Source organism: Rhipicephalus sanguineus, chromosome 1, assembly GCF_013339695.2.
Source record: "Rhipicephalus sanguineus isolate Rsan-2018 chromosome 1, BIME_Rsan_1.4, whole genome shotgun sequence".
In the NCBI taxonomy this organism is placed as follows: domain Eukaryota; kingdom Metazoa; phylum Arthropoda; class Arachnida; order Ixodida; family Ixodidae; genus Rhipicephalus; species Rhipicephalus sanguineus.
Window position 1 is genome coordinate 28,917,248 of NC_051176.1, and position 144,179 is coordinate 29,061,426.

At 45.6% G+C, this 144,179-nt stretch overlaps 3 protein-coding genes across 4 annotated transcripts; all 3 read right to left on the reverse strand.

Moving 5' to 3' along the window:
* Positions 1 to 20,820: 20,820 nt before the first annotated feature.
* LOC119389965 (uncharacterized) lies at positions 20,821 to 63,249 on the reverse strand. 2 transcript variants are annotated; one of them, XM_037657439.2, is made up of 4 exons: positions 62,931 to 63,249; positions 56,127 to 56,341; positions 46,434 to 46,538; positions 20,821 to 23,525 (listed from the first exon to the last, which is right to left on the reverse strand). In XM_037657439.2, exons 1-4 carry the CDS (start codon positions 63,085 to 63,087, stop codon positions 23,154 to 23,156), a joined length of 849 nt encoding a protein of 282 aa, XP_037513367.1. In that variant the 5' UTR covers positions 63,088 to 63,249; the 3' UTR covers positions 20,821 to 23,153. The 2 variants fall into 2 exon arrangements, with proteins under 2 accessions (XP_037513367.1, XP_037513376.1); XM_037657448.2 differs by lacking the exon at positions 46,434 to 46,538 and having other exon boundaries at positions 20,822 to 23,525; positions 62,931 to 63,247.
* A 14,545-nt stretch (positions 63,250 to 77,794) lies between these two features.
* LOC119389979 (uncharacterized) lies at positions 77,795 to 86,519 on the reverse strand. Its single transcript, XM_037657488.2, has 2 exons — positions 86,434 to 86,519; positions 77,795 to 78,374 (listed from the first exon to the last, which is right to left on the reverse strand). The coding sequence occupies exons 1-2, from the start codon at positions 86,443 to 86,445 to the stop codon at positions 78,108 to 78,110; spliced, it is 279 nt and encodes a 92-aa protein (XP_037513416.1). The 5' UTR covers positions 86,446 to 86,519; the 3' UTR covers positions 77,795 to 78,107.
* A 25,916-nt stretch (positions 86,520 to 112,435) lies between these two features.
* Positions 112,436 to 115,358, reverse strand: LOC125756186 (glycine-rich protein-like). Its single transcript, XM_037657479.2, has 2 exons — positions 115,289 to 115,358; positions 112,436 to 112,911 (listed from the first exon to the last, which is right to left on the reverse strand). Exons 1-2 carry the CDS (start codon positions 115,298 to 115,300, stop codon positions 112,630 to 112,632), a joined length of 294 nt encoding a protein of 97 aa, XP_037513407.1. The 5' UTR covers positions 115,301 to 115,358; the 3' UTR covers positions 112,436 to 112,629.
* Positions 115,359 to 144,179: the final 28,821 nt, after the last annotated feature.

Consider the following 144,179-nt stretch of genomic DNA (forward strand, 5'->3'; position numbering starts at 1 on the left):
ACATCAACCAGGCGTCACACAGTGCGAATTCTGTAACCAGGCGCGTCACACAATGCGAACTGCGCAACGAGTGGGTTGTTGAATGCTTTCAACCCATTACAAAGGGCTCTGCCATGATTCTTGATCGTCATCAGCAACAGCATCAACAAAGTGCACATAATGCCTTAGATGTGCTTAGCGGGTACCACGGTTCACCGCAGAATGACGAAAGATTACATAGTGGCTGCTTCCCTACTTCACAAAAATTATGATGATTTTAGCGTGGTGGGTTCCACGCAAGTGCACTTCTATTGGTTGCCAAGGGAGTCCATAACGCTCCCATGATCCATTTCCTCAGGGTCTGAATAAAGTTAATTCCCCCTCTCTCTCTTTCTCACGTTGACGTATGTCATAAAGCGTGATGGGAGAGTTAAATAACGACCGGGAGTCACACACTGCGAATTACGTAACTAGTGGGTCATTTAAAGATTCCAACCCATTACAAAGGAATCAGCCATAATTCCTCATCGTCATCAGCCGTCGAATCAACAAAGTGCACATAATGCCTCAAAGATGGTACCTCGCTTCTCCGCAGAATTACGAATAATGGTGTATTGGGTGTTTACTAACTTCACAGAAATTATTATTTATGGCGCAGTGGGTACCTTGCATGTGTACTTGTATTAGTAGCCCCAAGAGAGTTTACAAGGGACTCTAGAAATGCCGCTCATCCAGCTTTCGCTGTGACTGTGCTGCACTTCCCGCGCAGGCCTGGCTTTTTTATTTGAGTTTCCCCCTTCAGTCAGCCTCGTTTCACAACCATTTCATATGCACTGGCATCTAGAAACAACAAGAGCTTGGAAAGCGTGACCAATGTTTTCGGTGATGATGTGTGACACAATTAGTGCCCCGCGCATGCAAAAAGAGCAGGGTGTAATTTCACATTTACGGTTTTACTTCAAGGATAACGAACATTACGACGCATGGCTGATAAAACTAGCTTAGAAGGGGCAGTGAGCCGAAGTCCCGCGCACGTGTTTGCAGCAAGCACTTGCGAGAAGGCGACTTTGTCTGCAGACTAAGAGCGCAAATTTTAATTTGGTGAGCGACAGTGAGTTCACACGTGACATCTGCCTCTTCACGTGAAGACGTCCACACCACGAAGTGTTCTCAAAAATTACTTCGGGGACGTCATTCCTCATAGTCATCTCCATCGCACGCTGATCGGGGAAAATGTCGTGGGGAAAGTACCGATACACAGAGAAAATTGAGGAGGGGTGACGCAATTTGATGGCAGAAAGCAGTCTGTGAACGAGTTTCTGATTTGAGAAAGACAAGAAAGAAACCTTGCAGGAAAGCCCATACTTAGTTTTTTTAATTTCGTTATTTCATCCCGACGTCTGCCCATGAAAGCTCGCCGTAAGCTTGGAGGCTGACATGCCTGATGAGTTGGTAAAGAGCTGCTCGATCGCAACCCACAAGCAACAAGACCGTGGGCAGTGCTTTCCCTTTCCGATTTTCACTACGGCTGTTACGTGTCGAAGAACAAAGGTGGTTTGCGCCGAACCAGAAGAAAACGAACATTTCAAGCGATAAGTTCCGTGGCGAAGCTAGAAGGAGGTTCGGGAGGTTCAACCTCCCACCACCCCGATATTATTACATTTTGTATATGTATGTATATGCACACACATACAAAAACATGCCAAATCACACATAATAGGAAAGTCAGAACACCGGAAAAAACTTTTTCTCTACGACCCTGGACAGATACGTTCATGGTTAAAATCATGCTTATGTGGAAACGGGCTTACACCGACACCTTTTTTATCTTATTGCTTGTCATGGGCTTGGATATGAGCAAAAAAAAAAAGGGGGGGGGGGGGGCAGAGAACGAGGGGCATTCCGAAGTCGTGGCGCAGAGACGTGCTCATGCAAGGGCTACAGTATATATATCGCAAGCCTTCACCTCCTAGAGAACAATTTCAAGACAGCAGATGCGCTGGACCAGCCGAAAAAAGGCAGTGCTGCTCATGCAGACAAAGAAGCCACAGGCTTCCAGAAGATTGTGTTTCGTTTGTTGAAGGAGAGCACCATTTAACTAGTCAAAGGGGTCTCTAGCCTCACGGGTGGTACCAGGGGAGAAGAAGGCGAGGAAGGGGGTGTTGAACAGTGTGGGGGCATGCGCCCACTAGTTTCGAACCTGTTGGGGCGACCTTTCCACGAGGCGCGGGGCGCTAGCGCCCCGTTTGTGACCTCAGCTAGGTCCCCGAGGGCATGTCGGGCGGACTCGGCTCGGCGCCTCCTCCCAAGTGGCGCCCGGGGCACTTGTACCCCCCCCCCCTTTAATTGCGCCATTGCGTAGTCGACACGGCACGCACAGCTACGGAGATATTCCATACCTCGGAGACAACGAGTCCGATGTATCGCAACGCTGCCCACGCAGTGTTCGGACTTCTGCGACGCCAATCAGCTTCCCCGGTAAACCCGTCGTTGCGCGTGGATCTCCTACTTTTGAGACACAATCGAGTCCGAACGCCTGAATTCCCTACTTCCGAGACACGATCGAGTCCGATCCATTAATTGTAGAACGGAACATACAGGCCCTTGCGAAATGCCAGCGGATTACACAGCAACCTTACGGGAAAGCTAGAACGGCAGGGGCAAATACCTCCAAGTCTGGCAACAGACTTCTGCGACACCAAACGGAACCCTGCCCTAGGCTGCTTTTATCGTTGTGATCATCATAAGAGCTATACAACTCCCGCGGAGATGTTCATCGCAGGTAGCCAGCCAGTGTGCACTTCCTGGCTCCGTCAGCGCGTGCGATCGTCAACGTAAACGAAGAAACGGACGCAGTGTAGAAAGTGCGTTGTGCTGATGCGAGTGTCGTCGTTTCGTGTATTTTTTTTTTTTTGCAACGCCCGTCTTTCAAGTGTAATCGCAAAGACTAGAAGATTTCCATGACGTAATCATGCCCCGTGCTGAGCAGGATATGCGTCCAGAGCGCGCCGAAGTGGAAAGTGCTCAATCCCGGGAACAGGTGTTTGCGTCGGGTGTGTTGTGTGTGTGCCGTTCGTCGCCGCAAATAATAGTCGAGCCGAAACTTCAGCGACGATGATACGATCAGGATGGGCAAGTTTTATTGCTCCGTCATTGTCATTCGTAATGCGCAACGTCGTGCGAGTACGTATTGTGCCCGATGGCATGCGCTGTGGTGAAACTTCTGTGCATCGTGTCACATCTGAGCAATTCTGTCCAGTGCTGTGAAGTGTGTTCAAGAAATGGAAATCGTGCAATATTTAGGAGCGCCGTGCTAAGTTTCCGATTTGTGTGGTTGCGTGCATGTGCCCTGAAGTGAAGCTTGCATACAACATTTTCGTGCATGTAGTCTAACCCATTGAGACATGATCGACGTTCTATAAATGCGTGAAATTTACATAATTTAATGCCAAGGTTCCGTAGACCAAATTTCAGGTAAGTGGTAGTGTTACAATAAATTACGATGTATTTGAGAGCAGTTGCAACGTAAATAATTATCTCATTACTGCACAATCAGTCATGCTCTATATCTTCATAGACCAAACACAATGACCACTCAAATTACATGCTAAAAAGATTTAAAAAATAGATTTTGAAAGTCCTGCTGAAATGCCTCACGACCGTCTCATTAAACACGTCACTGCCTTCACCAAAGCTAGTGTGTAGCAAAATATTTTAAGCAGACGTCATATAAAGGAACTTTATAAACAACAAGAATGCTTAATTTACCATTAGCTCAGTGTTCCTAGTCTCTTCCTTGCGCGCAGTAATTAAAAAAGTACGCCTCTTCGCCAAAGGGCGATGCCGTGTCGCAATTGGCTAAAAGTAAAATACTTTCTCAATAGATTGGATGAATACGACGATGATTCGTCACTCTGTCGGTGATAGATGTTGTGTGGTTGACCAGAAGTAGACGAAGGAACTTGTCAACAATCCTGCGTGCCGATCACCTGCCCTGGCAGTTGTTGAGGCTTTCTAGGCAAATGAGAATGGGAGAACCTTTCAAGTAGGCATAACAATTAAATCCAGCACGATGTGCATGTTTGCATGGGGAAGATGTTGCACAGATTTCTTAAAAAAGCCCCGAGCTATTCCACTCTGTGAAAGTGGATGACCAGCGAAGCTGCATAGCACAATGATTGCTTTATTACATTTATTCATTTGTATACTTATTAATAGGGGTGTGCAAATATTCGAAATTTCGAATATTTTTCGAATAGCGTTTGCTATTCGATTCGATTCGCACTGGAATTTTACTATTCGAACTTCCCAAAAACAAATACAGTCAACGTCCGACTGAAAGTGACGCCTTCAGATTTTTAATATGCTTCACCTCATTACACTCTCGTATTGCGGCAAAGCTGCCTTTCAAGCTCCGTTACGGTCGGACTTGGCCAAGACACAGTCAACGTCCGACAGGAAGTGGTCCCTAGATTTGTTTAATACGCTTCACCTCATCACAACTCCGTACTGCGGCAAAGCTGCCTTTCAAGCTCCGCTACGGTCGCAAATGTATTGACTCAAGAAAACGCTGGTTCTAACATGGAGATGAAAGATATGGCAGAGGTGGGGGCTCAATTAATGCCGTTTTGGGCCTGAAATTTGGGCAGGAAGTCCGAAAAATCGGACGCCGAAGTGCATTAGCACCCAAAATTTCAGATGTTCTTATATATCGACGTCTACGAGGCAGATTTGGGACTCCTGACTTGAAGGGAGCACACCCTTGTCCACCACATCAGTTGGGCTTCCACAGAAGTTGAAAGAGGAGGAGATGCTGAGGAAATGGCATCTTTGCCTATCACGTGTAAAGTGTTGTCGACAACACTTTGGTTGCACCAAATCATGTACATAAATACAATTCGGCCTCTACATTGCCTCATTCTTGATAAGACAACTATGAAACACCACCCCGCCAGTGCTTCATCAACCTAGCAAAAAGAAACACTTTCATGTTGCTATCTTATAAGAATATGCTTAGGAATCCTCTCTAACTTTTTTTCCTGCAATTTCGCTTCGAAGTATTCGAAAAATATTCTTGAACTATTCGAGAAATATTAGAAAAATATTCGATTCTATTCGCACTCACACTTCAATATTTGAATTTGCTTCGCACCCAAAATTTTGCTATTCGCACAGCTCTACTTATTAATAATTCTTTTAAATTTAGCATATGCTCCTTTAAAGCAATTCCACCTCAATTTGTGTGGGCCAGAAGTGAAGTGTGCAGGTTATTTATTTAGGTACGTGGTTATTTGTTTGCTAATTTGTTTATTTTTGTTCATTTTTGGTATTTTTGTAGTAGTGACCAGTAGTGAGCAGTGGGGGTTTGCCCGATTTCTGTGGCAAATACCTGCTAGGGGCTTTCTGTTGACTAGGTAACTGTTTGTGGAGTTACAATAAATTCATATTTCTTATTAATCTCAGAATTGCAGTCGTGTCAACCAATTTGCCTGGTCCGTCAGCTGCCGTTAGCACTCAGTCTGGGAAGCCACAGTTGCTTTATTCAAAATTTCAAAGTAAAGCCAGTTGATGATAATTTTCTGCTGAGTATGCAAGTGTTCGTAAAGTGGCAGGTGGCTGACTTATATAGAGTCTTGCTGAAAAACACTTGGAGAATGCTTAGACTTCAACTTTAAGTGTGCAGTATGATAGCATGGGCAGGCCCCATTCACATTGCCTTCTCATTGGCTTGCCATGCTTCATTTTTCGGTGGACACCTGAACCATGCTGTGAAGGATGGAATGTCTGTGGAACATTGTGGAACATAGGCCGTTTTAAACTCTCCTAGGGTGCCAACTGCAATTACAGCTGCGGAGTACCTACTACGTGTCTGTAAAGCAAAATGCACTCTTGCATAGCTGCATTTTTGATGCTGTGGCTGTTGTTAATGATGATGAATTATATCTAGGCACTTTGTAATGGTCTAGCACCTCTAAGCTATCCACTGGTTACACAGCTGACATAGTGCGATGCCTGCAACAGTTCTATGCTTGTACCACACATTATTACATCTGTCATTGTGACTCCTCGCCCAACATGACAATTTTGTAGGGTCTTTTTCCAAAGCAGTTTCAAGCATTGGCGTGGCTCTGTTGTGAAATACTTTACTGCCACACAGAACACTTAGGTTCGATTCCTGTTCAACCCCTGATGTTTATTCTTTGCATCCATTGAGATTTTTTCGCTAATGGACAGCACTGCTCACACAGACACCGCATTTTCTGCAGCATGTGCATTTTAAGACTGTGGCGTGAAAAGCTTACAATATTGTTTAGGAGTACATGAAACCAGAATGCTATGGTTCAGGTACTAAAGGCCACTCCTGTCTTAGTATTTCACAAATTCAAACAAAACATTATTTTTATGGTAGTTGAAAGCAGCCAGGCAACACACCTATACTCACTGATAATATGGTTCAGTAAAACTTGCTGCTGGGCGAATTCGTTCATACTTGCAAGGAAAAAATGGAGGCGCACAAACTATAGACAAGGACTTGTCCATGTCTTCCACATCCTTGTCTATAGTTTGTGCGCATCCATTTTTTCCTTGCTCGCTGATAAGCTTCATGAGATAATCACTAATGTAGTGCAAGTAACAGTATGTTCGTGATGGTGAGACATTGCACTGCTGTTCCTTTGAGCAATTCAGTTCATCGAGTACCTCCCAAGTACACGTCCACCTCGCTATTTGGCATTCTTGACATCTGATGTGTGGAACTGCATCAAAGGTCTACTTTTCTTGACAATGTGGTCGAGGGCTGTTACACCACTGGCATGAGGTGCCTTCACACATGGAGCTCAGTCCCCCGAAGATGGCCTCGCTTGAATGGCTATTGAATTTTCTTGTCAAGACATATCGACACCCCTGCTTAGAAGGTATTGTGTCATCTGCGCCATAAATATGATAGTGCATAAGAAAACGTGAAATGCTTCGTCCAAGAAGCCATCCCCTCATGATATAAGCAAACGCTCTTGGATGTTCTTCATGAAACAGAGCTCATTTTCCAGCCTGAGTAACCGATAGTCTTGCTGTTGTGAAGTAGGTATCTAGCAGTCACACCCGCTACAGGTTGTCATAAATGTTTAGCAGTTTAATTTTCTTCATAAAGCCAGTTGTAGAGCCTGCTTCTTTGAAGGTGCATGCAGCTGTGTTGCTATAGGAGCTAGCTTGCAGATGCTGCAATCACTTGTGGCGAGAATACGTGTGTGGCTCAAAGCACGTTCATCTTATCCAGATGTAACAGGTAGATTCGCTTTAGCATCAAAATTTCTAGTAAGTTTTGCTGTTTTGTCCTTCTGGACCTTGTACAGCCACTGGATGGATGTTCCAGTATTCACACCCAAGCTGTTAGTGAGGGTCTGCTCAAGAAATTGACTTCAGGTATTCCTCAGAATGTTGCAAGGGCCAAATCTAAAAAAAAATCGGCAGATCCCACGCAGTGTGGGAATCGATGTAATGCGAAGCAGCCAGCAAAGAGCTGCATACATCGTCTTGTTTGTCATTGAGGCTAATGAAGTCATTCATGTCGTGACATCTAGTTCGCCATATATCGCGAGATTGTCATACATGCATGCGTGTACAATCTGGTATATGTCATAATGAAACATATATTCTGCTACATATATAGGATGCGTGACCTGCTATTTATGTTCGGCACTCCTGTCATGCCATACCAATTTAGGTATATATCCAGTTAACAAAATGGCCGCAAGTGCACCATGAGCGTGGCGTCTAAATCATACCTACATGACATGCATGTCATAATTTTCGTGTTACCACCTGTTATTTATGTTCGCCACACAGACGTCGCGCAAAACCAATTTTGGTCTATATCAAGCTAGCGAAACAGCCGCCAGCGCACCATGAGCATGGCACGTAAGTCATACTGTGCATGACATACGTGTCATAATTTTCATGTGACCACCTGTTATTTGTGTTCGTCACGCAGTCACGTCGCGAGATACCAATTTTGGTATATATCAAGCTAGCGAAACGGCCGCCAGTGCACCATGAGCGTGGCACGTAAGTCATGCTGTGCATGACATGCGTGTCATGATTTTCATGTTACACCTGTTATTTGTGTTCATCACGCAGTCACGTCGCGAGATACCAAATTTGGTGTATATCAAGCTAGCGAAACGGCCGCCAGCGCACCATGAGCGTGGCACGTAAGTCATGCTGTGCATGACATGCGTATCATGATTTTCATGTTAACTCCTGTTATTTAGGTTTGTGACACAGTCACGTCGCGAGATACCAATTTTGGTCTATATCAAGCTAGCGAAACGGCCGCCGGCTTACCATGAGCGTGGCACGTAAGTCATACTGTGCATGACATACGTGTCATAATTTTCATGTGACCACCTGTTATTTGTGTTCGTCACGCAGTCACGTCGCGAGATACCAATTTTGGTATATATCAAGCTAGCGAAACGGCCGCCAGTGCACCATGAGCGTGGCACGTAAGTCATGCTGTACAGGACATGCGTATCATGATTTTCATGTTAACTCCTGTTATTTAGGTTTGCGACACAGTCACGTCGCGAGATACCAATTTTGGTGTATATCAAGCTAGCGAAACGGCCGCCGGCTTACCATGAGCGTGGCACGTAAGTCATACTGTGCATGACATACGTGTCATAATTTTCATGTGACCACCTGTTATTTGTGTTCGTCACGCAGTTACGTCGCGAGATACCAATTTTGGTATATATCAAGCTAGCGAAACGGCCGCCAGTGCACCATGAGCGTGGCACGTAAGTCATGCTGTACAGGACATGCGTATCATGATTTTCATGTTAACTCCTGTTATTTAGGTTTGTGACACAGTCACGTCGCGAGATACCAATTTTGGTGTATATCAAGCTAGCGAAACGGCCGCCGGCACACCATGAGCGTGGCACGTAAGTCATGCTGTGCATGACATGCGTGTCATGATTTTCATGTTACCACCTGTTATTTGTGTTCGTCACATAGTCACGTCGTGCGATACAAATTTTGGTATATATCAAGCTAGCGAAACGGCCGCCGGCGCACCATGAGCGTGGCACGTAAGTCATGCTGTGCATGACATGCGTGTCATGGTTTTCATGTTACCACCTGTTATTTGTGTTCGTCACACAGTCACGTCGCGCGATACAAATTTTGGTGTATATCAAGCTAGCGAAACGGCTGCCAGCGCCCCATGAGCGTGGCACGTAAGTCATGCTGTACATGACATGCCTGTCATGATTTTCATATTACCACTTGTTATTTGTGTTCGTCACACAGTCACGTCGCGCGATACCAATTTTGGTATACATCAAGCTAGCGAAACGGCCGCCAGCACACCATGAGCGTGGCACGTAAGTCATACTATGCATGACATGCGTGTCATGATTTTCATGCTACCCCCTGTTATTTGTGTTCATCACACAGTCATGTCGCGCGATACAAACTTTGGTATATATCAAGCTAGCGAAACGGCCGCCCGCGCACCATGAGCGTGGCACGTAAGTCATGATGTACATAACATGCGTCTCATGATTTTCATGTTAATTCCTGGTATTTATGTTCGTCACACAGTTACGTCGCGAGATACCTATATTAGTGTATATCAGGCTTGCGAAACGGCCGCCAGCGCACCATGAGCGTGGCACGTAAGTCATGCTGTGCATGACATGCGTGTAATGATTTGCACTTTAGGACCTGTCACTTATGTTCGTCATACACTCTTGTCACGCCATACCAATTTTGGTATATAGCAATCTAACGAAATGGCCGTAAGAGCACCAAAACAGTGGCATGTAAATCATGTCGTTCATGACATGGATATCATGATTTTCATGTTATGGCCTGTCAATCATGTTCGTCATAGGGTCATGTTTCGCCATACCAATTTTGGTGTAAATCCTATTAACGAAACGGCCAGGAGAGCACAAAGTCGTAGGCGGATAGATAGATAGATAGATAGATAGATAGACAGACAGACAGACAGACAGACAGACAGACAGACAGACAGACAGACAGACAGATAGATAGATAGATAGATAGATAGATAGATAGATAGATAGATGGACGGATGGATGGACGGATGGATGGACGGATGGATGGACGGATGGATGGGCGGGCGGGCGGGCGGGCGGGCGGGCGGGTAGGTAGGTAGGTAGGTAGGTAGGTAGGTAGGTAGGTAGGTAGGTAGGTAGGCAGGCAGGCAGGCAGGCAGGCAGGCAGGCAGGCAGGCTCAAAGTCGCAGAAGTTCGCTAAGAAATGCTTCGCATTTAAAACTCTGTCATCCCATGACTGGCTCACAGTTGCAGACAATCAACAAGTTCTTAGCTGCTTGAATGCTGTGCTGTTGGCAGAGTAGTTGTTGGTCACTGTATGCACTACTATAAATCCGGTCGACTCCACTGCTGTTATGACTTCTTTGACCCAAGGAAGGAGCTCTCTCCCATTGAGTTGATGTGTAAAATAATACGAGCAAGGTATTGTCTGTGTGCTCGTCCCACCTTGAAGATCAGCACACAGTACTCTATCCAGGATGCACTGTTGTTCCGTCTGTCTTTTAATCCAATAAAGGTGTCCGCCTTTCGGTCTTATGACCGCTGCAGTTTTATTGCAGGCTGATCAGCTTCCAATGATGTTGTGCTGCTTGCTGCTTAACATCGATGACAATGAGCAGCATGGGTGATGCTAAGCGCCAAATAATGCATTCTATAATATCTTCAAGGTAGCTTCGATGCTCATTTCATGGCTTAGAATCTGATGCAGAAGGAAAGCTGCCTTCCTTTCTCCTTTGCGAGAATCCCTAACAATTATCTACATCAAGCTATAATTATTGTCTTCACAGGCGGTCAGATTTTTTATTCCTGTTTGCTGAGTAAGGTTGCTGGAGCTTGAGAAGTAGTAGGAAATTTGAGCATGCAGTCTTGCTAACAATGAAACATAACGACTCACTCACTGCTGGTGTCCTGTGTGGAAACACTTCTAGTGCACTCATTAGTGTAGTCTTGTGCACTTGAAATGTCATACAATAGCTCTCCTTCTTTGGCTTTTTGTTTATTTGGTTGCGAACGTGATGGTAGGTTCCTAGCTGTTGCCGCCTAGCGAGGCTTGTGTTGAGCTAGGCACCAGGCAAGAAGCTTAATCTTCCAAGAATGTTGGCATGGCTCCAGAACAGTTTTCCTGTATGGTAGCCTTTAGCATGATCGCTTTGAAGAAAGTACATGCTGCACACTCCTTTTGATTACAACTTGTTCATTATAAGGTCTTCCCTCGCAATGTTTCTTTGCCATTTTTAGCATAGCAGTTTGTCGATCAGGGTTTAATGAGATGAAGCACCAAGAGCCATCCATCACTGGGAATACTTATGTGCGCATCTGTTGCTGCTCGCCCCCCTCAACAGCCTGCATGATATGACTGAGCAGCAATGCCAACCCATGCCTTGCCAACCACCATGACCGCTGTGCATGCCCCTTCACATGGACTTCAGCTCTGTTTTTTTTTTCAGTGTCGGGACACGTAGCGGACACTGTACAACAGGCCTACGTGCCTCACTTGTGTTTGTCATCTTCAGATTTACGTTATGGTTATTAGAAAGTTCTGATCGTCGACACTGGTCGTCCGAAGATTGCTGTTGTCACTCCTGACTGGACTCTAAGTTTAACGTCTTGCTGTTTGCATTGTGCAACACCTCGGTTATATTTTTGAACGGATGATGACTGACACCCTTCATGGCTACTGTTACATATGCGCGCAATATTCCAACTCCTTCTCTAGTGCTGCCACCTATGTGCCGTCTTCAACTAAAGGACAGCAACTAGCACCACCTACGTTACGCTTCTGTAACCTTGATCTGGAGAATAAACAGTTCCACTTCTGCTCTCAACTGGGCTGGTCCCGTATTCATCGCGGTCCAACAACAACGCAACATAACGTGGTGTCAGAGTGATCGCAACCACCCCGCAACTATGGCCAGCGCCTTCCTGCAGCCACCGGCACATTTCGAGCCAGGCGACAACCCGCAGCAAGCCTGGGACGACTGGAAAGAAGCGTACAACATCTACGAGCAAGCTTGTGAGTACGCCACCAAGCCTACGGCTACGCGTAGAGCCCTACTTCTCCATGTTTTTGGGCCCCACGGCCGCCGCGTCGCCCAGACATTCCCCCCTCCACCTCCAACCACCGACGGCGAGCAGCCGACGGATCAAGTTACATACCTCCTGGAACAGTTCAACGACCTCTACAGACCATACAAAAACGTAATACAGGTGTCTGCTGTGTTCAACACGATGAAGCAAAACGAAAACCAAACATTCGACGAGTTTTTAACGGACCTTCGGAGGCAAGCAGAAAAATGTGATTTTGGGGAGAAAAAAGACCGACTTATTGGCGATTGCATCGTTGTCGGAATCAGAGATGCAGCATTAAGAGAGCGCCATTTTCACAAACGTGACCTCACTCTCGACAAAATCATAACAACGTGCAAGGCAGCGGAAATATCCAAGAAGCACGTAAAAGAGCTCCAGGAGCTGAATTTCGAAGTGCAAGCCCTACAGAAGCCGAAAGAATGGAACACACAAAAACCAGCAACAATGGGGAACCGGCAACAGAAACCACAGCTGAAACTACAACAAAAGTGTTCACGCTGTGGAACAACGCACAGACCACACGAATGCCCTGCCTACGGTTGCAACTGTTACAACTGTGGCAAATTTGGGCATTTCGCCAGCCTGTGTAGGCAAGGCCAATGAGGCAGCAGTACCTCCCACCAGCGAATAGGTCTCCTCGAAGATCCGCACCAACAGGATCAGCAGCAAGAATTTTTCTTGGAGAGTCTCGACCTCCCTAACATCAACAGCGAGTCGGAGTGGACAGAAACGGCCGACGTAAATGGCTACAACGTCAGCTTCAAGCTAGATACCGGCTCCGACGTAAACATAATGCCAAAAAATTTCTTCAGCGCATGGCCATTGCAGCCTGCATTCAAGCCAACAGCAGCACGAGTGACAACTTATACGGGACAGCAACTTCCCATCGACGCTGAATGCGAGGTGCTCTGCTCAACTAAAGGAAAAGGGTGCACCCTGAAATTTCTCGTCGTCAGCAAACCGCTGAAGCCGATTTTGGGCGCCAAAGCATGCGAAGCCCTGAATCTTGTCATGAGAAGGCAACCGCAGCAAACAACTGAAGCTGCGTGCACAGCAACGCAACGACTTGAAAACGTGCTCAACGACTTTCCTGATGTATTTGAAGGCATCGGAAAACTACCTGGAGTTTATGCCATACAGCTGAAGGAATGAGTAACTCCCACGGTGTCAGCTCCACGCCGTGTACCCAGTGCATTAGAGCACAAAGTCAAAGCAGAACTGCAACGAATGCAACAAAATGAAATGGAATCATCACCGAAATCACAGAGCCTTCCGAGTGGGTCCATCCGATTGTTATCATGATCAAAAAAGACGGCAGTGTCTGACTGTGCTTAGATCCTCGATACTTAATTAAGGCCATCAAACGACAACACTACCAGGTGCCTGTGGCGGAGGAACTCTTCGCAAACTTGAGCGGTGCAAAGGTATTCTCCGTCCTTGACGCAAAAAGTGCTTTTTGCCAAATGGTCTTGGATGAAGAAAGTTCACGTTTGTGTACGTTCACGACGCCCTGGGGAAGATATCGATTTCTTCGTGTTCCATTTGGCCTCACAACAGCCCCCGAACTCTTCCAGCAAGCTTTTGACAAGGTCTTCGAACGGCAACTTACCGTCAAGCCCTACTTCGACGACGTTCTGGTCGTGTCACGAAACCTTGAAGAGCATGAGAAAGACTTCAGGAATGTGCTCACAGTAGCACGCGCCAACAATCTAATACTCAACAAGGCCAAGCTCCAGCTGGGTTTGACGGCAATTACGTACTTGGGTCACCAACTCTCACCTCAAGGGTGCGCTTCAAACCCAGATAAAGTGAAAGTCATCAAAGCGATAACACTGTCATCAGGCAAGCAAGAGCTACAAAGATTTTTGGGAATGGCAACTTACCTACCTTATTTATTCGAATCTAAGCAGACATTTTTTTTTAGAAAAAAACGATGTGCGAAAGTGTGTGTGTGTGTGGGGGGGGGGGGGTTCGGCTTAGATTCGAGTATAATTATTAAGCTCTTTTTTCAGACCTTGCGAACTTCAGGGGTCGTCTTAGCATCGGGGCCGACCTAAATTCGAGTAAATACGGTAACTAAATTCATTCCCAACTTCTCAGAAACGACAACGCCTCTTTGTGAATTACTAAAGACAGATGTCCACTGGCACTGGACGCAGCAGCATATCGACACCGTAGAGCTCATTAAATCGAAACAAATGACGGCACCCGTGCTTCGCTATTTCCATCCATCAAAGCCCATCACAGTCTCAACGGATGCCAGCTCCTATGGAATGGGCTCAGTGCTGCTACAAGAAGGCAGACCTGTGGCTTATGCATCAGCAGCTCTCACAACCACACAGCAGTGGTACGCACAAATAGAAAAAGAGCTTCTGGCTGTTGTGTTCGCATGTGAAAGAATTCACTACTATACCTTTGTGCTACACATCACAGTGCAATCTGATCATAAGCCACTGATCGGTATTCAAAAAAACAAAAAAAATAGGGACTTCAACAAGCTCTCACCAAGAATCCAGCGACTTCTTCTGCGACTACAGCAATACAACATCACTATCACCTACGTACCAGGCAAGCAAATGACAGCAGCAGACACACTGTCACGTGCACCAGACTCACCTAGCCAAATGCAAACAGCGGATCATGATCAAAAACTTCTCGTATCAACTTTGATTCAATCAACTCCAGCAAGACTTCGTCAAATTGCAGTCAACTGCACAAGATCCGACCCTACAAAAAGTGGCAAGATACATACAGGATGGGTGGCCTCAGAAACTTTCAGATGTCGACAACAATGTCAAGCCATTCTACCACATCAGAAGCGAACTCCACACAACAGAAGGCTTTGTTTGCTATGGCCAGCGGCTAGTCATACCAACAGCTTGTCAATCAACCGTACTTCAAACGTTGCACCAAGCGCATCGCGGAATCACTGCTTGCAAGAACTTGGCAAGCCAGAGTGTGTACTGGCCATCTTTAAGCAAGGATATTGAATCCTTGGTAAACAGGTGCGAGATATGTCAGTCACATCCGAATGCTAATACGCAGCAGCCACTGTTGGACAGATCTCTGCCTGGCCGCCCTTGGATGCAGCTTGGCATGGACTTTTTTCATCTTAGAGGCAAAACATACCTTCTAATAGTTGACTACTTCTCCAAGTATATAGAGGTTCGGCAGATGACAAGTACCACAGCCCGTTCACTAATACAGGTACTCAAGGATATATTCACCAGGTTCAGCATACCAAATGTTGTAATATCTGACCAAGGGCCACCGTTCGACAGCACTGAGCTCAGAAATTTCTTTTATGACTGGGACATCAAACATGTCCATTCATCTCCACTCTATCCCTGCAGCAATGGTCAAGCAGAAAGGACCATCTAAACAGTCAAATCAATGATGACAAAGACATCAGAGGAAGGCAAAGACCTCGCAGTTGTGCTGCTTAACTATCGTTCACCTCCAACAATAGGAGGGAAATCCCCAGCTGAGCTGCTAATGGGCAGGAAGTTGCGCACATTCCTACCAACCCTTCCAAGCGTACTACAACCGAGCTTTCCAACTGCAACTCACCACATGCTTCTCCACGAAAGGCAAAAGCAGCAACACAAACACGGAGACTGCCACACAAGAAATCTCTCGGCACTAATTCCTGGTCAGCCTGTGTGGCTCCACCTGAATCAAAAATGGAAAATGCCACCGTGGTGAACGTCGGTCCAGAACCTCGAAGATATGCCGTAAAGACAGACACCGGAGGCATCTTCTTCAGAAATCGCATCCATCTGCGACCAAGAAACACACAGCAGACTGTTGCAGAGGCTTCACCAGAGGACCACGACATAGCTGAGCCGAGCCCACCAGTTCCAACACAGCAAGTTGAGGAACGGCCTCGCCCACCTCAAACCACCCGCTCCGGAAGAAGGATCAAGCCTCCTGCACGCTATCCCAGCTTAAGAAGCAACTTCACTTATAACTGAAAAGCTGGTTTATAAAAAAAAGGGCATGTTACATATACGCGCAATATTCCAACTCCTTCTCTAGTGCCGCCACCTATGTGCCGCCTTCAACTAAAGGACAGCAACTAGCGCCACCTACGTTACGCTTCTGTAGCCTTGATCTGGAGAATAAACAGTTCCACTTCTGCTCTCGACTGGGCTGGTCCCGTATTCATCGCGGTCCAGCAACAACGCAACAAAACAGCTACAAGTGCAAATACTTGGCTGTGCTATATTGAAGACATTGTAGTCCTTTCTTAAAATTTTTCAACACACCATCTTCAACTTTTTGCAATTACCACTTACCTCACCTCTGCTGGCCAGTATGAAGACGTCACATTTGGCTACATGCAAGCTGACAATATTAGGACAGCATCTGCTAGGAAGGGGTTCTCCATGCTGTTGCCAAATATTCCTAGCCCAATTCCATGAAGACGCTTTGAAATTTCATTGACCTGTATATGACATTAGGGAGTTTTCGAATAGGGGCCCCAATCGTTTTGGGGCCCCAAAGAAATAACGTCGAGGCCACTGCGCATGCGCAAGACCCAAACAGCGTTTGGGTTTTGCCTTGGGGACGCTATTTCTCGAATTTAGCGGGAGTCCCAAAGCCTGCCCAAAAGCTTTGCGTCAAACAAACATGACGGCACCCACTGAAGCGACGGCTCTTCATCAAGACTAGAGTGACCTAGAATAGGGTGGGTGTACAAAGTGCAACAGACCCCATTCGAAAACTCTTAGCTTCTGCTTGACCCAAAGCGAGCACATGCAAAGGGTTTTGGGGCCCCTATTCGAAAACTCCCTATTATCACAAAATAACCTTGCAGGCATGTTATCACAAGGATTCTTGGGTTTGCGAACATTGCACCTTTTTGACTTATCCCTCGTCAACAACCCTCCATCATTAAACTTCTTGTTTTCATATTGGAGACAATGTCCTCTATGCCACGCGTGCATGTGAATATGTGCTGCTTTCTATAACTACCCACAAAGCACTTACACTAGCATTCTCAAAACCTGCAACTCCCTTCATCAACAACACTACTGTTGCAAGTATATTTATGCTTGGACTGCTTGCCATCAGTGGAAGGCTCCCCTCAATTCCCAGGCAGTACACTTCACGGTTCCACCAAGTGACGGGGTTGTTTGCAGGTTTTTAAATGCCACTTTATACACATGTAGAAAAGCAAGCACACATACAAAGAGCACATGACATGAACACAAAGAAAACAAGAACGAGCTAAAGCGTCTATACTTAATCAGACAGTCAGATAGTCCGACGCAGGCTCACCTACTGGATGAATGGTCGGGCTGCTTGAGTGAGGCGAGGAGACGCATGCTGACAAGTGGAGCGACTGCTTCGAAGACACGGCGCTGGCTTGCAAAGGCTGCCGAAGACACCAGAGCCTGATGCGATGTGTTCGAGGCGGAGAGCTCATATGGCCAGGTGGATTGCGTCGCAGAGGTTGGTCGACTCCGTCCCACACCGAACACTGTCTCCCCTCTCCCTTTCTTCTGACCTGCACAAGACTCTTCTTGTTCGGGCCTCTTTTGCGCATGCACCTTTCTTCAACCACAACGTGCACAGCCCTCATACGTTTGGCTGTGTATCCTTGTCGTGTGTCATCATCATCATGGGAAGTAACCTTTTTACTGTCCAGTCCTCGGGCCATATAAATGTACCCAACCAAGACGTCATACGTGATGGAGGTGCGCCGTTGTGCACCGTATATACGTACTGGCCAGATGTGGTGTTTCACTTGAATCCTTCCTGGAAATCCTGTCGGTGTATCTAAAATCTACCGTGGTTGGTTGGCATGACAAACTACTTCTACAGAGATCTGGCATGTGCATTGGGTCAAAAGTAGCACCTGTTTTAAGTGACATTTTTTCTTTAGTTGTGTTAACAGAAAGCTTCGCGGCTGCCTAGGTCATGGTATCTGATATGTATGTAGGTATGTAGGTGATTACTTGGTAACTTTTAACAATGATGACAGTCACAGTCAGATGACCGAAAAGGTTTTAAAATCTTTTCACGAATGCGGCCATGGTATACGGTCCACCACCGACTTAATTGAGCAGCAACAGCTTCAATATCTTGACATACGCCTCCTGTTCACTTCGCAGTATGTTTGCTGGAAATACCAACCAAGATCTAAGAAATCACTTCTCCATGGTAATTCAGGCCACTCTAAGATTATCAAGAACGGCATAGTATTTTCTTTATCTTCTTCGCTTAAAAGGTCCTGCCACCATCTGGTTAAAGACAGTTTCAGCAGTCAGCTTCTTAGGTTGAAGGCAGGTTACGACAATTCGGCGTTAACCACTTCATGTAACAAACTCATCAAATGGGCCAAAAAAGACCGTGTGGGGGCATGTGATGAGCGCATACATCGGGTCAGCAAATTTTCGGTTGTGCCATATTTGCATCGTTTCTCTCATGGACTAAAAAATGTTTCCAGCAGACACCAGGTGGAATTGCTGTTTTCAGCCCCTCAGAAATTTGGAAGGATTTGCCCCCTTATCTTAAAAAAATCACGTCCATCTATAAAATCCGGATGCAAAACTAATCATGTCACTAAGTATGTACCTTGTAAGCTAGGCTGCATTTATATGATTCCTTTATCGTGTGCTAAAGTATACAATGGACAGAGTGAGAGGTGCATCAACACAAGGTTGCAAGAACAGCGATGCTCGCTCTCCTCATCTAATCCCGCCTCCCACCATCTGGCCAATCATTGTCTTTCCTGTGGATGTAACCCCCATTTTATTGACACTGCCATCCTGTCACGACATCATAATAAAACAACAAGAGAATTAATTGAAGCATTTCACACCACCAGACTAAAAGACAAATGCGTCACCCTCTCATCTAAAGAGTTTGACTACCTCATCCACACGTGTATAGTACAGTGACATATCATGTAGTTTTTTTGCTGTATATGTTTTCAAAAAGGCTGTGTCCCTGCTGTTATCATGATGTTGTTCGCTTTACACCTTTTGTGACAATTTGTGCGACGATGCTGGGTGCATATGATGGATGTTTTTCAATAAAAACTTCAGTTGTGTGTACAGCGCATGTCCTGTCTTCATCTCGACCTTTGTATTCGTCCTGGCACTGCCCCCTTGTCCCTTCATTATGAACCCAAACCAATTCGCCCACCTATCTGTGATTCTGAAATGTGTAACTCCGCTATCACGGCACCGTTTTGAAACATTCTCACGGTTACATCCTCATTGTAGACTCATGCACAACTGCAACACCACTACTAAATTTTGACCTCTGGGTGGTTTAGGGGCCCTTCAAGCTTCATGCACCACTTGCTTGGTAAAATGACAGCGCTAACAAAAAAAAAGTATCAGGAAAGCAGGAGGCATCGAGTGCTGACGAAGTAAGAGAAGAGACAAAGTAGGAAGAGAAGGAAAACCAACGTGTGGGAAAGAAACAAGAGACCCAATAAGAGCAAATAGGGGAAGAAAACGCTGTGCTCCTCCCACCGAGAAGTCCCCATTTCTGCACTTGTAGAGACATTATGCAGTCAAACTCCTATATGCTGAACATGGGTGCATGGAATTATTGTCTGTATAGAATGGTACCAATACACCTTGGGAATCCTATCCAACAGCATAGCACCATTCTATGTGTGTATCAAAAATGTTCACTGACACTATCGATATCAATGCTGTGCCTCGACGAGTCAACTTTCGTTGAGAAGTGATTCTCAACAGAAGTTCTTGAGTCATTGGAAACATTCATGCAATAAAACAGCGTTGCTTTTGCATACGCTGCCAAACAAGGCATTGCATCAGTGAACTGCATGCCGCAAAGAATAAATTAGCAAGATATTAAAATAGACAGCAATGGCTTTTTTTACGCTCCATATTTACAAACTTGCTTTAATATACTTCAATTCAACAGAAAGATATTCAGCGGTAAAGTGTACAAATAGCTAATAACAGTCTGATATTGAATTACTAATACAGATCCAATTACGTTGTAGTCTCCAGATGTGATACAACAAAGTTCACTCGTAGTATCAGTGTTTCCAAAAGTGCCAGGTTCACGCTGATTCACGAGAGAGAGCAGGTCCTTAAGAAGCCCCCTGGATGAGGTATCACTCAAGGAGGAATAATTGCTGCAAGGGCCTCGAAGGCTTACTTTTCAATTTCAAGGGTTTTAAGGACCTGGAAGGAGTATGAGAAAGAACAAGAAGGAATGTCGCTTGATGCATCATGTGAGCCTTCCACCCAGCAGTCTGCTCTGGCTCCAACAATGCTGTATCAAGTCACACTGATATTACTCTCGCTTTTCCAACTTTTATTGCGATGGCAATTATATGGACAGTCTCGGCCGATTTTTGCCGTCGCCGCCGCCATCATGCACCGTATATGTATATGTCTATATATATATATATATACAAAAGCCACAAAGAAAAATAATTCAGAAAAGCGCGGAATCGAATGGGCGACCTCTCGCTTTCCAGCTAGCGGCGTTAGACGGTTACGCCACCAACAGCACCGTCTTTCAGCCTGCTAACGGTGAGCTATTTATATACACCATTTCCTTCAGCATGCTTTCTTATTCGCCACATAGATGGCGCGATGTGCGCGCGTTGCGTGCTTTGAAGATCATCGCCCCGCTCCTGCGAACACCGTTGGTCTTCGTGCGCTTATCTCGAGGAAAGAAGGGGGCGGCCGGGGGGGACTGGGGGGTGGAGCGGGCGGTTGTATGTCTTGTCCTTTCCCCGCGATGTCCGCGCTGAAGCCACAGAGCGTACGAAGGTCACTTCGCAGCAGCCGCGTTTGCGAAAGGAGCGCGCTGTTCAAACAGAAATAAGTAACAACTGTGACAGTTCGCGCTCGTCCTGTGTGTACCTATTCGTTCGTTTCGTGCGTCCTGCTTTATGTTTGAGCAGTGCGCTTCCAGTGTCGAGCTGTGACGCATGATAGTTCGCGCTCGTCCTGTGTGCATTCTTTTCGTGCGTCCTCTGGGCTCGAGCGACGCGCTGACAATTTCGAGCTGCTTTCCGTTCTTCGCGTTACGTTCCAATTTATTGCTATCGGATTCATTGCTTCGCCGTTGCGGCGAAACTGTGACTTTTTTTTTTTGTTAAAGACAATGATCAACAAGTGCGCGTCCCTGTTAAGCATCAAGCAATGCTGCTGGCCATGTCAGCTCATTTTACGCTGCTGTTTTGTGTAGTTATGTGTCTGAACGAGAACAACCATAGTTGGGCAAGTTTACATAGTCTGTAGCACAAATCACATATGCATGAATACAGAATGAGGGAATAATACAGACACATGCAAATGCCTCATATGTGTGCCAATTCTCAGCACATGTCCCCGAGCACCATTACAAAAGAATGAGCAGTGATAAGGTGTGCCCTTAGTGCTACCACAGACTTCCTACTCATTGGATTACTAGAGTGGATACGGAGGAGCATAAAGATGTCACTGCTTTGTTTGAACCCTTTTCATGGCAACCACGTTACTATGACCAGCAGTTGAAGCATAAGCCAGACACGTCAATAAACGTGCATGACTGAAGCCCGGCATGATACCGTTGGTCTTTCATGTTTAAAGTTTCAGTAAGTACAAGAGTAAAACCACATTTACTGCGAGAGAGACACGCACTTAAATCACCTCCTCAGTCCCTCCCCCCTGGAGTTGCTGCACTCCCTCCGGGACCAATGTGACGTCATAAATTTTGGAGATCTGTGACGTCACATGACGAGGTCGTAACATGATATCGCTAGTCAAGTGGGCTTTGTACCCCTTCATTCGCCTGCCATATTTTGCTCAAGGGGCCGCGCAATGAGACAATGTTTTCAACAGCTGCAGCAAGGATGGAAGGTTTTGAAAAACAGCAAACCATTATTACACGAATGCCCCGTTTCCATGGGCTAAACGTTATGTCTAAAAGCGCACAATATGCATACATAAGGAATGAAATGAATGCAGGTTACAGGGGCATCGTGCATCAGGGCCACCAATGATGTGCTTTTTTTACTGCGCTCAAACTTGTTTTTGCCAAGTAGAACCGGTAGCTGTCAACTTAACATTTGTGAAGTCAATATTATGGTTGCAGTGGTACATCTCTGTGCAGCTTTTCTTTTGTGTCCCAGGGCAACACTTGCTGTGTATGAACACCCTTTCTAGTTTGTACATGCAGTTCAGCAAAATAAGGAGAATAGGCATTTTTAATGTAAAAGACTGGTGGCATGTGTGATTTCACCACCACTGTCCAATTCTCACATCCTCGTGCATGAATTTCCGATTAAAGCTGAGATGCAGCAACAGGCTCCAGAAGAAGCCATGCATCTGAATAAAATAACAAATAATGCACAATGTGTCGGCTTTCTTCACGCGAAAGTTTGTGTCTTATATATGTGATATACACGATGATGAGAACAAATTAAAAAAAAATGAAGTGAACAATACACATACTAAATGGTGCAGGAGTGGTAGTCTTATCCTGCACATCCACCAGTCATCAGCAACAAACTGAGTGAATGCACATGAATGCCAGAATGTTTTAGTTTTAATTTTTATTAAAAGTAAATTTAACCTTAGTACTTTAGCATTTCATTAGCGAAAAATGTACAATACTTTACACTTCATTGAATCTCGATAAGCACTTAGCCAGTGAGAGGCAGTGGTGACGACACGCACAGAAAAACAATTAACAAGCATCGCTATATGCTTAGCATATGCCACCAATGCAGACCGGTCTCTCTTTTCATTTAGACAACACACGATCCACCTCTATACACCACAGATTCAATGCACACACCAGCAACCATTTCCAAACATAAAGGAAAACCCAACAACTGGCCCACAAAGTTCACCCTCCGAAAAACCGTCAACTAGGACGCACATCCATCCTTGTATCAACCACTGCTAACACAAAGAGCAGTGGATTTACGATTGCTCCACTGTACAACAACAACAACAACAACACCAGTTTAGGCAGTTGTGTGCAGCACACAGGGCCAGCTGGTTGACACATTCAAGTCCTGAAGAGTTCGGCAAGCGTGATGTCTACTACATCGCTGCCGTGGCCATTGAGTGTGAGCTTGAACCTCACAAGGGCTTGGTACGCGACCAGCATTGCCAGGTCCCTATTGGGGCCCTCGGGAATATCACTGACACAGTTCTCCATCATGAGACCAAAAGCACGGCATGCGCCGACCGTTGGTGATACCACAACGGCTGTTGAGCCAGTAGGTTCCTCCGGGGGTGACTCTCGTCGGTACCGGCCCATTGGGAAGCTACCGACGCTGCTGGTTCCTGCCCCACCATTGTCACTGTAGCACTTTCGCTTTAGGGGGATGGTCGGTGCGGGCTCACAAGGTTGATGTGCTTCCGAAAGGCTGTGATCCTGCAGCAAGGGAAAGGAGTGGCTGTCATGAGCTCTGTATCATTTTTCATCTGCAGACTTATATGACTTACAGCAGCACAACATTTGTGCAACGTCACTGTTGGCATTGAGACCCCAGGAATTAGAAAGTACGACAGTACAGTCATTTTCTGTTGACACGACACATAAAAAAAAACACAGGGTGTGTCTAGACAAGAACAAATACAAGGTCCCAATCCCCATTCCTGATTTTGATGAAACTGACTCTACGTGCAGGTTGTGAAACTAGAACAATAATTTGTAGTTAGTTTTATGAAAGAAAAAATTTGTTTGCCTAAAAACGTTATATGCAAATTTTGGCCACACACACACACACACAAAAAAAACTCTTTTCCACCAATTTCACACTTTCTGAACTTTCTGAAATAAGTGCACCTAGCGATAAAATGGTGCACTTATTTGGTCACAATGTTTACTCCCGTCAAAGAATGCAATCTTATGAGCACTTTATTTCCCTCTGCTGTCGAAGAACTTTTGAGGAAAGAAATCACAAACATGGTAAAGGGCACAAAATACCTGTATTTCAGATATTTATTGCTGCAAACAGATGAAACTGAGGATAATAAAACTTGGTACATATTGACTTTGGTATTTGCACTTTCTTTTAAAAATAATTTTTGTGGTTTTGTGCTCGCCATTACACTTGAAAATTGTGTTAAAACATGCGGTTTAACAAAAACGCAAAAATTTGAAAATAGCTTTAAATGCAAAGCATATCTCTCTATCTATCTATCAAGCCGCCTACTTCTGGGTGCTCGCCTCGTCGCCTCCATAATTTGGCATAGCAGGACACATAGTACTCCCAGGTGACATCTTTTTCATACCCAAAGTGGATCCACACAAGCCTCCCCTGGTGATGGCTGTGTTCAGATATTTTTATTTGGGTGATGATGAATGGCACCATTCCTTAGTCACTTCATGTCTGGTTGACGATAGTGAACTCAGGTTTTGTCCTCGGAGTCACCTGCCAGGGCACTTATTGTGCAGACGCTTTGCAAAATTCAAGCACATCATGCACAATTTCGTATGCTGACACTTATTAGCACTTGTCGAAATGTCATCCAGCATCGTTTGACAGTTTTCCGTCATGATGGCTTACACAGCAGCAATGTTGCAAAGTGGTGTGCCTAAGCTGGTGAGGAGCACTGGCCATGGACCGTTAGCCAATTTGTGACTCCATTGATAGACTTGCTGCAGTGACACACATGCATCACCACATCTGCAGTGAAAAGAAAGCTAGCCACCATGGTATCAGATGGCTACCTATACCATATCATGCAAAATGACAAATTATTGTATTTATTACCTGTACCAATATATCAGCGTGTTGGAGACATGCTTGTGCTGCTGTTTTCTTCACACTGTACCAGAACATATAGAGTCGGTGAAACACTTCATTGAAAGCATTATGGAAATGAACAGAGATGGTGTACAGCTTCATATGCATGGCTAATATTTGCAGGCGCAGGCCAATGTGTGCAGCCACCACTAGACATTCATTATCACAATCAGGAAAACGTGTGAGAGAGCTCAAGCTATGCATCAATGCAGAGTGCTGAGTATTTTCACCATATTTTTTTACTGCAGTGTCCTCTCTTGGCCTTGAAAATCATAAACACTGCAAATAACGAATCTCATTCTCTGCTGGGCTTGTAACAATTGAAGCACAACGACAGCAGCGAGCACAGGTAAGAAATTTCATCTACATGGCAAAGCACATTCGCCATGGCTCACCATGTACATTTCAGAATGTACACCGCTGTCCATGTTGAATCTGATTAGACAGCATTCTTTTACTACACAACTAGTGACAGGGTTCCCGAAAGTTCTGATATGTGAAGGCGCTGAGAAATAACTTTCTAAGAGTAGTTAGCCGTAGAAAATTGGCAACCAGAACAAGACAAGGTATGTGTCTTAAACGCGAGTATTCTACCAGTAATAACCTACGAAGCTGAAACTTGAAGAACGACAAAGAAGATAAGGACTGCGCCATGAATGGAATGAAAAATTATACTCAGTGTAAGAGAGAAAGCAGTGAAGTAAACTCAAACGAATGTGGCTGCTTGAGAAAGAAGTGCAGTTGGACTGGTACGCAGGTAGTTCAGACCATTTATAACGTCACCAGTGCGGGACCGGTTAAAATGCAGTTTTTTCTGACTCCTGTTTACCCTCCCATAGAACTCCATGTTATAATGCGGCTGCCGGAAAATTCAAAGAGAAGCGAGGCAGCGAGTGCGGTCTCAGTGGAGGCGGACTGGCCGGGAAGAGATCAACCACTGCATTACGAAGGAGGAGGGGAGCTAGGCGCGGGCACGTGGTGTGAGGAGGGGGAGTGATTGCCTAGGCTACGGAGGACAAGCCTTTGGCCCTTTGCTCCGGCCGCTTTTCGCCCGCACGTTCTGCTCCAATCGGGCACCTGCGTCCGCATGAAGTGCACGTTACTGCTGTCTGGCTATTCAGTTTTCTCTTGGGAAAATAGTTGCGTCGTCATAGAGCACAGACATCGTGCATGCGATCTCAATACCCCTGCAAGTGGCGATGCTTTAAGGCACATTCGAGCTTTCGCCTTTGCCACCAGCAGGCAGACTTACAAGCTTGGAAGACTTATTCAGGATAGTTGCCACGGCTGTTCTCCCGACCGCGAACCAAAACTTCGTTTCACGTGTGCTGCCCGGGAGTGCGATATCTTCTACACCCGATATCCCTGTTGTCTTGGGAAAACTTCCCGCAACGGCATGCCACGTTGCAACCCGCACGCTAAGCTTAAGGAGCGCTAGTTGCCTGATCGGTAGTGGCCGTGGCGATCAAAGTTGCGGGTTGGTGCCGAGCCAACAAAATGTTTTGCAGTAGTTGCATTAGAAAGGGTCACTTAAAGCTTCAACGAAAACGAAGGCGTGCAACACTAGAGTGGTGGTTCATGGTCTCCACTGTTTTTCACATCACGCACGTGCCCGGAAACTCGAAAGTGTGTTTAATCATAACTGCCATTCAACGTATAGTCTGGATGCAGTGTGGTAAGCAAACGAGGAGGTCGACACGTTAGTCGGCTGCTATGGTGTTTTTTTTTCTTTCCGTGTTCATTATGTTGGCACCACAGGTCCGAGGACGTTAACCTTTCAACGTTTGCAAATTTACACCCAAGTTGTGTGCCTCGATAGTCGGAAGTGAGTGGCTGCCTGTTGGTTTTGCACATGTACAGCCTTTCAAGAATGTTGTTTTGGTTACAGTGCGGATATTCACGACTCCGGCAACTTACTTTATAAGTATGTGGTCTATGCTGTGAGCAGGTGCCACTGCAAAAGTTTGTAATTATCTCCTTATCAATTTCAATTTTTCTATCATTTTAACAAAGTGGCATGGTCCACCAAAGTTCATAGAGCTTGGCAGGACTATGTATTAGAAAGCTCATTAATTTGCACGCAAATTTGGTCCTCCACAAATACTCTGAACTGCACATTGCCACGGCGACCTCTTGCACTTGCGGTCACTTTCCTAGCTAAGCGACAGGTTGTGTGAATTGATAGACACCGCCATCATCGTCCTCCTTTGATTACTACCGTTAACGATTGATGCCTCAGCAAAGGCTCCCTTGAATCTCAAAGGCTATGGCCAATGACATGTCATGGCTGTCTTTACTCCCTTCTCTAACTGGTGCTTGCATCATCTACCATGGTAGCTTAGCAGGTAAGGCTCGAAGACATGGCTTCAATTCCTGGCCGTGGCTACTGCACTTCAATGGGGGCAAAATGCAAGAACACCCGTGTAATTGGATTTAGGTGCCCCTTGAAGAACTCCAGGAGGTAACAAACTAATATGGACTCCCCACTATGGTACATCTCATAATCATATCATGGTTCTGGCACGTAAAACCTCAACAATTATTATTATTCGTTGCAATGGTACATCAGCATGGGATGTCGACTGTGTCACACAGGGAGGCATGCACAATAATCTTGAGTGTGAGAGGATGCTGTAACTTGTTTCAGGTGAGCTCACCCTCCAAAATCTTTCAAGTCCAAAAACCCTCAACTCATTGAATAAAAGGACAAAATGTAGGTGAAAGCAATTAGAACAACATATTTTCACTGAAAAACCAAAAAGACGCGTACCTTCAAGGAAAAAAGTAAGGACAGGACAGAAAGGGCGTCACTCGCAACTAACTTTATTCCCAGAACATCAGCGTCATATATAACCACAGCGACCCTGCGCACGCACATCGCCTCACAAGCTCGTCAAAAACCCGCGATAACAAGATTAACTAATCGAAAAAGGAATCGATGAAACTAAATTCACCCCCACGCAGAGCAACAGATGTGTCACTAACACAGCATTCTTTCTTCTTTCTAATATAGTATGCTTCCATAATTTCATGCGCTAAGACATCGTTACTCTTTCCAAGAACGGAAACACTGGCAAACCCAGGCTCACACTTGCAGGAACCACGATGCACAGGCAAATGTGCTGAAAGTTTATTTTTCACCGAAAGTTCGTGCTCCCTCATTCTGTCGTTTATGCACCGGCCTGTTTGGCCGATATATACCCTACCGCAACTAAGCGGGATCTCGTACACCACGCCAACCGAGCAGGCGACAAAGGGCCTTGCGTGCCTCTTCCCACACGGGGAGAGCCTCGGTGCAGAAGAAATTCGTGGGCACAGGCTAGCCAACTTGCGGGGCGCCGAGAACATCAAGGGTACCTTGTACCTGTTGGCCACATTCTTAAGGTTGTGAGCAACCTTGTGCACATATGGCATAACCATGAGCCTTTTTTTCCATCGGCTGCCTATTTCTTCTCGATCCCTTCAGTTTCTGAAAAAGGGTTTCCGAGACTGCAACAACGACAGAACCAGGGTAGCCGGCTGAATACAGCCTCGTGACCTGATTATTGAAACTTTCCTGCATTCGATGAGGACAAGATTTCACCAGCGCTCCTTCCAGGCACATGGAAGCAACGGCCCTCTTCACAAGTTTCGAATGCGAGGCATCATAAGGAAGAAGTGCCTTGCGTGAGCGTGGGCAATATGCCCAACATATGTGCGTCTCCGAGAAAGTGAGACTCAGGTCTAAAAACTGCAGCACACCACCAACAGGAAGCTCGTGCGTGAATAAAAGACCCTTGGCATGTTGTCTAAAAACAGCTAAAACCTCATCCACTGAGTTAGTGGTTGTCAAAGAAGGGTTAGCTTTAAAAATGATTAAAAAGTCATCAACATACCTAAAAATCTTCACTTCAGCATCGTCAATAACCTGAGCCACTTCTCTGTCAAAATCCGCTAAAAATATGTTACATAACACAGGTGCCACGCATGAACCTATGCAGATTCCTTTTCTTTGAATATAAAACTGATTATCGTGACTGACTACCGCTTAGTTGCGGTAGGGTATATATCGGCCAAACAGGCCGGTGCATAAACGACAGGATGAGGGAGCACGAACTTTCGGTGAAAAATAAACTTTCAGCACATTTGCCTGTGCATTGTGGTTCCTGCAAGTGTGAGCCTGGGTTTGCCAGTGTTTCCGTTCTTGGAAAGAGTAACGATGTCTTAGCGCGTGAAATTATGGAAGCATACTATATTAGAAAGAAGAAAGAATGCTGTGTTAGTGACACATCTGTTGCTCTGCGTGGGGGTGAATTTAGTTTCATCGATTCTTTTTTCGAATAGTTAATCTTGTTATCGCGGGTTTTTGACGAGCTTGTGAGGCGATGTGCGCGTGCAGGGTCGCTGTGGTTATATATGACGCTGATGCTCTGGGAATAAAGTTAGTTGCGAGTGACGCCCTTTCTGTCCTGTCCTTACTTTTTTCCTTGAAGGTACGCGTCTTTTTGGTTTTTCAGTAAGCACGTACCAACTAGCCCAACAAAAAGTTCTATTAACATATTTTCAGTAGACTGCTCCTGCAACAAGTTTCTGATGTCAATCATTCCTCAGGCATGGTCGTCCGGCAGGCTGAAATGATGCGGATGTTCTGTAATTAAATTAGACTTGGAGGACTCCTATTAAATCAATGCTTAATGACGACCAAAAGTTGTGATGCTGTGCTGAATCCTTCTTGATTCTTTGTACATAACGCATAACTAATGTCACAAAATGAAATGCAGTGGCCATGAACAAACTTGCCATAATTCAACATAGCTAGTGCCCAGCACAATGCTCAGTGGACTTGGCCAACAAAGACAACGGGAAAAAGTAAGAGCACTGATTCATAGCAACCGCGAAAAAAAAAAAAAGATTCAAAGGTTTTTAAAGACTTTCAAGGCCCTGATGAAAAATTTTCAAGGACTTGAAACAACACTTTTTCATATGATTAAAAAAAGACACCACCACCTTCATAGCATGGAAGCACATCTTTTACTGCACACAAGCATGGACATTTTCACACTCAATGGATAACTAAAACGTTTTCAGAGCACATTTTTGTTTATTGCAGGCTTTATTGTAATACATTGTTCTCTGCAGGCATCAATATCCTTTTGGCTGGGGTTGGCAACCTTTATGAGGCGGAGGACTGAGCTGCATGAAGCCGACACAGCGGGGGCCGCACAGCAAATCGGGGGGTGGTGTGGGGGGAGGGGGGGTTCCTTGCAGGCAGAGAAAAAACTCGGCGAATTGACAATAATGTACAAAAATGGAATAGAAATCATGTTCATTTTTCTTTTTTCCTGTCTAAGCCCACTTGAGGTTGAAACTGCCATGTCGGCCTTCAGACAGGAAGTGAGAGGAAGTGAGATAGGTACAGACTTCGGGCCACAGGTCGGCGACCCCTAGCTTAAACTGATTCACGTCATGATCTAGATACATTGCACACACATACACAAAGAGGGCTGTTTTCAAACAGTGGACTCAAGGTTATGTTTCCAAAGCTTTCCCTTCAGTTTGTCATGAATTTCTGCAAGTTACAGAGTCCTTTCTTTTGCAGTTTTTCTCAAGCTGTCAAACTTCACAATCAACGTGATATCATTTGTGGCTTGTGCCCGCTCAGCGTAGTTAGTTCAAGCTGTCAAATTGGCAATCGTTGCTTCCAACCTCCTCTTTTTGATCTTAATAGCGTCCATTTCGTCCTCAATGTGGTTTCACTTTGACACCTTTGTCTGCTAGACAACTTGTTTTTTTTGTTCGGTTTTTTTATCCTCCAAGTAGGCCCGATAGCAGTTATGTGCAGCTGAGACAGATGTATGCAAATGCAACTCCTTTAATCTAATTTTCAGGATGCCACCAGCCTGGTTTTGAACAGAGACCTGACGATAGATGCTGAAGACAAGAAGTCGGGCAACGTTCCACAAGTACACATAGGATGAGCCATCCCTCGATAGCTTAAAAAAGAACTCGTCTAGGATAGAAGAGTGCCTATCAAACTCCCGCAAGTTCTGTTTTTTCTCTTGCAGAAGTTCTGTGTATTCGCCAAGGACAGAATCGCGCTCATGCTTGCGCACTCTTCTAACTGCAGTTAGCGTGTCTAAGACTTTCTTGAAGCCTGCAAGGCACTCGTCCAGCTTTAAGGACATTTAGCAGACATCGAATGATGACAGACTCTTATCCAAAATTTTCTTGACTGTACTACTTATAAGGAACTGCTTCCATTCCATCCTAAAGGCAAATAAATCTGTGGCAGTCACTTTCGCAGCTTTGACTGCTGGTTCAGCTTCATGGCCAATATCAACTTTCTCGGAGGATACATGGTTATTCGGGTTTACGAGGTCCATTTTGAGCATGCCGACAGTTTCAGCAGAAGCTGAAAGCGCTGCCCTTCATGAATCTCGCTAGAGGCTTTCTTGTGAGATGTTCCAGATCTTACTTCAAAAAGCACATCAGTGGTTTATCCAGTTGGTATTCCATGAGGAATGGTTTTAAAATCATGAGAGCAAACTTTAGTTCAACCAACAGCAGGGGGTCCTGGCAAAAGTCAAAGAGCTGTGTGAATAACACACTTTAGCAAAGTTCACCTGTTTCTTTTCTGTGCATTCCACGTACTTTCTCACATCAATCTACAGCGCTATGGCACGTTTGATCACAGCAACATTTTCTAACCAGCGATGAGTAGCAATGTTGAGAGGAAATGTCGTTTAGACTGGCACAGAAGAGAAACCTTCTCTTCGTGTTGGTGCACTGTGAAAAATGGCATGGAGGCTTGAAAGAAAAGGCCCCACTTGCTGCCATGCAAGCGTTATGTATTGTATGCAGTGATGCCACCGAAGACTTTTGATCTGGAGCAATTTTTGGAGCAGCAAAATTTTCATTTTGTAGTGCTTTGGAGCAGCTAATTTCACATCTTGGAGTACATTGGAGATGCAAATGAGTTGCATTCAAGCACCCTGAGTAACTATTACGGGGCTCTTATCAAGAGCTAGAAATATTTCGATTCATTCTAAACCTCACAGGGAAAATCATCTCAGGAACACTCCCTATTTCACTCGATAATACAAAAATACAGGCGTCATGCAGTTGAGTGTTCTGGAATAACCTCTTCAGATTATTTTCGACACTACCAAATTAACAGAATACTGGATCAATAAAATTGTACTTGATGAAATAACACTAAATACATCTGTGTGGTTATCAGCAGACGTGGCAGACAAATGCCGCAACTTACAACACTGTCTCAATGCTAAAAAGTCACACTGTCCCTAATGCATCTCCCAAGGACAACTCCAAGGCGAAAGCCAGGTTCTTCTCGATCGATTGTATTGCTGGGTGCAACATGACGTCGCTTAGCGAGCCTCAAGAAGCCAAACTCCTTCGATACTCCCTTCCCTCTCTCTGCGGCCTCTTTGTGCTGAAGCAAGAGCATTCTCATAGTGCTTCCAGACTATTGTTTCACATGTGCCGTATTGCCTACAAGATGGAGATCCGCTTCAAGTCTAGCTTCCGTGAAAGTGTCCGAAAGTGCATTCAACGGGGGACTACATGATTTAACAAACTTGGTTTTCCTTTTACAGTGAAACTGCATATGGCTAGGACATTCCATTTGTACGCCAAAAACCCCCCAGTGCCCTCTAGGGAGCAGTGCAAAAAAACTAACAGCATCCTTTATTTATTTATTTATTTATTTATTTATTTATTTATTTATTTATTTTACCCTCAGGGCCAAGTGGCATTACAGAGGGGGGTGGGTACAGAAAATTCATTGAACAGGAACAACAAAAAAACAAAAAACAAAAACAAAAAGCAGTGAATACAGTAGGATCATACAACTGAAACTGGTATAATACAGTGTTAGCTAATACATACAATACTAATACATCACAGAATATATTTATACATTGTTAGCTAATACAATAAAAACAAAATAAAAGCCTAATCACACAATGCTGGCTAATGCAGTACGGAACAAGTGATTATCATTTATGGAAACAATGTCACCGGGGAGTCTGTTCCACTCCTTTGATGTACGTGGCAAGAATGAAGTGAAGAAAGTTTTCGTGTTACATGAAGGGATGCCTACTTTGTGATGGTGATCAATGCGGCGAGATATGTGCTGTGGGCGAAGAAGTAGCTGGTCGTGCAGGAATGAATGGTGATATATCTTGTGAAATAGGGTTAAACGAGAAACTTTTCTACGAGATGTTAGAGAAGGGAGCTCAAGGGAAGTTTTCATAGTTGTTATGCTCGCAGTTCTGTTGTAGTTAGACAATATAAAACGAACGGAATTATTCTGTACTAGTTCAAGGGAAGTTATTAAATTGTCGTAGCTGGGGTCCCACACGGCTGTTGCATATTCTAGTTTGGACCGTATTAGTGTTTTATAAAGCTGCAATTTTAGGCCACATGGAGCATTAGAAAAGTTACGTCGTAAATAACCAAGCATGCGGTTAGCATTGTTAATAATGTATTCAATATGTGGTGACCAGTTTAGATTAGAGGTGATGTGAACGCCAAGATATTTGTAAGAGTTAACAGAATCGAGAGGAATGTTATTGAGATAGTAAGGGGGCGGGGTTGTGGAAGTTCTGGACACACGCATGATTTTGCATTTTTTAATATTTAGGTCCATTAGCCAATTTTCACACCAGTTAGATGTAGCGTTAAGGTCAGATTGTAATACATTGACGTCATTATCGTTAGTAATTTCCCGAAAAATAACGCAGTCGTCTGCAAAGAGATGAATGGTAGATGATATAACAGATGAGAGGTCATTAATGTAAATGAGAAATAATAAGGGGCCTAAGACGGAGCCTTGCGGAACGCCGGAATGAACTTCGCGAGAAGAAGAATTGTGACCGTTTGCAAAAACAAATTGTGACCTGTTAGTGAGAAAACATTCAATCCATTTTAAGAGGTTATCATCAAGATTAAGTTGATGTAGTTTGTAAAGGAGCAGTCTATGGCAAACCTTGTCAAAAGCTTTTGAAAAATCTAAAAAAATGCAGTCGGCTTGCGATGATTTATCAAGAATTTGATGTAAGTGATGTGTGAAGGATATTAACTGCGTTTCACATGAATATGTTTTGCGGAAGCCATGTTGTGCTGACGTGAAGAATGAATTAGATTCTAAAAAATTGACTAGGTTAGTAAATATGACATGCTCGAGTACTTTACAACACATACTAGTCAGAGAAATAGGACGATAATTAGTCGAACAGTTTTTATTACCGGATTTATGGAGTGGAACGACTTTTCCGATTTTCCATTGACTAGGAACAGTAGAAGTGTCCAGGGACTGTTGAAAAATTTTGGTTAGTGCAATGGAACTGTAAGCGCTAGTATTTTTCAAAAATTTTGTGTTAATACCATCGTAACCGGGAGAAGAATCATTTTTTAGTGCTTCAATGAGTCGTACAATTCCAAGAGGTTCAATGATCACTGATGGCATGGGTGAATAACTCTGTGAAGTCGTGCTAGGTAATTCATTACGGTTATCTACGGAAAAGTTTTTAATGAAAGATTCGTTAAGAACAACAGCGCAATGGGCTTTACTTATTTCATTACCAGATGAATCAGTCAAGGCGATATTATCGTCGGATGGGGGATTAATGACTCGCCAAAATCTTTTTGCGTTATTTTGTAACATAGACGGCAAAACGTTTGTAAGAAAGTTGTCTTTAGCAGATTTGAGTGCAGATATGTAGATGGATGATGCAGATTTGTAAGCACTCCAGCGAGGGTGGTTAGTAGGTAAACTTCTCGCAGCACGATAAAAACGTTTCTTTCGATTCGATAAACGTTTGATGTGAGCATTGTGCCATGGCGCACGCTCGTTAGATGTGAAAGTGCGGCAAGGTATATACTTATTTGTTAGTCGATCTACTTCAGCTGCAAACATATCCCAGTTAGATTGCACTGAACGGGTGTAAAAACTGCTTAAAAATGTGTCTAAAAAATTTGCCAGTTCACTATTAATCATGTCAAAGTTTGCTTTTTTATAATCCCGGATAGTTTTCTTCTTTTTGTTTGCTTTAGGACACGGCGCATTAGATGAAAACGATAGTAATGAATGATCGCTAATCCCTGGCGCATAGGTTATAGCGCTAGCAAAGTCTGGTCGATTTGTTAAAATTAGATCGAGAATGGTAGCATTTCCAGTGCACGTCCTGGTTGGCAACGTTACAAGTTGTGTTAGGGAAAATACTGAACATAATTTAATAAATTCACTTGGCTGTGGTGAAGACGGTAATGAATAAGGCACGTTTGCGTTCCATACTATACTAGGAAAGTTAAAATCTCCGAGCAGAAACAGTGGATGCGAGGGAAATCGTGTACAAACTATATTAATTGCGTCGTGCAGTTCATCGACAAACGTTGAAGCTGAGGAGGGAGAGCGATAACATATTCCTAGTATGATCTTATGGTAGCCGATGGTTACCATGGACAGAACTAGCTCTAGTTCGGTGTTAACGTGAATACACGAAGAAGGAATATCCTTGGAAATGGCAAGAAGAACGCCGCCTCCCCTGCGCAGTGTCCGATCACAACGGTATATGTGAAAGCGGTTTGCACCATCAAAGATTTCTTGATCACGGACATGCGCGTGGAGCCACGTTTCTGTTAAGGCCACTATCTTTGCGCTACATGAGTCAATAGCTGATGATAAAGAATTATATTTGTTTAGTGCACTTCTAACGTTTGAAAAAAGCACTGATACCTGAGGATGTGATTTGCGGCCACCTCCCCTCGCGCATCGCTACGTAGGCGTGTTCACTGACGAAGTACGTGCATTACTGACATGATTAATGCGTTTGTTTACCTCAAGAACTTTGTCGCACTCTGGGAAGTACATGTAACATTTGTTATTGAGTAATAACTTGTTGTAACGCAGCTTAAGTGGCGGTGAACCGGTCTGAGCTTTTCCAAAGTCAATTAATTTCTTACGGGCCTGTCGTGTTGCAACAGAAAAATCTTCACTGACTGAGATGTTCTTATCCTTTAGTTGATTGCGCAGCGACAGTACTTTTTCTTTTGTTTTGAAGTTACTAAACTTGGCGATAATGGGGCGGCACTTTGTAGGTGAAAAGTTTCCTAAACGGTGAACTCTTTGAAATGACTCGCTGGGAGAACTGTCAAGAACAGCAGAAATGGAAGTGATTAATTTCGCTTCGGTTTCTTGCCAAGTTTCTTTAGAATCTGCAATTCCGTGAAAGATTAAATTGTCCCTTCTCGACCTGTCCTCTAGCTCGGTTAGTCTAGATTGCACATGGAAATTCACGTCAGTTAGTTCTTCCACGGATTTTTGCACACTTGTTAGTTCCTCCGTCATATCATCCAGTTTTTTAGATTTTTGTTCCAATTCATCAAGCCGCTGCCGGATGCCAGTAATTTCTACCTGAATACTTTTTTGTCCAGATTTAATTGCCTTGACATCAGCAGCAAGCTCGGACTGACACTTAGAGCTCTGTAAAGAGCGCGAGTGTACGTCTTTCAACATGCGGAATAATACTTTCATTTGATCGGCAGGGTTTTCGGGCAGGTCGTCAAATTCTTGTTGCACTGCGGTACGAGTGTTAGGTCCAGGGTTAGTTTCGATGTCACCGGAACAAAGCAAGAGATACGCCATTGAAAAACATTCGCTCAAGGTCTCGCACAAAACCCGTGGGCACGGGAACAGTAGTAGATAGCGGTTGCTAGATTTTTTAGCGTACAGTGAAGGAGTACACACCTGCATGGTGAAAAAATAGTGGCTTAGAGTGGCGTGAAGTCCACTGCTCTCGTGCCCACTGAAAGCGACGTCCAGGCGTTCCTTGATAAAACTGCTGGTGGCAATTGATGTCGTTGTCGATGGGGCTGGCCGGTCATCAAAGAGTATCCAAGGGGCGTCAGTGCTCGGCATGTGTTGATCGGCTACACTGACGAGGCTTGTTGACGGTATTGGCGCACTTGCATGCGCCAAGCCAGCAGACGAAGTTGATAACCACGGCAGGATAATCGCCAGTAAGGCCTGCATGGTGAAAAAATAGTGGCTTAGAGTGGCGTGAAGTCCACTGCTCTCGTGCCCACTGAAAGCGACGTCCAGGCGTTCCTTGATAAAACTGCTGGTGGCAATTGATGTCGTTGTCGATGGGGCTGGCCGGTCATCAAAGAGTATCCAAGGGGCGTCAGTGCTCGGCATGTGTTGATCGGCTACACTGACGAGGCTTGTTGACGGTATTGGCGCACTTGCATGCGCCAAGCCAGCAGACGAAGTTGATAACCACGGCAGGATAATCGCCAGTAAGGCCTGCATGGTGAAAAAATAGTGGCTTAGAGTGGCGTGAAGTCCACTGCTCTCGTGCCCACTCCATTCATGCTCATTATGCATTCGCCTGAGACAACTTCAAGGTAAAAGCCATCTTCTTTTTCTTCTCAGTTGATGTACCACCACCACCTTTCAAAAGCTTTCTGCACCTAACGTGATTTTGCACCGCCTCCATGATTGGAGACATAGCAAGCTTTCTGTACATCACCTGATTTTGCACTGCCTTCATAATCGACACACCAATCACAAAGGCAGTGCAAAGCGACGAATGTCATGTGATGATGTCATTATTTGATGTCATGGAGTATGACGTCATGATGACATCACAAGCTTTGACGATTATGATGTCACTATGACGTCATCATGTGATGATATATGCGTCACTCGTGTTGACGCCGCCGACGGTCAATTTTTGTGTTTGATGAGGCATCGAAGACTTTCGCATTAATATTGCTTATTGAACGTTAACAGCCTGGCCATTAACAACCTGGCCTTACATACCAAACTGGCCTCCACCATGTCACCTCTCTACCGTGCGCTAAACAGCTTCACTGATCATCCACCTCACAGAGTAGAATGGCTCCTCTTTTTTTTTTCCTTTTAATTGTGATAGCAATTATATAGGCACTCTCGACGGGTTTTTGCCGTCACCATTGCCGTCACTTTCTATATAAATTTCAAATTGATAACATCACCCCACGCATCGTATGTTCTACCCGCGAGTAAAAGCTCGTGAGCGCTCACAACGAACGTGGCTGAAGCAGAGATGAAACTAGCCAGCCGTCTCTGTCGCATAGAGGGTGCATGCGATAACATCACCCCCTGTGCGAGGCCTGCTGTCGATTGCTCATCAAACGGAGAGGAAACGCCCCGCCAAACTTCCGCAAGGAGCATGAAGGGACGCCTGAAGATGGGAGGGGGGCTGCGTCGCTGGCGCATGCGCTATCTCGAGGCATCAGGAGACGGCTCATAAACTTGCTGTGCTTTGAACACTTACTTCGCGTATAGAAAAGTGACAGCTCGAAAACCGCTTCGGTCCCTGGAACGGCCATCTTCCCTTGAACCAGCGTTTTGTTAGGTTATGCGAGAACGGATCCAGAAGAGTTAGCTGCTAGCCTTACTTCGTATAACAATACAATTTGTTGGTATCGCATTCATTGCTTCGCTTTTAAGCAAAACTGTGATTTTTTTTTACCCTGAGCTATTGACCCTGGAAAGCGAGGGATGGACATGTAACATAGTGTAGCCACTTCACAGTAGGCCTTCTGACACCAGGGCCATCAGCGACAGGCCCGCTACTGACGGCTGTGCATATTAAAATCTAATTGCGGCTGCTCCGACCAGGAGGCATGCTTTTATTATTGAGATGACATTTTTAAAAGAGCAAGCGAAAATTCGAAATGGGATCCTAGCACTCACGAGCTCGAAAGGGCAGGGACTTTTAAAGGGTATTCACTGCAAGAGCAATCACAAACCCGGACGTGCTGGTAGAAGGAATTACGAAAAAGCTCTTCTAAATGAAGATCGATAGATAAAGTGTATTTGAGGGAAAAGTGTTAACACGTTCTCACCGTTCACGTGCTCTTCCATGGATGCGAATCACAGAAAATTCAATATTGTTCCGTATATCTACTGCCAGCATTCCCAGATTTCAGTCCACAATGTCCAGAAACAGAAGTCACAGACATTTTAGCAACAAGCGTGTAGCTGTTACTGAACATCGCTTTAATTACGTGTCGTGTGACGCTTGAAACAAGCTATTAGCAGCGTTTCTTGAACACACAACGTCAGCCGATAAATCGCAGCCACACTTTCTCGCTACCAATTGGCCTACCTAGATGTCACGAGCCTCTGCAGAGAGCCGGTTCTGCCGTCAAGCCGACTTGAACAACAGAAGCAGTGTTGCCACCGTGCATGGCTTCGTGGCTTACTCGAGATGCATGTGCAAGCGCTGCGTATTCAGCAGAATAATTCTTGGTCCATGGTTGTGACTTTGGCAGCCCCAAGATCAAGCTGCGCATGTTATGACACGCCGGCAGTGCAAGTGCCGGTGATCGACTACCCCAAACTCAAGACTGTTGCGCAGTTTGGCGCAATTTACATCAATATTATCAGGATAGTTCAGTAAATCCAATTGGGCACAGTTGGCGCAGGAGTGGAATCACTATGTATGCAGTTCACAAGTGCCCAAGTCCAAACACAGAACTTGGTGGTACTGCATTCGCTTAAAACACCTCATGTTGACGTTGGGGCCCTCCACAGACAGCTGGACAGCTTTCACCAGTGGTAAATCTGCCAAGGCACTGAAAAACTTCTCCCGAAGGCCTTTGGCAGTCAAATGCTCCATGAACACCCATGTGTAATATCTCGTGGTTACACGCCTGGGCGTTGTGCCTCAGTGCCACAAATGGACGTCAGTGTGTTTTCTCTGTAGGTATAGTCATTCAAAGACTCATCAAACTGAACAATTTAACCTTCAGACTGCTCCATTTCACGCTGTAGGCACGTGAGAAAAAATTATCTCAAACCATGGCACACAAGGTGTGCAGATTTCTTTTCACTGCAGGCAAATGCGTTACCACTTTCACTGTCTGGCAACATTTTCTTGAATGTATGCGATGACAAGTTGTAAGAAGAGTGTGATGTTACTTTCATGATCCACAGTACCTCCGCATCGGACACACACTTGTGTGCTTTGTACAAGCTGCTCACTATGCACTGTAGTCGCTTTCAAGTTCCCAATGTGTCTTGCGCTCATCTTTTGAGGGCTGACTCGACCACTGATGATATGTTGAACGTTTACCCACGTGATTTGCACTTTACCCAACGTGCGTTTGCCGTATCCAGAGAAATCCACTCCTTATAAGCACCACTGCTTAACCATGACTGCTGGAAATTGTACTTTCCTGGCATATTGCAGCTCTAAAAGACTTCACCGCAATAATCTGCACATCAAGTCCCCCACAACGAAGGTGAGCTTAGGTTTGGTCGTTGCTGCTGCTGCGTTACGTCTTAACGGGCTCCCAAATCAATTAACGCAGTTTCTTTTACTCCACCCCATCAAACAAAAGCTTTTGGAATGATCAGAAATGGGAGAGGGTGATGCCTCAATAGGAACAAGGGAGCAAAGTCTGCTCGCGGTTGTGGCTCGTGGCAGAGGCAATATGTAGCACTCTTCCCTCCTCTACGGTCGTGGGAAATGATGGTCCCTTTGAGAATAAAAAGGAAAAACACAGTAACATTGTCACTGCGGCCAGTGTCTCGCCGGTCTTTGCGGAAGACCGCTGTGTGTCCATTATGACAGAGTGGCCATTATGAGCAGTGCTGGCAGTGACACTTAAAGTACTCCATCAAGGATGGCTGCTATGCCGTCTTAGTTTCAAATGCCTTGTCTCAACTGTTTACAAGCAGAGACCCTTAGGTTTTACGACAATACTGGCAATCAAGTGGGCGCCAGCTCTGAAGTTGCGAGCAATGCTGCTTAGCCCAGTTGAAAATGTCTGCCAGATGTCCACGGGCTTTCTCTTCATAAAATTCGTAATTCCCTTCAAAACATTAGTTCTGCTGACGTTTTCCCTGTTGCCATGTTGGTGGCTTATTTTTCTCTGCCCCAATGGAGGCAGAAGTACTCTTGGATCGACCAGAAGCAGGAGAAATTGATGCTAGCACCTCAGTGCGAACAGGGGGCTGAAGTCTGGCCTGCTATGGTATACATTGGTGGATGCCGTGTTGGCTCGACTGTGTAGTGGCAAGGTGTTGAGAAAAATCCACTAAAGAGTGGTTCTACGAAAGTCTATATTGACAAAATTCAAGGAAATTTAAAGACCTCAAGAAAACTAAAGGTTTTCAAGGCCTTGAAAACGCTGTTTTAGAATTTTAAAGGGTTTCAAGGACTGCTACGAACCCTCTTTTTGTGTAGTGCCTGATGCAAGGAAAAAGCCTATCCATGAGGGCTGCCATAACAGCAATTCACCTTAATGCAGATGACCATGCTACAGTAAGTTGCATTACACTGAGAAGTCACTGCTATGAAATGGTGGTTCAACAAGTACCACTATTAAGGCACATTCTTTACTGTACTATTAGCGACCACAAGCAATTGCTAAACTTTCAGGGGAAGACGGAAGAGATGAAAAATTCGTGAACGCGGGGTGTCGCTCGACAAGCAGACTTGTCTTCTTCAAGGCTTTCCTTGGCGCTTGTGCATATATGCTTCGTACCCTCTCCTCCAACCTAAACAACGGGGGTTGGGCTGGGGGAGAACGAGGGGCCAGCGTGCTGAATTGGGTGAGTCAAAAGGAAAGAGGAATAGTCTGTGAAAAAGAAAGAAACCGGCAGAGATTCACGTCGAAGGGTAGAAAGGGAGGTAGACGTTTCGCTGAATTGTGGTTGTCACAAGGAAGCACCATCTGACAATGATAATTTCATGGGGATAAGCACGGTTGGAAATTCCTAGAAGGAAGGCTTAATTTATACTTGTTTTCATAGTGCACGTAGCATTCAAGAGCCCTTGAAGAAGGTGAGTTCACTTGTAGAAACGTCGGCTCCAGCAACACCCCGTGTTCACATATTTTTCACCTCCTAAACATTAAGTAACGTAGTGAACTGGGCAAGCTGGTATAGATTCCTGTTATAATGCAGCTCAAAGAAAATGGAGCATAGACAAGAAGAAAACACAGAATGCATGCCTGCTGTGCCTTCTTACTTATGTTAAGCTTGTGCTACACTATTTTAAGCTACTCCAATGCATTCCTCCATTTCCACGTTCACCTGAGACAGGCTTAAATTAGACTCCAAATCATGCATTCAGGACATGCATTCAGGACAAAGCAGCTAGAGAGTGGTTAAAACATTTAATCTACAGTCAACGTGCGATTTTTCGGACTCCCTAGGGACCGCGAAATCGTCTGAAAAATCGGGCAGTTTGAAAAAACAAATTAAGCTTTTTTGTTCCACTGGAGCAGTCAAATCACCACAGCCACATTCAAAATAGCTCCAATGCCTCCCAGAACACTTATCAGGCATTTTGGTGTGTGCCCAGATTCTTGCGAATACATGCAGTACCTGCCGTGAACCCCGCTTAAGTTACGTGCCAACTGCCAATTGCAAATTTGCGTCTCATGATGAGCGCCGCCGATGCCAGGAAAACGCGGAAAAAATTACAACTCTCTCGCATGGAGCGTTTGGAAGCGATGATGCTGTGGCGGAAGAGCGGACGACTCGTCTGGCTATTTCCCCAATGCGAGGGTGCAAACGATGCGCTACTGTATGAAAATCTTAGCCGACACACGGTATTTGCTGCCGTGTGCAGCTGATGGTCCTTAGTTGTGTGCAGAACTTCGCGAACTAGGCTGACTTGCTTTACCGTACGCACACGTTCGTCAAGGAAGTGTTCGTGATGCTCACTCTGTTCCTGACTGCACACGGGCACGGCAATGGCAAGCTGCTTTCGTTCCTCACACTTAGCGGTCTCACACAAAGAGGCAGCATGAACAGCAGCACGGCGTCTTTGGGTTGTCACCTATTAAAAGCGTGCAGTATGCTTACAACTGCGCTAGGGCTCATGCACTACCGAGCAGTTAGCTGAAGAAGGGTTGTAAGCGATTAATACCCCTGTCACACGGGGCAACTTAAGTGCACTTTGAGATAGTGCACTTCGCCGCTAGTGCCATTCGCACTCTGTCACACGGGAACGTTTAGTGACACTCTCTGCAAAGCGCACTTGCCGGCGAGTGCGTTCGCCAAACTCACTTCGCCGAGACGGAGTGTCTAGCCTCGATAGCAGTGGCTCGAAAATAAATAGGTTATTATCCGAAGCCGAGTTCATAGCATTTTTGAACTATCGTTTTCTTTATTAGGAATATTCTTATGCATTAAAACATACTATAATACAAAAAACTACTTTGCTATTCTCGTTCTCGGGCAGTTTACAGCCCTGACCGCCAGGGGCATGCCCAGCGCACGCCGTGCAATGGCTGCAGCCGCCGCGTTTGTATGTAAATTTTATTTTAAGGGCTGGTTATAGCTGTAACACAGTATTAATTAAAAAACATTGCCTGAAATAACAAATACCTGTTGTGCTACTTAAGTACCCATCGCCATTACAATCATTTCCAAAGTGCACTTCCCTTTCTCGTGTAGCAGCGCGCTGCCAAAGTGCCATTCTGGGGGCGTAAGTGCACTCGCTCAAAATGACACTAAACTTGCCAGTGTGACCGGGGTATATGTCGTACTGGTGCGGTGCGTTTACAGCCATCACACCACCGTGCATTCCCAAAGCTTATCCATAAAGACATCACCGCACTGCACCGTGACAGTGGCCCCTTCGGATTTTCGATCCGAACACTTAAGCATTGCTGCAAAGCTGACTTTCGAACACTGCTATGTCTGCAAACAGATCGACCCACGAAAGAGCTGGTTCAAACCTAGGAGACGACGTATGAGGCAGATGTGGGGGCTTTAATAAGTGCAGATTCAGAAATTTGGGCAGAAAGTCCGAAAAATCGGACGCCGAAGGGTTTCCGCATCCAAAATTTCAGACGTTCTCAAACAGTGACGTCTATGGGACTTGTGACGGTGCCGCCAAAGTGTCCGAATTTTCGAGCATGTCTGAAAAATTGGGCGTCTCAAAAATCGGCAGTTGACTGTAATGTTGTGGATGATGTGGGTGTGCTTTGAAGACGTGGACAGGGAAGAGACCGGATCGATACTGTCTCTTCCCTGGCCGCGTCTTCAAAGCGCGCCCACATGCAGAACCAACTGGCCCAGTTCAGTACGTTGTAATTGTTGACACTAGTCGTCGGGGTCAGTCATTTCCTGTCAAGTCTCAATCCATGCTGATGATGCACATCACGTGCAGGCTATGCTTGAGCAGATGCCGCTTTTGCACATTCTCAATGTGGCACGTTGTAACAGTTCTGTCGAAATATCAGGCTTTTAGATACACAGCTCTTTTAAGCACCAGTGATCTCAAAATTGACAATTTTGAATTGAAGGGTATGTGAAAGAGCATGTATAATAAAGAATGAAACCTTCACATGCCTCTATGCTATTCTCTGTGGGCAAAGAGAATCAGAAGGGAAAGATGGCAGAGGAGAGAACAAAAACAGTACGAAACAATGTTTACAGATAGTGCACTTGACTTGGACTTTGTGATTGACAGACGCATTCAATATGGACTTTGTCAGCAATCCAAGCAGGTTAAAGGGATTCAGCACAATGCATGGTGTGTATCCATAATAACCTTCTATCACAAAAAACACAGAAGAAATATGACAGACAAGGCAGTGTCCTCTTTCTTGCGTGTGGTGTTTTGCGCTTAAAAGTTATAGGTTAAGGGGACGCTAAAGGCAAATGACAATTCACTCTGTACTGACAGATTTAGAAGACCTAAGGCATCAATATTATCAAAAACAGCCCTTGAGTAATATTGGATCCTAAAGTAAATGCAGGACATGAAACTCTAGCCGCTATAGTACTACCAGCTCGATGATACAGAACATCCTTAGTATATAATTTCCACGCTAGCACTAAACCACTCAGCTATTGTAAGACGGAACAAAATGCAAGGTATTATTCAGTTGTATCAGATTCTTGGAGAAAATAGTCTCTAGACAATGACGTCGGTGGCAAAGTTTCTTCATCTATGTGCTACCAGTTTCATTGTGAAACTGGGGCAGTGTTTTGAAAGGTTTTTACATTTTTGTCAGTGTTTAGACTACGGCATCATGAAATCATTCATACATCAACACCATGTGATGGCCACGTAGAAGGCGGCACATCTGTGCAGCAGGTCGATACTGGCTGCTCACATTTTATGCTCCAGTATGCCAATAATCTGCAGACACCAAGAAGTATGTGAACAAACCAAAGGTATCTGAGAATGATCACTGACAAGCGCAAACATGGGCAATGTCGTTGTGTCTTCGGCGGTAAAGTTACAGCCGCAGATGCGCGGTTCCTGGCATTGATCGGATAGCGAGAGCCTGATGCTCACTGAACTGAAGCGACTCCACTTGTCAATTGCCTTACACAATGTCGCAGCTTGACATGTTGCCAATCACTAGATTTGCAGCCCACAATGCACATGGGCGATTCATGGTGTCCAAAAAAAGAGACCTCGACATGAACATCGTGCAGCTCGTGTCAACGTGAAGCATGCTGTAACACAGGAAGATGGCGCCTCGCTGTCCAACGGAAGTCCCCAAGTCTGGTAGTAAATTGCGATTGTGTGTTCTCTTTCTGTTACTGTTTCTTTTTAGACAAAAAAAAAAATGAAGTGTTTCAACTATTAAGAACACCATTTGGCTGAGCGACTGCAATGTGTAGCGGTTCGCATATTTAAAGCATTGGAATAAATGATACAGTTTATGCAGAGAGTGTAAATTGTTTGGCTAATGATCCTTAGGACTTGTTCTACCGGCTCAATGCGTGTATACAACATAATCAAAACTGTCACGGTCGCTTTAAACACGTTTTAGGAAAGAACTGCCAGGCAGTAAAGAGCAGTGATAGTGCATGTGGCGTCATATTCCTCGATTGTACACGGACTCTTCAAGTGTGCTTTTTTTTATAAAAACGTATAAAAGCAGAGCTTTGAGGCACCTGAAAGTGTATTTTAACAATCTGCTGGAACAACGCGGCACATGTGCACTGGTGCGGTAGACTATGTGCACTGGAAATACTACATGAGCTACCCCTTTAATGCTGTCACAAAGCCATTTATATGAACACACAATGAGCACAACTGACGAGCCAATTATTCAGTTGGAAAAGGAGGTAACAAGGGAGAGTTGAATTCTGGAATTTAACGTGCCAAAACCACATTACGATTATGAGGCATGCTGCCTGGGGTCCTTTAGTGGGCCACTAAATCTAAGTACAGGTGTTCTTGCATTTCACCCCCAGAGAAATACAGCTGTTGTGGCTAGAATTGAACCCACATCTTCTCGCTTAGCAGCACACTAAGCTACCTTAGCCACTAGTGCACATATAGCGTCAGCCATTAGCGCACTACCTCAGCCACTAAGCCATCATGGGGAGTCGCTTGGGGACTGCACTGATTCATGACCGCAGCCCAACAGCAGCCTTTTTTTCTCTTTAATATTCCCGCTTTCTGCAGGTCTCTGAAAGTGTGACATGAGATAATCCAGCTGCACAATCCATTCACAGCTCAGCAAACGCTTTCTGCGACGTGCACACCCACCGTGCTGTTATCATGCTGTTGCTCGAAATAACACGTGTAGCCAGGGGACTTGGGAGTGTCATCCTTCCGAAGGAGCTGCAGTTGCTGGTCGTGGGAACTGCGCTGCTGAAGATGCAAAAGCGGGAACTGATGGAATTGCAGTACTGGTAGATGTGAAAGTCGTTAGGCGTCATTCAACTGTTTCTAAATGCCAGCAAGGCAAGCAGGAGACAGCTATGAGCCAAAAAACTATGGATCCGCATGCCCAGAACTTTGACGATGCCTGCTGCGTGCTCGTGACAGCTGGACAGTTACTTTCTACCAGAGGAGAGAAGATATATGACCTTATGTTCTACGTTGAAGGCTTAATCTAAATTGATATGCAGGTATAACGCTAATATTTTACTTGTACAGCAGCCTACTTAACTCCATTAGTAAATACTGCCTAAACCTGTTGGATAAAATTACTCTGTCGCCTTTTAAAGTGAATCATGAGCATACAGCTATCCTTAGCTTGGCATGCCCTGAAACTAAAACGATTCGCAACTTTTAGTTACATCAGCTGTGGTACTCGGTGTTTAACTCTCTCCACAATTAGTCTGAGTGGTCAAACATTTCCTTAATTAGAGACCTTGGAGTGGTAAGGCAGTAAGCTTGTACTGGATGCCAATACTGAGATACTCCATCTGAACAAGCAGCAGAAATTAAGTTAGGTCGTCACATGGGAATAAAGTAACAGGTTTAATTAATTGTTACCGAATTGTGGCCTTTGTTGTGGAAAAGAAGCAGCAGTGTGAGCAGCCACTCTTGACAGAAACTGCTCTCATGTTGGCAGAAGACACTCTGGTGCTTTCACTAAGCACATGCCTGCCCTTTGTAACAAGCTACCCAAGTCAATAGTTTGCAAGCACTCGCTATCACTACATTTCAAGCCCTATTAATTTTCATTTATGCACATCACTTAGATCATGAAAATGGCAAATTGTAGCATTTATCACCTGTAGCAGTATAGCAGCATGCCAGATACATGTTTACATTGCTGTGATCTTTAGGAACATGTAAAGTTCGAACCTCAGTGTAACGAAATTTTCAGTATATTGAAGTATGTCACATTTTATAACATCATATCCACAGACCACCATGCATATTTAGTAGGGCTGTGGGAATATTCAAAATGTCAATACGAATAGAATATTTTCCTTATTCGAAGCATATTCGATTCGAACAATGCACATTCGACTTTTCCTGAATATTCGGCCATCGCCGAATACGTGGTTAAAGAGGTGAATATTTGGACAAATTCGAATATTCGAGCAAGTAACGTATTACTAGGCATGGGCAAGTATTCGAGCGCTTGAAATATTCAAACGAATACTACAGTATCCAAATTCACTTGGATGAGAAGAAAACATTTTCCAAAATTTCGAAGTATTCGAAACAAACGAATCGACCACAACCTAACCACAAGTAACCCGCCTGAAAAGATAGCTTCACCGCAGCATGACACCGCAATGCCGTGAAGCCACCTCTGCAAGAGAAATGCGCACTGCCGCGAAGCCACACCTGAAGGTACATACTACCTGCACCCAAATTATTACTTTTTATTTTAAGTTTAAAAGCGTGTTAGATGAGCTTATGTGTGCCAAGTATAGCAAATTTTAAAATGTAACATATTTTAACGTTTCTAACTTGCTCTCTATCAGTATTCAAATCCTGCTACTATTCAATGTTGCTCCCACTTGGCCTCGAACCAAAAAAGCGACATTCGCACAAGCCTAGTTCTAATTCTTAAAAATATAGTGCAAATTAGTTGGGTCATGACAAAAACGCTAATCTTTATTTATATGTTATATATACTATTCGAACTACTTGATCTGAAATTATTCAACCAGATCAGCATTGGCTTCAAGTTCACTTCGAAGCTCAAGTTTACTATTCGCCCATCCCAACATATTACGAATGCTACGCATCCTTGTTTTTGAAGTAATGCATCGCTAATATGTACCTGTTACGCTACTCCAAATTTCGTGGTTACTGCATATTATCGTTGAGTGCATATTTATGCTGCATTCCTGTCAATCGGCGATGTTTTAGTATAATCACTGAGAAATATGCATGATGCACGCATCACCTTCGTGCTCCGTTTCAGCCTTATGCTGGGCACACTCAGGCAACAGGAACGGTTTCTTTTTCACCAAGCTTCATTCTGCAGCGCTCTTATAGAGCACATGTAGTACTTTAGCTTTCTATAATCAGACACACTAAAATAATCACCAAGAAGGTTACCTAATTATTATTTAGATGCTTGGAAAAAGAAAACTCAGTGTGTGGGCGTCCCATAGCATCAGGGAGAGGGCATTTTTTGACTTTCAGACATTTTGTTACAGCACATTAAGGGTGCTCACCTTGTGAATATGTCAACCAGTTAATTTTTCTGTCTGATAATTTTTAGTCATGCAGCTTAATGACATGCAGTTTGATTAAGTTATTTTAAAACAGTAATGGCAAGCTATTGTTACTTCTCATTTAGCAACTTCTAACAATGCGCACATGGCCAAGGATGGTGAAGGGTTAGATGGTCAGACGAAATTAGGAAATGTGGAGGCATAAAACAGTCCCAGCTCACACAGGACGGGGTGAGATGGAGATCGCTGAGAAAGGCCTTCATTCTGCAGGGGCCATAAGATAGGGTGATGATGATCATGACATATTCGTTATTCGACTCAATATTCGAAGATAGTGTTTTCGCCTTATTCATATTCGATTCGTATTTGAATATTTCAATATTTGCACACCTCTAATTTTTAGCGCTAGATAGCAAAGCATGCTTGTTTTCAACATATAATGATGTTTCACTGTTGACGCAAAGGAAGATGAAGGCAATAAAATGAATTGTGCATTTGACAGCTATCAAATAGTTGAGAGTGACTATGCAATGTCTCCGAAGGTCATTCATTGCACTGCCGAAGCATGTGGCAGGCACGACGTCACGCCAAGCGCTTTGCTGAGGAGCGGCCTCACAGCTGCGCTGGCTAGGATAAAGCCCCGCTTGGAGCCTCGCTGTACCATGTGAGTGGGTGAAGGTAAACCACTGATCCACTATCCCCCGCAGCTGTTGTCTTTCTCCCCGTAAAGGTAGGGAGCGACGTTTCCATTATCAAACTCTGCTAGCGTTCACTGTAGACTTGTGCACAACTGCAACGCCACAACTAAATTTCAACCTCTGGGTGGTTGAGGGGCTCTTTAGTGGTTCCTTTGTGGGCGAAGCGCAAGAAACGTAGGCGGAAAAGAGGAGAACAACGCAAGACAGGCGCTACTGGTTGCTTTGTTTGTTAGTTTTCTTGCGTGTGATTTCTGCGATTAAAAACCAGTTCAAGTGTAGCGCCTCTCACGCAAGGAAACTAACAAACAAAGCAACCAGTAGCGCCTGTCTTGTGTCGTTCTCCTCTTTTCCGTCTACGTTTCTTGCGCCTCGCCCACAATGAATCCTCACCGTCTAGCCCAATCCGCAGTTCCTTAGTGGCTGCTTCGCTAGCGCTTGGTCGCTCAGTCTCGCCATGGATGGCACGCCAACTGGGCTGTCTGTGCGTTCACTTCAGCGCAAGCAACAGGTTGAACCCAATCGTCCAGTAGATGTAACTAGGCGGCAGGTTGCGAAATCTCATGCAAAGGCAAAGTTGTCCGCTGAAACAGCAGAGCAAAGAGAGGACAGATTAGCAAGTGGTAGGAAAGCTTACCAAACGCAGAAGCATGCCAAGATCGAAGCTACTGCAGCTGCTGCAGCTGCGTGCATACCGTATTTACTCGAATCTAACGCGCACCTTTCTTCCGGAAAAACGAGTCCAAAAATCGCATGCGCGTTAGAATCGAGTACCGAAAAAAAAAAAAAACTCGGTTATCGTATTGCCATCGACATTTCAAAATGGCCGCCTCCTACCCGCCTCGGTACCTTGGCCATTTCTGTCGTTGTTTCAGTTCGTACGTGTGCTGAGGAGTTTGTCATCCCGTTCTGCGTTCGCATCGACGGCATGGAAGTGCCGACTCCAAATACTCGACGAGTGTACCACGATGCCGCATTTAAAAGAATAGTTATTACATGTGCAGAGAGACGGACGGAAATCGGGCCGCATCGCGGTCGTTCGGATATAGTTCGGAGTTCCCGAAACGTGCGTGCGAGACTGGCGCAAACAGAAGCAGAAGATTTTTTACAGCAAAGCTTCACGAAAAGGCTTCAGTGGACCAAAGCAGGGCCGGTTTCCCGAAATCGAAGAGTGTTGACAGCGACAAGGAGTTGTCCGACAGCGACGAGGACTGATCCATTATGCGACTCGTATCGTCGCCGTAGTGGTGACAGTTTTAGCGGCAAGGCCCGCTTTTTGACTTTCTGTTTTACTTTTTTGAAACTTCAGTTCTTTAAAACCCAAATACTTGTTCTTCTGAATGTGCGAAGTTTAACTCCTACGGACTTTTTTTGTTCTTTTCTCTCACGAAAAATGGGTGCGCGTTACAATCGATGTATTACTTTTTTTTTTTTTTGGTCGCGGAAAACGGGTGCGCGTTACAATCGAGGGCGCGGTAGAATCGAGTAAATACGGTAGTCTTTGCAAAACCAAGCCAAACATCGCTTTCGCTTGTGAGAACTAGATTGAGACCACATTTCTGCAAATGTACCCTTCAAGCTGTACACTGCACGATATGTCAGCCACTGACACTCAGCGCTGTTTTTTCTAGCAACAGCTGGCTATTCTGATGCGCCACCAGATCTAAAAAGCCATAAGCTGGGGACACAATACGGGGGAGAGGGAAGGTGTGCCTCACTGTGCATGCCTTGTGTCAGCAGCCAATGTGGCCATGTTGCAAGCATTCATGGAGCTAACACTAAGTGGAACGATCCCTCACTTATCCGGCAAGCAATAACGATCATTCAGAAAAGAGACGTTGCTGAAAAAGCTAGCGATCATGATTGGCAAAAAAAAAGAATGTCTCTGCTTGTTCAGGATATTAAAGAGCTTGCTCTCCCAAAGTCAAAAGAAGCTAGCCTGGACTCGGTGAAAGAAAATGATGAATTTGCAGCTAAAACAATCATAACAAATTCTTTTATCAAATAAAAGTGTTTTCGGTGAGTGCTTGGCTACAACCATGTTAGCCGACCGATTTTTCACACCTGCTCACAACCAGCCACCGCATTGTTCCATAAACGTATGCGAAATTAGCAATCCCATATTGGATCTTGCTTGATTCTTTGCTAATGCAGGATTGCTTCCAGAAAAAAAAAATGTGGTGGCCGTGAATAAAGTTGTCGCAATTGAGGTTGTTGCCTCACTTGCGTGCAAGCTTTTAAGATGTCTTGTAATTGTGGCATCTGATGAGTGCTGATGCTGCATTCAGGCGACTAGGTAGAGAGCAGCAGTTCAGTTCGTAGCATATATGGTGTCCTCTAGGCAATGCTAGCTGGCCGTGAAAGCTCCACTTACAGAGCATTTCTCCTTCTACATTTTCATGCCTCTGTGACGAGTGCATCATCCGCATAGCATCAAATGCTACGTGCGGTCGCCGACTCTTAGGATCGAAACAAATTTCTCCTGTTAAGTTTTTCCAGACTGCTCATCCAAACATTTTTTAAAATCTATTCTGTGTAAAAAGATAATTAATCAGTGACTACACTTTGCATGAAAAGCCAAATGTAAATTAACACAATATAACAAAATAACATGCTGAGTTTACTGAACAGTGCTCAGCTACTGATCCAAAAGCCATGGGCACATTCCAATGGAGGGGAAATGCTAGAGGATCCTCACCTGTGCAATTTCAGTGCATGTAATTAAAAAACCCCAGGCGGTCACAGCCCAAGTCATTTTGGGAGGTCCCATAAACCAGCCAACCGAATCTGTTACGTCATGGTTGTGACACTAAAGGCAATTATGAAGTCAATGTGTATTGCTAAAATGTCATTCCAGAAACCTCACCGTGCTAGTTTCGTGTGAAAAAAATGCTTAATTTAAAAGAAAGCCACGTTTCGAGGGCACACACCTTTTGTGCAGTCCAAATCACCCAGCCCTAGTAGGGAGAAAGATTTCCCAGATGCCATCACCCCCATTTACTGCACAAGAGGCAGAGGGTTTCTTCACTCACATTGGACTAGAAGGTGTGAACCAGGAACCCGTATGTGTCCCGAAACGTCTCTGTGTTCTTCACCTTGACTCGGCCAGTGACCGCATCTACATCCTCATCATGATACCTGACCAGGCGAACTTTCGTCGAACTCTTGACTAGACTAGAAAGTGCAGCCAGAAAGCAAGCGGACACTACCACGTGGCCATCTCTTACTTGCTGTTGCATTCACAATCAAGTGAAAGCCGTTAATTAAATTAATGAAATTCATGAAGTAGGATTGCACAGGCAATGAAAGTTTTTAACCACCAGCGTCGCCCTCGCATTGTCAAGAGATGGTCTCTTAAACATGACAGTGATGATGTGTAGGCTGCTCCCACGATTGAATCTGGCACTCTGGACAGCACCCAAAAGCGTAGCCTTTCAGATTAGTTACTGAGGTGAAGAGTTTCTACACAGGCTCTCATTAAAGCCATACTTTCTCGCATCGACAGTGAGCCTTTTGTGTCATCTTACAATGCGCTGAAATGAACTTTTTAATACAAGTGGCTAAGGACTACCAACAGAATTATGCACACGACAACCTGCGTCATCAGGCTAGTACTAGAGTATGCCACTGCAGTCTCATTGTGTGCCCTACAGTTGCTTTAGCATCTTGATTACTAATGCACTGTTGCCATTAAAATAAACATTTTAGATGTTCTCATGTACAGTCGAGCCCACATATAACGAATTATTGTGTATATCAAACAGTTGTAAAATCCCCTTGAATATGCTTTCGATATGTAAAATATTTTATATATTTAATTACCTATACACTAAACTCTCAGTAAACGGAAATCCCATAAATAGAACTGCTGCTTAAATGGAACAACTGCTTCTAATATTATTGGTTTCGCACTTGAATTATATACTGCTGTTCCTCTCCCAGTAAACAAAACTCCTCTTAAACAGAACATATTTTCCTGGTCCCTTCAGGTTTCGTTTAACGAGAGTCTACTGTACATAGAACTCTTTTATGATCCCCTTCAGATTCAATATTTTTGTTTGCCTTCAGTGTCCCTTTAAGCTTGAAATAGAGAAGCACAAAACTAATGTCACACAGACAAGAGCTCACTTGTAACTAAAGCATGGAAATCTGGGGTATTTATAGAGAAGTGCATGCAAAGAATGAAACAGCAGTGAACTGAGAAATTCATGCATATCCACAAAGTGGATGATGATGAGTGGGCAAAGCACGTTCGGTAATCGTGAATCTCCCGTGACATTGCCCACTCGTGCATGTAAATGAGTGACAATTACATACAATGTGTTTTATTGGTCATCAGTCGTATGTCGTGTTCAGTTGTGGATTCCCTTTTGCCTTCATTATTACTGCTTTGTGGTCCGTGAAATGTAGAGCCAATGGTTCTTCGATCGGACCTAGCCTGAAGTTGGCAAAGACGAGGTCGCGTGGTGCCGCGCCCAAGAATGCTCTATTTTGGGACCATGTGCGGGCTACGCGTGCTCTGTAGACATTTTTGCGCATGTTGTCACCTCTTAATCGATGCAGCTTTTGAGTGGCGCCACGCTGAGTACGGTCTATTTTTAAACCACATGCACGCTATGCTCGCTCTGCAGACGGTTTATGCACAGCTGTTTTGCACCGGCGCTTGGACTGTAGACTACGGCGGACAGACAGACATTGTTAGGTCTTAAGGTGCTTCGCCCCTAAAGGAACTCCATAGAAGCGACTTTATCATAATACAGCCAACTACCGCAGTCATGAAGTTCGAAGTTGGGAAAAGCCTAGCACATTTTATGAGTCCGCTGATAGATGTGGTGAACACTAGCGCCTGCATTTGGTAGAACTCAAGCTCAAGTTGACTGTCCATATTTCATCGCAACGAGTGGCTAAACAAAGCCACAGCGAAATTTCCCTCAAAGAGTTTCAGCAGACACTACTCTGGCCATAAAAATTGCTGCACCAGTGGATGCAGTCTCGCTTGTTCACCAGCTGTATTAAGTGGCACACTCAAAGATACGGTTGACAACATGCACTAGACAAAACATCACCTTGACTTTGACATGCATAGTCTCTCCTAATTCATGAGCTTGATAAAATATGTACTATACATTATCGAGGCAACAATAGGCCTGCATAATAAGGATGTAACTTTCATCAATCAGGTAATGACTGCCAAAATGTATTCTTATTCTAATTGTTGATGCCAAACACAAGTGGCCAAGAACAGGGGGGAAACCGAGGATACAGCGCTTTTGTTAGTCATCACTTCTGGAGCCAAAAACAATGGCGATAGGAAAACAGAGAAAATTACTTTAGTTCCAAATTCTAAAATTATCAATTTGAGAAAAAAACAGCAAGACAGAAATTAAGAAATCTAATTTAAAGTAGATTGAAAGTGCAGGAGAAAGTCGAACACACATGACGCACATGCGAGGTGCTCTACTTTTGAGCTACTACGGAAAGTGTCCTTCCATCCTCTGCTGGGCATACCTCTGGACCCTGGGAGCCTGAACAACGTCCTTGGAACCGCAGGCATGACAATGCCTCTGAACACTGGAGCAGCCAACCGGTCAATAAACCCTTCCGTGATGGCATAAGAGCTGCCAAAGTGAAGACCCTCATGATGCGATTAACGAACATATTCACTATAAGTGTACCAGCTCTATATAGTGAATGCAGAGTTGCCGGCATGTGCTTTTCTGTGAGCTCTACCTTACTTAGTTGTCCTTTGTGGAAGAAAGTAAGAAATCTTACACAAGTGGATAATGATGTGGGATTTAACAGTAGACTTTAAAGCTATCAAATGGTTCGCAACTATTTCTCCTGAGGACCTTCTGTATGCCTTCTGCGGTAGCAATGAGCACTACACATATATGATGACACATGGCAGAAAATCAACTTTTGATGAATGTTTCTAAAATGTATCCAAAGGTGGCAGCACACTGTAAAGTTGTAGCTGACAAGGTTCTTGTTGCAGTTTTTAATAATGCCTGTTAGGCATCCCATTGAGCTTTTTGCTTCTATTTCATCCATTTCTGCCTTTATTTTTGACAGCAGCCGCAGCAGTGGCCACCCCATGCCATGGCCCTTGTCACAAATCTCAATGGATTTGGCCAACACGGACAGTAACGGGGAGTCAGAGTCTGCCTTCATGTGTGTGTAAAGGCAGAAAGGTCTGCCCCTGGGATCAGACAGTGATCATGGCTTGATAACCGCCTTAGTACAAGGGCACATTCTTCCATTTCGCATGCCCCATCAGAATGAATTCAAACACAAAGAATTCCTAAAACTGAAGCAACACAGTGAACAGGGTGGGCTGGTATATCTAGGTTCATATCATCATGTAGCCCAAAGAAAATGGGACACAGACCGGACGACACAGTACCCATGCATAGTGTGACTTCCTAAAGAGGTATACCTAAAAAGGGTCAATGAGGAAAGAAGTATTGGGCGACTGAATTAATTTGTGACTGCAGTCCACAGTGGCATTTTTTCTTTAATACACCTGTTCTTTGCCGGTCTGCAAATGTGCGACACGAGATTGTCAACAATCCACTCACAGCCGACCAAAAGCTTTCAGCGAAGTGCGCACCCACCATGCTGTTGTCATGCTGCTGCTCAGGAGGACACGAATAGCCACTGGGGGACTCTGGAGTGTCATCCTGCCGAAGAAACTGCAGTTGCTGGTAGTGGGCCCACTTAGGCATGTAGCGGTCCAGTGGGTGGCCACCTTGCGCAGACTCCTTGATCTTGCGCACCTCTCGTTGAAACTGGGAGCGCAGATTGGCCCACTTGGACTTCACCATAGACTCTGTGGCACGAGGAAGAAACTCATTATGGGCCATTCATATTGTCCCAGAGTCTCACAGCCCCTGCGTATTGCTATGTGTCAAATCAACCGAGTTAAGTGAATGACGTGAAACGTGCTCTCTGTACCCCTGAACAGTGGCTCCTAAAGATGTTATCAGTGCAGCATATTTAGTAGAAGGTACTGCTGCAGGCTATAGTTGCTCTGCCTGAAAAATGCAGAGATTCCTAAGGCATATCAAGATTCAGTGTCACTAACTACAAACATGAAAACTAGCAAGCTGAGCTTTCAGAAAAAACCGGCACCTGCAGTTTAAGCAACTCAAAATGGCTAAAGAGCCTGCTGAATCCAGGCTACGGTTATAAACATTGTCGGCACACTTTTGTGAATCCATGTTAAAAGGGACACTGAAGGAAATGCCTAAAATATTCTGCAGCAATCTTTGATTCTTTTAAAGTACAAAGACAGAATATTGGAATAAAAAATGAAAGCCACTTTTGAAAATTTTACACTGGACATATGTATCAGGGGCCATACAGGTTTCAAAGAGGAAAGTTCAAGGGTATCCAAGGTCTTTCAAGACTCTGTCAAAGCTTCTTCAAGGGTGTAAAGTAGCAGCCAAGGTATCACTTCTTTACTACATACTCTACAGCAACACTTCCAAAACACTACAGATAGCTTCACTGCATTAGAGATGCAAGAACGGTTTGGCAATATCCCGCCTTGCTGGAACTTTCTTGTACTGAGTGATGTTTGTAAATTCTCCTGCTTGCTTGACAAAGAGAGGAAAATAAGGAGGTTTTGGTGCCCTCACAAGATAAGCCAAGAGATAAAAAGTATAAGAAAGAAAACTGACGGATGAAGAAAGGAAATGAACGACAGGATACGGCCTGAGAAAATTAGTGCACAGAGACCAAAGAAACCAATCAATGGCATCACTCTCTCCCACTAGTGTATTCTAGTTTCGCACATGTGCTTGTAGAGACTCATATATAGTCAGACTTGGATATACCGATCATTGTAAATATAGAAAAGTGGCAGGCATGAATCTTCACCCCTACTTTGCATGTCAATGCTGTACCTCTGCAAGTAAACTCCTCCACACTGCAATCACTTATTATGTCACTGGAAACATTCACTTGTTCGGGAACTGCATGCCAGGGAGGGCGCAAGGTGTCAAAACATGAAGCCAGCACCTCCATAATGATGAACTTGCTTGACTGCAACACAAGGCGTGTAGTGGCAATGAAAGCAGTTGTGCCTTATATCTAGTATTGAATTACCAATTATATAACAAACTAATCCTCTCCACAAGTGATACATCCGAGTTCGTATGTAACACCGTTTCCAAAATTGGGTGCTTGTCAGGTCCATGCTCATTCACCAGAGAAAGCTGGAAAGATAACCTTTAAACCCCTTTCATGAGCTATTGCTCGAGAAATTCAAGGCTCATGGGGAAATAATAACTGCAGGACTTTCAAAGGCCTTGAAAGCATACCCGTCTACTTCAAGGGTTTTCAAGGACCTGCAAACACCCTGTAAGATGGATGCACCACAAATATCAGCGTTTTCAAACAAAACCCAAGAAATGTAACCATTGCCACTCACCTGAGATGAAAACATAAAACATTAAGAAATAGAGCCTGCCAAAACACCAAGGAGGGACAGAAACATCGGAACACATGTGTGGTTCTGGTACTTGCATCCAAGCCATCTGCGAAGGCATTATTCTAAGGCTATTAATTTTTAAAAATTATGGGATTACTAACCCCAGGGTACTTTCAAGGTTACTTCCATTGGCACAGGTCTAGGATGACGACTCGTACCACAATGAGGGCTATTGTCCCCCAAGAGATACAAACATCTACAAAAATGGCCAGCACTGTTTGACAGTGCCATCAGCGTCTGGTCAACTTCGGTTAGCTGCAAGCACTCGAAGCTTCTGAAAAAAGTCGCAGCTGCACCGTAATGACAAAGCAATGAATGTGATAGCAACTAGGTGGAATGTTATATGTGAGGTAAGGCTATCCTTGAGCATCCGACCTGGCGCAACTCAACAGAACTCTGGGCTAAAAAAATGTGGTCACTGCAGCGAGCGAAGCGACCTTTGTGCTGTCTATTATTTCCAACACAAACTGAGTAGTGAGGACACAGCACGCGCAAAGGTACGGGCTATCTACTAATCTCTGTCAAAACACAGCACTATGCTCGGTCACTCAATTTATGCAGTTCCTCGCTGAGCCTTGCAGCCACCCTCCTGGATCTGCCGTGGGCGACGGAAGATGGCCAGTGCGCTTCCTCTTCGCTCGAACCACGACTGTCAGCTGCCCTTGCACACTTTCACAAGCACACAGGGCGATGTTATTGTTTTCGGACTTTATACGGAACCTCATGGCGATGGCAAATATGCACCTTGAGTGTCCATACAATTGCTATCACAATAAAAGTCAGCTAGCCACGCATTCACAGTGGTGACGAATGCTTCTGGTGCTAGCTGTACGCACTGTCTCCCCACTCACCCCGATGTGGGCAGCAGGCCCCCGGACCGGTTAGACACACGCGCCGTCACGTCTTTCCACCAGTTAGCAGTGGCAGACCGATAAGACCGAGCCACTTCAGGGGCAGCTCGATTTGACAAGAAATATAATTTCAAGAAAGTAACGCAAGTAGTGTCGAGTACTTCCCATGCTTTTAATCAGCAACGTGTGCAAACTAAGTCACAGCTGCTTTGTGGCTATTCTTTTAGTTGCCTAATAGACCTTATGCGAAATGTGCAGCGCCATATAGTAGGAGCCATTTTGGTTATGTCAGGCAGAGCAGACGATGCTACACGTCTGACACGTGCCTGGAGCACATGTGTTTACGTACCTCACGAATGCAGTAGGAAATCATATTTCATTCTTTTTTCCTTACAATTTTACTGGTTAAATCAACATAAAGTGATCGACAGTGAAGAAAACATGGGTATGTGTCAAATCTTCGCTGACAATAGGATGGAATCACAGAGGCACTTAGCTTAGCAAAGGCTGTCGGGCGAGATTATTAATGCGAACAAATATTCCACGTTAAGTTCAATCACTAAGCTCTCTAGCGCACGCAGCTTGTGATGAAAACGTGTCGGTGCGTACTTATAGAGTTCCACCACTTAACATGTGCGTTTTCTTACCACACTTACAAACGAAAATTGGTTCGCCAAGTGTGATGCACTTACAAGCACATTACACGCTAAATCTTCCCAGGTGGCGTATCGTAATTTTGCAAGAGGTCAAGTCAGTCGCTTAGCTTAGGCAAGAGCCAATGGTCTTCCGAACTAGGAGGTCCAACCACTGGAGACTCAACTTGTTAGAAATAAATGTTTTATTCTCTCTCTTACCCAGCAAGATGGAGGTGGGTGTGACCGCTTGGCGTTTTTACAGTGGAGCTGCTAAAGCCGAGCTTGAATGCAGCTGTTCACAGCATGGCGTAGTGGGCGTGTGCCACAGAAATCGGGCAAGCCCCACTGCCTATCGGTCCACTCAAAATGAAGAAGCTGTCTATAACTAGCCTAGCGGGTATGTGCGCCGAGCATAGCATAACCCTGCACAGTATACCCTAGTTTAGTGAATGATATTAGGGTGAAGAGGGAAAGGAGGAGGTGAGGGTATATACCATAGCACGACCATGTACAATATAGCCTGCATAATAGCATAGCAAGTGTACTAGAACCGTCAAGTGGTGTGAATGCACCTTGCCGCCTGATGCCTTCCGCATTGACCGTAGCAGCGGCGCTGCAGTCGCTAACCCGGCACTATAACTGATGCGGCTTTAATTTCGTGTCTGTCATTATTAAGCGTAGGACTTGTCGTCGTAAACCTTCACGGGCGAAACTTGAAAACTTGCGAGTGCTGGACAGGGGCATAGGCAGAAATTTTTTTTTTTTTTTTTTGGGGGGGGGGCACCTTTTTGATCTGAAGTGTGGGGGCCTGGCAGGCAAATGTGATCGAGTGTCATTTTGTGCTCTGTATGGCATGGCAAAAAAAAAAAATTTCGAGGGGGGGGGGGCACCACCTAGCTATGCCACTGCTGGTGGAAGGTACGCAAAATATAAAAATGAAAACAGGCTCGTAGCAACAGTTAAGATTCACGATCTCAGAGTATTCGAGCCGAACTCATTCTGGGCTAGTTAGTACATTACTCTCAATTAACTAAACGCCGAACGGCCACCAGAAGAAAGAGACAGAGGAAACAGAAAGGGTTTATTTTGATTTCTTCTCTTCTAATCTTTTCTTCTGGTGGTGATTCAGCGTCTAGTTTATTCAGAGTAACTGAGCTGTTCTATTGGAATTTAGCTGTGTTCAGAAAGCTATGTGCTGCTATCCTGCCGAAAGCACACCAAACAAATATTTATCGTGGGTTGGCGAAGCTGTGTGTACAGCGCATCTCTTTACAAATGCGCTGCATAAATGTGACTTTTTCGACATTACAAGGGCTCAAAGGTATCGGAAGCCAAACATAACTGGACCGGGAACAAATAATGGTCGTCCTCAGGGGCGTTGCACGGATATTGTTAATGGGGCCGGGTGGGGAGGTGTGACTTTACTGTCCTTATTTGTGCGTGTATATATATATATATATATATATATATATATATACACATATAAAAACCTAATACGCTAGCGGTCATCCTTTCACGATTTTCAACATGAAATTAAAAATATAATTCCTTTTTGATGGGACAAAAGCATACTCATTACTGCCGAATGATCTTCTCATTTTCACCACAATCAGAAAAATTTTTCCGAGCGGTAGACAGTCCCTTTAAGCAAGTACAAAATCTGCACATAGTGACAGACTCCCAGTAATGCTGTCATCAGGTGCTCTCAGCTTTTACCAACTACAAATAACCTGCTTGAAGTGCCGTAGCTATAGTTTTGTGCCTACTGGCCACATACTTTAGGCGATTAAATACTTGCCATAACCAGTAGACATGAGCACCATTGGGGTGCTATTTAAAAACTGATGAACTAGCTGTTGTCGATCATCTGAACATGTTTCCAGTATTAAAAGTTTACACAGACTATTGCACCAGAAGAATTAACTACGCACTAAAACTACCAATCAGTGGTTCCATCCATTTGCAGTTGAAAAGTGCAACATGGCAGTGCAAGATCGAAGTGTCAAGGCCCTCCGCTTCCTCAGTCCTTTCAGTAATGCATGAGATCTTTCAGGAAATTTCTGCAATCAAAACAATAAAGGTCTATTCGATTCAGCCTAGGGTCTCTGCACCTTCTGCACCTTTTCACGGTGTGCTGCACCTCGCTCCTCGATTCCCCAAGGTACAGCGGCGACCCCTGCACCACAGTCCTCAATTGTGCAGGGCGTAGGTAAGGTGCTGCCACGGTGCCGCGAACCCTTGCACCTACCAGCACGAGGGTGCAGCATTTTGGTGCAGCCTCACACACCATTCTCCTCGCGCGCCTGGCAGACAGCACTACCTTACAGACGATCGAAATGCCGGTGGTTGCAGAAATCGATGGTGTCTCCACAGAAATCTACCCGATTGTGGACGAGCTTGGGGTGATAATGCTAAACGGCGACGCCGAACTCTACGCAATAGCAGGTAAATTTATAGAAGTGATAGCGTGCGCTTGAGGACACCTAGGTGTTCGGTTACGACTGCTGCGGACCAGTTGGGCACCGATTTGACACAACACTGTGTCGAGTTCCTCGTCTTCGCTGTCGGATTCAGCTGATTCCATGGCAATGTGTAGTTCCTCCGTGCTGACAAATCGGGTGCAAATCCGTGGGCGCACAATAGTCACAACCGCTTGCATGCGTGTGCTATTTGTGACTAGCCCAACAGCAGACAACAGGCCTGCACCTCAACATTCGATTGACACTTTAGCGGTGGCGCTGCTGCGTTGCATTTGCAGCCCAAAACGGGTGCCGAGTCACCTGCGACACCTGCTGCACCAAGTGTCGGCACCGGCTGCACCTTTTTGTATGAGGTGCCGTGCACTTTTCTTGAATCGAATAGACCTTAAGCCTGCAGGCGATTCGGGCTCATGATTTGTGATTGGAAACGTGCAAGTTCAAACGACGCAGAAGCAGCTTGCTTTATTGCAATAATGCACTCTGATGTTTCGTGGTTCTTGATTCTTATGTTTTGGATATTATGTTAGATTTAATTGCGTTATGCCACCACTTTATTCTGTAAATGCAGAAAGTCTCGCTCTGCATGTTTAAATTTCGCGCGCTAGGCACAACGGTCGATTGCGGCGCCCTTCTGGTAGAGTGACCCCAAAGGTAAACACGGTTCCTCCATTGTTTTGCTGCGCAGACGACACACTGCCCCTTTCCAGCACGCCACACCAACAACACGAAGGCAGCCAACAGCACTGGCTTCGCGTTCGTACGCCGACCTTGTTCCGAAGCCAGTTCAAATTCCGCGCGCTCTAGACCTTGCAACGGAAACTATCGCGGCTGTCAACAGATGCCGCCACCGCACCGCCACGCGCCTGCCGATCCGCGCATTGTTTTGCGCTTGTCCATGCTTGCCCACACCAAGACTAAAGAACCAGCGCAGTTCGGGGCTGCAAACGCGTGCGCTCACCTGTGAATCCGTGTCCCAATTGTTCGGTGATTTCTCGCATCGCCATCTCCTTGACATGCCTGTTGTGATAATGAATGTCTTTGGAGTTCCACAGGCACGGCCGTTCTTCAACGAGAGCAATCAGTTCCGATTCGATGTCGTGGGTGAACTCGACCATCGCGGACCATTAATCGTGACACCTTGGGTACCGCGGCTACGAGCACCGCAAACCGGCAGCAACACGGAAGGCTAAAAACAGCGATTTAGTGAAAAAAACCACAAAACTCGATGGAATAACGTCGCCTTTGTGCCACACTGTTGGCAGTGGCGATAACGATAGCAGCGTTTCGCTACGCATATCCGCGTCTCCGCTACGGAAAACAAGTTCGGCGCAGTGTGCGCGCACAGCCTGTGTAGAATTGTCGTTAAAAAATAGGTATAGTACTAAAATATGCATGTTCGTGAGTCAATTCTGAGGCAGAATAGTAGTAAATTGCAACAACCGATATTCCGAGTCACGCACAACGCGTGTTTGACGCTGTCTGCGAGGTCGTATTGTGTGTCTGGCAACAGCGTCTGCCGACGTTGTCCGCCAGCTGTGTCCGCGTCGTCTGCTACGGAGGCGCGATGGAACGCCTGCTTCAGCCGTGCAGCGTGTTGACGCATCTCGCGTGGGCACTGCTGTGGTTTTTCAGCGTAATGTGGATTGCTCACCCTCACAATGTCCTTTTCAAGCGAAGCTTGTCATGAGTTCCAGATTTCGGCGGCGGCGTCGTATCGAAAATCCGGCGCCGGCGAGTGTACACAAATGCGCCCCTCGCTCGAAGGTGCGCCAGTCAAGGTGTCGGAACGAAATGTTTTTCGTTTCAGTTTTAGTTTCGTTCCACCGCAAATAGTTCCTTTCCGTTTCTGTTCCGGAACAAAATTAAAATGTTCCGTAACGGTTCGTAAGGTTTTTTTTTTTTTTTTTGTATGCAAAAATTTGATGCTACGGTAATCATAAAAAAAAAAAAACATTGGACTTGTGATATAGTTGCTTGCCCTGCTCTTAAGAAAGTGGGCAGGGGTAAAACGCGTTCTTCAGAGGAGCGAAAGTAATTGTACCACGAATTCCTACCAACTAGCACTAACCATGGTATACCATTCAAAGTCATAGCATTGACAAAGTATGTACCATGGTCATAGTACTTGTTTTCTCGAAGTCAATTATGATTTTTTTAGCGGGCTCAATGCTTTGTGTCGAGGGAGTGAGCACGATCTCAGAAGCAGCACGTTATTGACTGTACATGTGCTCAATATGTGCGAGACCGCTGTTCTGATAAAAAAAATCGCCAGGCTTGCGCGGAACACGCAGCACAGTCACAGCGAAAGCTGTAAGAGCGGCCTTTCCAGAGCCCGTTGTTGACTATCTTGGGGCAACTATATAAGTACACGTGCAAGGTACCCACTACACTATAAGTCATCGTATTTTTTCTCAAGTAGCGAAGCACCCACTGTGCCATTTTTCGTCATTCTTCAGATAATCGTGGTACCCGTATACACATCTGTAAGGCATTATCTGCACTTTGTGCTGCGGCTCAAGACAATGAAAATTTATGGCTGAGCTTGTTGTAACGGGTTGGAAGCATTCAACGACTGACTCTTTGCGCAATTCGCTCTGTGTAACGCCAGGCTGTTATTTTACTCTTCTGCCACGCTATATTACATATGTTAACACGATTCCTTGCCCGACATAACGCCTGTATAGAGTATTTTTGCGAAAGAGTCAGAAGCACCAGCGTAGCACTGTGGCAGAACACTCAACTGCCACGCAGAGGGCGCGGGTTAAAATCCCATCCGATCCTAGAAATTCGTTTCTCATTTTATTTTTTCTTACTTCACGCGATGGCGGTTACGGACACCGGCTGCGGTGGACAATTATGGCGCCAAAATCGGCTGTTGTGATCTCATAACGGCTTTCGCTGTAACAAACTTCAGCGCCGACAATGCCCTCTCCACGCTGGCCTGCTTGACAGGCGCACAAAAGTCCACTTGCGCTAATATAAACGTTTCTGGTTGCCACTGTTTTCGCTTTTCGCACAATTTCAACACATCTTTGCTGCTAATCTATACCTGAGATATGCATAATTGCTCACGTTGCATCACCTCAGTTGTTCTGGATTGCCAAGTTTTCTCGTGAATCGAAAAACGATTTTAAAAAAATTTCGGTTTCACTCCGGAACGAAATAATAAATAAAGTTTCGGTTACATTTTCGTTCCGGGGAAAAATATCGTTTTTTTCGTTTTTAGTTTTTGGTTTTCGTTCCGTTCCGACACCCTGGCGCCAGTCACCTGCGTATCTTTATATAGGATCTTTATGCGCCGTTTTGCCACATTTCATTGTTGCCCAGAGATGAGCGCCGTTCGTGCCTGTAGCAGCTGAAGCGTAAGCATTGCGAAATTCAATAGAAAAAAAGAAAGGAGGGAAAACTAGTACGTTATTATGATTATTATTAATATTATTATTATTGTTATTATTTAGTAGTAGTAGCAGCAATAATAGCACTAGTGGCATGTGTTGTTTCGGGGAGAGTGTATATATATATATATATATATATATATATATATATATATATATATATATATTGTCTATTACATCAGTGCGTTTTCATTTTCTTGAAGACATAATACCTAAACTCGGTACTCATTTTGCAGATCAGTGTAAAAGCCGCAGTTTTCGTCAATGCTGGCGAAAATGACGTGCGCCACAGGCACGTCAGAATCATTTTTTTCGCCGGAAAAATGGCTGGCAACTGATCGTTCGTCCCCCCAATGTAGCAAGCGAGTTTTATGCCAGCATGCGGACCGCGGCTGCAGCTCTTCGTCTTCAACAGCTTCCACCATGTTTGAGTTTTGTGAACGTGAGCTTCTTCGATTTACCAAGTCCCAGACCAGTCGCCGGCGGCCCGCAGACGCCTCGGCTCATAGGTTAATGACTACGTCACGTGGCGCCATTATCACGTGATCCAAGAGTCCCGAGCGGCCTCGAACCGTCTGCGCACTGCGTGCTTGAAATGATGGCCGCGTCCGCTATGGCGTCTGCCACGCCGTCTGCTCCGTCTATGGCTGCAACACCAGCCACAACGCCGACCCAATCCCGACCGCAACGGCGGTTAGATCGTGAATGATACCTGTTTGCGTTGTGGCACAACTTTAAGCGCGCGTGGGCGTTTCGTCGCTGTTTTTTTTTTTTTTTTTCCGGCAAGCACCACGCGTGTTTCCCCTGCCTTCAGAAATACGCACATGCTCGACGCGGCCGGAAACGTGCGAAAAGCGGACAGAAATTCAAAGAGAGAGCAAGAGCACGCCGAAAATTTCCCCTGTCCAACTCGATGGCCGCACGCATGACGAACCGCGTCGTCGCCAGCTGCCAGAAAGAAATCGTTCGGACAGTCTCGGGCCGTCCGCAGGCCACCAGGCACGCGAAAAACGAACATGCATCCGAGTGGTCCCGGACCATTGGGCGGGGCTTCCGGATGGTCGGCGAAAAAAACGAATGCAGCGCCGGCGTCCGGAGCCGTCCGGGACGTGTATATCGAAGAAGCTCACTACTGAGTTCCGCATCCGCTGGGGAGAAACCGTGGTCGCTAAAGACACAGTCATAGCGTCCACGCAGTTCTGAAGGCACACGCGCGGCCTATGTCCAGTGTCGAAAGGAAACTGCTGAGAACCGCATCTGCTGGTAAATAAACCTGGCTCGCTAATGCACAATCATGAATGGCGAGTACGCAGTTCTGAAGGCACGAGGAGAGCGCCAAACTACTACTTGTCGCAGCTTTGACCCCAGTCGCAATCGACGCGATCATCGAGTCAAATCGAAAACGAAACAAGTGTACCGCAGCCGCTGGTCGCCAACAGCGCGATTGTGGCAAGATTGTGGATGGCGACCACGCTTTTCTGAAGGCCCGCGGCCGTTTCGGTTGTTCATGAACGCTCCCTTTTGCGTCGCACACTTGCGGCGCTTGGCGCGCTCCGAGGATCGTCCAAATTGGCCGTGTTGCGGCCAAGCATGACCGAATTAACGAGAGCTTATGCCATTAACCAATGCATATGCTTGTTGGTACCAGAGAACACGGCCGAAGTATTCAATTTTACGAATTAACGGGAGGGGTCAATTGTTAACGAGCTTTTTACTGTAGTGAGATTTCATCGAGCGACTGTGGTGTAGCACTCAGGCAATGCCTGACAGCACGGCACACACACTCTCGCCTCTAGCGCACTCTGACGCATGCCACAAGGAAAGAAAAAAAAAGAGCTCACTTGCGCAAACTTAATGATCGAATTACTTGCAATGAAACATGGATTTCAACTCGCATAAATAGACGGTGTCGCTATAGCAAGCGTTCCACCTCAAGGAACTTCCGGCCACCGAAACAGAAAACGTGTTCTGAAGGTGTCTCAGAGTACGGAAAGTCTCTTTTTATATTTTCAGATAACAAAAGTGGCGCATAAGATTCAAGAGTAACTTGTGTGTAGCAAAGAAGAATATTTATTGAGATACTTGCATGGAGAAAAGTGACGAACATTTGCGAGCTACTCGCCAAGGCTTTTCTTCCACGACAATCTTAGTACATGCTACGTTAGTAAACAAAACCGGAAGTAGTTATATGGGCCTGTGTTTGTAAACAGCGAAATGGAAATTTATTCTACAGTTAGTAACGATATCACAGTCGAATACAGCCAAACGCCTTCTTAAGCGGCACGTTATCCAACGCAGTTACACAGCGAACATTTTCAGGATTATTCATCTTCATTTCAACTTCGATATATGACCTTGCATGTCATTATTGTGAAACAATACCCAACCCTGCCTCCATCCCCCTTTTGACCCAACTATCGCATATTTTCCAGGTTTGGACAAAATGTTAACATTGCGGTAGTGATTGAACACAATGATTCATGTTGGAAAAGGCCCATAGTATTGAGAAGAAAAAAAGAAGAGTCCTGTTCCCGCAGAAGGCGTGCGTGCACAACGAGAAGAAAGGAGAGGGTTGCCGGTTTTGCACTCGTCCGTGACCACAAAAGCGCCGAAAAGTGAAGCTCGTGAAGTTCGTTTTTGTGTTGTGCTCTGTACGTGTGCGCTATACAAGTTTCCTCACAATATAAGTCGTTTAGTTCTTCAACAATGGTGGTTAAGGTTGCCTTTGAAAACCAACTTGTGTAAAAGGCGACAGCCCGACATTTCCGCGTCGATTCGCTTGCAGGCTACAACAACTGTTTAGAAATACCATTTATTTCGATCTGCCTAACTACAGCGTCCGATGCTTCTCAAATGTACAGACACTACAGCGTCCACATTCGTACTTTTGGGATAGATCAAAAGCCTGGCGAAATTTACTGCACATAACGTTTTCGCCTTATCGATTGGTCTGCATTCAGAGCAGTTATGGTTGGAAGCGTGTCTCAATGTCCTCCTTGAAAAACTGAATCGCAAAGGATGCTACATGCGTTGTGCACATTTCAGACATCGCCTATAAATCGGTGCATTACAAAGGTCTCGAGCCTTCCGCCAGATGCCACAATGCAAGAACCGAATCATCACTTCCTTCACCTTATATCGAGCACCCAAAGGAAGACTGAGGAACCTACTGATACATTCCGTGCCTCTCGCTGAAAAGCATTCTGATTTTTTTATGGTGCCTATTTTATTTACTGCAACAGAGAACTTACCGGTCGGAGCGTCTAATCACGGAGCGGTAACGCGGGAAAGGCAGTGAAATATTTATAATTAAAATTTTTGCATCTACGACGACCATGAAGTCGTGCACACAACACATGCTACAAACAGTGGCCGGTCAGTACGGCTAGCACAGCAGCGGTTCGAGTTTGTGCGCTGCGGTTTGCTGCGCATGCGTGCACACCACGGGCATGCTCCGGGCATACAGCAGCGCTTCTCAAAAGTCAACTCCTTTTAGATCGTAAGCAGAACAGAATAGAGCGGGGATTTACAATAATATATATATATATATATATATATATATATATATATATATATATATATATATATATATATATATATATATATATATACATATATATATATATATATATATATATATATATATATATATATATATATATACATATATATATATATATATATATATATATATATATATATATATATATATATATATATATATATATATATATATCCTGGTGCGTATGAAAGCATCAGACTCCGTACAGCAAAGTGAACGACTTCATAGTCCCGCTTCAAGGCTCTTCCGGTTTTTTTTGTGACTCTTAAACGCGATTTAATATTATAAATCCTACGCAGATCGCGAAAAGGATGCTTGAATCTGTCACTATAATTCACAGTATTTTCATTTCCACCAGGATCTGATGACGCTCTGGACGTCCAGTTGTAGGTCCCTTTAAGCGTATTTACAATTTGGAGGACATTACAATATATTCGTACGCCACCTCAGAAGCCCAGCTCTTTCAAATTCCTCTTCATTGTATGGCGACGACCGACGTTGCTGAATATTCCTGCAAGGGCCGTGCAAGAAATCGCTAGGCTTATTCATTTATAGCGACGTCGCATTGTTAACGACACTGAAGAGCGGGAATTTTTCGCAAGCACACAGAGCTCATGCTGTAGGTAGTTTTCCGTCCGACTTTGGTGTCTACACTCCTCTAACTGCATATATATGTGCATATATATAGTTGGAAGAATTGACGCTCGTAGAAGAAAAAAAAAATTGGGGGACACTTAAGCTTCGCCTTTAAGAGTCAAACGCGGCAGCGATATCCTGTCCCTATAGTGCGCACTTCGAACACTACGAGTGTTTAAGAGAATGCGCGCACTAAGGTGTGTGCCTTATGTAATGGGTAGCATGCTTTAAACCAGAAGCAATTATGCGCGAGAAACTTTTTCGAAGTTGCGATGCACCTACTACGTGGTCTGAAGGGAATACGCGCAGTAATGTGTGTGCCTTTTGTAATGGGTGGCTGTCTTTAAACCACCAAGTCGTTATGATATTGATATAGTGTGACGCCCGATGGCAATGTACGCTTGTACCACGCAATATTACTGCGATATTACATGTCGTACTGTGACAGCTGTATACAGGACGCGTATTTTTGGGAAACATGAAAGTTGCTTTCAGTGCAACTCCAAGCTTCCTCCAAACTGGGAACTATGGAAGCTTAACGTACAGCTCTTGCGTGAGGAATGTTTCGAAAAAATAGTCAACGAATTGCTACGTGAGGTAACACAATGTCGACAGCTGCCAATTTTTGCTCAGTGGGAAATGTTCAAAGAGAAAGTTAAGTATGAGGCAATTGGTATTTCATGCGAGTTGACCCATAGAAAAACTGCTTAAAAACGTTATCTTTATGATTTACTTCATAAGCTCCATGCATTTGAAAGTCAAGAGCCGGGATTGTACGTTGATGAGATAAATTCGGTTCGAGCGCAGATACAAAAACATGATGCAGAAGTATATATAGAGGAGCAATGGTTCGTTCACGTGTTACTCGTTTCGCTGATGAGGAACCCACAAAAAGCGCTCTTGGGGATGAAAAGCGGTATGCACTTTCTAAACAGATATTGCAAATTGAATCACGTGGTTCTATTTGCACAGAGACATGTCAAATAAGAGCCGCATTCGAAGAGTATTATAAAAAACTATTTACCGCGGCTGAGCTTCGGGATGATTATGAAGAAAAAGCTGACCACTTTATTGCGCTTGTGCCACCCTTACAAGAGGACGACAGACTTAGTGTTGATGGGTCCATCACTAGGAAAGAAATAAGGTTTGCAATAAGCACGTTGCAGAAAAACAAAACTCCTGGCCCAGATGGCCTTAGTGCGGAATTTTACATAAAATTTCAGGAACTTCTCGTTCCTTTTCTTGAGCAACTTTTTAAGGAGGCCTATGAACGTGGTGAGCTTCCTCCTTCTTTCTATCAGGGCCATACAACATTAATACCAAAAAGTACTGACACTGAAGCGTTAAAGAGATAATATCTAGGGTTTAACGTCCCAAAACCAAGATATGATTATGAGAGACGCCGTAGTGGAGGGCTCCGGAAATTTCGACCACCTGGGGATCTTTAACGTGCACCTAAATCTAAGTACACGGGCCTCAAACATTTTCGCCTCCATCGAAAATGCAGCCGCCGCGGCCGGGATTCGATCCCGCGACCTGCGGGTCAGCAGTCGAGCGCCATAACCACTAGACCACCGTGGCGGGGCGGCGTTAAAGAGAGTTAACGGATATAGACCTATATTATTATGTAACGTTGATTACAAAATATTTGCGAAATTGCTGACAAATCGCCTGCAGACAGTGATGACTAGATGCGTAGGTGACCACCAAACATGTGGAATTCGAGGCCGCGCTATACAAACAAATATCCATATAGCGCGGTCAGTCCTTGAATGTATCGATGGTAGTATGGACCAAGTAGCCCTTCTTCAAATAGACCTCGCTAAAGCCTTTGATAAGGTACAGCATGCTTTCCTGTTCAGGCTCCTAAGACATCTGCAGTTGGGTGACGTACTGTACAATGGCATTTCACTCTGTTATAAAAAGTGCACTACAAGGCTCATTGTAAACCGCACACTTTCGGATATAATAGAGTTAAATTCATCCGTACGTCAGGGGTGTCCGCTCTCGCCTTTGCGCTTTGCAATATACCTGGAACCACTATGTTTAAGTGTGCTTCTAAATTCTAGCATTAGAGGATACCGATATGAGGCTGAGGAAATTAAAGTTCTAGCTTATGCCGACGACATCGCCTTCTTTTGCATCGATAAACCTAGTGTTCAAGAAGCAGTAAACACTACTTTACGTTTCTGTGAAATCGCTGGAGCCAGTATAAATTTTGATAAAAGCAGAGGATTCTGGCTGGGAATGTGGGCTCAAACTCCCTCAGTGTTCTCAAATATCCATTGGAATGCGACTGCTATGCGGTATCTTGGTGTGCCTCTTGATAACTATCGTAACAGCGGCCCACATTGGACGTCCGCGATAACTAATATCCGTCGAAAGGTGTCAACATGGCACGGACGAGACCTTTCCATTTTTTCAAGAGCAAAAGCGTGCAATATATTTCTTGCATCAAAGCTTGTGTATGTTTTGCAGGTATTGCACTGCTCTCGTGTGCACATTCAAGCGTTTCATAGGATATTTGCTTGTTTTATTTGGGGCTCTTCATGGGAACCCATGAGAAGAGCCAACCTTTTTCTTCCACTTGAGAAGGGCGGCCTCAGTCTGGTGCATTTGTTTGTGCGACAGTTGGTGTTGCGATTTTTTTATCTTAAAGACGTCTGTCACCCAGTTCTGTTGGCAGTTCTTCGAAACCGTCTGAGTTACCATCTTCCTTTTCTTTATGTCACGACAAATGTTGCCAAGGAATCGCAGTTGTCGGGATTCTTAAAAGAAATTGTTGATACTGTCAACTTTTTGAAAACCAGATTTACATTAGAGTATTTATATAATATAGACAGAACAACGCTAACCGCTGCACTTGTGAATAACCTTTTCCCAGAACCTGTATACCGACTGCCATATTTGCTTTTGCCTGGCCATGATGTATTTATTATTCCGTGTACGTAGGATGTGCATATCGCCAGCAGCGAAAACGCTTTTCTTTAAACTGCACACATCCACTCTACCAGTGAAGAAATGGCTCAATGAAAAAGCAATATATGTGCCCTGGACTGTAAATTGTCGACTCTGTGACCAACCTGAGACGATAGAGCATTGTTTTATCCATTGTCGTGACGCATTTTATTTCTGGGACATTCTAAAGAGAACAATCAGAAAATACCTTCCAATCACAGCTCATGGTATTCGGTTCCTCCCTTTCAAAAAGAGCCCCACCAATAATACACCGTATGATTTATTTATGTTATTAGGACTTTATGCGCTATGGAAAAGTCGCACGATCGACAGGCACGCCGAGCCACCACGATCGACGAGGTCTGTCTTCCGAGAAGAAGCTGCTCAAGTGCGCAGTGTTGTTGAGACTTTTGAGCCCGTTCCGGAGTGGCTTGCACTTCTGGACGCTTGTGTGTGTTTGCCTGACTTTTGAACAGCCTCTTACTGTAGGCAACAATGTGGGTGTTCTGAATGTTAAGGTAATTCTAATGTGATGAAGTATGTAGTGTGTAGTTCACAGCTATAACGGGTCATATTTCCATGAATTAAAGAAAAAAAAAGCAGAGGCATGGCTGTGTGGTAGAACACCTGCTTTCCACGCAGACGGCCTGGGTTCGATTCTCACTCGGGCCAACATTTTTATTATTTATTTTATTTGCAGCTTTTTCGATTTTTCGGTCACGGACAAGATGATGATTTTTCGCTCACAACCAACGGCGCCGACACCGACGCCGACGGCGGAATTTCTGCGATACGAGCTCTTTAACGCTATCGCGTTAAAATTGCAGTGGCTTAGCTCGGCTATGCCAGGATATACGTAGCGTTAGCTAAGGTTCAGCTGATTATTCTTAGCTTTCCTGGTTGTCAAGCTTCTCTGCTTTTCTGCGCCGCTTAGCAGCATTTGCGCTCTCCTTCTCCATGGCTATACCACACTGGCAAACGCCAGCCAGCCGGTTTTACAAATGGCTAACCTCCCTGTGCCTCCTCCTCCTGCTCCCCGCTATATATATACCCCCACTGGTACGTCTGCGTATGCGCGCAAAATGAGAGGAGCTATCAAGCGGCTCCGGCGCAGCGTCAGACGGCCACTGCGCAACGGAGGCGCACAGCTGGGCGCGCGCCGGCGCCAATGCGTCTGCCACGGCTATGACGTCACTCCTCTGGAATGCGCAGACCGGCGAGGCGTGCGCGGTGGCGGCGGCTCCGGTGCGCCAGCTGTGCGCCGTGTGACGTCACTGCTCCTCGTGCATGCGCAGCACGGCTCTCGAACTGCCACGCGAAACTGCTCCGCCTCGGCCAGTGTAGCTAACGCTACAAAAAACAATAACTGATCTTTCGGCCGCGGGACGAACCTTTGTCGAAGAGCGGCCGAAACATCAGTTACTTTTTCGTCAGTTCATGATTATGACCGTTTTCTGTTACGTTGAGCGCTACCCAGGCATGGAAGGGGGCCAGGCAAGCGCGGCAGGTTTGTCGCATGCGTGAGCTTCCCTTTCAGTCAGCCCGGCATGGAGAGATCAAAGGCTGGTGCCCTCCCCACCGCATGCTTCGTAAAAAACGACGCCCTGTCTCGTCAGTAATCTGGGGGCGCTCTTTGTTTCGTGTGACCACCGGCAGCCCCGAATCTCCACGCGACTTACGTTAGAACCAACTCAGTGCGTTTGCTCACTCCCCTGTTCATCGTGCCACCACTGTGAAAGTCAGTGTTTGCTGTCATGGAGTCAGGTGTGTTCGTGTGGCCTGTGCGCGCTGAGACCATGCTGGTTAATTTAATTAGTACACGCACAGGGCCGACCAGTCTGTAAAGCTTTGGTATTTGGTATTGAATGAATGAAATTGCGTGCGGTTGCGCACACAACTTGTTACGTTTAACCGCGCGAGGTCATCTGACGTTTAAATCACATCAGGGGTGCGTCAAAGTTCGGTGCTTGGGCCGCTCTTGCTTATTATCTACATAAATGACGTAGCAGAAATTATCGGTGACACTCAAATTAAACTCAGAATGTATGCAGACGACTGCGTTACTTATAACACCATAATGTTGAAGATCAGGAAGCGCTGAATAGTGTTTTTTCATTGTTTTATAACTGGAGTGAAACCTGGCAAATTTCTATTAACTTCAAAAACACTGTAGCCATGACCTTTTCAAATAAGAAACAGCCTCTCAATTTTATATATACTAATGATGGTGTCAGTCTAGCTCGTGTTACGGAGTTTAAATACCTTGGTGTAACTCTGACAACAAATTTAAATGGCACACACACATCGAAACAATCTGCAACAAGGCCCTTCGAAAACTTTGGTATCTCCGACACACGTTAGGCAACTCGACAAAAGAATGCATATTGACAGCGTACAAAACATCGGGCAGGCCCATACTCGAATATGCGTCGGTTGTTTGGTCCCCTCACCACAAACATGACATAGCTATGTTAGAATCTGTTCAAAAAGGCAATAGGGTTTATTTTTCATCGCTATGACCGTTCGCATGCGCATGTTTTATCACTGCAGTCTCTCGAACATCGGCGCACTTGCAATCGTATCATCCTCCTGCATCAGATAGTTCACACCGGCTTGAGTGTTCTAGCGCCCATTTCTTTCGTTGCAGCTTCTGCACGCCGTACCCGACGATTCAGTCCCCTAAATATTATGCCCTTTAGAGTTAGTCTTCATTGCTTTAAGTTTTCCTTGTTTCCGCGGACCGTAGATATATGGAATGAGCTTGATGGGTCTCTGCGCAGACTCGATGCTCAGTAATTTGAAGAAGAGTTGCATAATCATGTATTTTGTTAAATTGAATTTTTTTGTCATTGGTGTTGAACATTTGTATCCGCTCCTGTTATGTCTCAATAACTGAGACAGCAGTACTTGTAAATAAAATATAAAATAAAAAGATAACGAAAAAAATCTTAAATGGAGTCCTGGCAAATTCAAGCGGGTTTCAGGAAGGAGGGTGAAAATTTTCTTTCATGACCCCCTCACAATATGTTTGTGCGTTACACGCATTGCTAACACTGTCAGTCTTTAGGACAAAAATGTGCCGTTTTTCAAACGAAACCAGACGCTTATAAGGTGATGCGCATTATTGGTTCCAGCCGTCCAGCAGCGCAAGGATATTTCTTTTTAGCCGCTTCACGTAAGCAGACATTTGGCACAGCTTGTAAAGGCCTTCAAGAAAAACAACCTTTGCATGCCAACGGCTGTCGGAATACGTATACAGACTGGTATTTATTTCTATAAATAGGCAAGAATACGGTTTGCACGGCCTCCGACGGGGTAACGTCGCGACGCAGTGACATACGTCATCTCAAGCTCACCGGCAAGGCGTGCAGCGTACTTACCAAAATGCAAACCTAGGCCTATTGTCCTATGTCGGTCCGCTAAAGCCACTCGAAATTAACTGTGCCTCAGTTCTCTCGTATTGCGACAAGCAAATGTGAATCTGCTATTTGAAGGGGTTTTTTTTTTGCTTTCGCCGTGCCAAGAGAAGGCGAAAAAAGAAACGTGTTTTCTTTTTTCAGTCTTTCAGTTTATTCTCTGCCTTTAAATTCCTAGGTTAGTAACAAACGTTATCTATTTGAAAAGAAAGCTTGATGTTATTCTTCGCACCTCACGGACTGTAGAATTCAAGAATATGATACGAAAGGACTGAATGTGATGCCCCACCTCAAAGCCCCTGTTCAATGAAACTATACCACTACTTCCTGACTAGCATTCACATTCACCTTTATTTTAACCCAATACCAACTTTCGGGTTAACTTTACGGTTTGCCTCCTGCAATTTTTTTCGTTTCCACCCTGCTTCCAGGATCTTTCATTCAGTACTAACCCACCACTTTCTGGGTACAGCCTCCCCCTGTAACCTTCTGATGCGACGGGGGAAGGGGGATTTCCTTGGGTGGTTAACCTCCCTCCCCTGGCTTCACCGCTGGCGCAATGCTTCACATTTCGTTAAGTTATATTACTATTGCGCTGTGGCGTTGAGCTGAGCACGAAGTGACCGGTTCGAATCCGGGCATATTCAGGTTTGAGCAGCGTTCTACCCGCTCCTGCACTGTGCGCTGTGGTTCATGCACACTAAAAAGCCCCAGGTGGCCACGATCATCCCGGATCACTTCATTACGGCATCCCCTATAAACAACAGGGTGGATAGGTGGACTAATTGGTATTGCATATTCACAGAAAACTTCGAGAGCAAGTAGAAGCACGCAGGACGAAGAGCGCCTGTGATGCTTCTCCGTCTTGTGTCCTTCTATTTGCGCTCTAAGTTTTCTATCAATAACCGACTGTGAAGTTTCGGGAAATTATACTCCTAAATATACCCTCTCTATCATGGGATTGGCTGATCACCCAGAAGTCTTTCGCGACTTGAACGATTGGTAGGCAATCTTTGGAAACACATGCATTTGGCCTCAGCGCGTCATCTGAAGGCAGCAAATCAGGTCAACGTCGAAATCCACTGGGACTGCATTGCGAAGGCATGAAAGAAAAAAATTATGTTGTGTCAGGGGAGCTGTGCCACCACACTGTGATGGTATCGAAGCCAAGAGAGTAGGGCACGGATGCAGGATGTGGCTCTTTATTTTGGGTTGAAAATGGAAGGAGACAGTTTGCCTGAGATAAACAGCCGCTGATAGAAAGGCATGGAGACGCTGTCTTTGCTGCAGGTACAGTGACATTGCAGCCAGTGGTATAAATTAACTCGCCGAGTTTATTTTAGCAGTCACATAGGTCGTACTGAAGATAGGGATATATGTATAGTCATCACAGAAAAAGAATAGCTTAAGCGACCGTTCCAGCCAATGGTCTGCGGTGACCTTACATCATATTTGCTGTCATTATCGTCGACCCATCGCGTAGGCTCTGTTACGATGCATAGACCGAGGTGAGGCGCATGGCGGGCACACATCTCCCGGCAGCAACATTGCCTGAGCGCTTTGACCGTGACGCCACGCGTTCTTTAGAATTACAGCAGTGGTCTTCCTGGAAGAGTTTACAGTTAGAGAGGGCAGGCCCTGTCATCTATATAGATGCCGGCTTGCAAGGCAACGCGAGCATTATTGAAATGATAATAGCAAGGAATCAGTGTCTCAGGAGGAGGGAGGTGAAATGCGTTGCCCTACCAAGGACAAAAAGCTTGAACACGCAGTTTCACACCCGACTGAAAGAAAAGAAAGGATACAGACGCTTTACACGAGCACTACCAGTACTACCAGACTACTGCGTCAGTACTATCAGACTCTGCGTGGTGTAGAAGCCGGGACGTTAGCGTAGGCTGCAGTCGTAACATGTCTCTCTGTCAACCATGTCGACGGCACACATTTGAGCTCCGGTTTTGGATGGCGTCGTTCAGCGCGGCGTTCCTTTGTCTCTGTTACCCATTAGAGCATGTACGTCCCGTACAATGCTTGGCTCAAAGCACAATATTACGCGCATTTACAATATTGCGCCCCGCGCAGCGCTGTGGCAAAAGTCCCCGCGACTCGGCAGGGTCTCAGCCAAGCAAGATGACGCGCCGTAGTTCGTCCACACCGAATCCCCGGGCTCAGTGCTTGAGGCCTCCGAAGCCGAATCCTCCTCCGTAGCCACCTCCGTATCCGCCGTGTCCGTGGTGGCCGCCGACCAGATGTGCGCCTCTGTGGAGCTTGTTGACGTGGTGCACGGTCTTAACCAAGAACGAGGGTCCCGGGACGGTCTTGTGGTAGCCGTGGCCGCCCTCGAAGCCGCCGAAGCCGCCACCGTATCCGCCGAAGCCTCCGAAGTGGCCGGCCACGGCGACGGCGACGCAGGCGCACAGCAGAAGGGCGATGAACTGTGAACACGATAAATAATTTGAACGAACGAATTTGCCTCGCAAAGCACGGGTACGTGGGCAAAATAGTGACGCCATGCTGAAACGCCGTGTCGTTTCTCTCTGTGAATGATGCCTTGCACGTATGCGCGACCGGTAGTCCAGTTTCCCGAGAAGCGAATATGTTTTGCCCGGTGTACTTCAATGACGCTGCTTTACTTATTGGGTAGTTAAACTGTAAAATGTCCGTGGCAAGTTTCGAGTACATAGTGATTTTATGGCGGCATAACTAATTTAAATAAAAGTTGGTTATAGCGTTGTCTTGTGAGGAGTCCTTTATTCTTATATAACATTTTTTTTTGCGGACTTAACTTAAGGAACTGGAACTATTCCACTGGAGGTCTGCCTTGACGTTATGAATGTATAACATTTGCATCTGTTAACGGCATATCAGGAAACTGCTGTTGGCTGCGCGAGAATTCAGTAATGCTAGGATCGACAACATAGGCTTTACGTTTGTGAAGTATTCTCTTCCTGTGACGCCTTCAGGATGGCGTCAGGCACCATCGGGAAGCACAGATCTCTTATTCACTCAGCCATCGCAGCCTTTTTCCTGCTGTGTTTTCTCTGTAATAGGTGATATGCGTTAACAGGCGTCTTTGAAGGGGTGCGCTAAACCTTGATATATACCTCAACGCAGTGGCGTACCAACTTGTTTGAGATTGGGGGGGGGGGGGGGGGGGGGCGGCAAGCATTTCTCACTCTGTCGGCCATATATATATATATATATATATATATATATATATATATATATATATATATATATATGCACAGAGAGAGAGAGAACTTCATTCGCACTCAATTTGGTGTGAGTTTTTCATATACATAGATAGAGTTTGGTTAGCAGTGTTTGATAACATTATAGGGAAAGTACAGTCAGTTCTACAGAGCATACACTGGGACAACCATACATATACGTGTTATGCATGTGATAGTATGGCACGCAACACGTTTTATACATTTATGCATGAATACAATTATGTCGATGGCGGCCTCCCCAGTTGTATAGATTTGCATAATTCAATGAAATTTCGATAAAGTCTAGAAGCTGCTCACTAATAATTTCGTTTTTTAATGTAGGTAGCAGTGACTGTACCTCTTCTTTTCTGTAATTAGTGCTACACTTTCTTGCAGATATTCAGGCTTCCGTATCTTATATTTTTTCTTGTTTGCTTCAGTAGAAATACTGTTTCTAACGCGTTATTATTATTATTATTATTATTATTATTATTATTATTATTATTATTATTATTATTATTATTATTATTATTATTATTATTATTATTATTATTATTATTATTGTTGTTGTTGTTGTTGTTGTTGTTGTTGTCAATGTTAACTTCTCAACCACAAGTTCATTTCAAGCAAGAATTTGGGGTATTAGGGGCATAGTACATTCTTTATACTCAATATTAATGAGAACTAACAGGCAATAATACCAAGGAAGGTATAAGGGATGTCGTGTGCAGTAAGTAGGACATAAATGTGAAGAAAGTAAAGTGGACGAAAAGATAACTTGCCGCCGGCCGGGACCGAACCTGCAAGTTATCTGCAGGGACCGAACGGCAAATTATCTTTTCGTCCACTTTACTTTCTTCACATTTATGTTCTACTTACTGCAAACGACATCCCCTATACTTCCCTTGGCATTATTGTCTGTTAGTCGTCATTAATATTGTGTCTAAAAAAGAAAAACGAGCCCTAAAAAGTCATCTTCTTTCCTTCATTTTTTATACTCATCGTATTTGTATTTGCAACTTTGCTTGGAGCGTGCGAACTACATAGTAGAAAACAGCGCAATATAACGAAAACAATAGAGACCAAACCGGACCAGCGCTGTTCAGCGCTGGTCCTGTTTGGTCTTTCTTGTCTTCGTTGTATTGCGCTGTTTCCTACTTTGCTTGGAAGGCCCTCCGGCCCCTCCAGGTAAGTACGCCTATGCAAACAGTATAAGCGCAAATTTTCTTTCAAAAAATTTGGGTGATTACAACGTTAAACTACCACGCATTCTTTCCTTCCGCATTGGTCGTTAGCTGCTTATGATTGGTCGAAATTTTCTGGGCCATGCACACAGCACCTGCTCGTAACGCGATGCAACAAATGACCCCAAAATGATCCATCGCGTAATGACCATTCATGCACGTCTACATAAAAATAAGAGAATACACTATTTTGAAGACGGCATACTTTTGGTCATTGCTTCTTCGCCATTCGTCAAACATTTTCGGTCTGCCTTAAGATCACGTGCTTGTTACGCGACATCATACACCTGTGAAATCTCGCGGCGTTAAATGATGTGTGCACACTCAACAGCGCATAACTATGCTGAACAATAACTAAACATTTTTTTGAATAGCCGGACAGTGTCTCATTCGGAATGTAATTCAAGAAGGCTGTAGCCCGCCGATCACAATGACAGCGGCTACTTATGGAAGCTGGCGAGATGGATTCATATGAGTGTAATAAATATTTTCAGCCTTAATATAACGATGTAGAGCTGTTTGTGCGTGCTTGCAACTCTGTGAACTCATCCTTGCTGAGAGAGAGGAAGAGAGGGAGAGAAATAAGCAGCGCTGCGCGTGTGTGCTTCTTTGCCGTCCGAGTTGTATTTGCCCTGTACAAGTCAATTCGAGATGACTCAAGACCAACTATCCCGGCTCTCAGTTCAGTCTCATAAGCCCAGAAAACCCACGTCGCGGGATCGATTCCGGCAGCGGCGGCCTCGCTTTCGATGGAGGCGAAGATGCTCGAGGCCCCTGTGATTATATTTAGGTGCACGTTAAAGGGACACTAAAGGCAAATATTAAGTCGACGTTGATTGTTGAAACAGCGGTCCAGAAACCTCGTAGCGCTGCTTTTGTGCCAAGGAAGTGCTTATTTTGAAATAAAATCACGTTTTTAGTGGTCCGCATCGCGTTAGCGCGCTTCAAATCTCCCGCCTGAAAATACGACTCTCATACGTCACTGCTGCCGTGCCCAACGTTGCCCGCTTTTACTGCGCGGCCGCCGACACTAGTAGCAGCCGAGCGGAAGTAGCGGGACCCACAGTAGCAACTGGTAGCAACAACGGCGCTGCGGCAAAGACTTGCTCGGATGGGCACATTCAAAGCCGTCACCAAGTTGCGGTTGGTCTCGTAATCCTCAGTACGAAAGTGCAGCGAGCACACACGCAGAAGTTTTGACTGTTTAGCACACTGGCGCAATGGCATGACACTAAGCCACTTCGAGCGTAAGGGTTCATTCCGCGGCACCCAGTGAAAAGACACACCGGTTTCCTTGCTGCAGCACTGGCGTTGTGCACCATTCGGGCATCCGGCAATATCACACGCATGCGGCATTTTGTCGAACTTTCTGTCAGAGCGACTTTCACGAGCGCGCAAAACACGCACGGCAGTACGCGATCCCGAAACTACCACTGAGACGGGCGAGGCACAGCTCGGCGAAAACGGAACCTTTGAACCACGCGCGCCGTTCCCCATGGCAACGCCACGGAGGTTTTGTTTTCCATGAATCAAGCGGAAACAAACAAACAGCATTTTATTACGTCTTTTGATGCTCGGAATGTTCTTTTTTTACTGCTGCTAGTTTGATTACTAGTGATTTATTGCAGGCCGACTTCCCTACGTCATCGGGATCACTTCGAAAATGTCCCACTCGTGGCGCTCATCATGTGATACATTTAGCTTAATTTCTCGGTGAGTAGGGCACTGCTGTTGATAATATTGCCGTTTTAGAAGTTGTCATACATTGGGCTTTCACTCTGACCTAAATTTTTATTTTCCTTTAGTGTCCCTTTAAAGAACCCCAGGTGGTCAAAATTTCCGGAGCCCTCCGCTACGGCGTCTCTCATAATCATATCGTGGTTTTGGGACGTTAAACCCCAACAGGTATTAGTCCAGAAAACCGTGGACCTTGACCATTTGCCTGCTCCGGTATATCAAGTTGTGGAACAAGCTTGAAAGCTGGGCTTCCCTATGTACTTGGGTCCACTGCCTTATTCCTCGCCTTGTTACAAGCCGTCGCGATCGCTGCAAGCTACCATACGATAAGCAAGGCCACCGATTTTAAATTAATCTAAAAAACGTTGGCAACGCGAAGCAAGTTAATCGGAAACTCAATACGGCCCAAGTAAAACACTCAACAATTCTGCACACTCATCGACTCATACATAGCAAACTGGATATACAGCAGCGTTGATATTCCTTTCCGATAAAAGAAAATGAATTTCCTGAAACAGGAAGAGCGTCTGATCGCTCCATAAAACATTTACTGGTTCCCGCGCGTATTTGCGTCGTCCATTATGTCAGGCCAGGCAGATCAGCATGAAATCAGGGCAGAGTGCTCTAACGTTAAGAGGCCACCCCCCCCCACCCTTCTCTGCAGTGCTGTAGCGCAAAGCGTCGCATAGGCGGCCTGCACGGCACAGAACCTACAGCGCGTGGTCGTGAGACACGGGAGACGATCTCCACAGCAGAAGCGCAGGACAAATTTCACTATATAATTATGAAGTGATTGCTGTGTAGAAGTGAAACTTTGCCTCATTAGATGGTTTCTCAGTGTGCAGCCGACAGAATGTGAGAAGGGCTAGGCTGCCCACCTGCACCACTAAACACTAAAGCCGACAGTGACCACTGCCGAAAGTGGAGGGCTGGCGCCCCCCTTGTCCCCCCCCCCCCCCCCCCCGGTAGATACGCCATGCCTCAATATCACCAGCAATAGGGTTATTTAAGGGACACGTGAAAAATATTTCGAGTCCTCCGCACGGTCTTTCCAATTATATTTTTTGGCAGCAGGAGCCGAAGTCACAGAGATTTTGTTCTCAAGTATCGCTTTGCATTGACGGGTCGCATTCGCAACAGCATGCGCAACACCGCCATTCACTGGCACAAACGTGAGTGCTTTTGCTAGCGCGTCTTAGTGAATATGCGGGATGCCGATGTGCCTGATTGAAGGACACTAAAGAGCATTACAAAATCACGTTAGGCGCTGTGTTTATAGGCACGGGGCAAAAAAAGAAAAGGCGATACGCTGGCCCGCCGATGTGACGTCACGGATTTCAAAGTCTCGTATTATACGAACACGTGAGCTTTCGGTTCCCTCAAAACAGAACGTTGCTCCTTCTTTACCGCCAAACAATTAACTAGTGACGCAGACTCCGTCAAAGTCAATGACGTCACAGCTAGCTGGTGCGAGAACTGCAGGAAGACGCTGTCATGTGCCACTCATTTCGAGTCTATTGTGAGCGGTGAACACTTCTATCGCAGAAAGTGTTGTGATTGCAGAAGCGTAATTTTCTTTTACTGCCGAGTAAAACTAATAATAATAATACTATCTGGGGTTTAACGTGACAAAACCACCATATGATTATGAGGGACGCCGTAGTGGAGGGCTGCGGAAATTTCGACCACCTGGGGTTTTTTAACGTGCACCTAAATCTAAGTACACGGGCCTCAAACATTTTCGCCTCCATCGAAAATGGAGCCGCCGCGGCCGGGTGAAACCACTTCTGGTTTGTTTAAGCATCATTTAAGTATTCTCTTTTTTAAAATGCGTCATAATCGTCTTTCTTATTGATCGCAGGCTAATAAGAACTGCACTAGGCTTGCGCGCAATCTCAATTTTCTGCTTCCTCGCTCTGACACGAACTATGGAAAAATGACATCATCCTTTTCCTCGCTTATGTTTTGGAACCACTATGACTTAAACATCTACCTTCCTTAAACAAATTTAAGCATGAATCAAAACTTTTTATTATTCGTAAATGCTTTCTTCACGATAGCTTTGATGACCTGCAGTTTGATCTATTTTTATTGTATAGATGATTTATGTTGCTTTTTGATGTTTTTGATGCTTCTTTTTCTTTGAATTTGTACTTGATATTTTATTTCCTGCCCCTGCTGTACACAATCGCTTTTTTATTTTTAACCGAGGGTCCCGTGTGCAGTCATTGACTTTGGGACTCTCGTCTGCATATTTGTTTGTACCAATCATTGCAACTTCAATTATCAATAAACTGAAACTGAGTGCCTCTTCCTATATATAGTGAAACAACTGGCTCTAAGGAGTAAAATTCTCTGGTTTACTCAAGAAAGCCTTGACGTTCGTGGTGATAAGAAAAGCGCGAAAGCGAGCGGAAAGAAACAAGCGACATCTTGTTCACGGAATATACCCACTAGCCCGGTCCTATACGGCATGACTTCCGTTTGCGCCGCACATTCTGACGAAAAAGGGAACGACAGGAAGAGTACTCTATGCGGAAGGACGTCGGACACTGTTTCATTCGGGGCGTTTTCTATCACTTTATTAGTGCACCCCGGCAGAGTGCGTTCACTCTGCTTCATGCACAGGTATATCAGATAAGCTGTATCAGGAAGTGCCAGAACTCTCGCAGAGGGGGCTAAATGCGGGACAAGCGGTTATAATTACTCACGCACGGAGTAACTGCCCCCACTTCCGTCAAGTCCTTGCAGCGGATGGCATTCGCGGTGATCAGTGTAACGATTTATCCGAATAGACCTTGTCCGGGGGCTAGCTTCGGTTTCGCATCAAGGCGTGTAGACGGATAACCTATTCAGCCGCTTTTCGCCACTTGCATATAACATCTGCGTAAGTGGCAGCGCTGGTGATACTGCTACTGAATGTGCCCGGTGTACGCAAGACAAAAGGTTACATATCGGAGATACCGTGTTTGCAGTAGATGTGCCATGTAGTATAACGATCACCGCGTGAGTGAAATGTGTCGTCCAGGTCAGCAAAACGTTGCCACGAAGTAGAAATAGTTGGGTTGTGGACATTGTGTTATTGAGAGACAGAAGTGAAGGGAAAATATCACCTTTCGTTGCCGCATCCAGCCAGCTATTGTCAAAACCGGTCGTAAAATGTTCAATTCCTGTTAAACGTCCTTGTGACACTATAATGGCCGAAACCGTAGGAGATCCGTGCACTTATGTGTGGTAATTAAGCTGACGCACGAGAGAGTATCGCGTCGCTTGTTCATACAATATTACTTTAAGGAAAACAAAAGCCTTGCCGTCAAATCTCGTTGTAAATAATCCACCGGCCTTCGAACAAACACACTCGTGTTGATGCGCGTGGCTGCATTTCGATGAGGCAAGCGAAATGCAATCAGGCGCACGGCATACTCCGAGATGTTGACTGTATTCATTCGAAGCGAAATGCTTTCCCACTCTAGTCAGAATGATTTCGCTTGCAATGGAAAGGCTACATTTTCAGTGTATGTAACCTGTCGGTTTTCACTGTCGCAAATACTTGTTCATTGCAAAGAGAACCTCCTGACGTGAAACGTGGCACGAATCGCTTTCAGCCGAGTAAAATCAAGGTGCAGCCTTACTACCGGGATATATCATGTTTCATATGTTCCGTAATCTCATATAACAATGACGCGATTAACTTCCCACGCGTTTGCGTATGGGCAGCTTCGGAGTAGTAAGCCGAGTCCCAACACATTATGACCGACAGCTTTTTAAGCACAAATGCAGTGTAATATATGGTTGCTGAGTTCGTGGGTTCCACTCCGCTCGCGGCGTAGGAATTTCTATGCTAGCGAAATGGCAGAACGCTCACGTTCGTACTTCTAGATTAGGCCGCACAGTAAAGAACACGTGGTCGTCAAAAGCAATCTGGCGTGCCCCTTAAGCAGATCGTTGTTCTGGCAGTTCTAGAATATCGTTAATTTAACGTAAGGTAGAGACAGTGATGCAACAATAGGCAAGAAAGCTTTAGCTATTTGACACAACTTTATCAGCAAAGTTAGCTTGAACAAACTTAATCCCATCAATATGAAAGCGAGAGCACCGAACAGCGCGTCATCCCTAGGATGCGCCGCACGAGGATGCATTGCACCCGGCAACAGCTAATTAACAAATGCAACTATAGATGCATGACAATGAGCGGCAACAGCGGACCTGCTTGCTTCCATACGTGAAGTCAGCCTACGTGCTGCAAGCTAACTCGTACGGGAACATGCCGATCACAGTTGACCAAACACGGGGCCACTCACCGAGGCATTCATGGTGATTGTCGGACTAGCGCACTCCTACAAACAAGCACCGAGGACGGCGATGAATGTCCGCCAGCTCCTTATATATGACTTTGAGACGGGAAGCATTTTTTGCATGAGGAGGCGTGGCCGTTTTGCGAAAGGGTACGCGTTCACTGCTTTTCCTTCCGACCCCTCGAAATGAAGCGATAACGTTTCGGGTTCCGCTTGTTGCGCACTTTCTTATTGCCTCGGCGCGTGCGAGGCTTTCCGCGTAGACCGGCCGGGCGCAATCATCTCGGTGCGCGTAATCGCACGTACTGCGTATAGTTATCGCGTTTTGCTCGCGCACTTTCCCGAGCCCCAGAGCAGCCCGGGCCGCGCGCTCGCCGTGAGAGGCGCCCACCCAAACCTGTCCGCACAGTCAAATCAAACGGGCACGCTGCAGGAGACAGTGGCCTCTGCGTTTATAATTAGCGATCGCCACAGTTCCTGTATTCCTCCGGTCAACTTCGCATCGTCGTTCGTCAAGTCTTCCGTGTATCAATGACTTCGATTAGGAGAGATCGTTCGGTCGCCTGAAAACGAAGCTGAAGTTAACAGGCCAGTACTTATGCAGCTTCGACTTACGGCTACAACTGTTCATAAGAGCGGGAGCTGAATTCACGTAGGTTTTTGTTCGTAAAGGCTATTGGCCAGCCGCCTTCACGAATAGTACGTCCAGCATCTGGATTGGCTAACATTTTTTTCTTGCAAACAATGTGAGCGTAAGTCGATTTCGTGAGGACCTCCCAGATCAGTGTAGCTGATCATTTCATTCAAAAATACCCTAGGTGGCTGCTGAAAATGCCTTGCCTTACTCTGCGCAGACATCGCCACTTCCGTACGTTTTACCTTATGCACGAACTGCTGGTTAGAATTGATAATTACTGCATTTAAAGTAGGAAGAACGTTTTTCATAAAATGCGAATGATTTCTTAGCGAACCAAAGGCACTTTGGGCGCATCTATCTATCTATCTATCTATCTATCTATCTATCTATCTATCTATCTATCTATCTATCTATCTATCTATCTATCTATCTATCTATCTATCTATCTATCTATCTATCTATCTATCTATCTATCTATCTATCTATCTATCTATCTATCTATCTATCTATCTATCTATCCAACCGCCTACGACTTCGTGCTGTCATGACCGCCTCCTTAACTTGGTGTGGTGTAGACCAAAATTGGCATGAGAGGGTGTGAGTGTGTGACGAATATGACTGTCTGGTCATGACATGCATAACGTGAAAATCCCGCCGTGTACGTTGTCAAACCCTTTCCTCCAGACTAGGGTTGCCACCTTTTACCGAAAAAAAAACCGGCCCTTGGGGGGGGGGGGGGATATAACAGGAGATTAAAATAATGTTGAACAATAGACGCTATGTCAATTCTTCGGCATGCATTGCCATTTAATGTAACATTGCTTTCATTGAGCCAAATAAACCTAATGCACAAACAAAAGCAGCGCACTCAGCTAACCATGCAACCAGCCTAATTGCTGACATAAAAGTACCCGTGATTGGAATGACGCTTCGCTTATTAGTCTGAATGTGCTGCACTGAAAAGGAACCACAATGCTTCGTCCATAAAAAAAGCTCTTCTTTGCGTCTGAATCCAACAGGCCAGTGGCATTATAGTTGAGGAACGTTAAAATGTGCCTTGCCACAAAATTGTCGGATATTCATGTACCATACACGCGCAATAATATGCTCTATTCCAAAGATCGCTAGACTTGAAGGGATCCCAGAAAGTGGTTGACTAATAACGTAAGAGTTTTGGTGATTGACGATAAATATTTACCGTCGTAGTTGTTAATACGCGGTCGGGGACTGACCGCCGGTCAGTCCCCGACCGCGCAGGTGGAATTCCTCAGTCAACACGTGCGGTCAACACGAAGAAGAGTAAAAAAAAAAAAAAATACTCGGGATACAATGAGCAAAAAACCGGCCAATGATGGCCGGTCTTAGGTGCAAACCGGCGACCGGCCCCTTGTCTAAAAAACCGGCCCGGCCGGTCCAAAACCGGGCAGGTGGCAACCCTACTCCAGACACGTGTGGCGTACACCCATGTGCCACGGGCCGCGGTATGCGGGTATGCGCCACAGGTGACTGACTGTTTATATATGTACCCAGGAACGGCGAGAACAGACATTGGTAATTTAAATGCGGGAGCGTTAAGAAAAAATGACATCGGCAGCCATAAAAATGTAAACAATAAAAATCAGGATCCCAGCAGGAATAGAATCCAAGCATTCAGCATGGCAGTCCTACCACTCACTCTAAGAAAAAAAGAAAGAGTATGTGTGATTCTTTTCGGAGAGTTCTGATTTGCCACATATACGACTCTCTTTAAAGAGGCACGGTGACTCTCTTGGTGGGTCAGAGTCAGCGCGCTCTAAGAGTACCCTGACCCTCTAGGAAAAGTGGAAGGACTCTTATCCGAAGGATCACATTACCACTTGTGAGGGAGTCAGACAACTATTATAGGTTACTCAATTGACCCATGCTCTACTTTTGCGCGACTACTGTTGGAAGTAGTGAAGTATTCATTTTAAGCAAGTCCAATAATACTTGCCGTTGTTCCCAGCGACTGCAAAAAAAGAATAGTTAAATTTTAGCGTTATTTTAATAAAACTCGTCAAAGCAACGAACCTTTTCCGGTAGAGTAATCTAGAAATCGCGAAAAGATGGTCTGTGATTTCCAATTAAGCAGTTGAGGTATTCCTTATTTACATGCTTGTATGAGTACAGCCAACTAAAATGTGTGACTGTGATGTGCATAGTGTCGTGCTGTGCAAAATAAACTGCATCGATGCAGTCGGCATCGTGTTTCCAAATATTTATACCTTATGATTATGAATAAATCAAAAAGTGGTGACGACCAGAGGCATCAGACTTGCGTCTTGCTATGTTGTCGCTCCTGTTCAGCGAGAGCAGCCCCGAAAAATAGTATCTGAAAAGCAGAACGTGATATTATGGTGAGGAAACGGAATTGAAGTAAGTTTGCAGAACCTACACAGTAAGTGATTTGCACAGACATAATGAAGACTCACAACAAAACAACAAATGCAAACAGGCATGGAAAAGGAACCAAGTTTTTTGCCGTTATCGTTTAAAACAGAACTTGCAAATACTAGCTTTTGTAACGCGTCACATGGCGACAAACTTGCAGCACAATATGATGTGAGCCTACTTTAACCAACAAATGAAATTGCTTTAGGCTCCTTTGCGTGGGTGCCACTCACCTCTTTTTCTACGTCGTGTTATCCAACCAAAGGAAATGTATAGGACCGACTGCCTCGTTGACAGGGCGAACGCCTCTGTTGATTTTTCCATCACGAGTGGTGAGGTGCCATACCATAGCGACACCTTCGTTTCCCCGAGTGCGGCTGTCAACTGGAGTGAAGAGGCGGGAGAAACGATCCGCGATTCTGGGAATAACGAACACACACGCACTGATTATTTGTATTTAAAACCACCCTTTGTTCAACATACCGTTACTGTACACACATCTGACACGTGTGTTTCGTTTTAAATAACTTCGCAACGAAAACAAGTTTTCACGTAAAAGAAGGCGGGAACCTCGTTTCGCAGTAGGCACTGGCTATGCACGAATGAAATCACTTCTTTTCTGAGAAATCATTTCAAAATTTGCTTTCAGAATAAGCCCGGCTTTGCGCCGGCATATTCCGACACCCAAGCGCATCTTGCGGCAGTCAGGGGCACGTCGTGAGCGGTTACTGACTGCATGTTTTACAAACGTAACCCATCCTTAAACACTGAGATAAACACATGCGAGTACGAGCGCCCGAACGACACCCAGCGGGCGCGGACGCCGTCTACGTCGAGATAAGACGCCATATGCTAGAATTATCGCACATAGCTCCCACAGTCACGTACGCTCACTCGATTTTGTTATAGGCTAGAGGCCGAATTTTTAGGCATCAAAAAAGCTCGTTTTAGGCGCCAAAAGTAGGCAGGCAAAACAACGTTTTAGGCCTCCAATATCGTAAATACAGGCACAATAAACTTGCACATAAATGAAAATAATTTCAAACGAAGACATGCGCGACCTCTATCTCCGACAAAAAAACAAAAATGTTATTGCCTAAGATGGCACAAAGGTGCCAACAGTTTAACATAGCTGTGCAATTGTGCCTTGTTCCGCACGGTTCGCCGAACACGGTCTCTTCCGTGTTCTGCGGGGTGAGTCAAGTGTCCACCGTAGAATCAACTCACTCCTGGGTGTCTTTTCGGCATGACTGAGAAGGGCAGAGCAGGAGCAGGCAGCCAGATCGCTAAAAGACCAGAAAGGAGGCATTCCTCGTCTTCGCCGGATCGAATCGCGTAGAGCCAATTTCTCCCCTGGCAGTGAACCAATAGCGGAGCCAGGCGGGGAAGGGTGAGGGGAGATTCAACCCCCCCCCCCCCCCCGAAACATTTTTTGCGTATTTGTATATACACGCGCACATACAAACGCATGCACGAACATCCATAAAGTATGGTTGACCTCCCTTGTCCGCCGCGGTGGTATTGCGGTTACGGTGCTCGGCTGCTGACCCGAAGGTCGCGGGTTCGATCCCGGCCGCGGCGGTCGCATTTCGATGAAGGCGAAATGGTAGAGGCCCGTGTACTTGGATTTAGGTGCACGTTAAAAAACACCAGATGGTCGAAATTTCCGGAGCCCTTCACTACAGCGTCTCTCATAATCATATCGTGGTTTTGGGACGTAAAACCTTAGATATTATTATGGTTGACCCCCCCCCCCCCACCCCGAAAACAATTTCTGGCTACGTTACTGCAGTGACCACCTAAACAAGTAAATTACGAACAATACAAAAGCCCCATGGACATAACATTTTTCTTCCTTTTTTTTTTTGCCCTTCACTCTCCTTTCCGCTGAAGGCTCTCCGCGGACTCGCATTCGCCAACCACTCGCGCCATGTCGGCGCGGCGGCGCGGCGGCGAGTTCTCGCCGGCGCGTTCTCCTTCACTGCTGCTAGCGGTTGTTTCCAGGAGCTGGTTGAACTAGGGGCTAGGTTGAAGCCCATAGTTCCCAACAGTCAATGTTACGCGGGAACGTGAATAACGGTCTCAAATAGCACCCGGGAGCGAAACTTGAGCCTAAATAGCGTTTATATAAGCGCCGATTTTGAAAATAGGCATTTATAGGCATTTGTAAGCATTTAGGTACGTACGCCAAAAATAGGCATTTATAGGCACTATAAAAACACTACAAAAGCTCTTCTTAACCTCTAATTCATGCTCATATATCAAAATGGCGCGATAGGAGCGCAAGGAACAAAATAGGCATTTCCCTAAAATCCGGTCTCTAGTTATAACGTCAAATGTCATCGCAGATGTCGGCAAACCACGAAAACAGCAAACAGAAACGAGTGAAAAGAGTGCACGGCGGCGGCCGCAACAACGCGCACCGTCGAAAGTCTCGAGCTTTTCACCTTACCTGTGAGGCGTGTCCAACTTAAGTAACTAACGCGCACGTGCTGGAAGCACCGTACTATATCTGCACCTGAAACTACCGTCTTAAAGCCAAGAAAAACCATAATATATAGTTCGTCTAAGCGTTCTGTGGACGGGCTTTTTTTCACGTTCCCACGCGTGGAAACACGCTACACACTCAAGGTTGATGGAAATGTTGTTATGAAGTAGACTAATGTGCATCTCAAAACGACATCTTGCACCTTCAGCAGTGCAGACACAATGTGCTATCAGCAAGCAATCACCCTTGATAATCGTTTGCATCGCTCATTTTATGGGAGCTTGCACAGCAACGCGCATAACCGTATCAACTCGTTAACTCAGTTTTAGTTGGGCATCCGCAACAGCCCCGCGGAACCAAGCCGCTGTTGGAAATGGCTGGCAGCCTACTTCCGCAGAGCTGCTGCAGACGACCAGCTAAAGCTGTATAATTAGTACCTGCGAAAGCAGTACACTCACCGTTAACAGGCGCACGTTGTCCGTGTCCGCAGCTCCATGAATACTCCGCCCTCCATGCGTCACTTCGAGCACGGAGCCTGTCGTCACCGCCATCGAACACAAAACTACAAGACAGGCAACTGACGCTTGATCACGCAACCAACGCAACGCATTACAAAAGACCGAGGAGACAGAGAGAGGAGGCGGAGGCGACGCGCCAGGTCGGCTCCGTCGGCGAGCCATGGCGCCAGAACGGCGGTGAAGGGCAAACGCGCGATATGTACGGCGTATAGGGCTGACGCGCTGGAGTTTTGAGTACTGTGGCGGAGCCTGGTGGCGTGCGCCGAAGTTGGTTGGGTAGTCAAAAATGGACGCCGACCGGTGAGTTACACAGTTTTCACTTGCTTTGAGCGTTTTACTTAATTTTGCGCGTAGTTTTTAAATTCAAAAAGTGCTTAAAACGTACGCAGGAACTTGTCCGATATGCCTGCAAAGCCAGACATGTTTGACGAGCGATCCGTGCTTGAACAAACCGTGCCGAAAGCAGGCGGACCGGGCGACGGCTCTGAGCAGCGCGCGGTCCCGAAGCGCGGTCGCCGCCGTTATTGTTGCGTGGTTAATTGCCACGAACGTGAGGGTAAGGATCGTAATGCGCGATTCTACCGGTTCCCCTGAAAGCAGTACGAAGTTTAGCGACGGAACCGCTGGATACGTGCCGTCCGACGCGTGAAGTGAGTACGCGAGAAAAAGGCGGTCTGCTACGTAATGTGCTGATTACTTTTCGTGCACGCGTTCTATATATGTATGTATTCCCTGTGTGCAGTCCTGACGGCACGCCGTGGCTGCCGACGGCGAACACGAGGATATGCAGCCTGCACTTCGTGGGAAACGAGAAAAACGATTCCATGAGTCACCCTGCATATTATGTGCCTACGATTTTTCCGGCAACTTACAGCCGGCCGCTTCCAGCTGACCCCTCAACAGGACTTGAAAGGTTCCTCTTCGAAGCGAAGCTTCGCCACACAACAAACATTGCGCGCCGTCGCTCCTCGACCGCCAGCGCACGCTGACAGAATTTGACGAATTCCCTGGAAGCAAATGTTGAAAATTACGACCGTGCATCGTGCAAAAGTGTGTTTGCGACTGAATGCAGCAGAAAATGACACACGGCGCGAATGCACTCATTCGGGCCGCCGGCGGCTAGCCTTCGTCACTGGACCTTTCTTAATTCCATTTCGTCGTGTAACAGGGGCGTAGCCAGAAATTTTTTTCGGGGGGTGGGGGGTTCAACCATACTTTATGTAAGTTCCTGCGTGCGTTTGTATGTGTGCGTGTATATATACGCAAGCAAAACTGAAAAATTGCGGGGGGGGGGGTTGACCCCCCCCCCCCCCCTTGGCTGCGCCCCTGTCGTGTAATGCACATCATTTCGGCTTTCTTAACAGCAATCCTTTCGTTTATGCACTGTCGCTAATCGCGCGAGCATGCCTCGTAGAACTTACCTCGAGTTCAACGTCGTATGAGATTCGCTGCACTTGCGAGTTGCAGCGCGCCGAAACGGTTCCTTCAATCTCCTGCACGTCGTAAATATACTTGGCGTTGACGAGCTTCTTGCCTTTACGCAGATTGCTTGGCCTGAAGAACTCAGACACACCAGAAATTGGCCGAAATCCAAAGCGCAACACAACCGACAGTGGCGGCTCCATTGCGCATCTGAGCTTAGTGCTGCATGCGGCCGCCAGTCTGACTACTCGAAACTAACGAACTTATCGTAGGGGGCGCTTTTTAGCACCGCTTTCGCAGCGCCGCCTGGGCAGCCAGGCAGGCCTATATGGCGGCGCCTTCATCGCGGAAGCCAACCGAAACGCGCTTCACGAGAGTCTTGTGAGTCCTGCAGAAGTGATAACTCTCTTTTCCTGCTTCTACCTTCCAAAAGGGGACGAGCTAACTGTACGAAAAGGTCAAATCCATCCCTCAGCGCGGACTGCGTTCCATTGGCCACGACGTACCGCGGCGTCGCGACAAGGGTGGTCGACAAAGATGTCTTCAAACCAGAGGCACCTTCTGTCATTTGTTTGTCGTTTAACCCATGTGAGAAAAATGCCTTTCACTAACGATATTTTTTAGAGGTACGAGCTGTTTAAATTCATTTTCAAACGTTTAATGTGTGCACTAAGTATCCTTTAAAATAATCAGCACCGTTGCCTCTGAGATTAGTTCCGGTTGAGCGCCTTGCAACACCGCGGCCGGAGCTAATCGCCGAGGCCACGTGTATTATCATCATGGTCGGCCTTTAGCGCATTGCTCGGCCGGCGCGCGCCCTCTTCTCCATCGTCTGCTCGGTCCCCAAGTACGTGCGCCCGACTGATTAGCTAATTGGCTGGGCGGTATAAGTAGCTAATTAGGTCAGGCCTCATAGCGCTGCTGTTCCTTCTTGCTTCAAGCGCCTGAAACTTCGTGAAGTAGCGACACTCTCCTCCTCCGCTCTCGTTCCTCCTTGGTCTCCTCTCCTTCGCACTCTCTTTTCGAACACGGCGCCACCTACTTTGCTCCTGCGTAGCAGACAGTCTTTCGCGGAGATAGCGCTTGCTTGCCAGGCAGCGCGCTGTAAGCATTCGCACCAGCCGTCTACCTCTAAATATTTTTTTTTGTTTCAATTAATTTTTGTTTAGGTGATGTTAGCGTTTTTATACAGCATCGGCTACTCCTTTTCGCAAATAGAATTCGGGAAAATCACAGCAATGAAAAAATATTGCATAAAAGAGCACAAAGGGAGAGTTCGTGTATCTCCTTCTAGAGCACAAAATTTCTTTCCGGTGGCTTATGCACATTTGTTAACTGCACCTCTTGCTGTTTGATAACTTATTTTAAAATAGTGTAAACGGGCTTAACGGTGGCCCATGACAGCTCAGTGTAGTGCCGCATAGGGTATGCAATATGTGCATAGAGCATGTGCTTGCCTTTCATTGGTAAATTAAGTAGTCTTTTCATTAGCAAAGTAGTTCTTTCATTGGTAAATTTCAACTCACGAGACACACTGCAGTCCCTGAAGTCACCGCGCGCGCAAGATCAGCTACTCCTGGACATCAGGCGCTTAGGCAAAACCCACAGGGTCCCTTATGCATTCGCCTAAGCCGACTCGAAGGCGAAAGCAATCTTCTTGTTCTTCTTTAGTTGACGTATTGATCCTACCCCGCACCCCTCCGAAAGCTTTCACCTGGTTTTGCATTGCCTCCGTGATCGGCTCAGCGATCACGGAGGCAATGCAAAGCGACGATGTCATCTGATGTCATCGTGTGACGTCACGTTATGTGACGCCATGGTGACGTCACTATGACGTCATCATGGCGTCATTTTGGCGTCATCATGGCGTCATCATGGCGTCAGTTTTGGCGATCTGTGACGTCATGATGACGTCATTCGGTGAAGTCTTCGTGGCATGATATTTTGGATCACTCGTGTTGACGCCGCTGACGCGGGACGGCGACGTCAATGACGGTCGGTTTTAGCGTTCGATGAGGCATCTAAAGCTTTCGCAATAATATTGCGCCAGAAGGCGTACATCAATTATCGTTGGTATACTTGGACGGCGTCGGTTTTTTCGTTAAGTGATTAAACACACCAACCACATTGAGCAAGTGCGCCATGTAGATGTATCTTACATACGAATTATATCGCTGAATGAACGAGAAAGCGAATGTAAAAACTAGCGCGTCACCGTAAACGTTTCCTTCGCGAGACCTCCACTAGCGGATATAAGGCTTTACACGATATAGGACGTAAACCTAGGCGCGAAATGGCACGTATACGTGAGGTTCCTGAACGATAAACGCACCCTACGACTCGGATGGAAACGCAGGCTTTGCATAGCTACCTTCGCATCGCAAGTCCACCGGCTGATCGGTCAACGTAAAGGACCCAGAGAAATCTATTTCCTCTTATTTAAACGATCACGCAACAAAAACAAACGGAGAGTATAAATCCTAATGCGAGTTTTCACACTCAAGCTTTGTTTATTCAAAAGAGCTGCGCCGAATCTTCTGAAGTTTCGCAATGACATTGTTGATCGTCCGTCCGCGTGCATGATGCTAGCTGCGCACAAACCAATACCGCGAACTCGAACCGGTCCGCGCATTACGTCAAGCAGAAAATGTAGCCACGTACTGTTGACCAAAGAAACAAAAACAAGACCCGCAGAAGCAGTAATAAAACGTGCGTGGGAGATGGCGACGTACTGCAGCGCGATGTCCGCTCTAGTATACGGAGTTGGAGCGGGCATCGAACTTCGCGAACCTCGACGCATACTTACAGTATGGAAGACTAGCAACTTACCTCGCATAGTCAAGTCGAAAATGTCGGCCTGAAGCTCTCCCTTCCGATTGTGTACCCAAGTATTTCACCGCAACTCGTTGCGCTTACCGGACGGTATCATGAGGAGCCTTTTGCCTTGGCTAGGCTTGTTCTGACACCAGAAGGCGCAGCAGCCGCCTATGGCAGCGAACAGCGACGTCCGTCTCGCACGAACAGTATTTCACAGCACAAAGCGCACGGAATGACAAGTTTGTAGCCGTGAAACACAAGCGCTGTGCACCAGCGAGTGCACGCTTCACGTGCAAAGATGGCAGTCGATAATAATTAATTAATATATGGGGTTTAATGTCCCAAAACCACGATATGATTATGAGGGATGCCGTAGTGGAGGGCTCCGGAAATTTCGACCACCTGGGGTTCTTTAACGTGCACCTAATCGAAGTACACGGGCCTCAAACATTGTCGCCTCCATCGAAAATGCAGCCGCCGGGCCGGGATTCGATCCCGCGACCTTCGGGTCAGCAGTGGAACACCATAACCACTAGACCACCGTGGCGGGGCAAGATGGCAGTCGAGAGCGACTGTAAACAAACCAACGCTGCGCGCGGTCCCACGTGACGGCAGCTGGCCAATACCGACGCGGCGTCAGCCTCCGAGAGGGCAGAGGAGAGAGAAAAGAGAGGAGGAGCGCCTTTAAGCACGTATGCTGCGTATTTCGCTACTTTACGAAGTTTGAGGGGCTTTATTCTTGCTTGGTCAGCATGGCGCGGTCGGGGCGGTGCAACATTCTGTCCGCGGCTGTGCATGTGGTTTGGCGTTGTGTTTACATGCGTGTGGAGATGCATTCTCGGTTTTCAGATACTCGTAGTGTAGCCGCATAGTGCTGACTGCGGTCAGCTAGTGACCGATGCTAACGTGTTGTGTTCATGGGTACACACAAGCGGCTATGCGACGGATATCAACAATTGAGTCAGCGCGGTATTTCTCCGCTCCCAGCGACGAGACGCTTTGCTGCTCATGGAACAAAATATTCCGCACGCCGACAAAGAACTCTGGACGAAGTCTATGGTTTGCGATATCTGTTCTCACGACAACGATGTCCTCAAAAACTGCATATATGTAATCAACGGAACGGCTGCTAAAACAGCGCGTGAAAAATGAAGCATGTTGAAGGTGCGACCTCGAGCTTTTTTTTTTCCCGCATCTACCTTCCTCTCAAAGCCGAAATGAAGGCGATGAGGGCAGCAGCAGCAATATCTTCGTCTTTGCAGAATATCATGTAGTTCAAAGAACAGTTGTCAGCTAAGGATTCAGCGCAGTTCATGGGTCTCTGCCACCGACAGAGGAGCAAGATTCTGAAACTTCTATGGGGCAAGTGCAAGCGAAAAGCTCACAAGGATTGTGATGCACAAAGAGATCAACTGCCTCGCACTGCAAGCATATAGGGCTTGCTGCACAGCATGACGCTTCTCCCACTTACCACGAGCAGCCGACTCAATAGTGTCAGGCGTACCTTGCGAATATTCATGGCTACACTGCAGCTGCTCTTGAAACAATCTATACCTTCTGAAAGGACAAGCCTGATGTACAGACGTGCGGAACAATTGTGCTGGATGAGACCAAACTGAACGAGACTTCCGCAAGTCACCTGATAAGTTTGATGGTTCTGTCGACTTGTCGACTTCAGCAGAACAAAGCGGAGTCATATCTGCCGATCATGCTGATTATTACGCTCATCCTTCTGTTGCATTTACACTGGTTCACTTGTGAAAGTGGGGCTCCGATGAAAAAAGGAATAGTGTTGCCTTCTTTCTTTTTCGTCCGAAATAAAGTGCTGAGATTGCGTATACATATCAGGATAGCTGCCTTGAATTTATCCATTGCACTTTAAAATGCGTACACCAATTGGCCTGCTGATTGGTACTTCACGCGTCTTCTTCAATGATATAAAATAGTAGCGCTGAAACGAATAATTGGTACTTTCCTTCAAAGTACTGTTAACTTGAGTCTGACAAACGAGTAGCGCGTTTACATGCCTGTTACTACTGCTGAGATATTTGCATTGTCGTCAAACTGAAATGAAAATTCAACTTAACTTGAAAAGAGATTTTGGCGTCTTGGTGGCGATGGCTAAATGTAACGGGAATCTTCACCGGGTCTTTTTTTTACTAAATGCGCGAGAATAGGCAACAGCTGAATATAGAGCGTAGCGGACGGCCAAGGCTACTGGAGCTGTTGAAAACTCACTTCAACAGAGTACTCCGGGAGAATGCAGCTTAGTTTTTCACAACTCGGTGAAGTTTTTTTTATCAATCCGCTAAACACGAGGCCTTGAAAATATTAAAAAGTGCACAGGTGTAAACACCTGTTGCGATTGTTGGTTGCGAATTCGGAGGACTCGAGCGTGTTCGCCAATACAAGAGCTGCACTCGCGTAGAGCTGCTTGCGGCGCTCCCGCCATCTGGCGGCAAGCCACCCTAGCAAAAATTCTAATAGAAAAACTAATAGCCTATGAGGTTATGGACACTAATACATGTATTAGACTAATACAGTATAAGACTAATAACCTGTACAAGTCTTATTGGACAACACTAATAGGACAAGACCAATAGCCTGTATTAGGCTCATAGGCATAAAATAATAGCCTGTATTAGGCTCATAGGCATAAACCAATAGCCTGTATTAGGCTTATAGGCATAAACTAATAGTCTGTATTAGGCTTGTAAGCATAAACTAATAGCCTGTATTAGGCTTGTAGGCATAAACTAATAGCCTGTATTAGGCTTATAGGCATAAGCTAATAGCCTGTATTAGGCTAATACGCATAAACTAATAGCCTCTATTAGATCAATAGGTGCCTGCACAGGCAGCGAGCAGGCTTTGCTCGTAGCATGTGGCAGCGGCATGCATGTCACTTCATATGACACAAAGGCAGTTGTCAAACACAAACACACTGCTTAAATCGTCAAGTGAGGTGAGCCCTCTACAGTTAACTTTCCTCATTTGGCTGCTGAGGTGGTGGTGTTAGCTGCTGAGTTGGTGGCGTCAGTACCTTCATGATGTCCGCAATTTTCACAGCGAGGTCAACCTCCTTAAATGGATACTTCCAGATGAGGAGTGGCTGAAGAAATCTAGAACCAAACACATAAGTAAATCACTTTTTAAAGGGGCCCTGCAACACATTTCTTAGTTATACTGGAATAGTCTCATTATTGACGTATGACTCTTCACGAGTCATATGCCGCAAAAATTTTTCGAATCCGTCAAGTACCAAATTATAGAGATCACGTTCCGCAGCTTTCTCCCTCAACTCAACTCCGCGAGCGCGCGGAGAGCTAGGCAGCGAGTCGAGGGAGGGAGCGCAGACGAGCGAGGCTCCGCCCAAGAGCGCCGGCGGAAATTTTTTCTTCATTTTTTTCTCTCTGACGTCTGGGCGCAACCACGTGGTCTGTGCCGCCACTTCCGGTCGGCTTGCGTCGTTCTCGTCGAGCGGAGCCGATGTGTATCGCTCGCGCGTGCTTGAAAACTGCGCGTCGGTTTGGTAATGTTGGGTGTGCACCTCGAACGCCGTAGTGTTTTCATCGCTCTGCTAACCATGGAAGCAAACCTGCGCGCTCGTTTGGAACGAATGACAGCTGAGATCGGTTTCGGCCCATACTCCGATACACCGCCTCGTAAGACGGCACTGGCAGACGACCCCGAAGCGCCGCCATTAGTGGACGCCAGCATTGTTATCGGAGACATGCTGCACGGCTGCCTCGGTCGGTCGTGAGAACGTGCCGACGATGCAGTTCCCAGCTGACGAGGCAACACTCGAACGGCTGCCACTCTCAACGGCAACCGGCGATGGTCAAAAGCACAGAAATATTCACGTTTTCGGCACTGCGCATGGCGAAGAAAACGGAACCACGCAACTACGAGCAGACGAGCTGTCGGTGAGACCGGAAGTGCTAATATTAATGTTTGTTCGGTGTTTTTAACGCGATAACAGAATATAAACATACATATTATCTACTTATTGAACTCAAAATTAACAACGAAAGTAATAATGAGGGTGTTATCGTGATTATAACATCAGCCAATGGTGGAACTGCCGGCAATCGCGTCATATTTTGCGGACTAATACATCATTTGTCGAGAGAAGAGGGAGCGATTTTCAGCTGACTTTGAGAATTTATTGTAAATTCCAGGCCGTGCGCATCGCTATAATATTTGGCTCGCGTGTTCTCGGGAGCCTCGACTACCGATCGGCAGCGCTTTTTGAGCATGCTCGAAAAGTGTTGCAGGGCCCCTTTAAGCTCACAAACACAGAACGCAGGCACTGTGTTCCTTCTGTCCGTCCGCGTCAAGCGCGCGCTGTATTTGCCTTGTTATGTTCAACGAACTAGCTCGAGATGCGTTATTCCATAAAACATGAAACAAATACGACACTAAATCGGAAACTAATATTTAAGTAGCTGCAGTGGCAGGCAACCATCTGTCACAACGAAAACTACAGAGGCAGAGCTTCACCCATTAACAACATGGCTGACACATGCTACAATTTCTCATTTGCTGACATCAGATCAGACAACAACACCAAAAAAATTTAACACCAACGGAATTTTATTATGCTTCTTTCCCCCAGCTTAAATTAAAGAAGATGCGACTGCGCAGCTGTCAATGTTTAATTTTAGCAGCAGCAACAGTGCCCTGTAGAGGGCACTGTTGATGCTCAGCTTCAGGTTTCAGAGGGTGTGCTATGTGAGCTTTCAGGTTAGGGAACTTGACATAATTGAGGATGCCAAGGATCATGCATAGTAAAATGTGAAGAAAAATATTAGATTAAACGTAAACGAAATAAAGCAGCAGATATTTGAACATGCACTAACAAATAACTGTGAGTGTTTTCATAATTTCTAACAAAATGTGACATGCTACTGCATGCTGTGCAGGTCACATAATAGAAGAACAGATAAACAACTTACAGTACCGGCCACTGCAAAAGGCAACCGATTAATTATCAAAAGAGAAATCGAAAGCGCATGCAAAGTGGTTGATCTCAATGAAGTGCCCAACATGATAAAAATTGTATCACAAACCTGCTTCGAAGATCTTGCGCAGCTTCACAACTTCTTGCCGAAGACAATCATCCTCCTTTCGTGCTTCAGGAGGAAACAAAAGGCCCAGTGCTTTTTCCTAAACTGTGCTTCGGTGTCCTTCACACGACATTTTGGCACTTGTTTCTGTCTTTTGTGCTGGTACAGGCAAAAGCAAAGAAATAATAATTTGGTGAAAACTAGAAACCACAGAAATGTATGTATGCATGTATGTAGCGTCCATACCGTGTGTCAACCTCCGAACGCCGTGTCATCAGTGACCAGGTCGATGACATGCTCAAACGTGGCATAGTCCAACCATCCAGCAGTCCATGGGCCTCTCCAGTTGTGCTTGTGAAGAAGAAGGACGGATCTATCAGATTCTGCGTGGATTGCCGGCGTCTCAACCGAATCACCCGCAAGGATGTCTATCCTCTGCCGCGCATCGACGATGCCTTAAACTGCCTACAGGGAGCAGAATTCTTCTCTTCCTTAGATCTGCGCTCTGGATACTGGCAGGTACCCATGGCGGAGACCGATCGCGAAAAAACAGCTTTCGTCACGCCCGACGGGCTCTACGAATTCACAGTCATGTCCTTTGGCCTGTGCAACGCGCCAGCTACATTCGAGCGAATGATGGACAAGATCCTTCGAGGCCTCAAGTGGAATATTTGCCTTTGTTACTTAGACGACATTTTCGTCTTTTCAAGCGATTTTTCGACCCATTTAACCCGCCTCGAGCAAGTTCTCGCTTGCCTCTCCGCCTCTGGACTGCAACTGAACTTGAAGAAGTGCCACTTCGCCGCTCGAAAGCTTACGATACTAAACCAAGTGGTTTCGAAGGACGGCATTCTCCCTGACCCAGCCAAAGTTACAGCCGTTTCAGCGTTTTCCAAACCGACTACCATGAAACAGCTCCGAAGCTTCATTGGTCTTTGTTCTTATTTCCGGCGCTTCGTTCGCAATTTCGCGACCATCATCGCTCCTTTGACCAAGCTCCTCGCCGGCTCTAGTGATCTTTCGGCATGGTCTCCCCCTTGTGACGATGCTTTCAATGAGCTGCGCCGCCTCCTTACGTCGCCGCCTATTCTGCGACACTATGACCCATCTGCACCCACTGAGGTCCACACAGACGCTAGGGGTGTAGGGCTGGGCGCTATTCTTGCACAAAGGAAAGACGGCTTCCAAGAGTATGTCGTTGCCTACGCAAGCCGAGCTCTTAGTAAAGCCAAAAGCAACTATTCAGTCACCGAAAAGGAGTGCCTCGCCATTATTTGGGTGATAGAAAAATTTCGGCCTTACGTGTATGGACGCCCTTTTGACATCGTGACTGACCACCACGCCCTTTGCTGGTTGTCGTCACAAAAGGATCCAAGTGGTCGCCTCGCCCGATGGGCGTTACGCCTACAAGAGTACGATATCCGCGTGGTGTATCCCCCCGGCCGCAAACATTCGGATGCAGACGCCCTCTCCCGTTCACCCCTTTTTTCTGACCCTGCCTGCTGCACAAGTCCTCTCTGTGATACCACTGCCCTCACCATCGTCGACATGCCATCCGAGCAGCGCAAGGATCCGTGGCTTGCATCCATTCTGGACATCCTGGCTGGTCGGACCGCTTCTCCCTCTACTCGCACGTTGCGTCGTCAAGTCGAACACTTCACCACTCGCGATGACGTGCTTTACCGACGAAACTACACACCCGGTGGCCGTCAGTGGCTACTAGTCATTCCACGTCACCTGCGGTCCGAAATTTGTTCCACGTTCCATGATGACCCCCAATGTGGCCACGCAGGTTTCCTAAAGACATATTCTCGGATCAGGCTCCGATATTACTGGCGTGGTATGTACCGTTTTATTCAACAGTACGTTCGGGCTTGTTCCACATGCCAGAGACGTAAGACTCCTCCTCAACACGCCGGCGGTACCTTATTACCTTTGCCGTGCCCCTCCCGGCCGTTCGACCGCGTCGGCCGCGACATCTACGGTCCGCTTCCGAGTACTGCAGACGGTAATCGTTGGATCATCGTTGCCGTCGACCACCTCACGCGGTACGCCGAAACTTCACCTCTTCCTTCACCTACAGCAAACGACGTTGCCAGTTTCATTCTGCACAATATCGTCCTTCGTCATGGAGCACCTCGAGAGTTGCTAAGTGATCGTGGTCGCGTGTTCCTCTCCGACGTCATCACAGCATTGCTGCGTGCGTGCCGCGTCGTCCACCATACCACAAGCGCCTATCATCCCCAAACCAATGGAATGACAGAACGCTTCAACCGCACCCTTGGTGACATGCTGTCTATGTACATCTCGTCAGACCGCTCAAATTGGGACCGAGTACTACCGTTTATTACGTTCGCCTATAACACCGCCATTCAAAGCGCTACTGGGTTTTCCCCTTCTTTGGTCCTTTACGGACGCGAACCTTCCTGCACTATGGACACCATTCTTTTGTACAGACCTAACGCCTCCGAGACCACAACTCTATCCCAAGCCGCTACATACGCTAAAGAATGCCGCCAACTGGCACGGTCATTCACAACACAAGACCAAGGGCGCCAGAAGCACCACCACGACGCATCCACTAACACTCCTTCCTACGATCCAGTCTCGCTCGTCCGGCTGCGAGTCCCTTCTGCTGCTCCTGGCCTTTCCACCAAGTTGGTCCCCAAATACCATGGCTCATATCGTATACTCCAAAAAAACATCACCGGTGAACTACCTCGTCGAGCCAGTGGAACCATCTTCTGACCATCGTCGCCGTGGCCAGGAAATTATCCACGTGTCCAGACTCAAGCAGTGCTACGACCCTCCTGTGTTTACTGGTCTCTAGGTCGCCAGGATGGCTCCTTATTTCGCGGGGAATAACTGTACTGAATGTAAACGACAGACGCTCCGCTGTTACGGAAGACGACGACGACGATCGGTGGCCGTGGTTGTCGCTCGCGCACGCGCTCGCCAGTAGCCAGACCTGCCTGATAAAGAGCCTTCGCTCGCAACGCAACGTCTGACCCTTTCTTGACGTACAACACTCCTATTGCAATATATATATATATATATATATATATATATATATATATATATATATATATATATATATATATATATATATATACCAAAATAACAAAGGGTTTCTAGGTCCGGTGAAATATTCGCACAAACATCAAACAGACGCGCGTGCGAAGCAATTTTTTATTTACGTTTCGCTCGGGGTTCGAGCTTCATCTGATGAAGCTCGGTAAAAAAAAATTTCTTCGTACGCGCGTCTGTATGATGTTTCTGTATATATATATATATATATATATATATATATATATATATATATATATATATATATATATATATATATATATATATATAAAGACAGACGTCTTGCCCCAAAACCAGATTAGGAAAAACATTCTGCTTCCATTCCTAAGCGTGCACGTGCCACAGCGGATGGTTCATACATGATGGCATGTGGCAATATATATACACAGTCCAGTCACATTTATGTGCCCACCACGTACTTTCGACGGGCCCGTTAAATAACCAATTACAGAAGGCAGGTGGCCGCACAATGCAGTTGAGCGTATGTAAAAGGTGTGTGAGGGCTTCGGGAAACATTGCAATCGTTGGCGTAATGCCGAAGTGGAGCGATTTGTCCGACATCCAAAACGGCATGACTATTGGGACCAAGGGTGGAAGCATTTCCGAATACGGTTAAGTTTGTGAAATGTTTGTGTGACACAGTGGTAAAAGTGTACCGTGCATGGCAAAATGTGGCTGTTCAAAATCAGCGACGTGTCAAGTGGGGTGCACAACGGGTCATAGAGAGGCCAACGACGGCTGCAGTGATGCGTTCGGGCGGATAGACGTGCTACCGTTGAGCAACTGACCGGCCATTTGAACCAAGGGACTACCCACAGTGTCTCCCAAACTACTGTTCAGCGAACGTTGCCGAGCCTTATCCTCAGCAGCAGATGCCTGGTTCATGCCCTATGCTGAATGCTGTTCATCGGCGAGAAAGGCTGGAATTTGCACGCAAGTACCGCAACTGGACGTCCATTGAGTGGCGACAGGTGGCGTTTTCGGATGAATCACGTTTTATGCTCCATCGGACAGATGGACGTTGGCGTATACAGCGTGAAACCTCTGAAAGCAAACACCCTGCAGCCATTGCCGCAAGGGTGCAGGCTGGCGCGCTGGAGAGCAATCTAGCGCAGCTGGCCACTGCACTGGAGTCGACATGGCTCAACACCTCATTGAACACCTTCAGGAACCTAACTCTTCCTGCGCGTCTCACACCTTTGCGAAAGATGGTTATTCTGGCTTTAGACAGGTGGTCACATTAATGTGACTGTGTGTATAAGTTATTAGTGTAACTGGCGCTGCTTGAAAAACGACAAGCTATAGCGGAACTCCATTAACTCGGTAGTTTTGCTAACTTTGATTACGAATATAGGTCGAGTTTCTTTGGTCAAGAATATGGGTCGATAGGTAATTATGAGTAACATTTCCAGAAAAAAAAACTCGATCTATATTCGAATAAATGCGGTACATCACCAGCCACCGTTGGCAAGGTGTTAGCCACTTGAGCCAATCCGAAACCGAAAAAGCCCCCTCTCTCATCAACGCTTTTAGGCGTCATGATAGGTCGGCCAAAAAATGTGGAAGTCACCAGAAATATATATTGCGCATAGGGCTCACTCGGATACAGACTCAGCAAAAGTTTCCTCAACCGGACTCACTTGTATTCAAGCTCACCAAAGTGTTACTCGCCCTGACTGATTCAGGCCCGTATTCGAGAACAGAACTTAAGTGTTGCGAAAAGTTGACTTATGAAAGTACGTGGAAAGTACAAGATAAGTTTGGGGAGTGCTTAAGGCTCACTTGTGAAAGTACCACTTTCCTGTGTAAGTAAGGCTCCTGAGAACGAGGCTATATGTGTTTTCATACTTCTTTCAATAAATAAAGCACAAATAAATAACTGTAATTTTTGCGGAACACTGGCCGTAAATGTTTTAGTCATTATCAAGGTACATTTCGTAAGAGGTGAAATAAATATTTCTCGCTTTTGTCGGTTTTCCAGCCTTAGGCTGGCCACAACAAGCAACCGCCGCTCAGCGGAACGTTACTAGCCTAGTCTAGTAACGTTGGCTAAGCGGCCGTCGGTATAAAGTGGCCGTCACAACTCACGGTTATTTTGTCGTCTACAAATGTGTTTGTTGCTGTGGTGAGATATCACTCCCTATTAGGGAGCGTGCACGAACGGCGGCGACGCTATGCACTTTGGGTAGGCAGCCATTTTTTTGTCCGAGGCGACCGCGGAGTGCAGTGGCGCAGTCGTGTTTGCGAGCGTTGGCGCAGCTCGCAGGTGTGATCAAGTGCGAGCGCGACGCAAATTTAACTCCAAGGAGCGTCGTGCACGATGTCAGCTACACTGGAAGACTACACTGCAACGCTGTGCCAAGAATAGCGCAAGCCGTACGAGGAAAAGACGAGACTCTGCGGGCGGGACGCATTCACGCTTCGTGCGGACGACTGTGTAAGCGATGTGGACTTCTGGCCGCGCGTCTACATCTCCCACATTCACGAATTTCTCGTTTTGAGAACGAGTTTCATTACCGAGGAACAGCTGAAATCAAGAAAGGCCCTCGAGGGCCACACCGTTGTTACGAGTGGCTGGGAGCTGTGGGCGAAGAAAGTCGCCGCCGACACCGTGATCGTCGTCACTCAAGAAAGACGTGTTAATTATTTGACTCTGTCCGCTCGATTTGCAGCCGACAACTGAACAGCGCTTCGCCTCATGTCGAAGGCGAAGTGCGTGCAGGTGCTATGCGCGACAACCCGACAACTGTGTGGCCGATACCGCATCACCGCAAGGCCAAAAAACAAGGTGCAGTTTCGTAGCGGTGGGTGGGAACAGGAACTGTCGTTACCTTAACAACTGTTTGTTGAGACCTGGTTTAGACCAATCGACGAGCTGAGTGGTGCGTCAAGTTGCTATGGGCAAGTTTGCGTCACTGCGCGTACGAGGGGGATTGGTCAGGCGAAGGAAAGGGTGCGGACGTATCTACTAGCGCGAAAAACACACAAAGGACGAGGTAAAAGACGGCAGACAGGCTGCGCCCTGTCTGCCGTCTTTTACCTTTTTTCTTTGTGTGTTTTTCGCGCTAGTAGATATGTCCGCAGTTAATACGCACCAACTAGCCCAACTCGCTTCTCTAATACGAAAGAAAGAGGCGCGAGAATTGTTTTTCGAAATGGAGGGTCTGCGCGGCGCTGTAATATTCGGAAATTGTGATCGCCGCGGTCTGCTGTACGGATTGGCGAGCTTGTTTGGGGGGTGTAAAAAAAAAGTCGGAGCCTGTTTACTGGCCCTTTAAGGGACCCTGCGAGTCTTTAGGTGCACTTTAGGCTTGTCGTCCATCCATCATGTGGCGTGGTCACAGTCAAGCGCTCAATACAGGCAAGGCTAGCAATGCTCAAAGCAGGGTTGAAATGAACGAACAAGGTCCAAAATATATAATTAAAGGAAATAACCAAGGAGTAATCGCAACAATTAACTTAAAATTGCTAAAAAATTTCGGCAGATCCCACTTACCGTGGGAGTCGATGTTATGCGAAGCATGTGGAGGGCGGGTGACTGCGGCGTAACTTTTTTTACTTAGCGACACGTTACAAAATGACGCTAAAGATTTGCATAAATTTTATACACACACACACACACACACACACACACACACATATATATACATATATATATATATATATATATATATATATATATATATATATATATATATATATATAGAACAGCCGCATATGTGTTATATAACCAGTTGTTTACGGTTGGGTAACGCTGCTAATGGCAACGTATTTCTTCTTTTCTTCTGGTATGACCAACACCAAAAGCGGTAAGCTGATATGTAGTGCTTATACGTGTCCCGAGAACGCACGCACGTTTCACGAACCCGTGTGCATGTGTGCAAGACGTCCTTGACCGATCTTGAAAAGGGCATCATCACCATGATCAGTGAGCACCAGCAGCTGGTCATGACTTGTTATAGGATCCGGTCGGGATCGTGGTGACGAGGGGCCCATGTGTAGTGAAGTGTGTGGTATAGTAGAGCTCTTGGAATTCGTGGATGCCTCGGTCATTTCGTCGACAAATTGTCTGTCGACAGAGCCGGCGACATGTCGGAACCTGAAGCCACCCTTGGCGTTGATGAGGTATAGGCCGTCGAGGCTGCTAGGCCTGGATAGTGCTACGTAGACCAACATCAGTGGATAGTGTTTGTCGTATTCGTAGACTACCTGGGCGTATGTGGCCTACGTAGCCTAGTCTACAAAGCGGCTGTCAATCAATCTGGCATCATCCTCGGTCAGCATGAGGCCATCGCCAAGCCTCGTAACAAATGAAGAGGACACTGCGTCGTTCTGGTGGACGAAGTGCACCTTACGGTGCAGTGATGTGGATATCACATGTAACTTTCGTTAATGTATTCCTCCGGGGTCGAGCAATGCTTCAATAGAGCTTGCTGAATCATAGAAATACAAACATAATGTTTATTAGACTGCTATAAAAGCGCAACCAACGCTGGAACTACAGACGTTAATCTGATATGACGCCTGCATCGTAAGAGTACGCATCGTAGGAGTATCATATAGTGTTTATTGCTTTCTTGTAAAATTAGATAGCCAGCACCACAACCAGAATTCACGTTGCACCGATATTACGCCTGCGTAGCCTGTTTTTCCAAACCAGTTTATAGACCTGGCGTGGCTCAGTGGTAGAATACCTTATTGCCACGCAGAATGCTTGGGTTCGATTCCTACTGGGATCCCAATTTTCATTCTTTCCATTCGTTGAGTCAACGCTGCCGATGTTGGTTTTCCTTAATGCTCTAGCATTTAAGTTACCAATGTCTGTTCTCGCCGTTCCTGGGTAGATATAAACTGTCAATCACCTGTGGCGCATACCCGTACACCGCGGCCCGTGGTAAGCGGGTATGTGCCCCACGTGTCTAGTGGAAAGGGATTGACGACGTACGCGACAGGATTTTAAGGTTATTCATGTCATGACCCGGCAGTCATATTCGTCAAATCCTCTTACCCTCCCATGCAGATTTTGGTCTACACCAAGTTAAGGAGGCGATCATGAGAGCACTCAGACGTAGGCGGCTAGATGGATAGATAGATAGATAGATAGATAGATAGATACGTAGATAGAAACGCTCAAAGTGCCAGAGGTTCGCTAAGAAATACTTCGCATTTAAAACGTTTCCGAAACATGCGGCCGACTCCGGCGCCGCGTAAGAGAATGCGCCACCGCCTCGCAGAGCGCACGATTTCTCCTCTCACGGACTCTCTACGGCGCTACATCTGAAGGGGGAGACAACCTGGCGGAACTCGCTGCAGGCGGCACGCTTGCCGTAACAAGTCCACGAAGCGCAGCGAAAGCAGCGCACACCGAGTTTGCGAATATCCCTGACAAGATTCTACTCGTGCTTACCTCAAACACTGACGTCATCGATGGTTTCGTAAAGGGAGCAGTGGGAACTCTACGAACGGGAATCGCCGGGTGCCCGTGCTATGCACTTCATCAGGTTCCACAGTAGTGGAGCTGCATATGGTTTTTTTTTTTCACGCTAGTTTTCAGGGAACCAACATTGATTCACAAAAAGCTTCAAGACAATGTATACGATTACTGTACCATTCACAGCGCAAAAAAGCTTATTCAAATAAAAAGATGGATTTAAAGTTAAAAATTTTCATGTTTGTTTTATTTTCGACATCTCCTTTTTGCGGCATCCCGCATATGCCTTAAGTTGATAACTATGGAAACTTAAGGCTGACTGAGTGTGCAGCACTAATTGTGTAATAAACTGTTGTCATTCAACTATATGCACGAAATATTGAGTCTACAAATCTCCCGAACAAAGAATGAATAAATAAATGGAAAAAAGTAACGAATTGACAATATGCAATAGCATACAACTTAAATTGTGAGGGACTCCGTCATGATGTGTTTAGTGCGATGCTAATAAATTGTTTCCATGACACGACAAGGCTTTCAAGAGAGATTGTTGAGGCTACCTCATCCCTGGGTTTCGTGTGTAAGAGCACCCCGCCCTAAATGATAAAGAACTGTCGTTTCTTAGGGGTTAATTGTTGTGCGCACGATATACATTGTGATGGTTTTCCTCAGGTGATATAAGTAAGCGACTGTGGAAATAAAGATTACTCTGGAAGTTAGCGCCTGTGTTGTGTGTCCTCTTCTCGTGTCTCTGTTCATCCAGCGTCATTTTTCGTCGATAGCATTCACCACCAAAAAGCCCAAACTTCAACCGTGCTCATCTTAGTGTCTAACTATGAAGGGAGGTTTCCCGTCTCTTCCACGCCGTCACAAAACAAATGTCGTTTTGCTATGGGAACTAATCGCGACTACTTTTGAAATTCGTCCTGCGATGCTACACCGCACCCAGCTAGTGCGCTTCCCTAGTTGTCCAGAGGGGCAGCTGTCACTGATGTCGCCCCCTGTATTCAAACGACAGGTCATTCGTCTATGGTCTCAGCGCGAAACCGGCCACTAGAAATTCAAGTTCTTAATAAACGGAGTCCATATCAACAAAGTTCTCTTAGGTCACAATTCCTCGTACGATTATTATCACGTGAATCCTGATGCTTGATACGAAAATTTTTGGGAATTCGGGGTCCTGAGCCAACGTTGACTAAATTTTACCAGTTTTGCGATAAAATGAGACACGGACCCACCTTGTGAGCTTAGTTAGCGGGTGTCGCGCTGTTTCGATTGCCGTTCATGGCACCCTAATGTTAGGTTGCACGCTAAAGTGGTCTCATTCAATCTGGGCCGTGCCTCAAAGTCATATCTTGGTTTCAGCGCGCAACCCCCCCCCCCCCCCCAAAAAAAAAAAAAGTCGGATGCGGGCGGCCACTGGTACCATTTTTCCAAAGACCGAGAGCACAGCGCTAATGTTTATGGTGCTGTGTGCAATTTTGCCGTTTCGTACGCTTGCCCGCCCGGGTTATCACACATGTGCCATTGACCTAGTTTTGACCCAGTGGCAAGTTTTATAGTGAAGAATTAGTTGAGTGGCGAATAGCACACCTATTACAGACCCCAGCTCGACCGGAGCCCGAAGCTCATACGCTCGAGCCCTGCCTGCAGACACGCATAACATAACGCATTGCGAGGCCTTTAACCCGGCCGTGTCGGACTCGTGTCCGGTACAGTTCTAAGCCCGTGCAGTGCTTTAGTCAAGATGATATTCTGTAGCATCCACTCCTTACGCCACTTCCGTATGTTGTCTTTTCTGAATAATCTTCGACCAAGTCTGCACAACGTAAATTGCATCTGTTTTCTCCCTCCTCTTCCCGTCTAGACGAACAAATGGTTCAAGGTATTGGACGGGAAGGAGTCCTTTTTTTTTCTGCCCTGGGGACGACAACCATGTTATGTCTTAATACGTATGGCCCCATGATAGCCCATTTGCGTGAACGTATGCGTTTAATCATCATCTACAAATGACGACAAGAAATGTAAAAAGAAAAAAACCACGCCCCTTCAGGTTTTATTCGAAGGTAACACAGCTGTTTGTGTCTCCAGCGTCTTGTTCTTCTTGTGAACCTTCGTCGGAAGCGCCGAGCAGCGTCGCTGCAGCCGCCAGGAGACGCGATAAAAACGCGCGTATACACAGTTACGTCCCGTGGCGGCACCAGCGCGACCGCGGCGGAAAAAAATCCCTGATGCTCGCCGAATCGCACGCTTGCGGGACTAGTGCTCGCAAGCCTCTCTTTGTACTAGAGAGGAGTGCGAGGCCCGCGGTGCAGTGTCCAGACTCAGTGCTTGAGGCCTCCGAAGCCGAAGCCGCCGCCGTAGCCGCCTCCGTATCCGCCGTGTCCGTAGTGTCCGCCGACGAGGTGAGCGCCCTGGTGGAGCTTGTTGACGTGGTGCACGGTCTTGACCAGGAACGAAGGGCCAGGAACGGTCTTGTGGTAGCCGTAGCTGTGGCCTTCGTCGTAGCCGCCGTAGCCGCCGAAGCCGCCGTAGCCGCCGTAGCTGTGACCGAAGTCGCCAGCGAGGACGACGGCGGCGCAGGCGCAGAGGAGGAGGGCGACGAACTGCGAACGTGAAACGTTTGCATTGGTTAAAATATGAACATAAATACACATAGGTAGAAAGTTATGTTGGCATATATGACATTAAGACGTTTGCGGGGATAACGAGGCCGCACCAAGCACGGGGCCGGTTTAATCCGCCTCTTACATTTTCCTGCGCTGCCCTCTGGCATTTCGGTGGAGTTTTCGTAGGGGCAGGGAAAACCCGTATGGGCAGAACAAAAGCCTCGGAGATCGTTTCGCGACTTTTCCGCTAGGGGAAGTGCGCATGCGCCGTAGCATCGTGAAGAAAAGGCGGAGAAATATGGGAGTGGCTGGCAGTGGGTGTAGTCACGATGGCGATGATACTTACTAAACGCAGGTCGCCATATGCCGGGTTGCATTCATATTTTGTATTTGTTTACTGCGCCGTAACGCGCCCTTTCTAAAAAGAATAAGGAACACTTATCTCGCGCCAAGCCACAGGGGAGGCTCAGATTCTATGTGCCATTGCCTGCGTGTAAGCGGAGGGGTCGCTATACGAAGAACCATAGCGACTGCCCTGAACCAAAAAAAAAAAAAGAAAGCTTGATGAAAAGAGTCAGTTTTGGTTAATCGGTGAAATTTAAACTAAAGGACGGCATGCACGGGCAGAGAAAGCCGGCGTTTGTATGCCCCCTTTCGCTGTGTAGGAAGATTAATTTTTTTTTTGCTGTAAACCAAAGCACCTTGAATTTATTGCGAGAGTTCTCAGAAAAACGAGACAAAATACAAAAAAGTGGTAAATTCGATTTTCCCGCTCCTCGATATTGTTTCACTCGCCTAAAAAAAGTTTTGCATGGTAATTTCACTCACGTAATGTGGAACAACGCTTTTTCTAACCTAATCTAACGATATAAATTTAGGGAGACTCAGTACACTGATTAACGGTGTGATAAGAGTTGAGACAGACGCATTACTCGCTAGATACGTAGTTGTTCCGCAGCCTTATTGATAACAGGCTTCAGTGTTCTCTCGTACGTCTTTTGGAAAACTCCCGATTATCATGGACACGGAGTTGCCGAACTCGATCATTGCAAATTATACAAGATTCTCAATAAATACAGTTCGATGGAGGCGAAAATGTTTGAGGCCCGTGTACTTAGATTTAGGTGCACGTTAAAGAACCCCAGGTGGTCGAAATTTCCAGAGCCCTCCACTACGGCGTCTCTCATAATCATATCGTGGGTTTGGGACGTTAAACCCCAGATATTATTATCTCAATAAATACAGCGAATTGCTTCATGGCGGTAGGAATGTCACGTGTTTGTTTTATCATTACGGTACCGTAGAACACTCGTTGTTTAATGCAGGGACAAGTCATGGTTGCTGACACCAAGTGTGAACACTTTCTTACCCAGACGGTGTTCAATACTGTTACTGGCATCTCTTGACAAGCTGCAGATATAAGCCAACCTAAATAAATATGTAGGTGAGATTTATCGTACTCTGGCCATGCAGCAACACTTGCTCAGAGGTAAATGTGAATAAAAAAAAAAGAAGCATCTTGGGGCCGGTGAGAGTAGACACCGAAGAATGAGCAGCTGCCAAAATTTTTCAACTTGGCCATACTCTCGATTTAATGCCATTACATAATTCATTCATTTTTTTACTCTTTCTATGAAATCTCGCCGACTTTGTTTCGAATCTACACTTTCACAGCAGACATGCACCGCTGTGCCGCGCAGTATTTGGAAAGAAGCGATTCACGAGAGTGTATATATAAATTTTCGTCTTTAAACATGAACAAACAGCTTGGTTAGACGGTCAACGAAGATTCCTTCATCGCAATGAAAAGCTCGCGGCTCATCCAAGCACGCAGATGCATCTCGATGAGGTGGGCGAGAGGCAACAGTGCGCACCTTGACACCACGTGCTTTGTCGCGTCGCGTGCACGGCGTCTTTGAACATACCTTCATTTAATACTTAATATTACAGCGCTTTCCAACAGTGAAACAACAAACTCGGATTTTCCCATAGTGCATTACTTGGTAAACGCTCCAGCGGACGACGAGTAGAGTTGACATATGATTTCACACGTATAATTTACAATGCACTCGGCTGTTACCTTAAACCCTTTTCTTATACGGGCTGACCGATGATATTTGAACAATATAAAGTTAGTAATAGTAGCTACGTAAATGGGCAAAGATGACCGTAAGCGTTGTCGATAAGTTTTGCCTACATCATGACAGGAATGAAAAACTGCTATATGCATATGCGAGAATAAGACACGAACTCGACCACATGGCGCTCGCCGTATCCACGTGGCGAGCACTGTGCGGCTGTATAATGGCATCGGACGAAAGGAATAAACTTCAAGTCCGAGACCCACGCAGTTTCCGAGTCGGCTTCAACTTACCGCAGCGTTCATGGCGATGGTTGGCGTTACGGCGCAGACGTGCTTAGCGATTCCTTAAAGTGCTTCTTTGTAGTCGAGGGATGGATGGAAGCTCGAGTCGGCCGGCGGCCTTTATATACGCGCCGAGAGGCAGGAAGCGGGCATTCGCACGTCGCAGGTGTGAGGGAAAACAGCCCTAAGGGGCAGCCGAACAAGGCTGAGATACGACAAGTTCCATAGAAGGCCTGAAGAGAAGTGTGATAAAGGCTTCATTCTTAAAAGAGCAAAACAAAGCGTTTACTTTTCTCTCTCCACTACGCGCGAGGAGGGGGCCCCCCTCTCTCTAAAAGAGCGCCTGCAGGTGGAACGTAATTATCTTCGGCCGCGCAATCACGTTTCGCTCACATCCTCGCCGGGCCAGTCAAACCAAAGATTAGTGCACAGTGGACCTCCGCAGTCTGAGACGAAAACTGTAGCGCCATTCAAATACATCTCCCGCGCTCTCAGCGTTCTCGCCTTGCAAACGCCGCTGTTTGCTGATGAAATCGAGCGCCAGTATTTCTAATTCCGGGAGCCGAGCCACCGGGGAAGCGAAACTAGACGCGAAGATAAAGGGAGGGGCCTTAATATTAAACGCAGCAGGTTGTCTCCTGGGCTTTTTTATCTATCGGCATCTTTTTTTTTGTTTATTTCTTTCTATACAATTTACGCTGCCCCACCCTCCTCCCTGTATGAGTTTGCGCGTGGATTAATATATCTATCCATCTATATAGGCAACACCGGATCGGTCACTCCTTTCCGCAAACGGAGCGGTCAGAGCCAGAAGCACCGCCGGCTGCAGTTTCCGCGTTCGGTGCTGATAGCAAGACGCGCGGTTTTTTTGTCGCCGCATATAGACAGACGTTGCCACGAAATATAGCGGCACACCGACGAAATGCTGCGACGCTGAAGGCGCTCCCGGACGACCACTGAGGAGCTTTTCTTTCGCGTTTTATTTTGAACGTCACACTCGATGCCTTGTTGGGCCACTCGCGTTTAATAGTGCAACTGGCGAGAACGCCTTTAAATACGACAAGGAACATATTTCGGTCGTATTTTCGGCGTGGGGCGTAGCCATTTCAGTTTGCGCCACGGACGATGATTACCTCATATAGCGGGGAACGAAGTCTGTACCGAGGCTATACACAGTCAGATTTCAGCGGATATAGGATATATGAGGCGCACTTGTTCCGGCCATGATAATAACGTGGACATGACGCGGACGGTCGTGTTTATACGTTATGCACGGCTCTGTGTTTTCTGATTAACCTGATAGAATCAATAAGATACACATAGTGTCGATAGTAAGAAAACAACTCAAGATTCGGATTTATCCGAAAAACTCCGACGTCTTGGGGGCCCTGCGTTGGGATCGCGCTGTTTCTGTGTGAGGAGTCGAAGAGCATTTGACATGAAAACGAACTGCTCATGTTCATCAGGCTGTGGTTTCGAACGAAAAATTACAAAGAACTGCCTTCGATATATTAGTATCCTAGTTATTTTTTACATGGTCGCCTCTTTGCCATGCGTCTTTCAGCGCTGCCAAGTGGATGGAATGGCGCATACTGTAGGACAAACTTTGGCGAGCCGCGGCGGCTGCATTTTCAATGGAGGCGAAAACGTTTGAGGCCCGTGTGCTTAGATTTAGGTGCACGTTAAAGAACCCCAGGTGGTCGAAATTTCCGGAGCCCTCCACTACGGCGTCTCTCATAATCATATCGTGGTTTTGGGGCGTTAAACCGCAGATATTATTATTAAAGCTTTAACGAGCGCGCCGATTGCATGAGTGCCGTTGCAGACAAGTAGAAGCATAGTAAAGTCACCACCTGCTACTGAGATTACTGCACTGATACTGTAGATTTTTCTGTTCAGTCATACTTTGAGCAAAATAATACGCACGCGGCTAGCTATTGTACCGCAAGTCACGCAATAGAATTATGCAGCCTTGATAAATCCTCATTTTATCGTCAAGGTTCGTAGCCTGCTCCTGTCGTGAAGAGACGAAAACACCACCCAGAAGCGCATAAAAGATTGACAAGGGAATAAACCGCAGTACGGAGGAGGCCACTGTCAGGAACATACCTGCACTGCATTGTACTGAAATGCGTCCGGCAACATATAACTGTACAAACGAGCTCAAGAGCCTCTACCGCATATGGGATGCACCAACAAGCCGAACACACCGTCGGAAGACCGGTTCTGCTGACGAGCCAATGGAGAACCAGGTTTGGCTGATGCAGAGTGCGAGGATAATTTAGAGCAACACACCTGGTCGCCACAGCAAAGTTTATTCCTACTAGTGCTGCTCGAGGCTAACAAGGGCTTTTCCAAACGATAGGTTGTGCGCTAAGTAAGCTACCGAGCACATGCATGTAGTCATCATGTTGTATAACGTTGCCTGATACAGTTTGTGTCTATGCTTAGAGGTTTTTGGATTCTATTCAATGGTCAGTACGTGGCCATTTGTATGGCTGATGAATAGCAATGCCTCACGAAGATTTTTGTGCACATTTGCGAATAATTATTGTCAAGTAAAACTTACCTGGTGCCTGCGTATAGCTAGCTCTAAGGATATATAAGTATAGGTGTGAGGAAAACACCACGTGTCATGTGTCAGATATCACAAATGGCATGGCAAAGCAAGAACTTCATTTTGGTCCAGAGAAACTAGGGCCCGAGTCGGTGGCTCCGTCCACGTAGGCACTGGTAGGCCAAAGGCTTTCCCGATGTCGTGAGCTCTCCGGACGACCAGGAGTTGATCTTGGAGGGCTTCGCTGGACATGCGCCGACTCCAGACCTCCTCACTGTTGAGATCCGAAGCCTTTTGGTTGCGGCACAGCCATAACATAGGATCAAATAGACACGGAGTGTGTCCACAACTTTTACATTCCGCGGGAAGATCCCCGTCAATTTTGTTAAACACAAAAGATGTGAAATATGATTTGGTTTGACGCAATCTTAATGTGACTGCCTGAGCTCGGCTGAGCTACTGATGGGGGGAGAAAAAAATCTCCTGCCGTGCCTATAGTGGAAAGTGATCTCGTGAAAAGTACCAAGTGGGTTTTGTAGGAGCCGCAGTTATCCTGGAGCAGTTCCTGATCTGGTGCGCCGCATGTGAGATCTCGCACAGCATAGTGAGCTTGCTTGTTAGTATTGCAGCCATTGGGGCTGACCCAATCAGTGGTCCTGAGGAGCCGGAAACCAGACCAGGTGTGAGCTAATCAGTTTCTCGTAATTATGAGTATTAAAAGGGCCCTCCAACACTTTTTTAGATGCGACGCATCTCTTGCTCGGGGGTATGTAAGGCGGCGTGGTAATCCGCACGCGCAGTGGTAGTCCGCACTCACACTACGCATGCGCGCCTCTCCTCCTTCCCTCTCTTCGACAGCTGCGCGTTACTCTCTCCACTTCTCTACCAGCACCTGCTTACGCTTCTCCTGCGTTCTCGCTTTTGCTTTCGCGCCGCATGCGCTACTCTCTACGCTACTCTCCTCCTCTAAGCGGTTAGAGCGCAGCGCGCGTTCAGTACAGCACTTGTTTAGTTGACTCCGCTTGACTCCATTGGTGCTTCTGATGAAGCGTGATGGAAGCAACAGTCCCGTCAGTGAGTGGGCTGACGCAAGCACGCGTCAGCATCAGCCCAATTGCGTCCACCGAAGACAAAGCTGCGAAGCGAAGGGCAGCGAACTACCATTCACGGCACATGCATTGATCACGTCTTCGCCAATTTCAAGATCCACCCACTGCACCAAGATCCCCTCACGGTTCACTTCAGGGACCACAAAGCCATCCTCATCAAAGCAAAGTGCACACCTCAAGTACTAGACGCTGCTCAATAAAGACCTTCGTTAACCGTGTCACATTCGTCTGCAACGTTAATAACGCCGTTAATAACGATCCGAGGTCGGTAGCATGCCCGAGGTCGGTAGCATGCCCAACGAACGCCAACGGAACGCAATCGTGCAATAGGGATGGCAAAATCGATGAACGATTAATCGATTAATCGATTAAAGGTCCACAATTAATCGATTAATCGTCATCGATATCTGCCGCTCCATTAATCAAATTAATCGATTAAAACTATTCGATTAATCGATTACGGCACCCCCCAATCCCGCCCCCCAACCTCGCCCCTTGGCGGGAGCGCATGACTGCGAGGCGCGCTATCCTGAGACGCAGATGCCGTGCACATCGTCTCTCTCTCACTGATTTCACTACAGCGCATATTACTGCGCTAGCAGAACGAGCCCGGAGCTGGCGGCGGCCATACCCCATAGAGAAAGGTATGATGTCGCCCTGATCTCCGTCGCGTACGGCGTCCCACTCTAAGCACTCCCCAATGCTTCAAGCCCGGGCAGGAGGCGGCTCCACCCCATCGAGGCAGAAATTAACTTGCCCGCTTCTCTCCGGCTCACAGTCTACTGCTGCTCGCACCACGCGCACTTCTACGCAACTGCGTTGCACCAGTTGCACTGCAGGACGATCTGATGAACCAAATGCCTTCTCAGTTCAAGACATACTATAGTAACCCTGTAGTCGATCGCTGCACCAATCCGAATTCACTTGCGACTTGGCACCGCATGCGAACTGGCCTAGATCATGTCTTTGACGTTGCAATGGAGTATTTGCCAATTCCTGCTACGTCAGTAGCATTCGAGCGCCTTTTTTCGTATGCTGGATGTGTGGCGACCCAAAGGATGTGTCGGTTGTCGCCCGAGCATCTCGGGCAACTGATACTTCTTCGCTTAGTAGAAAAAATGCATGTGGTTCGGAGCAGCAACCCCATGAAACAAAACAAAAGGGGACTGTTGAGAAAGTTAGCAGCACGGCGATTCGCCAACTTTCACCACAGAAGTTTTTTCTTTTCTGTAAATTTCACACGTGCCAGCGCATCATCTTGTTTCTTATTTTGTTCGTCTTCGTTTTTCGCGGCGCTGTTTCATCGTGTTGCCGCATAAACGCATCTCTCCTTACATTTGATAAACGAGTAGTTTTCGTCGCCTGTAGTGTCAATCGCAACATTCTTTGTATTTTATTCAACCCTCAGATTTTACTCGTTTCTTGTGTAAGTGCGGCATTGTAATATGCGCTGCTGATTTCCTAACTGGTTCTTAGTGCCGTTCTGTTTTACTCTTTAGCAAATAAAATATTGTTTATTAATGAAAGAGAGAGAGAGAGAGAAAATATATTACAAGGCAGAGAGGGTGGCCTGAGCTAGTACGCCCCTGCCTTCTACTCTGCACCGGGGAAAACGCAACGGGGGAAAAAGAGTGATGAAGTACAATGATGGGGAGAGGATTAGGTAATCCGTATATAAACATGATAAGACACGTTTGCTAGCGTAAAGAGGACAAGGACGCTAGTAACCATCTTTTATTAAGCTGTATACCAACTAGCCCAACTGTCCGTCTTATAGGGTTTATACCATTTTCATAATTGTTCAGCTAGCTTTCTTGCGATGCAGTTAGCCCAATAATGGCAGCTAGTGACTTCTTCAAACAGAGTGTTCAAGCGCGGTTTGCTTGCGCTGGGACGCGGAAAATGTAGACTCGGCTCTCTTGACACGAACACGCATAATAGACAGCACGTGCAACCTCGTCTCCACTTGAAGCACGAAAGTTGCTGCCATTAGTTGAGAGAAAGTGTAGCGCAGGAATGCGCACTCGCGAATTGTGAAAAGGCCCTTATAGACCCTTTATGTAATCCGCAACTTTATGCGTCGGTTTAGCGAACGTCTAGCATCCAGTGCATTACTATTGAAGAAGTGACCTTGTAGCATTTAGTAATACTGTATGGTCGCATATTTAGGGAGAAATACATATTTCAGCTAGAGGCCCCCGTCTTCTGCTGTGACAAGAAAGAAGGACAGTCGCGAAATTTATGTTGTAATGTCTGAAACATGAGATAGTGCTCACAGTTAGGCTGTACGCACGATTGAAAAGGTTCGAGTGGCGCCGTGTTAAGGCAACGATCAGATGAAACCTGCGGAGTATACTGGCGCAGCTGCTGTTTATTCTAGCCGGGAGGCAGAAACTCATGTCACTCTGTTTCCCGCAGTTGCCTGTACCGATGGTCTGTTTGAGGCCAGTATGTTTCCGTGTAATCTCTGCATGGGTGACCTCAAGGAAAAGATCGCGTCAGTCCGCAATTATAGTATTATGTAGGGCTTCCACAATATCTAACCGACAAACCGAGAAAAGATGCCGTGCTTACGAGAGCGAGCGTCTTATTTAATTCCTCTTCCTCCTTGTCTCTCTTTTACCTTTCTCGGGATTCCCTCACCCTCCGCCACACTGCATGTTTCAGCTGCGACTTTCCAACCAGTGTGGCCCCCAAACGCGTCTCCGGTTTCGATGAGCTCGAGTAGGCAGGCTTCGAGAAAATACGACCTGCTGCCGAATAGTCCAGCGATGACGGCCACAGATGCTTGAATCCGCGACATCAACCAAAAACGACGGGCCCCTTGCGTCCAGTGTGCGAAAGTGGGAATTTTCGTGCACTGTACACCAGGGGCCCTTCGTCGACACTTTCGAAAGTGGGAATTTTCGATCGTCAGCGCGTCTGATAAAAAGATTTGGGTCCATATCGAACACGAACGATGCCTCTCAAACAAAGAGATATCGGTTTTAAAGCACCCATAATAAATGTCGATTAATCGATTAATCGATTAAAACATTCCACTGAAAACAATTAATCGATTAAAGGCCAAATCGATTAACGATTAACGATTAATCGATTAAAAATTTTAATCGACCATCCCTATCGTGCAAGTGCTCCGGCTTCGTATCGCCTCATGGTCCCCTTTAGCGGGAGATGGTGTAATTTTTTTGAAGCGGCTACATCGGTGCCGACCGCATCAACGCGTAGTGGTGCTCGCCAGAACTATTGCGGGCGGAAATGACGACACAGAGCGCTGGCCTGTGATTGGATAAATGTAACGTTAGAAGTGACCATGGTGTTGCATCAAAAAAGGGATTATTATTGGGTTTTATTTTTCTTTAGCATGTTTATCACTAAACGCCGAATAGAGAGATGCTCTTAGAGATTTTTAGCTTTAAAACTACAGCGCCGGGCAAAGAATGCGCCGAACGCCACGGCGATGAAGGAAACGTGCAGGGGACGCTCCAGGAGCCGTTTTTTGAAGAAATTGTGGGGAAAAATATGTAAGACCGTCGATGTAGACGCCGTCGCAACAAGAAAAATCACTAAAACAACAAAACATGATAGAGGCGTTCGCGAGCTGCCTCGTTTCGCACGTGCGGTTCACTCTGCAAGCACCATGTTGTTTGTTACTATTGCAACGGCGTCCTCAGTACGTTGGAAATAACGGGCAACATGGTATGCAAGCTTCCCGTACGTAGGATGTTTCAGTTAATTTCATTGGGGCGCCATTAGACGTCTCAGGACAAGTGAAACGTGGTCAGGTGACCCCGCGAAAATCAAGTTGAGGGTAGGCCTCCATTTTATTGTATTGTAGCGAAGCCTTGGAACTCTGCAGTGAATTGTCTTCTCCAGCACCTTCTAGTGGGTCGCCCTCTTCGGCTCCTTTCGGAGAGAACGCAGCTCGTGCTGAGAGTCGGCCCCGCCTTGACTGTCGCTGTCGTGCATCGTCGCCGAATGCCCGCCAATAAACGTCTTTACAATTTGGTGGAGAGTGCTGTGCCCTTAAAACAACTTCGGTCTCAATTGGATGCCCCTGGAGCTTCGATCCGGTACCGTGCCATCTACGATGCTGCAAGACGACGCCCAGCAAACAGCACCTCCCGCACCGACCGCTTGTCCCGGTGGCCCCCGTATCCACGACTCACCTGTCTCCACCGGTGCGGATGGCACCAACGTGGATGACTGGCTCGCGATTTACGAACCCGTGAGTGTCCCCAATAAATGGGATGAAGCAGGCAAACTGAGCAACTTGGTTTTCTACCTCGCGGGTGTGGCAGGCATGTGGTACAACAACCATGCATCCGATTTCCCGACGTGGTCCGATTTCAAGACCGCCATTGTTGACGTGTTTGGCCGCCCTGCCGCTCGTAAGCTGCAAGCCGAACAGCGTTTACGTGAAGGAGCTCAGCAGGCCGGTGAATCTTTCACGAGCTACATTGAAGACATCCTTGGCTTGTGCAAGAAAGCCGACGCGAGCATGTCGGAGTCTGACAGAATCAGGAATGTTATGAAAGGCATCGACGACAATGCCTTCACCATGCTGCTAGCCAAAAACACTCGCACAGTGGCAGAGGTCATCGTACTGTGCCAATGCTACGAGGAGCTGCGCCGGCAGCGCTTGATGACCCGTTGCCCGCCATCACGCGACGCTGATCTCGCGGGCTTGTCGGCCATTTATGACCACTCCATGCACCTTGCTCGCCAAAATGAAGTCGTTCGTGCGTGAGAGAATTGCCCGCCGGGTCTCTCTACTGGCTTTCTCTCGACCGCAACAATTTGAACAGTCGTCAACTACACTTCTGACTCCCCTACGCCGACCAATTCAGCAAGAAATCGCGGATGTCATTCCTGCATCCCACCAGCCGCGTCCAGCGCCTGCGCCACTAAGCTACGCGCAAGTTGTAGCCAGGCCACCCCCAGTGATTCCTGTGGCTGGCCCGCTCAGTTACGCCGAAGCCGTCGCCAGAACCCAGGCCTTCCACGCGGCTGTGCCGCCTAAATACGTAGACGTCATCCACAGGCCCCGACTGCAAGGAGCAGAACTCTTTTCAACGCTTGATTTGCGCTCAGGGTACTGGCAAGTTTCCATGGCTGATGAGGCTCGACCGAAGACAGCCTTTGTCACGCCCGACGGCTTGTACGAATTCAACGTCATGCCGTTTGGGCTGTGTAATGCGCTCGCTACCTTTGAGCGCATGACGGATACCGTTCTGCACAACTTGAAATGGCACACGTGCCTCTGCTACCTCGACGACGTCGTCGTTTTCACCCCGGACTTCTCCACGCATCTTCAACGCCTGCGGCATGTTTTGACGCGTTTGAGCGACGCCGTGCTACAACAGAATTTAAAGAAGTGCCGATTTGCAGCACGGCAGCTGACAATACTAGGCTACGTCGTGTCCAAGGGCGGAATTCTCCCCAATCCAGCCAAGCTTCCGGCCGTGACAGATTTCCCCAAACCTACGTCCGTCAAAGAACTGCGCAGTTTTGTAGGACTATGCTCCTACTTTCGGCGCTTCATTCGAAACTCCTTGGCAGCAACGGGCCCCTCAATCGCCGTCAGAGTGCGACGACACTTTCGCAAAGCTCCGTCGTTTGTTGACATCTCCTTCCATACTACGCCCCTACGACCCAACGGCCCCTACAGACGTACACACGGACGCCAGCGGTATCGGCCTCGGCGCTGTCCTTGCGCAGCACAAACCTGGGTTCCCGGAATATGTCGTAGCATATGCAAGTCGTACGCAAGCCGAGACCAATTACACTGTTACGGAGAAAGAATGCCTGGCAATCATCTCAATCATCTGGGCCCTTACGAAGTTCCGACCTTATTTGTATGGTCGCCCATTTGATGTCGTCACCGACCATCGTGCACTGTGCTGGTTGTCGTCACTGAAGGATCCCTCAGGCCGCCTCACCCTTTGGGCACTTCGCCTGCAAGACTATGACATCAGCGTGCTGTGCCGCAACGGACGCCAGCATGCTGACGCCGACGCCCTGTCACGCTCTCCCTTGCCTGACGACAATGCCCACAGCTCAGTGTCTCACTTTGCCGTTTCTTACATCGACATTTACACAATCGCTACCGAACAGCGCAAGAATCAATGAATTGCCTCACTGATAGACTTGCTGATTGATCCATCGGCAACACCATCCACTCGCGCGTTGCGTCGTCAAGCCCACCATTTCGCCGTTCGCGACGACCTCCTCCACCGACGCAATTACAACGGCGACGGCCGCCAGTGGCTACTAGTAATAACCTGTAGTCTGCGTTTTGACATATGCGAGTCCTTCCACTCTGATCCGCAGTGTGCGCGCTCTGGGGTATCTACAACTTACCACAGCATTCGCCAACGGTACTTTTGGCGAGGGATGTAACGTTACGTGCAGAAGTTCGTTCGCTCCTGCATCGATTGTCAGTGCCGCAAAATTTCAACGCACCTATTGCCGGCAGCTCTGCAAACTCTACCATGCCCTGACCGACCATTTGGGCGCGTTGGCATCGATTTGAGATTTGAGATGTGAGATTTGATTTATTTTCTGTACGTACAACAGAAAAAAACGAAGCAAAAGCAAAAGGCTACATAGCCTGACGGAGGTTTTTGCTCCAAAATACAGTCTGGCCAAAAATAATAGATTAAAATAAAAACTAAAATAACATGTCATACACAACTTAGACGCAGTTAGAGAACATCATTTTATACAAATACAATTTGCAAATTCTGATCAAACATATAACCATTCCAAATATAAAAAAAGGAACACGACAGTAAATAGTAATGAAGTACCTAAAAACATCGTTATCGCAATATATGCAATAGGTGAGGTAAGGAAAGCATCTGCAGACACATAGATTCCTAAGCAGCTTGAACAAACAAACAAAAAACAACAACAAAAGGAGACAAAGAGTGTAACTGTACTCTAAGCAGTTGGGACACACAACGTAATAAATAATCGAACTGTCTGTATTATGCGTATTCAATGCAATTATAAAGGAGAATTTCCTTAAACTTATTTTTGGAAGTTTTCTTATTTAGGTCAACTACGTCATCCAGTTTGTTGAGGAGACTCGGAATTTGATCATCAATATGTTGTTGACCGTATGTTGTTCTAATTTTCAGTTTTCTTATACTATGTGTACGGGAGCACATCGAGAAGAATTGTACATTGGGTATAGTTTATTATTTTGGATGTACAAGAATAACTTATAATAATAGATTTGGTTTGCTTGTAATATGATATATTCAGAGAATAACGGACGTGCGCTAAGACCTTGCGGCTGACCGTAATATCCCTCGAACAGTCATAGTACCTTCTTTTGTAGTGTAAGTAATGCCTTATAGTTTTGTGCTGTCGTTGTTCCCCAACACAAGACACAATAACTTAGCCTGGAATATAACAGTGTATAATATAACGCCTTCTTTAGCCAAAGTGGTAATAATGGACATAATTTGTACATACATTCTACTTAGATCTGCTGCCATTTCATTTATATGTTCATTCCAGGAAAGGTCTTCCTGGAACCACACACCCCAGAATTTCTGTACCTTGACTTATTCTAAAGTCTGACCCTCAAAGGAGACACTTAGCCTTATATTCTGTGGCTTATTGATGGGCGCACACAACATATATTTAGTTTTACTCGCGTTTAGCCGCAACCTGTTTACTTTAGGCCAGCAAGACAACTTATTTAGATGTGTTTACAGCCCTTTCGAGTTGAGAGATCGAGAAACCAGCAAAAAAAAATATTGGTGTCGTCAGCATACATGATTATTTTGGAGAATCCGGAATGCCACACAAGACATTTACATAAAGTATAAACAATAAAGGACCACGTATCGATCCTTGTGGGACACCTTTGTTGACCCTCGCACGGGGAGATGTCTCTTGATTAACAGCGACATACTGATAGCGGTCTGTTAAGTAATTTTGAATTAACCTATGGGAAACTACACGGACACCGTAGTTATTCAGTTTTTCTAAGAGAACACTATGGTGCGCGGTGTCGAACGCTTTGCGGAAATCAAAAAAAAGTCCAAGCGTATATAGCTTTTTCTCAAAATTGGTTAGTATCTCGTTTTTTTATATTAAGTAATGCAAGCTCGGCGGATTTAAATTTTTGAAAGCCAAATTGGGCATCACTTATTACATTGTACTTCGCAAAAAAATTTGTAATCCAATATTATAGCACTTTCAAAAACTTTTGACAGAGTCGGTAGTACCGATATCGGTCGGTAGTTTCCAATCTCTTGGTCATTACCACCCTTGAAAACCGGGCACACGCGAGCTATTTTTATATCATCGGGAAAGACGGCGGTAACAAGAGTTAAATTAACAATATGCGAGAACGCAGGTGATATAACATCAGCGACCTATTTTATTGGTATAGGTTTAATATCATCATAACCTGCTGCGCAATTGTTTTTAATATTTCTTATTAATTCTTCGGTTTCATGACATGAGATAGTTTGCAGAACTATGGAGTTAGATAAGCGACGGTCATTTACAGGCAATTGTGGATCCTCGTCATACCTCGCTTCATCGAAATCACAACTTTTTATGAAGTAGTCATTCATTGCCGTTGCCACCTCTCGGTTACCAAGGACACTAGAGTTTCCCAGAACCCTAGGAATGTGACTGTTTTATTTGACCAGAAAGATTTTTAACCTCGTTCCAAATTTTGCTCGGATTATAACTTATTCTACTAAATAAATTCTCATAATACCTGAATTTAGCACGCCTTATTTCACCATTTAGATGGTTTCTGTATTTTTTGAACTCACTTTGTAATTTGATATCTCGTGTCTTTATAAATGCATGGTACATGCTGTTCTTCTTTGTAATTTTTTTTAAATAGCGCATTACTTATCCAAGGTTTTCTAATTTTCTGGCGTTTTGCGTTCTTCACCGACACCGGGAAAGCTTCATCATAACATTTTATGAGTTTATCAATGAATAGCTTGTATGCCGAGTTAGCATCCCCTTCTTATAACACGTGGTTCCATAGAAGGGTACGCATTTGGGCTGGTTGGTTCATGATTACGGGTGAAAAACAGCTCTAAAAAGACGGGACAAGAAAGGACACGAGACCACGGCGCTCACTAACAACCAAATGTGCTTTATTCCTTCAGTCAGCATAAATATACTTCACCACTATCGTAATGAAATTACAGAAAAATCAGCCTGCGCAGAGGCAGTAAGGCGATCAACGAGACATGAATTCTATCTCCTTCGGAAGGAGGGAAATCGAGGGGAGGCTTACACATGCCTCGCCGCTATTGTAGATGTGATAAGCTTCTGAAATGAGGCGCGCGCGCTCGTCATGGTATAAAGCACATTTGGTTGTTAGTCAGCGCCGTGGTCTCGTGTCCTTTCTTGTCCCGTCTTTTTAGCGCTGTTTTTCACCCGTAACGTGGTTCCAATCTGTTGCGATAACACGATGCCGGTAGATTCCAAGCGTCTTAGCGTTGATCTGGCGACACCGTAGTTTTTCATTGCTTTTGCAAGCACCATTGGAAGTAGGTGTTTAAAATGAAATAAGGTTCCCTGGCAAGAAGCGAGGCATCGCGAACGATACATCACGAACGATATTTATTGTCAACCGTTTCAGTACACTCTTAGCAAACGACCGCTTAAAACAACGCATATAAGGCGGAAAGTAGGTCAAATTTTCGACGCTTATAAATGGCTCTCTAAGCGGCCTACTTATACGGCTCTCTTATGCGGCCCTTCTTCATGCGGCCTCTGGCTAAGCGGCTCTTTCTTATGCGGCCTAAGTTTATGCGGCTCTTCCATATCCGAGGCCATCTCGTTGCCAGAAGGCCGTTTAAAAGTGACCGCTTAAAGTAACGCATACCGTCGATTTGGTTAAGCGGTATTTCAGGTCAAATCTGTCCGGCTTATATACGGTTCAATATGCGGTCGAAATATATGTGGTACTTTTCGCAAATTTCTAGAAAAAAAAGAAATTCGTCTATATTGTAGTTGGTCGTGGAGTGTTCCTCGTTATTTTCTTTTGTTCTTTTCAGCCTTCCAACTCATGAGTATGCATTTACACATCACAAGAACACTGCACAGAGTCATAAACCATGTATCAACACACACACTCCACCACGGGGATTTGAACCCAGGCCAACCGAGCGTGACAAGCAGACACTGTAACCACTACGCCACCGCACCACACGATCAGGGTGGACTTACGCGGCTTTATATATGCACTTCACGTTATCTTAGACGATTTTATGATCGGTTACAACGCTATAATTTTGCATATGTGAGATGCATCGTTCGCGTATATATGCGTGTGTATACGTGTACACGACCTTAAGCGAACCCTTGCGGGCAGTCACAGTCAGTTTGTGTGTGGAATTATGTTTCTCGTCCGACGGCTTGCGCATCCTGCACGAAGACAGAGGTGAACCATGAACGACGCGTTTCCGAGTGCATATCCATTTGCCGGCATCATACAGCAGCCAAACGTGCCCTGACGTGCAACCAGCCGCCAAAGAAAAGTATTCTGCGATGTTTGACGCAGTACAGGCGGTGGAAGTCAGCTGATCTCATCTCCACTCGGCGAAGTAGTCTCCCACGTCCTTCGCGGGCATCGCGTTGATGTCGGTGCGTTTATACGGACAGTATTGTGCAGAGGTTCATCTCAGGGAATCGGATTAAAACACATAATCGCTTATTCGCGCAACATATGGGTTTGGTGTAGTGCAGGGCGTACGGGGCGACGGACCAGCTTTCAGAACGGGTGCGCTCATTTCTCCCCGAGTATAGTATAGACGATCAGTAAACGTTGTTGTTGAGTCGAAAGAACAACGAGCCTTCGCAGAAAAAGAATGCAGCCACCCGAGCTCGAGGCTGACGGCGCCGACGAGCGATGCCGTGGAATTGTCATGCTGGGGAGGATGGCGGGTCTGAGGTTGTTCGTTCTCGTGGTTCGTTCGTTGTTGACAGTTGGAAGTGATGCTCCCCTTGGCTTCCACAAACGATGAAACGTAGTGCATGACTGGCGCGGAAAGACCACGCATGAAATCGCTTGCATCACCCGTTAGAACATTTGTTTCCTGCCAAGCGTCGCATCAAAAGAAGCTAGCAATGCTTGAAATCGAATGAAGTCACAATATGATCCAGCTTTTAAGGATAAAACCATGCTATTTCTTCAAAAGTCAGAAGTGGCCTGAAGGATTCAGAAGGATCATGTGAACAATTATACTGAATAATGCAAAGATTAACTTGAAACATTCTAATATTTAATGGGTGCCGTTAAATCTAAATAACAACCCCAAATTAAATATGCACTTGTTTTGCACCTTGAAGGTTCATGAACGTTAAGCTCTACAACATGTCTCAGTTGACTGCATATCAGCGCCGAAGAGCGATCTGGTGGAGGCCCTGTGTTGGGGAACATGGCAGGTTGAAGGTTGTTTTCGTATTCCACCCGTTGTTGACGAGTGAAAGTGATTACTTCCTTGGCTACGAGATGTGATCTGGGCGACAAGGGCCAGTATTACTTCACTCCACGTGATCCACTCGAGTATGCTTTGAGCTTAACGACGCTTTAATGTATAAACTAGCAAAATGCTAAAGGTGGCTAAACTAGGGCAGTAATCTTGACTTCTAGGAATAAATAATCGCCTGTCTTAAAAATGTGCAGTCAGTAGCATCCTGCTTGATTCGGATCACGGGACGCGACATGTAAACGTATAATACTAAATAGTCCATATAGAGGAACAATTCTTATACTCAATAGGTGTCATAATTGCAAGTAACAGCTGCAAATAAAAAGCACGCTTTCACACAAATAGCACACCCATAAATGTTGAGCTTTACGTGTCCCAGTCAACCTCCCTTATGTTCCATCCCAGGTGAAAATGTGTAACTGGGAATCCAACTGGTTTCAACTGGTTCCACTTCAACTGGTTTAAGGAACACATTTCCAGTTGGTAACTGGGACCAGTTGGGAATGCATTCCCAGTTGGCGACTGGGACCAGTTGGGAATACATTCCCAGTTGGCGACTGGTACCAATTGGGAATGCATTCCCAGTTGGAAATGCTTTCCCAGTTGTGAACAGGTCCCATTCCCCGTTGGTGCCCAAATGGGCATACTTGTACTGCAGCTAGCTCGAACAATCTTCAACGTGCAAATAATGTTCATTCTGAGCACATCAAACACTCCAATGGAACACTTGACACTCCATGTTAAGTGTAGATGATCATGATTTATTGCTATTACACAAAAAATTACACAGCTCTAGGCATTCCCTGCTGTGGCTGGTTTGGACCAGCACTGTGGTTGCACATTCAGTGCAAAGATATCCTCCGCTCGGCTTTCATGCAGTGCTGTATTTTCTCAACCAATATACTGGTGAAGTTTCGGGCTGCGCAGCTGATGAATCTGTGCCATTCACCCGTGACCAATGAAACAGCGTTGCTGCAAAATAAGAGGTAACATGTTTCATGCATGTCTCAGAACAGTCATATCAATTTATAGATATACACAGCAGACCTACCTTCTAACAATTCACACGACAAACTGTCTACAGAGATCATGCGCTGCATCTATTCCGAATTTTTAGAAGTCGAGTTTATATATCAGCAGCAAAAAATAATAAAAAACACCATTATTTTCACTCGAATTCATATGCCTACACATGCAACAGGTTCAGGAATATTCATTTAGAGTGCAAATACGGGCCCTTAGCGCTTTCTTTGAAAGTCGCGGACAGAGTTACGAGTACACTTCATAGTTATTTAGCACGCCGTTCAAAGCACAAGTATTGCACGGCACTCGTTTTCTGTGATGCTCCCAAACAAATGGCAGCAAGTTTGCGAGCACTCCGCACAAACCCATAAACAAACTTAGCTAGATCAGTATAGAAAGCATTTGTTTACAATGCAACGTTCCATCGTCTCAACACTCAAAGCACTCTGCCTGCATTATATCTACATCTTCTCTAGGATACTGAACAACTAGCACTCGAAGCATAAATGGTATAATTACCTTCAAACGGCTGCATCGCTGACAATTGGCAGGCAGCATTCCGCACACAATGGGTCCATATATCCGTCTTGTCACAGGCGTAACACTTGTCCGGCGTTCGCCTGAAGTCAAAGTCTTCCAGAGATGAAGCTGCCGAACACTAATTCGACAAAGTCTAATTTACGCACGCCATGACTGCACGTTCCTTTTGAAAAACAGCACAACTAAGCAGCGCGACCACGGACCACCGAGCGCTCGGTAGCTAGCCCTCGTCCCATGTGGTGTACGAAACTAGCATCGCTGTTTTTCTAAATTTTATGTCTTTGTTATCCAGTTTCTTTCTTCCATTAAATATTGCCGAATTGGCACGAAATAATTCATTTCAGTTTATTTTATATGTAATCTTTATGCTTGATTACTTTACTGCTTCGTTCAATGTTTGAGCCTATGAGATACGGAACTAATGTGACGGCAGTCGATGTAGAGAGGCTGCGTTTGTGCAACGGTTTGTGGGTTTGTGTCGGCAGGATGTCGGCAGTCTCAGCTGTGGTAGCTCTCGGCACTGGCACTACTCCATTTTTCGTTCTCGTTTGGAAGTAACCGCTGTGCTGCACACAAGACTATTAAGCATGGCATGCTCCCAGCGAGACGACGGCAATATTAACACCCCAACGTCAATGGGGCCACCTCGGTTGCGCGTATTGTCACCGTGATGGACGTAAAAAGATTGACAACAGCTTTTTAATGTTAGTTGAATGTACTGATGCTAAAACAAGCGTACGCTTGTGTGCACTGTGTTGCACATTTGCGCAACGGAATAATCCACGATAATATGATTTTAAAAAATACATATATATATATATATATATATATATATATATATATATATATATATATATATATATATATATATATCAGGTTAGGTAAGACTGTATATATTAATGTAATGGGGTTTAAACAACACGAAGAGGATGACGTCTAAACAAGAAAAGATAATTCATTCGCAAACCATGAGATGCTATTTTCTTATTCTCTCATTGTCCTAGGAATATTACTAGGCCAGTGATGGTACCCTTCTGCGAATAGGACACAAAAAGCTCTTAGATAAAACCCATTCGCTCAAGTGCAGCAATGCTGCGTATGCGTTCGAGTTCAATTATCTTTCTTCTTTCATTTTGAAGAACCATAACAACCAGGACAACTGGTCGCACTTCCAGTTAGGGCGCAACTGGGACCACTTGCTTCCAATTTAACTGGTTATGGTTTCCAACTGGGATCAGCTTCTTCCAGTTCAACTGGTCATGGTTCCCGTTGGTGGCCAGTTGAGCTGTAACTGGAACCAGCTGCTAACTGGGACCAGTTGCAACTGGAATCAACTGGGACCAGTTGTTTCCCAACTGGAACCATTTGATCCCAGTTGATACCAGTTGAAACCAGTTGGATTCCCAGTTACCCATTTTCACCTGGGATATAACAGGGGCGTAGCCAGAAATTTTTTTCGGGGGGAGGAGGGTTCAACCATACTTTATGTATGTTCGTGCATGTGTTTGTATGCGTGCGTGTATATATACGCAAGCAAAATTGAAAATTTGTGTGTGTGGGGGGGGGGGGGGGGCGTTGAACCCCTCCATCACCCGAAAAATCACCCTGGCTAAGCCCCTGCTCCATACCATGTAGCTTTGCGTGCACTTTTACATAAATATCAACTGTCATGCAACATCCTTAGCTTTGGCTAGTACAGCAGCTAATACAAACTGTGCTTGAGAATTCAAGATTTATTGCCAGTATCAACACCAGGTCTACACAAAAACATTCTGTAGTAGTTCAAGTGCAAGTGTTGCTGCTTTTTTCAGATTTAGCAGCTCATATAGCGGTGGCTCACAAAAGCATGCAGACATACACATGTCTAATGTGCAGCTGTTATTCTTTGATACGGAGAACTGCACGAAATAAACTGACACAAGGAGACGCATGGACAAGCGTCTTCCTTGTGCCAGTTTATTTCGCGCAGTTCTTTGTAGTCATGGTTTACCAACTTGCCCAGCGATCAATTCTATATTATCCTTTACATGCAGCCCCCTTCCATGGCACTTACCACGGCACAACATCTGTCGGACATAAAGGGTATTCGCATAATGTACTAGATTTGTCCTTCACTAAATGTTGAGACCTGAATTGTATTTGTTCTTTTTCTGGCACCATTTCAAAACATGGCCTTTCCCTTGCAGTGTTGAGACATTTAGTCAGGCATTGAGTCCAAATCCATCACTGTGCCAGACTGGTACTTAATTATGTATGTATGGGTCCCTTATTTCCATGATCTTCTGTTCCCTTAGTGTAGGGTAGCAAACCGGATGCTACAATTCTGGTTAACCTCCCTGCCTTTCTCTCGTTTTATTATCTCTCTCTCTCTCTCTCTGCAAGCCCTTCCCTTTACCCATTACTGTAGAACTGTGGCATTTAGGTTTTCATCTCGCACCGCTAATTGTTGTTACATTTTGTGCCATTTCTTCGAGTACCCATGCCAGTATTTAGTGCATTAATTGAATGAAGGAACATGTTATGCTGCCGCGCAGTTGCACACTGAGCAGAACAATGAGATGCAAAGCCATGAGAGAAAAAATAGAGAATATTGTCACGGTACAACGCAAACACAAGACAGTGAGAAGTTCTACAAGAGTAGGAGGACAGCTTGTTGACCCACAAAAAAAAATAGCAGGCACAAACATGTCTAACTAGACTGAAACTTGGGCCAGTTGGTTGTCCTTCATGATGAACCGGCGGCACAACCACACACGGACAGAGGAAAGGTACACGAAACACAGCACTGTGTTATGTACCTTCTTTCCTATGTCCGTGTGTGGCTGCCCTACCGATTCACCATGAATGACAAACATGATGTCTTCGGCAAAATCCCGAAGACCCACTAGATGTTGATGTTCACTGATGTCCCCATTGTCTTTCTCGCCTGCAGAGCACACGCGTCAATACATATACAATAGGATGCATCATAAGGGTTCTTCACCTATATGCTCTATTGTTGGAGTAATGGGGCATTGTGTCAACTAAATAATCAATGTAATAATAAAATCACCCTAAAATATATGCCATATTCGTTATTGCTCAATTCTCAACCTCCATGTATTCCACTTCAGCACCTGTGAACATAATGGCCCCCTAAAGGATCTCGGCAGTACTTTCTCTGAAGTGGTTTTCAAAGCTGTTATTGGATCAGATTAAGCTAACTGAATCTCATGAACTTATCCTTTCAAAACAAATAAGGGGGCAGTCCACTTGTTATTTTCTAGCAAGGTACTTAGCAATTTGGCCTTGAATGTGTGTGCACTTTCCTTGCAGTTGTGTCCCAAAAGCAGTCAGTGGCCTATCGGTTATCAGTAAAAATTTCTTTATGAGCAGTCTTACAAGTTCAGTAATGCAGCATTGTAATGGATGTATCATTCTGACACATAGTTTATGCATGTCAAACTCTTCAGTTGCAATTCCTAACCAATTTCTCCATCAGTAATGACCACAATTGCTATGCGACTCTCGGTACCATCATCTGCATGCATGGATTGATGCATTCTGCAATGCTTTAATCATGCATCTTATCACTGGCCCTGTGATCTCACAAGTCACCTGTGTCCTTCTCTAGACAGTAACAGCTATAAATATTTTGCATAACTTAACTAGTTTTTTTTCCAAACAGCATGACTTACCTCTATTTCAACAGTCAGTAAGCCTGAACACACAGTGCACACTTTTGTAGTTTGACATTTTATTTTCAATTACAGACAAAACTGAGCAACAATGTATACACCAATACAGCGTTTGTAAACTAATAAGTGAATCTTACACTTTTACAGAAACAAAGTAAAAAAACAACTGCGAAAGAGGTGATCAAATAATTGAACAGAATGATTGTTGTTTTTCTATGCTTATGGGTTTCAGGCCTTCTCATCTGACTAGAATTGATAATGACCTAGCTTGAGTTTCAGCACGCCTATACGTAGAAAAAACTCTACTTTCTTGCAGAGTGCAGGTCAATACATACATAGAAAATTGCACCACATAAATGGCAGGAGCTACCTAAATGCCTTCAATTATAATAACTTTACTTAAACACAATAAGATAACACAGAATTGACTAGAGTAACAAAGAAGTATTGAAAGCAGGGGCGTAGCCAAGGGGGGAGGGCTCGGGGGGTTCAACCCCCCCCCCGAAATTTTTCAATTTTGATTGCATATATAGGCACGCACACATACATACACACGCACGAACATACATAAAGTATGGTTGAACCCGCCTCCCCCCCCCCCCCGAAAAAAATTTCTGGCTACGCCCCTGATTGAAAGTAAGTGGGCCTTGATCGACGTCATATATGTAGCCTTGGAAACAGACGAAGGGCTTGAGGTGTGCTTCCTGCCTGTTTCTGGCATTTAATTTGCAATATATGAGTACAATACACAGTGAAAAAAATTCTGTTCTATATCATGAGCTGTGTAGTGCACGTAGGTACTATGATTTATCACAAATGTATGACTAAACTAGATACCCTCTATATTAGTAGGCCTGAAGTTTGAGGACGCAGCTTTTCTGTAGGTAGTGGCTAATAAAATTTCAAAGCATGGGCATCAGCTATGCATGAACGACAAGTGATATGCTAATATAATGCCCTAATAAATAGGACTTTTCATAGTACATGCATCAGAAATAATATGATGACTGTGTATGTTATACTTCGAGGAAAACTACAAAATGAACAATGAATATGTATATATGAACACGCACATACACACACACACATACAGTTATTATTGCACATGATGTCTGCCACAGATTCCAATGCTAGTGTACCTGCTACTCAGGTATCCTCAAGAGAAAGAGCATTGAAAAGTGCATGGACATAAAACGAACTTAAATGTCTCTAAAGTTTGTGAAAATTCAGCTAGCCAGCAGCCTTATCTACCCAGCCTAACAATGTAACAAAAAACACACAAAAGAAATAAAGCTGCACAAAAAAGAACATAAGTTAGGTGTTGTCCTTGAGCTTGTCGAGAATCTTCAGCAGTTTACTGCTTGCCCAGCAACGTGGAAAACTCTCTTCCTTGTGGAGCAAACTTTGAATTAGTCCCAATGTTTGGGCGAAAGCAGACGGGTAGGTAACATCCTTTATGTAATGCACGGTCAAACACAAGAAAAGTGCCTACTCAAGCGTGCAGTCATCTTTCAGGGTAACACGCTCGTCGTCAGCACAAAAAATAAGCTTTGTTGCCGAGCTCCAAACAATCATGGGCCCTGGCAACCCATGGACATCTGAAAGATACTGGAAAAAAGTAATAAAAACTAATATATGTTTTATGTTCTGCACAGCACATCTTTATACAAAAAGCTAACAATTCAGAGGTAGTGGATGGATGAATGCCAGAACTAAATATTGCAAGCTTTAGATGCAAAACCGTGCATAAATTGAGATTTTTATGGGCGTGGTTTATGCCACAGTAAATAAAGCAGTTTCAGCAACTCTGATAGACAGCTATAGGTGCCACTGCTTGAAATTTTGCTAATGCATTCAAAGCAGCCACAGGTACAATGTCAGATCTCACAAGTGTATAAGCAAGCGTTTCTTTGTGTTTCGCACGCAATGTTCATATGATATATGTGTTCCATGAAAATGGGTAAAAACAGCAGCCAAATGAGTGTACTGAGACCATAAGTCGTGGAAAGCAGAGCCTTGGCTTGCTTCAATAGTAGGCTGAAGCCACCTCTCAGTGGTGACATATCATTGGTGGTGACAGATGGCATGTGTGTTGGGCATGTCCTTTTGCACTAAAATTGAGTGCTGTAGTGTCACGCTGACAGGGCAAACCTGGAAATACCTGGCTTCTGTTTCTGTTGGGAAATGGTAGAACCACAGGACAATCAAAAAGGCCCGAATGGATTGCCTACATTGACTTACATGATTGCTTATGTGTGTACGCCTTTGTGCATACAGATGTACTTGAACTATCTTAAACTATTTTAAACAAAGGAATTGACTGGACGCTATTTAATGGCAGAAAAGGAACTCTGCTACAAACAAGGTGGACACAGCGACAGAGTCCGCATTGAAAAAACTAAAGGCCATGTCCACACTAGGATACACAGCAGTTCCCATCATCATGTAAGGTGGCTACGCATGTAAGGTGGCTACACATAGGCTAATATAAATATTCTTTGCAGCACCAAGGAAACAAACTTCAATCTACATGGACGTTCTAATACTGAAATTTGACATATAATCTTTCGTTGAGTGAATGATAAAAATTACATTCAAAGTCAATGTCAGAGTACTTTAGCAGACTCAAAGGGCCCACTTTGTGTACACAGATGCATGCAGTGAATGGTGCTGTTGTATATAGACTAATATCACAACTTTGCAGGTCCTTTCGGCTGTCAATGCACACGTCTGAGAGCTGTGCAACCACCTGCTTATTGAATATTGTCTTTCTTTCGTTGAAATTAAAGCTCTTTTGCAGAAACACATTCTTGTATCCTAAAGTATTTTGTGTTTGCATACAGCATAATTGGGCGTAAAATTACCCTGAATATCTCCTTTCAGCGTGGTCTTGACAAACATATGTATTTGTCGTCTGGTCAGACATAGAATAGCTTTCTTTTTTTAATTTCATATGCTGCGCCGAAAATCGCTGCACAATTGTGACAAAATTGTCATGCGAAAGAAAATTCTTCAATGGAATGAGCTAGCTATAGACTTAATTGTAATTTATCAACTCTCCGCCAGAAACAAATATCTAAGTTATATCTGTTGCAGTACCTAAACGCAGATTGCGACCTTCATGCATTTCGAAGAAAAGGTTCGAGCAAGAGGCTCCTTCCGATGCGCCTTTCACAGATCTATAGAGACTCGTTAGGAGCGGTGCTTTGTTTCTAACAGCACAACACAAGATTGGGAGCATCGAAATAAACTCACCCAGTCGTGCATGGTTCACGGGGCAGTACCCGCAGTATAGGAGCACCAGGCAACTTAATGTGGCACGCCTGGTTCCCCTGGCTGGCGGCTGTACGCGAGCAATCTGATGCACTCACACTCACATCGCACTGACACACTTTGCACTCACACGTGCCGTCATAACTGCACGCTCCTCTCTGAATGCCTTTGACGTCGGTCGAGGTGTACATCCCACGCAACAGGGCCTGATCGGCACTGCCGAAACGTTGAAGCACGCCAAGACGATCGCGGGACCGAATTCTCAACGAAAACAGAGAGACCACGCAAGGAGCGGGCACAAAAGAGACGGACACCGCTCGACGCGCATGGGAGAGAGAACTGTAGGGGGAATAAGTCAGCAGCGTGAGCAGGGAGAGAACGCGATCAAAGGTGAAAACTTCCTTCGCACGTTGAGTTTGTAGACGTCGCGGGCGTTGCTTGCGTGATAATTTTGCGTATTCTCGAGTAAACAGAAACAAAGGCACGTCTACAATACGAACTTGTATACTTAAAACAAAAACGGTGCGAGGCGAACGAAGCAGCAGAGGCGACTGATGTAACTCGGCACGGCCGCTGCGTTTCCAACGCACGTGCTTCGCACGAAATCAGATACGATTGCCAAGGTCAGGGAATCTCGAGTTCACCGGCCGCATCCGGCGCCAACACAGGAAACACTATACGACGTCAACGTGGACTTCGAGCCTTGAGCACGCTCGCTCGGCGCTCTCTCGCTTCTCGCCGCGGCGCCGATCTCAATTTCCCGCATAAAACACGGGCCCTGTATAAGCGTTGCGTCCGCTCGAGAAATTTTCGCGTCAATAAACCCCGGGCTCCATATAAGCGTTGCGTCCGCTCGCGGCCGCATATAGCGGGCCCAGCCCGTCACCGCAGAATTTGTCACGCTTAATGGCGATTGAAGGGCCGCTTATATGGAGTACCTTGTGGTGGAATAAAAATGGGCCGCTTATGTGCCGGACGTTATGCGGGACTTGAATAAAAGTGTAGATTCTAGCTGCAAGTGCTCGTGAGCACGGTCTTTCTCGTGGAAGAAGGCGCTTCTTCTACGGTCCGACATGGTGCTGCGCTTGATTAAACACACTCCCGGCCGCCAAGTCACTCGTTCAGCTCGAGCGAATAAAGTTTTTGTATCGGCCTGGTGGTAACAACCCCTTGTTGTTGTTGAATCTTGCAAGACCGTACGTGGCCATCAGCGCCTCTGTACACTTCAAGAACCCTTGCAGGTTTCCACATTTGTCGAGGTAATTTCTCAGCTTGGACTTTACTTTAAAGTGGAGTTGGGCAAAAATAAATGAAATATAAATTAAAAAAAACTGTGCCCTGCCTGCACCACCTAAGTATCGCAGGCCAAAATCGATAAATTAGATAAAAGAACAAAATGTACTAAAATTTCTATTAAAAGAAAAAATACAAAATAAACAGTAACAGTTTGATCCCACCACCCAGCGAAGCCGCCTCCAAGGGCATAATTCTCTAGATTACATACTACGGTTTCTCTTCATCTTGACTTACAACTGTTTTGACACAATGGATCTCCGATGAGCTCGTCTTGACTAACAAGTCTTCCATTCTTTTCTTTTACTCTTGTCTCTCTTGTGTAGGCTTTCCATTCCTCTCTTTGTTGGGTCACTCTGCTGGAGAGATGGGTCCGTGTTGAGCTTGTCCTCCAGTATGTCCTTTTGAGGCCTACTGTAAAACTCGTCAAACTGATAAGTGACTGAACAGGATTTATTTGAATACAGGTTAGTTGTTATGGTTTTCTTTTTCTTTTTTTATGACTTTTATTTACTACCCCGGCTCCTCCCTAACTCCACCGGCTCTTACAAAGGTATTGAGAGATGATATTAATATCATAACGATATAAAGATGTACTGTATCGGCTTCAAATAACTTCAATACAAGTACATGTAGTATAATTACACAAGTTCAAGAATGTAATATATTATTAACAGATCACAAGAGAGATGCACTGTATCGGCTTCAAATCACATCTATACAAGCACATGTAGTATAATCACACAAAGTCAATCATGTAATAATTGCCAAATTAGCCAGGCCGCGTTGATGGCAAGGATTGATAACAATATGTCCAGTACATATTTGGTCCGTTTGTTTTTCTTATCTTCTTTTTCATTTTCATGTTTTTCTCCCTTCTTTCTTCGTTTTCCTTCTCTTTTTCTTCCCTCTTTCTCTTTCTTTTTTTTTCTTTTCATTTTCTCTTTTTTTTTCTTTTGTATTATTTTTTGTTCTCTCTCTTTTCGTGTCTTTTTATTATTGTTATTATTTTTAAACATTTTTTTTTCTTTTTTCTTTTTCTCTCCCTCTTTCTTTTTCCCGAGATTATAAGGGAGATATGAAGTGAAACTATATTTGCTGACATCGTCTTTTTCTCTAGGTAAAGAACCCTTTTTCACGTTTCGTTTAAAAGAGGATATGGCAGATGAATATACGTTAGTCAAAAAAAAATGTTTTTTTCTAATTATTAATAGCTTCTCCAGAGGAGGAACATGCCACAAAGTGTGGGTGTATAGCCCGTGGGATTTTTGTTAGGGGCCGATTTCGAGGGAGTTGTTTTAACCGGTTCCTCTCTCATCGATAGCGGTGGGCCCCTACTCGTGAGGATTTCTTCTGGATGTCTTTCATGGATGCATCCTTATGTGGAATTCAGCTGGTAGAGAATTTGGGTGGTATCCTTTGTCCTTCCTCTTGCAACGTGCTGCATCCCTGTTGTGGGAAATATATTGATGGAGCCATTGGCCTCCCTTCCATTTATTTTGTGGGAAGGGCACTCTTCTTTGTTATCCCGGGTGGGAGCCCATAATGGTCTCACTTGGGAATTCTCCCTCTGCGTGTCCACCACCGAAAGCCACCCTCCTCTTACGACGAAATCCCCTCCTGGAGAGAGTAAGTTGGCCGAATGTGGTTGTAATATTTCGCTTTTGAATTGGTACCTGATTTAAATTTTTGCATTTATTTCCTCCACCATTTCCTCCAATATTTTAAGTGCCTTTTCGTTGCTGAACATATGTGTCTTTTTTTCGATCAAGTTGTTTCCAAACTCTACTTTCAATTTGCCTTGGTATTTTTTCGTCAAGGTACACTCAGTTAGATAGTGGTCAAATGATGTGGCCGGTTGCTGGCATGCACATACATTGTTGTTTCTAATTTTGAACCGGTGGAGGTAGTGGGGGAATCGGCCGTGACCGCTTAAGAACTGCGAACTTAAATGGTTCGCGATATATCCTTTCGGTTGACCCACCAATGTGGGGATCCAAGTAAAGATGTAGCTACTAGAATTTTTTCTAATGCTCCAATCGTTAATCCATCTTCTTTTAGCTTGCTTCTCTAATTCTTTTGATACAAAATTTTTTGTGACCGGGATTGATATGAATTCTCCGTATGCCCCCGCTTTTGCTGCCAATTCGTCAGCCAATTCATTTCCGGTAATCCCACTATGTCCTTTAACGTGGGTGAGAATTAGTTTATCATTTATATTTATTTCTTTAATTAAACTTTTTGCTTTATCAATTAACGGATTGGCGTTTCCAGAGTTGCTAATAGCTTGTAAAGTGGATAAACTATCTGTAAGTATTTGGTATGTTTTTGTTTTGTTTTGTGTATTAATAAACTCCAATGCTTTAATGATTGCTGAGACTTCCGCTTCAAAGTTATTCGAGTAGTCTGGTAGCTTGAATTGTTTAGTTTCTAGAATCTTGTTATTTGTGTCAATCACCACGTACGCTGCCCCCGTAGCATTCTCCGTACTGGCGCCATCTGTGTATATGTTAATATCAGCGTTAGGGAATACCTCTTTTTGGTATTGGAAACTTAATTTCTCAGCTGGGTGTGTTTTCCATAGATCTGTTTTTGTTGATATGTCTTGTGAGTTAAAAATTACATTCTTTTTTTCCCATTTAAATTGCTTCTCGTTATGTAGAATATTGTAGAGTTCTACTTCCTTCTCAATTCTATGTTGGATCAGGGTTATGCCAGCCAGGGCATTTAATGCATTATTTGATACTGTTCTGTAGGACTTTGTGATAGTGATGAGCGGAATTCTTTGAAATGCTTTGAGCTTTTTTTAGACTACTACCGTGTTCTTATACCAAACTGGTGCTCCGTAAGTAATGATTCTTTCTATGCCTCTCGTGTATATTTTATGTAACTGACTTGATTTTATTCCCCTATTTCTACCCGTAAACTTATTCAGACTCATCGATAGGTTAGACACTTTTTCTTTAAGATATTTTAGGTGTGGGAGGAAGGACATTTTTTCGTCTATGATTACTCCCAGAATTTTTAGCTGGGGTTCCATTTTAATTTTATTCATCCCAAGGCGTAATATGGGTGGACTTCGTTTGTACTTCCCTCGCGTGATTAAATATTTAGTTTTCTCTGTGTTGAATTTTAATTCCTTCCTCTCTCCCCATTCATATACTACTTCTAACGCCTGATTTGCTTTCGTTTGGATTTGCCTTTTTGAAGCTCCTTTTATTATTATTGTGAGATCATCGGCAAAAGCTTGGACATGTACGTCTTCTGGGAACTTGCTTTCTAAGAGATCTGCTATTGTGATATTCCATAATAGTGGACTCAACGGTGAACCTTGTGGTGTACCTTTTTCTAATTTATACCTTAAGATTATTTCTCCATTTTTATAGATAATGCTCCTCCCTTGCATAATTGCTAGAATTACTTTTAGTATATTTGCTGGGCATTTCTTATTTATTAGATATTGCGATACAAATTTTTCTTGAATACCATTAAAAGCGTTTTTAATGTCTATAGATATTACCAAAGCTGACTGGTGGTCTAATAATGCTTGATTGATTTTCTGTTTTATCTTCATTAAAGCGTTGGTTGTTGATGCTGAATGTTTAAATCCGTATTGGTTTTTATTCAAATGTCCCTCTTTATTTAAATGAAAGTACAATCTATCTTTTAGTAATTTCTCCAGTATTTTTCCAAATATCGAATTAATGGCTATGGGTCTAAAATGATTTGGGCTTTTTAATTCTTTATTTTTGGGAATGAGAATTACTTTAGATTCCTTCCATCTGGCTGGAAAAAACCCGTGTTTAATACAAGCGTTGAACAGATTCGTGAAAAATACCCGATATCTGCTGAATAATAGTTGGATTAATTGGGTCCTGATTTCATCTGGTCCCGGTGCCGTGTCAGGCTTTAAGTTCTTTATTACATGCCCTATTTCTT

Excerpts from the sequence above, each read along its gene's own strand:
- LOC119389965 (XM_037657439.2), bottom strand. The coding sequence starts at position 63,087 with ATGGTCGAGTTCACCCACGACATCGAATCGGAACTGATTGCTCTCGTT. Across the intron at positions 56,342-62,930 it reads ATTGGGACACGGATTCACAG|AGTCTATGGTGAAGTCCAAG; the intron begins GTGAGCGCACGC and ends CTCGTGCCACAG. Across the intron at positions 23,526-46,433 it reads AACAGCATGATAACAGCACG|GATCACAGCCTTTCGGAAGC; the intron begins GTGGGTGTGCAC and ends CCCTTGCTGCAG.